Here is a 121,896-nt window from a genome sequence, read left to right as displayed (position 1 = left end):
ATTTCATCAAAAATTGAATAAATGGAGTTCTTTGATATACCAAATCTAACTGTGTATGTAGATTCTTCATTTTTGGTCCTGTTTTCAAATTGGTCTACACTAAAGTCCAAAGGGTCCAAAATTAAACTTAGTCTGATTTCAACAAAAATTGAAATCTTGGGGTTCTTTGATATGCTGAATCCAAAAATGTACTTAGATTTTTTATTATGGGCCCAGTTTTCAAGTTGGTTCAAATCAGGATCTAAAATTATTATATTAAGTGTTGTGCAATAGCAAGTCTTTTCAATTGCACAGTATTGCGCAATGGCAAGAAATATCTAATTGCACAATATTGTGAAATAGCAAATTTTTTTTTAATTAGAGTTATCTTTCTTTGTCCAGAATAGTAAGCAAGAAATATCTAATTGCAAAATATTGTGCAATAGCAAGATTTTTTTTTAATTGGAGTTATCTTTCTTTGTCCAGAATCAACTTAAATCTTTGTTATATACAATATACAATGTATATTCACTTTTTACTACCAACTGATAAATTATAATAAATAACATTCAGTGATAACAAGCAGTTTTTTTTACATCTTAATATTTTATGATGTATTTAAATGAGTAGTTATTGTTGCAAACTCCATTAGAAATTTTAATTGAGATTAGTTTTGGAATAAGGGAAAGGGGGATGTGATTAAAAAAATTGGGTTCAATTTTTCTCATTTGAAATTTCATAAATAAAAAAGAAAATTTCTTCAAACATGTTTATGCCCCACCTACGATAGTAGAGGGGCATTATGTTTTCTGGTCTGTGCGTCCGTCCGTCTGTCCGTTCGTTCGTCCGTCCGTTCGTCCGTCCGTCTGTCCCGCTTCAGGTTAAAGTTTTTGGTCAAGGTAGTTTTTGATGAAGTTTAAGTCCAATCGACTTCAAACTTAGTACACATGTCCCCTATGATATGATCTTTCTAATTTTAATGCCAAATTAGAGTTTTTACCCCAATTTCACGGTCCACTGAACATGGAAAATGATAGTGCGAGTGGGGCATTCGTGTACTGAGGACACATTCTTGTTTTGAGAGGATTAATATTCAACAGCATAGTGAATTGCTCTAAGAGAAAACAAAAATTTTAAGTTCATTAGAACACATTCATTCTGTGTCAGAAACCTATGCTGTGTCAACTATTTAATCACAATCCAAATTTAGAGCTGAATCCAGCTTGAATGTTGTGTCCATACTTGCCCCAACCGTTCAGGGTTCAACCTCTGCGGTCGTATAAAGCTACGCCCTGCGGAGCATCTGGTTGCGCCTATCCCAAGTCAGGAGCCTCTGGCCTTTGTTAGTCTTGTATTATTTTAATTTTAGTTTCTTGTGTACAATTTGGAAATTAGTATGGCGTTCATTATCACTGAACTAGTATATATTTGTTTAGGGGCCAGTTGAAGGACGCCTCCGGGTGCGGGAATTTCTCGCTACATTGAAGACCTGTTGGTGACCTACTGTTGTTTTTTTCTATGGTCGGGTTGTTGTCTCTTTGGCACATTCCCCATTTCCATTCTCAATTTTATGTTTGTCAGGTAGGATTCCTCTGACCTTGACCCAATTTTATTGGTCAATGAGTTTTCTTGGTTGAGTCTTTTTCTTAAATCTGTTTGACAGGATTCATCTGACCTTGACATGACTTACTTTGATTACTGGTCAACATGGTTAAATCGTTTCTTAGAAAATACCAGCAATAGTTGAAATTTTACATCCTTTAAGAAATGATAAAGTGTCAGTCTTTTCTGACCTTGACCTCCATTTGTATGGTTTATTATTAATGGTACTTGTAGAAGGTGTACAATATTTGTCCATGATCAGTAAAGCAGGTGAGACATTTCAACTGGTGCACTCTTAGTCAATCATTACTTGCTGAATTGCAATGCAAGTTTAATTGTAACTCCCTATATCTCTTGACTTTGTTTTTTACAGAAATCTTCTACTCTGAAACTATTGGGCCAAATTTAACAAACTTGGCCACCCACAATTGTCATTGTAATATCTTATTTAAAAATTTTGTTGGATCATCCTGCCTGCCAACCAAGATGGTCGAAATGGCTATATAAATAGATTATGGGGGTGGGGGGATGCTAGTTTTGACTATTATTTTGAAAACCGTTATAGAGCAAGTCTGACTGGGCAAAAATATTCAGAATTTTGAGCAATTAAAAACTGTTAGACGACTTCTAATAGGAGTTGTTTCCCTTAAATGACAAAGGAGTAGGTCTAGTAAGACCCTTTTTTTGGCCCTAAAATATAGCAGTTTTACAAAAACGTTTTACAAAAATACAAAGTTTTTTTATTGTCGAGCCTGCAACTTTTGTTGCAGAAAGCTCGACATAGGGATAGTGATCCGGCGGCGGCTACGGCGGCGGTGTTAGCTAACTTCTTAAAAGCTTTATATTTTAGAAGGTGGAAGACCTGGATGCTTCATACTTTGTATATAGATGCCTCATGTTACGTAGTTTCCGTCAGTCACATGTCAAATGTCCTTGACCTCATTTTCATGGTTCAGTGACCATTTGGAAAAAAAGTTCAGATTTTTTGTAATGTTGAATTCTCTCTTATTATAAGTAATAGGATAACTATATTTGATATGTGCGTACCTTGCAAGGTCCTCATGTCTGTCAGACAGTTTTCACTTGACCTCGACCTCATTTCATGGATCAGTGAACAAGGTTAAGTTTTGGTGGTCAAGTCCGTATCTCAGATACTATAAGCAATAGGGCTTGTATATTCGGTGTATGGAAGGACTGTAAGGTGTACATGTCCAACTGGCAGGTGTCATCTGACCTTGACCTCATTTTCATGGTTCAGTGGTTATAGTTAAATTTTTGTGTTTTGGTCTGTTTTTTTCATACTATATGCAATAGGTCTACTGTATTTGTTGTATGGAATGATTGTAAGGTGTACATGTCTAGCGGGCAGATGTCATGTGACCTTGACCTCATTTTCATGGTTCAGTGGTTATAGTTAAGTTTTTGAGTTTTGGTCTATTTATCTAATACTATATGCCATAGGTCAACTATATTTGGTGTATGGAAATATTTTATGATCTTTATGTCAGTAGGGCAGGTTTCTTTTGACCATGACCTCATTTTCACGGTTCATTGCACAGTGTTATTTTTTTGTGTTTTGGTCAATTTTTCTTATATTACTATAAGTAATAGGTCAACTATATATGTTGTATAGAAGCATTGTTAGCTTACATGTCTGCCTGGCATGGTTCATCTGACCTTGACCTCATTTTCATGGTTCATTGGTCTTTGTTTAGTTATTTTGGTTAATGTTGAGTTAATGAGACAGTTGTAATCAAGCTTTATACTTAGGACTATCAACATAATATCAATGATTAGTAAAGAAGGCGAGACATTTCAGTGTGTGCACTCTTGTTGGAAAGTAGAACGCTTCTACTACATGAATATGGGCTGTTTTTGACAATACAATACACATATATCGGGTACTAGCATCTTAAAGTCAAGCTAAATTACTGAAATCTTCACAATTTGAGCATTTTAGTTAAATTTTAGACGGTTTCCGTCTTAAATGAAATTGGCCGCATTTGTGTTCATTCTTATTATTGAAATGTAAGTTGTATTTAATGATGATACATAACATATAGAAAGGTTGAGGATGAACACGGATGATTTAGCTATCTTGGTTAATGTTAAGTTTATGTGACAGTTGTAATAAAGCTTTATACTTAGGACTATCAACATGATATCAATGATTAGTAAAGAAGGCGAGACATTTCAGTGTGTGCACTCTTGTTAGATTTTTTTGTTTTTTTAGCTCACCTGGCCCTTTTCTCATCACTTGGCGTCCGTCGTCGTTAACTTTTACAAAAATCTTCTCTGAAACTACTGGGCCAAAAAACCAAACTTGGCTTCAATCATCATTAGAGTATTTAGTTTTAAAAATGTGTCCGACGATCCGGCCAACCAATCAAGATGGCCGCCATGGCTAAAAATATAACATAGATTTTGGCTTTTATCTCTGAAACAAAAGCATTTAGAGCAAATCTGAATATTTTTTACATAAATAAGGCCGTTAGTTTTCTCGTTTGAATTGTTTTACATTGTCTTATCGGGCCTAGTATAGCTGACTATGCGGTATGGGCTTTGCTCATTGTTGAAGGCCGTACGGTGACCTATAGTTGTTAATGTCTGTGTCATTTTGGTCTTTTGTGGATAGTTGTCTCATTGGCAATCATACCACATCTTCTTTTTATATGGGGTAATATTGTTAATCAGGTCAAGATCAATCTGCCCTGAAATTTTCAGATGAATCGGACAACCAGTTGTTGGGCTGCTGCCCCGGTATTGTTAATTTTAAGGAAATTTTGCCGTTTTTTTGTTATTATCTTGAATATTATTATAGATAGAGATAAACTGTAAACAGCAATAATGTTCAGCAAAGTATGATCCACAAATGAGTCAACATGACCAAAATTTATAGTCAAATTTTGACGATTTACCGTAAATTTTTGTAATCTTTTACAAAAATCTTCTCTGAAACTACTAAGACAAATTTAATTAAACTTGTCCACAATCATCATTGGGGTATCTAGTTTAAAAAATGTATCCGATGACCTGGCCAGAGAACCAAGATGGACGACATGGCTAAAATAGTACATAGGGTAAAATGCAGCTTTTTGCTAAAATCTCTGAAACCAAAGCATTTAGAGCAAATCTGAAGCGGATATAATTGTTCATTAGGTCAAGATCTATCTGCCTTGAAATTTTCAGACCAATCAGGCAATCTGTTGTTGGGTCGCTGCCCCAGAATTGGTAATTTTAAGAACATTTTTGCAGCTTTTGGTTATTATCTTGAATATTATTATAGATAGAGATAAACTGTGAACAGCAATAATGTACAACAACAAAGTTAGACCTACAATTAAGTCAACATGATCAAAATGGTCAATTGACCGCTGAAGGAGTTATTGCCCTTCATAGTCAATTTTTAACCATTTTCATAAATTAAACTTTTTTAATATTTGACACTTTTACTTTGTGTCAGAAACCTAATTATGTCAAAATTTTTATCACAATTCAGATTTTAACAGTGTCAAGCTTGAATATTGTGTCCAAACTTGCCTCGACTGTTCATGGTTCGAACTCAGCGGTCAAATCAGGCTGCGCTCAGCGAAGCATTTAATTTATCTATTGTATGATATTAAACAGATACAGAAAAATCCAAGTGCACGTGCTTGCCATCTATTAACATTTATGGTTATTTTTATTCCAAGAGTCGTTAGTTTAGTTCTTAATATTTCAGAAGTAAGAAGACCTTGATCATTCATACTTCGCATAAAGGTGCCCTATGTTATGAAGTTTCCGTCTTGCATATGTCCTTGACCTCATTGTCATGGTTTAGTGACTACTTGGGAAAAGATTTTTAGTTTTCTTAATTTCTCTCTTATTATGAGTAATAGGGTGTGGGCTTTTCTCTTTTCTTCCCCATTTCTATTCTCAATTTTATAAACTAGCATTGGGTATGTGCGTACCTTGCAAGGTTCTCATGTCCGTTGGACAGTTTTCATTTGACCTCAACCTCATTTCATAGATCAGTGAACAAGGTTAAGTTTACGTGGTCAAGTCACAGTCACTTGTCTCAGAAAAAAAATTCATATATACCTATATATATAACTTCTTTTCTGAGACAAGTGCCTGTGGGTCAAGTCCATATATATCTCGGATACTATAAGCAATATGTCTTTAATTGGTGTATGGAATGATTGTAAGGTATGCATGTCCAAATTGCAGGTTTCAACTGACCTTGACCTCATTTTTCATGGTTCATTTGTCAATCTTAAGTTTTCCTTCTTTAGTTTGTTTCTTAAAAACTATATGCATTAACCTATTTTTAAAGCATGTAATGATTGTAAGTGTACATGTCTGTCTGGCAGCGTTCATCTGACCTTACTCTTCATTTTCATGGTTCATTGATCAATGTCAAGTTTTCCTGGTTAAGATTATTTCTTTGATGTGCAATAGCTCCAGATGAGACTACTATAACAGTCTCAGAATAGCTTAACTATATTTAAAGTATATTTGGTGTATGAAATGATTGTAAGGTGAACATGTATTTCCAGTTAGGTTTATCTGACTATCAACATAATATCACTCTTGTTGTTTGTTCTTATGTTCAACTGTTACACCTTTGTCCCAGGTCAGGGGCGGGGGTTTGCACCTTCAAACTAGTTTAAAACTGCCACCTTCCCAATGTGTGCTTGTTCAAGTCAGGATCCAGAAATTGAGTGATTATCGGTTTTTATTGTTTCTCATATTTGTTTTATCGTTTATTGTTTTGCATAGTTTGTTCAAGTTTATGTTGTGCCGTCATGTCACAGGTCAGAGAAGGATTTTGCGCCAACAAACTAGTCTTATCCCGCCGCATTCTGTATGTGCCTGTCAGGAGTCTGTAATTCAGTGGTTGTCGGTTTTTTGCTGTGATGCATGTTTGTTTTTCGTTAATCATTTTATACTTAAATTATCTAATTTTCGTCCTCCAATTGACAATGTTATATCATTAGTCCTGATGTATACTTTTTGCATTCTGTATGTAGTCAGTATAATTTTCAGTATGTATATGTTCGTAGTCAGTATAATTTTCAGTATGTATATGTTCGTAGTCAGTATAATTTTCAGTATGTATATGTTCGTAGTCAGTATAATTTTCAGTATGTATATGTTCTTTACAAACAAAGGCATATAGACATGATAGATAGCAGTTTTTTGTGTACATATACTCAATTTGAAGTTGGTCTGATATATTATAGCCATTGTAGACGAAATAATTAACATAAACAGTATGAAATCTTTTAATTGTATCACATATTACAAAAACAATATTTCTTAATGGAATGATCATTTACGCAATTTGATTGGTTGCCATATAAATTTATTCTACTAATATCACTCGCAATTTTTGAAGAGTCATGGAGCTCGTCATATTTGATAGTGGCCTCAAATCGACCGTTTCCTGGACTTGTTTGGACAATAAGCTGATAATGCACAAACGAGTTAACTTTGTCTCCGAATGTAACTTTTCTATTTATAACGTCATTCTTACTTTTCCTAAATCGAAGAACTTCATCATACGGTAAAATCTTCGAGGCACTAAGAACATTTTCTAAGGTCAAGTGTGAACAATCTACATACGTTGATAAAATCTCATTTATTGATGTTATAATTCGCTCTCCGAAGTCGCGAATTTTGATGTCTTCAGGGGGTAGTGGTACATTCTTTGCACATGTACACCAATGCGGAAGTATTCCAATTTCAGAGCAGGTGCGGTCATCAGACACCTCTTGAAACAAGCTTGCTCCTCTTGAAGACGACTGTTCCCGCTGATCGGTTCCAAAGAATAAAACATTCTGAAGTGTTTCATAGATATCAAATGGCGTTATTAAACGCCTTTCGTTGATTTGAAGATTTTGACTAATTACAGGATATTTCTTTCGAAACCATTCTGGTAAAACTATAAACAGAAATGGAAGTCTTTCTTCTAATTTCCCAATATAAGTTTCTCTTAGTTTTCCGAATCGCATCCCGTGATCACTGTAAAATATTAACATTGTATTGTTGAGCATGTTTTGCTCATAAAGGGATTTAAGATAATTGAAATATGGTTCATCAGCCATAGCTGCACTTTCTGTAGAATCGTGAGTTAATCCAGTAATAAATGTGAAAGCAAAGTATGGATTCTTTTGCATAATGGAAGCAAATTGGAATGTATAATTCAAAATGACATCAGTCTCTAGTCTGTTTACAAGACAGTTATGCTCATTGTACCAGAGTGGTTTATCTTTAGTCATAGCTATGCTAAAATGTCGATTGAAATAGTCTGCTGGTGCTTTATGAAACCCTGCTTTAAGATAATCGAAAATGGCAATTTTTGGAGCATCTTCGGCATATAACGTTCGATATCCACGATTAGAAAACATTTTCCATATAAAGTTATAATTATCAAACGGAATATCACTAAGGGATTCGTTCCATGGGACATCTTCTAAAAACTTTCCAAGAGTCATAGGAACAATATTGACAAATGTGTTGTCTGCAACTTTATTGTAACCCATCATGTCAAAAGCTTGTAGTCTATTTGTTAAAAAGGCATTTGTCTTTCGCATATATCTTTTAAAATTCAATCTAGAAATGGAATCAACACCTACCATCATAACATTTAAAGTTTCAGAAACTTTCACCTTATGTTTTTCGAACGCTGTCGATTTTAATTTTTCGATGTTTTTCTTTCGGTAAATAAACTGGTGGTAATTGGTATATATTTTACCACTGGCTCTGTTATAACATCGAACTCTTATAAATTCATATGAAACTTCTATATATGAATCAAACTTTTCACTGTAGTCGCCGTAGTCGTAATAATTATGATGCTCCGCTTCATATGGTCTTATTATTGGTTGATATCGGCAATATTTGAAGGTCTCTTTATGACGTGATTGGTCAATTGCTGTCCAGTTTACTCGCAATATAATCCCATCTTCGTAAGTGTAAGGAAGAAATTTTGTACAAGAAATTTTCTTTCCAGGCTTCAGAAATTGAACGATTGAAACATCAAATGGTGAAAATAATGGAATTTTACAAGTTGGAGTGTCAACAAGAAAGACAGGTCGTGAGGTCAACTGGGTTGACTGGTAATGTGTTTGTGGATACGGCGACACATTGGCATAATAGAGATTGTACAGGAATAGAACACAACAGCATAGACAGATGATTTTCAAATACTGTTTTCTTCTCATCGTCTGCTTAAGCAATCTAAAACAAAACAACGAATGATATCTTTAATTTGAATTGACTGCATTCCGTTAGTACAATTAGGTTACATATTTTGTTTGTTTATACAATTACAATACAGTCTGGTTCAATGTTACTGCGTGAGAGGCTTTTGATTTAATCGTCAATATAGTTATTTAATACGATTAAATCAAAAGCTTTTCACGCAGTAACATTGAAACTTATCATTTATCAAAACCAATGTAACTGTAATTGATATGTGTATTGTATCTCTTCATTTTGTTACTCTATCTATTCAAATTCTGATGAACTATGTATTTGATTAGTTTTTCACAGTTAATATTACAAAGTGCAAGGATCAGTGAAGTCCTGCAATAATCTTTTTTTTTAAACATCCTCTTCCATGCTTCAGAACTATTTTGTTTCATATAGTATAAACTTCATTTAAATTTGTTTATCATATTTAAGATTTGAAACAAGATGTTTTATATAAGTCAAGATAGGCAACAATAAGATTAAAGACATATATAAAGGCAATATAGAGAGAGTCTATATATACAATAATCTTGAACTACAGACAAGTGACTTTTACAACATGTCAACACCAATTCTATGAAAGGTGTTAATGCATTTTACAGAAGAAAAAAACTTCAACGAAAGACAAAGGAACAACATCGGAAAGTAATAAAATAAAAAAGACCAACGTTAGTCGTCAAAACACCACATAGAAAAATAAACACACAAGTTCGAATCTCACTAAACCTTTCGGTGTCCTCGTCTGCCCTTGAAAAAAAAACAGTACATTGAAACATGCTTCTTTGACATGTCAAAATCGATGTCGCATATCATACAATACAATATTTTTATTTTCCAAATTAAAGGGCCCATTAAGGGCATAACATTAATTACAACATGACATAAACATTACAGAGTGATTAAAGAAACATAAAATAATAATTGAAATTCAAATGCATGAAGAAAGGATCAGTGGTCAAGGGGAGATAATTTTGATATATTTTAGAGTATCTAACTAATTTTCTGATTTTCTTAGTTGCAGGCCTTTATCCAGGTATGCACATGAAATAGATAAAAATCTGCTATCTTCATTAATCATGATCCATGAAAAAAGATCATTTATATTTAAACTATCTAAACTGGGGTATTTTTTTATATAATCAGTGATATCTCTTCTGAGGTTATTGTAAATAGGGCATTCCAGAAGAAAGTGCATTTCATTTTCAATACAATTTGTATTACAATATAAACATATCCTCTCATGTCGAGGTAATATTTCATATTTACCACATACATTGGTAATTCGTTCATGTCTGCCAGTTTCTATTCTTAAACAGTGATTGCTAAGTCTGTATTTTGTTAACAAATGTTTATGTGGGTGCTTTAAATCTAAATAATTTTCATAGTCAAATGACTTTTTGAATGAAAAATAAGTGTCCAATTTGCCTTGATTCTGTAAATAAAAATCTCGCATTTTCTCCCAATCATTTTGAAAATTTAATTTGAGCTGTTTTTTCAATAAGTTTTTAAATTTATTTTTTCCTAGATTTTTACATATATTTAGATCAATACCCAATTTTTCACTGTAGAAAATGATATTAGAGAGCCATGAATTATTGGAACTGGTTTGTCCTTTACTTTCTATCATTTTTAACTCAGCATAAGCATTTTTCAATAAATCAGATGGAGAATTCTCTAGTCTATGCCAATACATAAACATATGTCTTAGCAAATTTATATAAAGAGGATATCTACCCAATTCAGACAGGACTGCTACATTTGTGCACATCTTTGTAACACCAATAATATACTTACAAAATTTTAAATTTAGCTTCTCAAACTCCCAATCTTTAAATATGTCATAAAGGGACAAATTTTTCCTTTTAGAAGTAATGTTAATAACACCCCAATTTTCACAACCATAAGTTACAATTGGCTGTATACAGTGATCAAATAAATGCAAAAGAGTTTTAATAGGAGGATTAGATGATTTCAAATCTTTATAATGTTTAAAACTGGCCTTTTGACCTTTTTGGAATAATTGTTTCCTGGCTTCATTAAAGTTTCCAGTATTTTGGATGACTATGCCAAGATATTTGTATTGTTTAACACATTCAATAGAATTATTTCCTACATTGAAATTTTCATTAAGGAGTCTACCACTCCTATTGAATATTATAATCTTGGTTTTCTTCACATTTATTTCCATACACCAATCTTTGCAGAATGTGCACAAAGTATCAAGTCTCTTCTGAAGCCCTTCTTTTGAGTCAGATATTAATACAAGATCATCAGCATAAAGTAGACATGGTATCTTTTCATCATTTAAATTGACATCATCATAATTGTTAGATAATATATCTGGCAAATCATTAATAAACAGTTTAAACAATGTGGGACTCAAAATGTCACCTTGTCGTACACCAACATTATATCTAAAAAAATCAGTTATTTTGTCTTGTACTTTAACACACACTTTGTCGTTACTATACATAGATTTCAAAATGTTATAAAAAATACCATTATTTGTATGCTGTAATAATTTGTATAATATACCAATATGAATAACCTTGTCAAAGGCCTTGCGAAAATCTACAAAACATACATACAATTTACCTTTGCCTCTTTTAACATATTTTTCTATGAGACATTTTAGTACAAAAATGTGATCCGAAGTGCGAGCTTTCTTAGAAAAACCAATTTGAGTTTTGTTTATGATATTATTATCAGATAAAAATTTATCAAGTCTGTTATACAGAATGGTATTGAAAAGTTTGCCAAGACTATTATTGATGGCAATACCTCTGTAATTTTCAGGGTTCTGCGGGTTAGCAGATTTGAATATAGGAGTAATGTAGCTCTCAGACCAATTACTGGGATAAATGCCAGATAGAAGAATGGCATTAAAAAGTTTTAGTAAGCAATCTTGCATATAACTCTGTGAAACTTTTAACATTTCATTTGTAATAGTGTCTAGACCTGGACTTTTCCCAGATTTTAATTGCCTCAGGGCTTTTTGGAGTTCACCAGGGGTAATTTTAAAGTCAATCTCACTGAATCCAAAGTTTTTCTTTTCTAATAGTTCAAGTTTACTCTTTATCTCTTTTATCTTGGATTTTATGTGTTCATTTTCAGGAATTGATGACAAGTCAGAGAAATATTTATACCAAATGTCACCATCTATGTTGTTTTTAGTTTCTGAATTATTTTCAAGACGGAGTTGATTGACAAGGTTCCAATAATCCTTTGGATTTTCTGATTCTAGATTGCTTAAACGGTCCAAAATATTTTCTCTAAATTCTCTTTTCTTTTTCCTCCTTAGTTTGGCAAATTGTTTATTAAGTTTAAAAAAAGAGCCACGCACTATCGGATCTTTCGGAAATTTTGACATTAATATAGCTTTATCATTAACATGTTTTTTCAAACTTTTTAAATCTTGGTCAAACCATTTTTTATGATTACATGTTTTTACCCTTTTCTTCTTCTTTTTTAGTGATACTTTGCACACTTTTTCGTATATTGAATGAATACTATATGTGGCATCATTCACATTCTTTTTGTCTAAGATAATTTTGTTATTTAAAAAATATTTTAGCTCATTTTGAATGACAGGATGTGTAAATGATTCCTGGAAATTTTGAATACTTTCTGTGTCCCATTTATACCTCAAAGGAAAGTCTTTCATATGACTTTTATTTTTCTCCAATTGGAAAGATGCTAAAATCTTAAAAGTGATTTTGCAATGGCAATCAGAAAAATTTGCCTTAAAATCTGATACATTAAAATATAAAATTTGCTGGAGTAGGCTTTGAGAAACTAAAGCATAATCAACTACACTGCATCCATTAGGTTTGAAACATGTAAATTTACCCGTGCTATCACCACACATACGCCCATTCAAGATACGTAACTGATTATGTATCATATGTAGCCTATCTAAACAAAGTACCAATTTACGCATTTTTTTTGCAATATTTAAAGATAAACTTAATCGAAATTAACTGTAATGAGAATCTCGGTGTTATCAGTAATTAAGTCGGGAACATCCTTTTCGTATAACCCAAAACAAAAGTACAATCCACTTAAGACTATTAGTAAACCATACCCAATTACCACTGATGATATGCACAACAGCGATATATCTGATTAATTATGATAAATAAAAACAAATAAACAACAGCGTTCCAATCAATGTGATCATGCCCCCGTCTGACATGGACGTAACAGTGTGATAGTTGTTACTTAACCATTTTGACGAATAGCCATCTCTTCTGAACTTGCTGAACAAGAAAAAGTAGAAAATTTCCTTATAAAAAACGTGCTTTTTTTTCGAGAAAAGAATATAAACTGTATCCATACATTTATGCATAATAATAAAATTAACACCATTTGAAAGATAAATCTTTCTTTTTTCTTTTGGTTCCTCATTTATAAATTTTAAAGCTAGATGAAAGAAATTATACCAGTTTAAAGTTGTCTAACTGGGAGTGAAAAAATCTTCTATAAAAAGGTAAAACATCGGGTAGTATAATTCAAGTAGTATCAATTATTGGTAAGTGTACTATATGTACGTGGTATGCAGGTAAAATTGTAATGTCTGATTTATCATTTTAGACAAGCATGATGATATGAACTTCCTATCTATTTTGATTTTAAAGTGAAGATAGTGCATGATTTATAAGTTTTACTAAAACTTTCACTTCAATATATTATGCACGCTCTGATTTCTATGACACATATGCAGTTTAGTTTAACACATGGCGGTTTGTAATCTGTATCTAAATTTTATAAATTATATTAAAATAAATGGTATAATATAAGAGAAAAAAAGAAAAATGTAACAATTTTAAAAATACAAGAAATACGTGTTCATCATTTTACCAAATCAAAAACAACGGCGATAAGCAAGAACTACCATGAACAATCTGTAGACGACTTTAATCAAGCATACCAGAAGTCATTGTAACACATTCAACATGTTTAACATTTTCTGAAGTATGCATTTCGTCACGTCACATCTTATGACTAATGTCTGTACACGTGGAATAGAAAAAAAGTATAAAGAAATAACAAAATAGAAATAAGATTTAAAATATTTAAAAAACGTTTCTTATGTGAAGATGAATGTTAAAAAAAATAATTGTGTGGTCACTCAATTTTACATTCTTGAAATAAACTGTTAAAGAGACGGGTACGTAATGGTATACAAATTTGTAGAGAACAATATAAGAAATTAGACTTGCTTAAGAGTCCCAAAGCAAACCACTATATGAAATGTGTGAAGCAAACAGTAAAATATGTTACTAAACATTAGAAATTAACACTTACCCCGTTGTAAACAAGAATCAACACAGTCGCCATTGATATGATAACACAGTTGCAGTAACTAGATACAAGCGTCTTATCTCAGCTGGTAAACTCGTATCACCCGGTATCATCTCGTTACTATGGAAACTATTTTCTTTAATGTCGGTTTTTCAGGGTTTTTTATTCAGATTTTCTATTGATCATAAAAACAATCTAATGTAAAGTAAATAAATAAACAAAAGTTAATGCATATTTTGATTACATGCTCCATTCAATCTAATTATTACTATGTGTTGCTTTCACTGTAAATATGCCTGTTGAAGACACAGTGCGTTTTAATTATTAAGTGTCCAATTAATTCATGAAGCCTGTAAATATTATTTATCTTATCCAATCACAGAATATATCAAACGGAGTAAGAATATGACCGATGTCCGCACTCTCACCGAAGAGGTTTTTGACCCCTTTGAGTTTAAAAATGTAGTTTTTATGCGTTATAATTTTTATTTTGAGACGTAATTATTAATTCATCAGAATTCGTGTATTTCATATTTTCACTAGTACGGAAAACTAACTTCTTGTCATTTCTTTTAGGATATAAATGATTTGTTTGTATATCATTGACGGAAATCCTTGAAACGGATGAAATTTTGTGAAAAAAAATATGAGGGGAAAATTTATGTTCAGCAAGTGCCATTTCTTCATTTGCTTCTGTAATGATAAAATTAAGAATGGAAATGGAGAATGTGCCAAAGAGACAACAACCCGACCAAAGTGCAGAAAACAGCCGAAGGTCACCAATGGGTCTTCAAAACAGTACGAAGCTCAAATATTTTAATTTTATCGATATTTAAAGTAGCCGAAACGAATCAAGTATGTCACGAATCTACTGTAAAAGTAGCTAAATCAAGATAAAAGAAACTAAATTTTGGGTATCTTCTTTAATATCAAGGTTTGAATAATATCTTATAGTTTAGATTATTTACTTAAATAAAATATCTGTTAATCTTCTTTTTTTAAATCGAGGACACATTAAGTTAAGTATTTACTCATTATTCTTGAAATGATGCAAAATTTCAATTTACTCATTATTTTTGAAATGATGCAAAATTTCAATTTACTCATTATTCTTGAAATGATGCAAAATTTCAATACACTTTTTGAGAATTATTTTACTATTAAAGTTTTAAAGTTAACTGAAACGTCCACCCAAGACGCGCTGTACTTGTAGATGTTAGTATGTTGTACGTATACGGACACAACTTGCGGAAATTGAAGTGTTACACGTATGGATTTTTGTTTGTGTGCATTATAGATGGGAAAGCAAGGGGGTTATATTTCATACAAGGATTTCTGGATAAGGATTAAGGAAACCGTTTATGCACCATCTGATAAAAAATAGAACATACATATATATAGATTGAGATTTTAGCATTTCAAAGAATACTCCAAAGTTTGCTGACTTTGTTGATTTCATCAATAATTCTCAATAAAGTTGAAATAAAGGATTACCCAAATGCAGCTAGGTTTGCTTCATATCTAAACTTACAAATAAAGAGATAGACAGGGAGAGTCGGTTAAATACAAACTCTTTATGACAACCTAGAACAGACATTAATACCAAAATGTGAACTCTCCAGTTTAACAACATTCCAGAAGCCCTATATATTTGTAAAATAAATATCTCTCAGTTCGTGTTCTGAATTGTATAACCCGAATAATTTAGTCGTTATATATTTCGCTGTTCTACGATGGATTCAATAACTTTTAGACTTATGGAGGTTTGTATTGATCTTTTTTTTTTGCGTAATGTTTTGCGTTTATTTTTTCGTCTTTTTTCTGTAGACCATGATGTCGCCTGATTTTCTGTGACATGATTTCTTGGACTCTTTTGGTGATTTTTAAATTAACTAAAACTTCTAAGGCTTACTTTATGTTTGTATAGATGAAAATTTCATCCCTAAAATAAATATCTTTACACGTGCTTTACATGCAGGTTTTATATGTTTAAGGATGATATTAAGAGAGATAAGAAGAGTACAAGACGATAGCTGTTTCATTACACCAAGATATCTTTCAGACGTAGATTGGAAGACAGAGAATTTTACCAAAATATTTTTTCCAATCAATTCTCCCAAAGTTGTCTACACTTCAACAGAAATCATATTTTTCATAATCTTTTAAGTGATCGAAATAATATTTAGTTTTATAGGTAATTTGTGTTACTAATTTGAATTAATTCGCATTGACTAACAATTTAAAAAAAAAACGTTGTACGCGATGAGCGTCAACAACAGTACATCTAGTTTCTTCAAACTAAACAACCACAGCCTCAATCTCATAAAATCCGATGTTCTGATACGCTACCCTCCTTAGTGTATCAGAACATCGGATTTTAATGAGATTGCCACAGCCTCCAGCAGGTACAACACAATCCATACCTCGGTGTTGTATACAAAAAAGTTGCTAACACCGCGAAGAAAGCTTACTCCCCTCTAGCCTTCTTGCGATGAAGCCTCCGTCACTGTCCAAAGGATTACAGGAAACAACCATATATAGGGCTTATCCGGTTACTGTTAGAAGACCTCTATTTCTAGGATATTATTGCATTAGAAAGCCAGGCCGTGCGTTTCATATTGGGGAATTATACGAGCAAATAGGAAGGTAATATAGAGTGAACGAACTAAAACTTCAAACTCTTGAAAACATGTACAGACGTTGTCACAGTAGACTCACTTTCTTTACTTTATAAAACAACAAACATTGTAGACAAATTTGTGCAAAACAACAGCCGGTGTTTCGAAATTCCACCCAGTAAATCTGACCAATATAAACTTTTTAAGAACAATTTCCGATTTGAATAGACAACCAGGCAATCTCGTAATAGTGAGCTTTAAAATTTCTGACGCTCTCACATGCCTCGTTGACCAAGTTTCCAGCGCCTCTCACCCGTAGCCATTGATGTCAAATACTGGCCCTGTAACATACCTATATTGAGATTCAGATTTAGAAAAGTGGGCTAATAACATTATTCCAATGAATCCAATTGAAAAACAACAACAATTAGTTTTTAATACTTATAAAATCAACAATAAAACAAATATAGATGTATATTTTTGCGACAGCAAACTGTCAAAGACAACTAAAACGAAAACAAAACAGAGAACACTTGTTTTAACGCCATGTCGGGACAACGCTAGTTTTCATTCTAGCTCGTTGTTTATCTGCTTCTAGTTTGTGAAGTTTAGCCTTCAAGTCTACAATCTCTTTTTCAAAACTGCTTACTTTGTTCTCTAGTTTTTTGTTTTCCTGTTCAAATTCTTCAGCTTTAGACTTTGCATCCATTATATCACGTGACAATTCATCGTTTTTCTGTTTCTTATCTTTTAACATTTTCTCGGTTTCTGACATTTTTTTCTCGAGAATTTTAAATTCAGATTTTGACGATTCTTTCTCGGACTTTACCTGCAGCATATCATTTTCCAACGATACTACTTTTGAAGTTTGTTGCCTAATTTTTTCTTGAAGGTCATTATTCTGCTTTCGTAGTTTTGTCGATTCGGTTTTCAGTTTTATTTTCTCTTCTCTCTCTAGATCTAAATCTTTCGTCAGACTTTGCATTTGTGTTTTTATCCCTGTAATCTTACTGAGCAAATTTTCAGTTTCTTGCTGTTTAAGTTCCCTCTTCACGTTAGCATCCTTCAGTTTTATTTCAAGCTGGTTAATTTGATGATTTAGATCAACTTTTAGATCTACGATTTCAGATCGTAAATGTTTTATAACCATTTCCTGCTTTAGATTCGTATCTTGCAGCTCCAGATATTTTTCATGCTCTTCTATATTTTGAATCCTTTGAACAAAAGATTCCTTTTCTGCCACAAAAGTCTTGCTTTGTGATACCAGTGATCCTGCTATGTTTTGGGTTACTGTATGAAGGTGTCCAACATGAGAGGAAATGGTGGTCAGTTGGTTCCTAAGTTCGGAGTTCTCTCGCTTTATTTCACTTGGTGTACGGTCTTGTTTAGACTAAAATAAAACAGAAATGTTGATATAAAATATTATGTCAAGGAACTAGGATAAATGGGGTAACACATAAATATTGAGCGCTAAGATTGACGCATAGTTCATGACCTGGTTGGTTTATTGGTTTCAGCTATGCTCTTACGTTATGCTTTACCAAAGATACAATCTTATCTTGGCATGAGACGCAGAATGCTATGTTAACCATATAAAACATTTTAATAACCCCTTTAAGTAAGAACATGGTCATATTGCACTTTTATATTAGTAATAAATGAAAAAGTACAGAATACTAGTACATTAAATCTGTATATGTCTATAAATACAACAATTCATGACCAAGCCAACACTTGGATTGTGGTACAATAAACAACAAACAAATAAAGATTCTGTTGTATTGATTTTACCAGCAGCGTAAGTTCTATGTCCTTGAATCTTTACTAAAATCTATTGTTACACAGCTTCATGTATTATATTATAAATTATTAGATGTGGCTTAAACTGCATTTTAGCTGTTTGATATATATTTATACTAGAGGAGCATTCCTAATTAAAATCGAAATTCGAAAGTGTTTTATTCTCTGAAAAAAATGTTACATATGCTTTATACACAATCAGCACCTTGCATATGGTAATATCTTATCAAAATTGTTGAATAACATTTAGATATCATTGAGATTAACGGAAACGTTTAAAAGGTACCGAAAGTTACATCAATTTATAAGTTGTCTAAATGCCGAGTTCAAAACTGAATAACAGTCGAAACCAAAGGTAATATAAACTAGAAACTATAAAAAGAAAAGTTAACTCCAAACTTCTCTACAGAAACTAGTCACGAATTGGTAAACCATATATCTATATGATTGATTCAATTTGAGATGCCGTCTAATAATAACAGACTGACTGACCTTCTAATGAGCAGTAACGCTGCATTTTTTTTTTCAAGGGCCGGTGTATAGACTTGAAGTACAATATCTTCACTGCTATTGGAGACATTTTAAATTTGTTAAGGTTATTATATTGGAAAATGGTGAACATTAAATGTTTCGTTGAGTTTTGTGATTAGCAGGACTGTTAGTCCAAATAAATGAATGTGGTGCGATGAAGAGTGTACGCCGATGAGACAGCACAGTGGTATTCCATTTTTTTTTAAAATTATGTAATATATAAGAATCACATTATCTCTAAATAAATGATAATTCAAAGACACAAATACGTAAAACAAAACATGAATTCAGAAATGTCAGAAATAGATTTACTTTACAAAAGAAACACAGTAAAATTATTCAAATACTACGGAAGCGTATTAGGGACATAGAAAAATAAAATTGGCAGTGAACTTTTTTTTCAAAGTCGAAATTTTGACATTTCAAATCTTAAAATTTCGACTTTAACTCGAAATTTTAACTTTTCTAATCTTGAAATTTGACTTTCTGTGACAATATGATGGGCTTAAAAAATATATATAGATATATATTATATATATTTATATTTATGATTATATATTCTCAAAATGTTTATTAAATTGAATAAAATAAATACAGGGGAATATCTATTAAGAAAAACATGACCTTGTAAAAGGTTGTTCAATTTACCGCTGGGTTGCATATATATAACATGTTTACATGCAGACCAGGTGATGACATGTAGCAATTAGTTAAAACACGGGAAATATGTGTATTCTTTGACCATTAATCTCCATGTTGGTCAAAACATGTCAATTAAAGTCAACTTAATAGATATTCATCCCTGTATCTTTTGATTTAAGACCGTCCGTTATGGACACTGGTCCAGACCGGCTTTAATAAACAACTATTCCAAATAACCATGTGTTGTGTTACATTTCAAAATCTTGAAATTTCGACTTTTTGAAAAGTCGAACTTTTGACTTTTTTAGAATTTGAAATTTTGACTTTATGAAAAGTCGAAATTTCGACTTTAAACTGAAAAAAAATGACACATTCACAGTCATTTATATCAGCAAGCGGAGAGCCATATACATCATAAACTTAATAAGCATATTTTAATAAACTAAACCATTTTAAAGAGGTTATTATAGATAGAAAATCTTGTTTTTGCCGAAGAATAATTAAAATATTTCAAGTCTGGACTTCAGATATGTGTATCAAGACAACCCCGTTATTCCGACACACCTATATTACGACATTCTTTTATTCAACAGTCTAATATATAAAGACAAGGGTTAATAGTTGTGTCATAAGAATGTCAACTTGTAGAGTTTAATCAATGTTTCAGAAAAAAGAACCATTATTTCAAAATTCCAAAACTAGAAAACCGAGCAGCTCATTTGTCGTCCTGAATATGCACATGCATTTTTGGCTACTTGATTTACCAGATGTTTAAACAAGGCAAAGTCAGTGACTTGCTATTGGGAAACCAAACAGGCCTTTGAAACTGCGATGATAAATGTTCTCAGATCTGACGATCCTATGACAGTGTCGTGGGAACTAAAACATGGAATATGGGAAAACATTTTTTTTTCTGTCAACATGCATGTTCTTTCCGAATTCAATACTAAATGCTAATCCATATCTTAATTTAAGAACAAAACCAATTTCTGAATATAAATTGCCAAAATGTGTGGACGACGCTTTAATAATTTGCGTCCATGTCTACTCCTAAAATTGTAATAACTGTGTTTGAATACTAACATCAAAGTTTTAAAAGTACTTAGAAAAAGTCAAAATTTCGAGATTTCAACAGTCGAAATTTTGAGATCAAAGTCGAATTTTTAGTTTACAAAAAGTCGAAATTTTTAGTTATAAATAAGTTGAAATTTCGAGTTTAAAATAAGTCGAAATTTCGAGTTTTAAAAAAGTCGAAATTTTGAATTTAAAGTAGAAATTTTAAGATATAAGAAAGTCAAAATTTCAAGTTTAAGTCAAAATTTCGAGAGTTGAAAAGTCACAAAATTTCAAGTTAAAGTCAAAATTTCGGGGATTTGAAATGTTAAAATTTCGACTTTGAAAAAAAAGTTCAATGCCAATTTTATTTTTACTATGTCCCGCTTCCGTAAAATACAGTGCTAAAAGATCAATTTGAAGTGTTTGAACTGATTGTGTCGAGGAAGTTTGAAAATGATAGGATATCTAAAAATGCTTATGGTGACAAAAATCTAATTATAAATCACACCTCATATTAAAATCTATAATCCCTCCATACCTTGGTTGAATCACAATCAAACATATTTAAATCTCGTTTGACGTAAATGGAAGACAAATGTATGAATAGATAGAAACTGGTTAACCACGACAGTAACATTAGACTTACTATAGGTTCTGGAGGACTTTTACTTTTACTGTTCTTTGGTATATTTTCCTTTTTAATTCTCTCATTTTTAGGACCCAAGGCTGTTGGTGTCTTGATGACTTTTAAATCTACAAATAGATGCAAATACGTTTTAAGTACAAAAAGACCGAAACATATTCCTAAAATAATTAACATATAAAGAAATTCATACTTATATACTTTGTATAAAAAGAAGAGTTTTCATAAGGTTCAAAGCAATGGAAATACAAAATAACAAAATCAATATGTTTCATCACATGCCACAGGAACTTGTTTCAGATTTTGTTTCTATATACCTTAATATCATATTAAGGTATGTAGTATTTTTTTTTTCTGAGACAAGTGCCTGTGTCACATACACATAAAAAAGTATTCTTATTAATTGTGTTAGCTCAAAATGTATTAAAGCAATAACGAAAGCAAAAACAAGTAGAGGAGTACCCCCTCCCCCCTAGAAAATAACAATAAAAAAAGATACATATGGAGATGTTACACTGAAAATATTCAAGTGTCTATCACAGTGGTGCACAGTGTCACTTTAAATTAATTTATATCATTCTGTTGATTTTAGATAATTTGAAGAAATGACAAATTTTATTATTAATGCGCATGCTGTCTGTGTATAAATAGGTTATATGTTAACTTTAAAAATCTTAGCTCTACATGCCATTAGTTTCAAAATTTCATAAAATGTTATAAAATAAATGTTTTACAAAGTGATGTCTAATTAACGCAAGACTGTATCTACAATTTGGCTGTGCAAAACAACGTATGATCACTTATTATTCAAAAGTTGCTAGAACTGGATGCTCTCTTGAACATGTATACATAAGCTTCCGTCCAAGTTTCGTAAAATTCCTTGAAAATTTGAAATCTTTATTGATGTCTATAAAAAAAACTTAACCACAGCCAGTACATTAATGTTGACGACGCCGGCGATAGGATAGATAACGTATCGCATTCGTAAAAGAAAAGGTAATCAAAGATTTTTAAGATTCAGCTTCAGGTCAGTTCGAAGCGAATTATGTTTCTGTGGGTTTCTTTTGTATATATTTAGTTTACAATATTCCTTTGGCTTTCCGTTTGCTTTTATTCGGGACCCACATTGTGTATACATGTCGACGAAACGTGTGTCTGCAGTATTAACTTATAATCCTCATATCTTCTATATTGTTTTTCGTACTTCATGTATACCCATTCATTTAATATTGCTGTGCGTTATGCTAAATAACGATTGTCTTGCATTGACTCGGCCGGTGGCATTACAAAAACTTAACTAGTGTTATTATGACTTATTCAATACAAGATCACACAGGAAAGTTTACCTGTTGAGCACGTACCTGCTTATTCGACATAAAAAATAAAGACTTGATATAAATTTTAGGAAAAGTTGGAAGATGCGAATATGTTAAAATTAAGATATAATAAACATTATTAATTCAGTAAATTTATTCGTAATACCTTGTTGTTTTATTTCCAACATATCAGCCAAATGACTGTGGCCTCCCTTTCTCAATGCTTCAACAAACATTCTATATCTCTCCTTTGTGAACTTGGAAACTTCGAAGAAAAAATTCGCATTCCTATCCTGTTCTGAAATTTGTTTCTCTTTTAGATTCATCCAGAAATCCAGAGATATAACTTTGTCTTCTATCAAAACATGTACGATTTCTTTCAGCATCACTGTCTTCATCATCCATTGCCAATTTTCTGTAAGTTTGTCCTCTATTTTTCGATTCCACTCCATTTGAATTACAATTTCAAAATCACTTTGGCACATTCGGAAGTCATTCAAAGAACATATACATACTTGTGCAACTAATAAAATTGAATCACATGTAATAACCTAAAAATTTCCAAATGATAATAAATAATCGATATCTTTAAATTGACAAAACCTCAATAATTTTCTACTTCGGGCTTATAATGAATTTCAAACTACCGACTTTGTATACCCGGTCATATGCCAATTGAATGAAAATTAAACGAAGCGATAATTTTCCACAAAGAAAAAACAAATATATGGGGTGCATGTATTGACTTACACTTCGCTACACAATGTCACTTAACCCTGATATCGAACAATCATATCTTACTTATCTATTAAAAAGAATTGAATACGACTCTATCCATTTAACTGTACTTAAAATCTTAAAAGTGTGAATCATCCGTTCAACTATACATACAATTGCATAAGTATAGTCATTTTAAGGAACTAACTAGTTAACTTCTTTACACGATCCATGTGCATGAAGTGGAATGTCTGGCATTTTATACAAAGAACTTTCTGCTGGATGCATTATCTATTTATTATTTCATGCACAGATATATAGCTGTCAAATAATTCGAAAAAATTGCACAACAATACAATCATTTCATTTTTATTAACGTTTACTTACCCTTCACAGCTGCTCTATAGTAAACGGGTAAGAAGTCTTACACCTTTACTTGTTTACTAGGTAGAAAACATTAAATTTGAAAATGAGATGATGAGGTATGGTTACCATCGAGTCAAGTATTCACATAGAGACCGAACTATAGGAAATCATACGGCCTCAGTCAACAATGGTCAATCGATTCCGTTTATAGTCAGCTATCAAAAACCAATGATAACAAAATAAACCACATTGAGCAGCAGAAAAAAAATGTCTCGTTAATGTGTACAACGAAAAATAGTTATAACAGATGACAACGACCACCAACAGGACTTCAAGGTCATCTTTGATCAGACATATACAGAAATAACGGTGGTTAACGATGTTCATGAGGAATACAAAAAAACAAAAACATATTGTTGAAATAAGTTTGAAAGGCCTAAATTCGCAAAACGGATATTAAGCACCCGAAAAAAACTAACCAAAAAGACAGAAGACAAGATTGTACCGATCTTCGAGTACTTGCATTTTTACTGAAATCTAGTTCGAAGCCAATTTATAACAAATAAATCACGTGTTCCTAAGCTTCAACACCCAATAAGTATAACTAAGTTGAATTTTTCTTAACTTAAAGACGCAACAAGCAGTCTGAGAAAAATATGACAATGTGATTTTTTATTAAATTTTTTTTACAGCGGATGACCTGGAGGGCATTCTGGTGTATTGCTATCGCCTAGATTTCCATTACGTAATATTGGTTTTGTGTTTTAAACCGATTTATAAACACGATAACTACGCGGATATTAACGAATGCAAAATAGCATTCCTTATCGTTTGTTATTAATAACGTAGTGTCTATTTAAAAATCTCTATTCGTCCGGCCATCCGTCTACGGATGCGCAAATTGACGGCGTCGCCGCTGACGCCGCCACCGACGCCAGAAACAGCATTCATATGTCTTGCTTTTTGACTCAGTCAAGGCGAGACAAAAAGTTATCGAAAACACAATCCTACTTTTGGGGACAGGTATAAACACACTCTTAAATTTCCTATGAATTGAAAATCGCCGCCGAACAATTTAAATGAAGAATCGTGCATAACCATTTGAGGACCTTACTTTGACCAAACTTCACACAAACAATAAATTCAGGATCTTTCGAATTTTATTACTTTTATTCATGTTAATAAATTATATCTAAAGCATTTACACTGCACTGAAATGCAGTCACGCTTAGCGTTTGATAATTCACGTCTTGTAACGTCTCATTTCATTGGCCGAAAGATTCAAATACAACAATAATCGTAGTGTGCACGTGAATTGACACAGGTGACTGACAATGATTACGATACTATGTTGCTGCGAACGTAAAAACAAGAAGTTGTATAGTTTACAAATCTTTGGTCAAAATAATTAAATAAATGTTTTGAGAATTTCAAAAAGTGGTATCGAAACATTATACTGCAGCAACACAATTATCGTGTATCGCATTATGCACAATATAAGGATAAAATAAAAGTACATGTGCCGCTTTTATACGGATGAATAATGAACTTCTTTTAATTTATTTCATACTGACGCTATGTTATTATCCTGAAAAAGTCGTAGTTAATTATAATAAGAATCTCATAACACTGATCCATATTAATAATTACAATGATTTATGATGGGTTGCACATTTTTCTTTTGTTGTTTTCTTGCAATACAACGGACACACAGAACGTCACAGTAGCTAAGCATTTGGTCATTCAGAAATAACATATCATAAACGGAGCAAATTGTCCCCGAAAGATAGAAACAAAACAACAATAATCGTATCTTTTGTGCACGTGAATGAAAACGTAGTATGCAATGTACTATCATGTTCACCAAGAAATTCAAATGAATTCAGTGAAGGAATGTTCGTGTAAAAAGGATTGAAATGTTACACTGGCGAAAATTTTTCTTTTGCATGTGTGGAAATAAAAAATAAATAAATACTTGTGAGAAATATCGTAGTGTATAAAGAACAATATAAATGTACTGGTTTCGATTTGGATGAAAGTTTATATTTTAATTTCATACCGGAAGAATAGAGCTTTGCATAAATTTGTTGAACTAACCGCCGAAGTGACGTGTAGCATGAATGCGCATTTGAAATGAAATACAAAATCATACATGTATGATAAACTGATAAACGAAATATTAAGAAATAAAGGATGACTAAATGCATGTACAAGAAGGGACTCATCTTTTTATCAATATATTTATTTATGAATAAACACGCTTTTCAAAACTGATTGTTTTCTATGTAACTATTTACAAAATATAATTTACGTTCGTTTTTCAACCGAGAATAGCAAAATAGTTTATTATAAAATTCATAAAGTATATCGCTGGAGTTTGTAAAGTATATTTCCTTCCACTGTGCCATGGTTTGCCATCTCTATGGATGAACAATTTGGCAAAACTAGAGGCTCTAAAGAACCTGTGTCGCTCACCTTGGTCTGTGTGCATATAAAACAAAGGACACAGATGGATTCATGACAAACTTGTGTTTTGGTGATGGTGCTGTGTTTGTAGATCTTACTTTACAAAACATTCTTGCTACTTTCAATTTTCTCTATCTATAATTAACTTGACCCTTTCGTTACAGAGGAAAATGATTTGTAAAAACTTACAAAAATTTACCAAATTAGTGAAAATTTACTATAAAGGGCAATAACTCCTTAAGGGTCAACTGACCATATTGGTCATGTTGACTTATTTGTAGATCTTACTTTGCTAAACATTATTGCTGTTAACAGTTTATCTCTATCTATAATAATATTCAGGATAATCACCAAAAATGGCAAAATCTCTTTAAAAATTACCAATAGGGGGGGGGGGGGGGGGTTGCTGCCCCTGAATTGGTAATTTTAAGAAAATTTTTCAGGTTTTGGTTATTATCTTGAATATTATTAAAGATAGAGATAAACTGTAAACAACAATAATGTACAGCAAATTAAGACCTACAACTAAGTCGGCATGACCAAAATGGTCAATTGACTCCTTAAGGAGTTATTGCCCTTTATAATCAATTTTAAATTAACAATTTTCATAAATTTTGTAATTTTTTACAAAATAATTTCCACTGAAACTACTCGACCAATTTCATTATAGATAGAGATTATTGTAAGCATCAAGAATGTTCAGTAAAGTAAGATCTACAAACACATCACCATCACCAAAACACAATTTTGTCATGAATCCATCTGTGTCCTTTGTTTAATATGCACATAGACCAAGGTGAGCGATACAGGCTCTTTAGCGCCTCTAGTTAGTTGTAATCTCTGTCCTGTCTTTTTATTTTTCAGTCTATTTGTTCCTGCTTTTTTTATTAGTTTGTCCGGATTTTTTAAACATAAATCGTTATCCTGCCTTTTTCTCATTATTTGGCGTCCGGCGTCCGTCGTCCGTCGTCTGTCGTCCATCGTCGTTAACTTTTACAAAAATCTTCTCTACTACTACTGAGCCAAATTTAACCAAACTTTACCACAATCATCATTGGAGTATCTAGTTTAAAAAGGTATCCGGTGACCCGGCTAACCAACCAAGATGGCCGCTATGGCTAAAAATACAACATAGGGGTAAAATGTAGATTTTGGCTCATAACTCTGAAACCAAAGCATTTAGAGCAAATCTGACGGGGTAAAATTGTTTATTAAGTCAAGATTTATCTGCCCTGAAATTTTCAGATGAATCGGACAACCGGTTGTTGAGTTGCTGCCCCTGAATTGGTCATTTTAAGGAAATTTTGTCGTTTTTAGTTAGTATCTTGAATATTATAGATAGAGATAAACTGTAATCAGCAATAATGTTCAGCATAGTAAGATCTCCAAATAAGTCAACATGACCAAATTGGTCAGTTGACCCCTTAAGAAGTTATTGCCCTTTATAGTCATTTTTTACCAATTTTTCGTAAATTTTTGTATTCTTCAACAAAAAAACTTCTCCTTTGAACATACTGGGCCATTTTTAATCTAAGTTAGCTACAATCATTTCTAGGGTATGTAGTTTAAATAAATATGTGCAGTGACCCAGTCAACCAACCAAGATGGCCGCCATGACTAAAAATAGAACATAGGGATTAAATGTAGATTTTGGCTTATAACTCTGGAACCAAAGCATTTAGAGCAAATCTGACAAGTAGTTAAATTATTAATCAAGTTAATATTTAGTCATGTCGGCCATCTTGGATTTCGGGCGGGGTCATCAGACACAATTTTTAATTTACATACCCTAATGATGATTGTTTACAACTTTGATTAAATTCATCTTAGCAGTTTCAGAGAACTTTTTGTAAAAGATGACAAAAATTAACGAAAAATTGGTAAAAATTGACTATAAAAGGGTAATAACTCCTTAAGCGGTCAACTGACCATTTTGGTCATGCTAACTTAATTGTAGAAATTATTTTGCTGAACATTATTGCTGTTTACAGTTTATCTCTATCTATAATAATATTCAAGATAATAACCAAATACGGCAAAATTTCCTTAAAATTACTAATTCAGGGGCACCGACCTAACAACGGGTTGTCCGATTCACCTAAAAATTTCAGGGCAGATAGATCTTGACCTGATAAACATTTTTTCCCTGTCAGATTTGCTCTTAATGCTTTGGTTTTAGAGATATAAGCCTAAATCTACATTTTACCCCCATGTTCTATTTTTAGGCATGGCGGTCATCTTGGTTGGTTGACCGGGTCACCGGGCACATTTTTAAACTATATACCCTAATGATGATTGTGGCCAAGTTTGGTTGAATTTGGCCCAGTAGTTTCAGAGAAGAAGATTTTAGTAAAAGTTTACGAACGCCGGACGCCAAGTGATGAGAAAAGCTCACTTGGCCCTTTGGGCCAGGTGAGATAAAAAAAAAAGGAAGAACAAAATGTTTCATCCAAGTCCCCTCCCACATCCACAACCAATTAAATTAAATATTTCGACGTGAAAACTGTTGAGATTTTAAAGTTGAAATTTTACTATAATTGCACAAAGTTATAAAATCAATGAATTTTACATGCACATGTATAAAAACTAGAATTGCCATGGGAAAATCAAGAACACAATCACGGAAAAAAAATGCCCCCATACTGATGACCAGATATTATGTTTTTTTTCAATAGATAATAAGTATGCTTCAAATTGAGGTACACAAAAAATTCTCTTCTGTTAAAATAATGAAAGCTGCATTGTCACTATCTATATTAGTTGCTATCTTCCGCGTCAGTTATAAAAATTGTGAATTGATGCCATAAAAATTGGTGACGTTATCTAATCAAAACGAACGTCACAAACAATATTGCATTGTTTATTTATTTCAGACTTATTGTAAGTTGGATATACGTTTCAGTATGTAATAAATCAAATATGAGAATTTGACTTGAGTCAAATCAGTGAACATGAATTTGACAGCTAATGCCCCTTCAAACTGTACGTCCAATGGAAAAAAATAACGAAAATATAGAGTCTTTTGGTGCATTGTGCTTTATTGCACTAGTGATACACATCACATGACTATCATGATTATTTTCAAATATGTGATTGATTAAGATTTCATGAATATGAATTAGAATGCAAAATTCAAACATAGTGCTACATTATACATGTCACTGATGCTATCAATTTGCATAGTTGAAAGATCAATATTTATTTACACCAGCCGACACCAGTTTGTCTTTTATCTATTCCAATGAATCCTTTATAAACTTTAATATCGGTCCGTTCCTAAACACGATAGGACTTTTCTTTCATGGTAAACGTGTTGTGTCTTATTGTTGTTTAAATATTGTTTATGAATGTTATGGATTTGTCGGATGAAGCTTATTATACAGCAAAATTTACAGATTATCTGATTGTGCAGCGTAAACACCAAATCATTAAATAGATTACCATTTTTTTTCAAATTTGCAAGTACGAAGACAGAAGTTTATTATAAAAAAAGGATTTGAAATCTATTCACAACCGTTTAAAACAACGGAACGATTTTTTCTCTCACAATTTCTATCAAAGTTGTCTAGAATCAATCTGGTAAATTGCCTCCTCATTATTATCTTTTTTCTTTGGTTTACCTTTTACTGTCATTAGCCATAAGTATATTAGTGGACATAGAGCCACCTGCATATAGGTCATCCACGATAATATAGTCCCAACAGCATATGGAATTTCGGTTCCATTTAACGTAGAAATAAAAGCTTTCACTAAATATGGTATCCACAACGAGTCGAACATGATTGTTACAAATAAGAACTTTTTCGTCAGATGTTCATTCTTAACTGGCCCTGGTAACCGAATACGACCTGCAATATGGGCTAGATTTTGTGGTATTGTTGGAATCTGATTCATGCCGTTTGTAAAACCATTGATCCAATTCATCATAAGATGTCCATTGGCACCGGGACCAACAAATGCCCAATTATTACTACGTGCTGGAATATGTCTCTGCAATGGGCACATTCTCCTGTGGTTTCTAAGAAATATAAATATTTTCACATATAATAATATAGTACCAGTCATAACCCCAGTCATAACTAGAAGGAACCCTAATGTGTCATTACCGCGATATGTGTGATGTCGAAAGGTACATTGCGATTCTTCTGGTATATATTTGTAGGTACCCATTCCAAAAACTGGCGGGAACGAAACAGCAAACGACACTAACCAACCAACAACTACAATGGCAAGGTTCATGAACCCACGTGATCGTCTTTTGTGGAACTGTGTATGGACAATAGCAAGATGTCTATCAACTGCAATAGCAAACAAAGCTACAACAGAACTGAATACAAAAAATGTATTTGCAAATGCCAACAGTGTACAGGATGAATCCCCATGTCTCCATATAGATCCTTCCACAATGGACGAAAGAACAAAAGGGAAACAAAAGATTGTCCTGGATAAATCGGAAACTGACAGACTAATCAAATAATAAAATGGTGGTCCATGGAATCGAGGCTTATTTCCTATAGAATATATGATTATAACATTACAAGTGATTCCGACGGCCATAATAACTGTCAGTATAATTAGTTTAGTTACCACAATAAATCCAGAGTCATGTTTGATAAAAGTCGGTGATTTGTTCAACTCTATTTCAGTAAAATCTACAATTTCCGAGTTGATGTCAGACAGATTATATATGGTCGTTAGATTTGTGCTGGATGCATAATTTAATGATCCGTTCATTATTAGATTCAAGATTTGATCACAATAGATCCTAGAACATCCGATTAAGATTAAGATGCCGTCTTGTGTATCGCTGTTGATATCTAAAAAATAAACAAGGAACATTAGTTAAAACATATGAATAACATCAATGCAAAAATTAAAACAAATGCGATGTCAAAAGTGATAGAATAGGTTGCTAAAAAGATTAAAAGATTAAAAAAATAATTGTACACATTGATTACGGAAATGAGAAGCAAAGTTGAAAATGAATATAATTCTTATAGCGAGCCCATCTTGTCGCTAGGAGCAAGTCGTTATATGAAGTTTGTATGACTGCATCTTTTGTATCCTTTACTTCAAGTTCAATCAGATATACATTTCTTTGCTCTGCATTTAACCTTTTCGTCAATTAACGAAACAACACTCAGATCACCTGTTGGAATTTTAATATCATAAATGCTTTCGGAACTATTTATTATTTTATATTTTGTGTATAGCCATGTTTGGCCATAGATTTTGGACTTTTACTGACTGGTATGGCACTGTTTGCTGCTTAGGACGTTATAGTAATCGAGTTATGAAATAATAAAAAAAAGACCGACTTATATTGTCTTTGATTTCATTGGGAAAAAATACTTGAGACTGTGTCAGATCTGAACGAATATTCTTAAAAACATCAAACCTTAACAATTAGATTGATAATATACTTGGTAATGTCTTTTAGTATGATATAACTATCCATCGTTGCCTATTTATCGTTTCTCAGTATAATCAAAGCGTTGTGATAATTCATCAGACTTATACCGTGGACAACACCAACGTTTACTGAAGTTAACAGGATATAACAGGAAACAATACTGATACGATGGTCGAGAAATACAACTTGACCAATACAGTTCTAGGAAAATGAAGATAAATTTGCAGTCCTATTACTTAGCCTATTGATCTCAGACTAGCTGATAGATCAATGTAGTTAGTAAACTGGTCAGAAAAAGGTGACAGCTAATAATAATAGTAACAACTTACACAAAAAAAAAAAAAATTAACGATGATTTAGATTAGTATTGAGTTAACCGGAGAATTATTTTCCCACTCTTAGCAGACAAATAATAATATGCAAAACTGTTTAATTCAATAAAAGCAACAAATTGAATTTAGTTCATCTTCTTTCCTTATAATTAAAAACAAACAAAAGACAGTGTCAGATAAATGATTCATTGCAAACAGGATGTACAATCTATCAGTTTACAATTATTCTGCAGGAAAACGATATTTGGTTTCAAGAACTGGTAATCAGATAATTTTAAGATGAAATGGATGGCGTAAATATCTTGAAAATATTTCAAACCAAATGATTGTTTTGTGTCAACATCATGTTTTGGCATAAGCATCATTATCTTTTTTTTAAAGACACGAAACTCATGTGAACTATTGCTTATTGGCTGTCAATATCAATGTAAGGTTTGAATTTCGTAAAATCTGTTGAAAGATGTTTGATAAAGAACTCTGCAGAGTAGCTGCTAAAGAAGAGATATGGCTAGTAGCATTCACAGAGTCGAGATCAGAGAGTCGATGAAGTCTATTAAACATACCACCTCATATTCTTCAAAACATGTTGCATAAATTTTGAAAATAGAATGAAATTCAAAACAGTGTAGCTGTGGCCATTGATTGACACATTAAAATCATCCATTGACTGGGACACTTTACGTGAACGTTTGTCTGTAACGACCACTGTTCACGACGTACCTACGATAGACATTTAAACTGTGGGGTCACCAAAGGTTTCTTAACGCCTTTAATTATAAAATAATTCGAAAAATTAATCAGGAATAACCTTTGTGTTTTGATTTATATAATTGATATAAATCAAAATATCGTGTTATTTCTGATTAATTTTTCGAATTACTTTATTTAGGTGTTGAGAACCTTTGGTGACCCCATAGTTTAAGTGTCTTTAAAAAGTACATAGTGAGCATTGGTCGTTACATACAAACGTTCACCTAAATTGTCCCAGTCAATGGATGATTTTAATGTGTCAATCAATGGCCACAGCTACACTGTTTTGAATTTCATTCTATCAATTAAACAAAATGTATTTTGCTGCTATAAAGTAAATTTTGACACCATTCATCAAACTCTTCAGATATTATATACTATTATAAACTTTTACTTCGGAGGACAACCATAACCAACACGAATAACGTGTTTTACTACTTTTCCTCCCAACACGTGTCAAAGTCTTTGTAACTTAAACAAAAATTGCATTGAAAATAAATTGATACCGTCTTTCAGACACACATTATTAGATTTCATATTCGAAGCAACATTTTACAATTTTACAAATACATGTAAAGCTTATTAAATTTAACTCGCCCGTGCGCTGAATTGATGCAATTGAATAATGGAGATTATTTTCCTTTTTCGAAACTGCGAAGTAACGATATTACCCTTGACAATACACCAAAACTAACTATAAAATTTATAAGAAATACAGACTAGCCGATGAAATAACAGTGCGTCGATACATTTATAGGAGAATATTAGCCTTTTTCATTGATTGACTTATTCCTGTCTACAAAACCATATAAAACTCAAATTAACTGAACGCTCAACTATGTCTCTAGAGGCTGAATAGATAACAGTAGCAATCAGACGAGTTCTAAACAACAAACATATTTATTAAAAATGTACCTTTTCAAGAGCCGAATTACCTTCTTTAGGAGTGTATACAAAACACTAAATGTTCGGGGAGTCAAATGAACTACCTTTGTCATTTACGCCCAATGCTAAATGTTAGGGGAAACAAATGAACTGCCTTTATCCGGGGTATACTTACAACTTCAGGTGTGCCTTCATTTAAACATGACCAACACTAAATATTGGAAAAAAAAACAATTAAGATACCTACCAAACAATGATTAAACGAATACGCGCGTAATCTTTTTTTACTGTCATACAAGTGAGAGGTTTAGGTAGCTATAAAATAAGAATTTTCTAGAAATCATAAAAGTTACCTCCATCGGTTATGCTCAGCACTAAATGTTTAAAAAAAAACCAAGTAAGCAACCTACATTTGTAATGCTAAACACTAAATGTTCGGGAAGGCAAATTGGGTATGCCCAACACGAACTGTTGGGAAGACAAATAATAAGAACCTTGGAGGACACTTAAACTTAGAAGAACTTGCATGGAAAGTTTCACTGAAGAATTTTAAAACTTATAAAGCAAATGAAACATGTTACATTTATTTGCTTTACAAAGTATTTTCAATTCATTTAGTCAAACTGACAGAATTTAAAAAAAATACTACTTTCAATTTATCAAATACATCGAACAAAAACATTGAAAACTATTTTCTTCCTTACTAGCCAAAGTGTAGAAATAATGACAATAATACACAAATGAAACTTGATGTTTTATTTGCATTGTTGGGTTTCATGTTTGTGTTTGCTTTACCCTTGATGCCTGCAGTTGACAGACATTGTGATCGGTTATATATTGAATGAATTAGATAGTTCATGAATTGATGCAGAATTTTGGTAAAATTGTAAACAGAAGTTGTAATGAATGTGCACTTTGGCACCATGCCTCGTGTCAAATTTCATTGGAAGAACTTGACTTGTATCTCAAATCGAAAACTTGACAAGAAAATCACTTTAACGTGAGACTTATAACACCACAGCCATTGTCAGAAGTTCATGGTTTTAAAAATCACATTGATCAACGTCATCAAGCGAAAAGCTTTTAGATACAGTAATAAAATCTGGATGAATTACAAAAAGTTAAAACATCTCCATACTTTCCTTAATGGTTTCGTGGTAACTGTCTAAATTTAAGACTTATGATGCACTTTAAAGTCACCAAAACGACGGCGGAATTTGTTTAATAAGAATGACAATAGAAGGAGTGTATTTGGCTTTATATTGATTATACAGTATTACTTTCGAAGCATTACAAGTATCCTTCATATATAGATGATATCTTGTCCTTCATATGTATGATATATTTTTGATTGGACGTTACGCCAGCAGCAATTAATCAATCATTCAATTATAATTTGCATTAATAGGGGTTTATTTTTTAGAATTAAGTGTAACTCTGCTTCATATATATAAGGAATATTTGTTTTACTAAAGATTAAGATCACAGTAATCAACGTCTGAATAAACCGGCAACTGCGGTTGCAATTATCATCTACTTAGAATTCATGTTGCCAAATTTACAGTTTTCTGTGACAGTTGTCAGATCTTTTATTCGTTTTTGCATTGTTTTTTTTGTTTGTTTGCTCCTGGTAAAGGTTATGTGCTCTAACCAGGATTTTCTTACTTTAATGTGATTTGTCAAGTATAAACACAATGGCTGTTAGTATGCAAATCATACATTGGAACTGATGCATATATTATTTCATAAAATTGCTATTGCATGTGGATATTGATTTTCAAATGGAATTTACTTCACTTGTTTTCCATACTCGCTCAGAACCTGATTTTAAGTAGAAATGAAGGGATTTCCATACAAAGAAGATAAATGCATCTTTTGAGAATCGCATGAATATTTTATTCAATTTAAAAGAAGTTTTCGTTGCAATGGAATGAAATCCCCAAAACATGAACATAAAATATATCAAGGCTGAGAATAATTGTAAGGAGAAATTATCGAAAAGTTTCAGTTTTAATTGAAGTAGAAACTAACTGGCAACGCATTTAAGTTCAAAATAGTCATAACGAAACTTATAAACCAATTAGCCAAATAGGTTCACAAATTTTAAAAGCGCAGGAGTAAATGCCAATAGTATTTTAGGAAAAATTTTCCATTAACTTTTCTCGTGTCATATTTTGAAATGACAAAAAAAAAATATCATTTATCAATTATCAAGCATGTATTACTATTAGTTATAATTGAGGATAATATGAAATTATGTCCACAGCATTACCCCGAATCTATATAACCATGCATTTATAGAAGTGTCATGACTGCATCTAGCGTGTAATTAAGGACTCCTGAGATAAATGCAAGTCGACTATAACCTATAATAGTCATTAGTAGTAAGTGACGATGAACCAGAGCCAAATATAGAGGAGCAAACTGATCTCCTGCGTTGGAAACACTTAGGTAGACTTAGGTAGGTATAATACGATACATATATTTGTGAATTGGTAAGGGGGAATTTCAAAGGTTAAAGTGTTTCGAAAAAATCTGTCATATCACATTTCATTTTTTTTCTTAGTTTCTTTTAATAGTAGTAATATTCTCATGTACCTGAAGATGATAGTAAATTTTGATCTGTATATATAGAGAGTACACCAAATATCGAATGAACGACTTTCCCGACAGAATCGCCGTAGCGGCAATAACATGTCAACAGAGATTTGGGTATCAAATAGACTAACCATAAAACTATTCAAACGACATATAAAAGGAAAGGCAACATGCATGCAGTCTTCAACAGTAGACTGTCTATACAAATTAATGAGCTTTAAATCGTACTCGAGTGTTTTTAACTGATTGTAAATAAATTGAAGGGCAGATTTCAAATAGATCTATCTACCGTCAACACCAAGGCATAAAATAACAAAACATTGAAGTCACACAAACTGTCAATTTTGATGAGGGAAAAAAAGATGACAAATGACAAACACTGACGACGAGCTCCCTAATTTAGGGACAAAAATGAATATTTACCAGAGTTAAACTAGTTTGATAGATCAAATTTATCTGAATTATAGTTACTGCTCTGTATGTACGGTCTTGTATATGGTATAGTCATGATTTTAGATTTCACTTGGTTATTCTTGTTTTGATTGCAAACAGTACCGAAGAGGGATCGAGTAGGTTGTGAATGCCTCCAGTCGCCGAGGAAGGGTCGAGTAGGTTGTGAATGCCACCAGTACCAAAGAGGGATCGAGTAGGTTGTGATTGCCTTCAGTCGCCGAGGAGGGGTCGAGTAGGTTGTGAATGCCACCAGTACGGAAGAGGGGTCGAGTAGGTTGTGAATGCCTTCAGTCGCCGAGGAGGGTTCGAGTTATCACCCTCAATCACCAAGGAGGGATCGACTGTAGTTGTGAATGCCCTGAACCGCCGAGGAGGGGTCGATTGTAGTCGTGAATGTTCTTTGTCAGCGAGGATGGGTTTTTGTGTAGTTCTGAACGCCCTCAATGTCAAGCAGGGATTGAGGTAGTTGTACAAGTGACTTTCTGTTGTAACCTCTACTATATATATAGGGAGATAACGCTTCAATATATGTCTTAGTATGTCTTATATGAAACGACATATCGAAGTAATGTTAAATCTTATCAAAGTTATATAGCTGTGATCATATAGTAAGCCTAAATCCGTTTCATTTGATGGTTGTTTCATTGGCAATTATATCTCTTAATGTAATATAGTCTGTTTGAACACTGTAAAAACACAATGCGGAGTATGCAACAAAATTTGAGTGCGCAATGTTCTTGTTTTAGAAATGAGTTTTCCTCATCCTTTGCTTCCTGTCATTTCTTACGAAAATTCATGTCAGTGCATGTTTCCATGTCTAAATATTACATCTTCAACAACAAAATAGACATGTCAATATAAAGTGAAAGATCGGATTTTAATCAGACTGATATAAAATTAATCAAGATGCAAGCAACAGCAGTTATGCGGATATTATAAAGGATTAAGTCAGTAGCATCTCTGATATTGTTTTAAAAGATGCAAATATTGATTATTTTTTTGTAACAATAACCTTTTCATTGCTTAAAGAAATTCCTTGAAGAATTACGAAAAGAGAATAAAACACATTGGCTTAGTAGAATTAATTTTATTTTTAAAATAATAATTTGATTTGCTTTTTTAAGAACACCGAAGCTCGACCCATACAAGAACAACCGACTTTTGTATTTACGTATTTGGATTCATAAGGGAGCTACCATTTGATTTTTATGGGGGGGGGGGGGGGGGGGGGGGGGCTAGGATGAAAAATTTTGTCCTGCATTTTTTTTTAAGCTGTAATCTCTGTCCTGCCTTTTTATTTTTTTTTTTAGTTTATCCTGACTTTTTTTTACCTTAATTGTCGTCCTGACTTTTTTTTTTGCAAGTGTCTCATCCTGCCTTTTTTTTACTCAAAATTCCTGTCCTGCCTATTTTTTTCAAATTTCATCCTAGCCCCCCCCCATAAAAATCAAATGGTAGCTCCCTAAGTCCCTGAAGGATATATTGTTTCCCCCAAGTACACATAAAAAATGCCATAATATTTTACTGAATATCGTAAGAAAACCCTAGAAAACATTATGAAGGTTTTCCTGATCTCAATTTAACACAAGCATGTTATTTTTTTTACACGAACTTCACTAAACTAAACCAATTCCAAGTCAAGATATTGGAAATCACTTTGTTAATTTGTTGTTGGTCATTGTTTGTATGTTTATTTTTACATGATATGTTGCTATGCTATTGGTTGTTGGTGTGGTCCATTATATCGTAACTCCTAATTTACATGTATTGTCTACTGATTATTTGAACTATGTCTGTCTTTTAAATGTGTATATTTTAAGTCATTCGTTTTGCAGGATATCCAATGGTTGACTTGAGTAGAATCAACACCTACCAAAAGGGATAAAATACCGGAGATAATGGAAATGTTCAGATTCCTGACTGTAATCTAATTTGCGCTAGATCGAGTAGCAGGTCATTGTTGAACTGTCGTTTAAAACTTTTTTTTATGGAGATGATTGAACGGACAGACGAAAAAAAGGAAATGTTTGATTGCCAAATTAGAACAATGTCACAAGGAAATGTTTGATTACCAAATTAGAACAATGTCACTTAATTCCGTTCACGTATAAGTATATTTTTTACTAAGAAGAATGACCTCTACAGTTTATCAGTCACAAATATCACTTCTATGTATCATCCGATTTTATCTAAATCTAGATATATAGTTGTTATAAATATCAAATAAAATTGAGAATGGAAATGGGGAATGTGCCAAAGAGACAACCCGACCATAGAGCAGACAACAGCAGAAGGTCACCAACAGGTCTTCAATGCAACGAGAAATTCTCGCACCCGGAGGCATCCTTCATCCGGCCCCTAAACAAATATATACTGGTTCAGTGATAATGAACACCATACTAAAATCAAAGTACATATGTGTTGTAAATCAACTTCTTCCAAAAGGTATATTTTTTCATTCGTATTTAAGAAATTAGTATCCTTTATTGATATGTCCACTTCAATAACGAAATAAGATCACATATATTTGCGTCTACTCGGTATACTAAAACCTAAACATAAGGGCTGGATATATAAATACGCAGCCAAGTACACTCGTTATGGGGCTTCTATGCTCTGCGTATGGATTAAACCACGCTTTTCGACATTTGCAACCTCTCCTTGAAGGCATTTAGATTTTTATTTTGGTTTTGTTATGAAGCTTATAGATAACTAGCTACATGTCTAGCATCTAACTTGTGTCATATTATATTAACGAAACCAAGAGATATATATTTTAGTTAAGAATGACTGAAAATGAGGGCATATTCAAATTTTATATTTTACAACAAAAAAAAAACGGTTAAGTTATGGCTTTTCGTTCAAAAGTATTGTTACTTTCTTTAAAAGGGATTTTCTTCCAATTATGCAAATTTCGAACAAAATTATCTCAAAAAGTAAGTCATGAAGGTACTTTTTTCTTTGCATATTTCAAAAGTACACATTGAAATTGACCTTCTACCAAAATTAAAAAAAAAAAAAAAAAAAAACAACGAGGGATCTCTATACCTGCTCTGGTTGCGTTTTTATACATTCCGCACTGTCACTTGAGCAATGGTGATTCTGTCTGACAGAAGAAGTCTTAAAGATTACCATATTGTATATCACAGTCAACTGTTGGATTTCAAAGATACTACTATTGATACCAATAAAGGTTTGGTATACGTCATCGAAACAGCGGTAACATATTAAAGTAAAAAAAAAACTATAGTCAACATCAGCACAGCACCTAGGTCATATAACGAATTTGAGGAGAACACATAGTCACTTAAATTGGTGTTTTTTTTTAATTCGAAACTATTTGGAACTATTGTTGTGTATACAAAATATATAATTGAGAAGTTATTTGTTTTATTGCAGATTAAAATGAAATGAATGAATAGGGTAGATCAAAACCAGTTAATCGAAGAAAAATTATAACAAATATAAAAAAGAAGCCATGATGTGGTATGATTGAGACAACTATCCACAAAAGACCAAAATGACACAGACATTAACAACTATAGGTCACCGTACGGCCTTCAACATTGAGCAAAGCCCATACCGCATAGTCAGCTATAAAAGGCCCCGATAAGACAATGTAAAACAATTCAAACGAGAAAACCAACGGCCTCATTTATGTAAAGAAATGAACGAAAAACAATTATGTAACACATAAACAAACGACAACCATTGAATTACAGGCTCCTGACTTGGGACAGGCACATACATAAATAATGTGGCGGGGTTAATATAAAAAAGAAGATGTGGTATGATTGCCAATGAAACAACTATCCACAAAAGACCAAAATGACACGGACGTTAACAACTATAGGTCACCGTACGCCCTTCAACAATGAGCAAAGCCCATACCGCATAGTCAGCTATAAAAGGCCCCGATAAGACAATGTAAAAAAATTCAAATGAGAAAACAAACGGCCTTATTTATGTAAAAAAATGAGCAAAAAACAAATATGTAACACTTAAACAAACGACAACCACTGAATTGCAGGCTCCTGACTTGATACAGGCACATACATAAATAATGTGGCGGGGTTAAACATGTTAGCGGGATCCCAACCCTCCCCCTAACCTGCGACAGTGGTATAACAGTACAACATAAGAACGAACTATAAAAATCAGTTGAAAAAGGCTTATCTCATCAGATGGACAAAAATACAAGTGGACGTGGCCCGGTACTTATACATCCCGACACAAAAAGACACAATGAACAGATCTGAGAGTACTCGCAGTTATCTGACAGCTAGTTTAAAGCCACTAACAACTAATAAAAAAATCATGCAACTAAGACTAAACTATCAATCCGTACACATCCAACATCCAATGGATTCAGTGTAAAGACGTCATAAACAGCCAGAGAAAAACATGACCTTGTGCAATCAGTCGATACCTGTAACTTGGCATTGCGGCAATGCCAAGTTACAGGTATCGACAGATTGTAGATCCATGAATATGTATATACATATAACATACTAGGAATATTTAGTTAGCTTTTAATTTACTGATAAGAAAATCTATATTTACACCAATAAAAACATTATTCAATGATCTTATTACAGTGTTGAATAGGTAACCTTTTAGAATAAGTTTATTTAAAGGAGCGACAAGTTTACATGGATCATTTCTATATTTCCGGGCACGGTTAACAACATTTCCGTAAAAATGAGGATGTGCTATCCCGTTTGAAATAAGTTTTTGACAGGTACAACCAAACTTCAAAACCAAATATTTATATCTATGGAAAAAATTAGTAAAGGTTTTAAGTAATTTATGGTAACGATATCCCTGGTTTAATAATTTACCAGTAATACATAGGTTGCGTTCTTTAAAATCAAAAACGTCATAACAGACACGGGCATAGCGAACAAGTTGTGAAATACAAACACCATAAGATGGTGCCAAAGGAACATCACCATCTAAAAATGGAAAATTAACAATAGGGAACGAAAAATCGTCTCTTTTGTCGTAAATTTTAGTGTGGAGTTTCCCGTTTAAAACCGAAATATCTAAATCCAGGAAAGGACAGTTATTACCGAATAAATTTGATTTATTTAAAGTAAGTTCCATAAATAATGTGGCGGGGTTAAACATCTTAGCGGGATCCCAACCCTCCCCCTAACTTGGGACAGTGGTATAACAGTACAACATAAGAACAACTATAAAAATCAGTTGAAAAAGGCTTAACTCATCAGATGGACAAAAATACAAGTGGACGAAGCCGGGTACTTATACATCCCGACACAAAAAGACAGTTAATTCACAATTATTTCTGTGATAGACGAAATTAATCAAAATATAGATCAAATTCAGCATTATAATCTTAATAATTAGAAGTCTGGATCTAGATCATACGCTTTTATATCAATTTTTCTTATATTTACGTAAGTTTACGTGGATTATGATATTCTTTTTAGGTTACAATATAGCTCACAAAATTTTACATCTTTGGCTTTCATACTTTGGTATTTGAGCATGAAAATTGCTTTGAGCACTTGAATTCACAAGAAGTTACTTCAATTTTCACTTGAACACTGACTGCTCAGATACGCTTATGATTTTAAATACGCTGTTTTACCCATTGGAAATCGTCCTTTAATGTCATAATAATAATAATAATAATAATAATAATAATAATAATAATAATAATAATAATAATAATAATAATAATGATAATAAAAATAATAATAATAATAATAATAATAATAATAATAATAATAATAATAATAATAATAATAAAAATAATAATTAATAATAATAATAATAATAATAATAATAATAATAATAATAATAATAAAAATAATAATAATAATAATAATAATAATAATAATAATAATAATAATAATAATAATAATAATTACAAATGATAATAATAATAATATTCAAATCGATGTTTTTTTTTCAAATACGTAATAATATAAATATACGATTCATAATAAAACAAATTCTTACCATAAATCTCAATATCCACAGAAACTGAATAGAATATTACAGTTTTCCGATTGTTTTATAAGCTTTGTTTTTTTCTGTATAAACAAAGTGTCGTCTATGTAATCTCTGATTAGGTCCAATGCTGAGATAAAGCATATTTCATATTGTGTTACCAACAGTAGCTCTCCCACTAATGGAAGTCGTCAGAAAACTTGATGGATGCTTCAGTGGTGTAAAATCAATACAACAAAACATATTCAAGTTTCGTTAAATCTGCGACTACTGCTGACATCACTATCAACAAAATAACTAGGCTAATTTGTTATGAAATGACAAAAATGTGATTATATTTCTTGTTAAATATAAAATTGATTGTATCACAAACTTGCAGATTCTAAATTACTACATTTTCAGTTTCAGTATAAAGAAATATTGAACCATGCAGTTTTGGGAGGAATATAACTGTCCTAATTGAAACTCTGTTGCAATAAAATTTTATTAATTGTGTAGTTTGATCACATAAAATTGTATAGACCTTAAACACTACTAAAGCAAAAGCGTCTTATTTCGCTTCTGTTATGAACTATGATTCGAATTACTGTTTACGTTACCGTTCAAGTCGGGGTCCTCTTTGCGGTCCGCGTCTTAAATCATGTCCATTCACGTAAAAAAAAAATAATCAGCGATTGGGATGGAAAAAAAGACTATACTATACTTTAAGCTAGATGTTTTAAAAATTGCACGACAAAAAAAGTATTCTTCAAACATATTTGAAAGTAATTTGAATTTCTTCATTTTTTAAGAAAGAACTTACTCAGTTGATAAGCAGAGAATTTACTCAATTCTTTAGGTAAAAAATAGTCAGAAAAAGGTTTTTTTTTCATTTGCGTTAGACAAAAAATATTCATTTGTTCAGGAAAAAATTAAACCTTTTGTCAAAGAAAGAAATTCATCGTATGCCAAGGAAAGGATTTGCTCATTAGATCAGGATAGAATTTTTATCTACATTGAAGTCAATTTCTTTTATAGATGTAACTAAGAAGGTAAAGAATTAAATATCGCAGATTGAAAATTAATATTTCCAGATAAAGCTTGATCAAGAATGTTCTATCTTATGCAATCTCTTCATCAAGTTCATAAATGCATAAGAAAAATCGAATGGAGTCAACATTAGATAACTTCATCATTTTACCAATCATAATTGTAAGTTTCAGTCAGAAAACCGAATACAAAAGTATCCCAATTTCCATAGAAATTATAGTTTAGAACTACTCGAAACAAACACTATCAATTTGATTAAACGTGAGCAATGATTTCCAACAATTAAGTTCAGATCTCCGAAGATAAATCGATAGGAATGCATATTAAACTGTCTCTTGACGTGAAATTGACATCTAAATGTTTTCCAACCTTTCACTCAGACGATGTTCTTTTCTATAAACATTTAATACAAGGAAATGTACAATGAAAAATCAAATTGCTATTGGCAGTCTTTTCAGTTCAGTCACGGAACATCGCTGTCATAACCTTTACGATAGAAAGGATATTTAACAGATATAGAAACCATTAAACCTTTTTAAGATGTGCTTAAAAGCCTTCTTTTTAGCTGTCCATTCTCATAAACGTGTGGCTTTTTTCTTGGTAGAAAATCATTTTAATTGGTGAATATTAGATTAAGAGTAAAGATGTTTGTAGCGTTTATCATTAAACATTCACGATGGTATTAAAGCACAAATAATGCGTAACACGCACAGAAAGTTTCGCCATGGAACAAATTCTTTCAAAAACAAATATAAATGCCTACGTGCCTTTAAATTCATTTTCCATGTTTAGTTAGTTTTGCAATTATTAGTCGGGGCCATCCTGGTGCCTAAAATTTAGTAATTTAGAAAATAAAAAAATCCACTTGTTATCAGCTTGGATTTATTTTTTGAGATTTACTAATTGGTAAACACTATAGTGGCAATAGACAAAATAACAACACGACTTGGGAAGGGCTAAATCTTTAGACTAAATAACAACACGACTTGGGGAGGGCAAAATCTTTAGACTAAATCACAACACGACTTAGGGAGGGAAAAATCTTTAGACTAAATCATAACACGACTTAGGGAGGGCAAAATCTTTAGACTAAATCACAACACGACTTGGGGAGGGCAAAATCTTTAGATTAAATCCTAACACGACTTGGGGAGGGCAAAATCTTTAGACTAAATAACAACACGACTTGGGGAAGGCAAAATCTTTAGACTAAATCACAACACGACTTGAGTAGAGCAAAATTTTTAGACTAAATCACAACACGACTTGAGAAGGGCTAAATCTTTAGACTTAATAATAACACGACTTGGGGAGGGCTAAATCTTTAGACTAAATCACAACACGACTTGAGTAGGGCAAAATCTTTAGACTTAATCACAACACGACTTGTGGAGGGCTAAATCTTTAGACTAAATCACAACACGACTTGAGAAGGGCAAAATATTTAGACTAAATCACAGCACGGCTTTTGGGGGAGAAGGGGGCAGGGTTTAAATATGTAGACTTAATCACACCACGACTTTGTGAGGGTAAAAGATTGACTTGTCTTATTAAATTGTCGTTGCTATATTTGTAGGGCCCGACCGTCTTTTAATAATGCTTTCAACGCTATATATCTGCATTATAGAATACCAGTATAATTGCATAGTGTTTATCCGAAAAATGTACGAATTTCTATCTTAATGTGAAATTTTAGAACTTTATCAAGTAAGGATCTATAAAACAAACAAAAAAATACAAATAGCACAATATTAATACCCCTCCTCAATATTTCATATTTATTAATGATGTATGTCATTGCTGGCATTAGTTTTTAAACTTTTTCCGGGCTGCAAAGTACAGAGGATGATAACTGCTGAATCACATCAGACCAAATACACCCCTGGACATCATCGATAACATCAACACGGATTTCTGAATCAATAACTATATATTTCAGCATACCTATAGTGATTAGTATCATACAGCCTTCGCCCCCAGTTAAAAAAAAGATTTTATGTCTCGGCTCGAAAAAAATTTACAAAACTAAAATGATCATGCATTTGTACGTTAAACAACACTTATTGATATGGATATTTCAATGATATCGATTGCTTTTTTGATATGTTTATTTTTTGGACAAGGTAAATATTTCAGCTTCTATATTTTAGACATTGTTAGACTGTGTCATTTTCATTTGTTTTACACAATTTTTAATCGCACAAAGATATAAACTAATTGACATTATTTTTATAATCCACAACAATCATATTAGTTTAATCTTTTAAATTTCTTCGTATAAGATTTTTGATTATTTTTAAATGTGTTAAAACTTATAAGTAATGAGTTTTTATTTTCAGTTAAAAATTGTGATAGATACCAAGTTTTTTTTTCATATCTTTTGCATTTTCAATGGACGAATGAATAAATAATCAATGCGTAACGCATTATACATTTCGAGTGAAGACAATATTCATGTTCCCATTAAAGGAAAAAAGTTGTGCTGTCATTTTCAAAGAACAATATGATTTCTCAATCTTTGCTGCTGTTTTTTCTTTTCTTAAATCTATTTATAGTTCGTATGGTATCTAATGAATTTATTCGTTTACATGCATGCTTCTAATATTACTATTGATACATAAGTACATGTATATTGTATTATAAGAATTTAAACAACCAATCGAAACTCAAAATGACCAGAAAAAACTTTATTAAATTTTAACACACAAAACATGTTTTTAACGTATAGATACATGGAACAATACTAAAAAGATTATAAACCAAGACACACTATTTATAGTTATTGGGGTATCATAATGTCTTTGGGAGAAGTGATAAGTAAAAATGCACTTTTAAAAAGTTAAATTAAGAAGCAGCCACTTTATCAAGTTTTATATACCTACTAGGTGTACCATTACCAACACTGTGCGTGGATGACAAAGTGGATGGAAACTGTGATTTTATGAAATGTGTTCATGGGATGTATATAAAAATGCCTGGATGTCCTGTTGGTCAAAGGCACCAAAAGTATCCTGATTACGCATGTGTATTGATAGAGGACCCCGATGCCTGTTTGCCAGATGGTAGTCCAAGTAAGCAACTTCATTTCGAAAAAAATCTTTATCGCATTTTTTCTTTGGTGGTATATTAAAGTTGTTTTATTGGCAATCATACCACATCATCTAATTTTTGTTTTTATAATTTTCTATTTGTCAAAGTCACATGTCGCCCTATATCCCGGTCCTATATCCCACAATCGTGGCTTCAATGATCTTCAATGCAACATATCACCGTATATTCCGTTGCCATCAGCAACACAATGGACGCCCCTTGTTGGAACATTAACTAAACGAGTCAAGCCCAGATTTTAGTAAGGAACACAATACATTTTTAGAATACATTCTTTATTAAATATATTTGTTATTTGCAGTATACCTCATAGTCAAATGTGCGAGTGCTTGAATTGGGTTCTTTTTGTATTTCTTATATTGAGATTTGTCCGCACAAACTACTAATGACTCATGTGTTTTTCTTTTTCATAGTGAAAACACACTTACCGGTGCACTTGAGTCAATGTCAACATAGTATTCATTGAATAATAATACATTGCTACTATTTTGTTGAGTCTATTTCCATTTTTTATTACACGTTACATATCTATTGTCTGTGTATTGCATATGTTATTTAAGAATTGAATGCTTCTTTTTGTAACTTTATTGGGGTGTAAAAGCGTTGACCGAAGTACATCTTGTATGAAGCGCGGAAGCGGAAGCGCTTCATTCTAAAAATGTGCGCACGGTCACTGACGCTTTTACAACCCTATGAAGTCACAAAAAGAAGCATTCAATACTTATAATTACATTTTTTATTTAGATAATGAAAACACGATTTAAATTAAGTTTTTATTTAATTTACCTGTGCTGTTTTTTATCGGACCTCGTGTCATCATGAATGATAAGTTTTATTGTGTAATGCAATTGCTAAAGGAATAACACGTGATGTGCAGTTAGCCAATCAGAACAACGTTTTATAATGAAGCATACATCTAATGTAATTATTGTTTATAATAATATTGTTTGTATGCTATGTGCCCTCCTGGGCCCCTATTTGGTAAATAATAATATTCTATTCTATTCATACTGTAGATCATGCAGTGCAAATATTTTATGTTAGAACCCTAAAAAAACTAGAAAATCAACAGAAATGTCCTGTTTGAGTAGGAGGCAAATGAACAACATGTTTTGTATAACAGAAATGTCCTGTTTGAGTAGGAGGCAAATGAACAACATGTTTTTTTTTCTTTCTTTTTTTTTAACTTTTAGTCCCTACAACACAACCACAGTGTACCGAAGACAAGGTTAATGAAACCAGTTGTACTTTTATGAAATGTGTGCATAGAAAGTTCATAGCAATGCCTGGATGCCCGAGTACACTCAGACACAGAAAAGATAGCGACTTTGCATGCGTGCCGCTGGATCACCCAGATGTTTGTGTTCCTAGTCTTACAACTGACAAAAGTAAGCATATATATATTATTAAAAATTAAATACACAAAAAGAGTTTTAAAAGCAGCATTGTCTAGCGCTTTCATCCATCTTGGGACTTTTCAAGTCTTGAAAATAATTATATATATAATTCTGTACACTGCTTGAAAAGAAACTTTTTTTGTATATATATATATATATATATATATATATGAAATAGTATTACACATTCACATCACCCTTCGATCCTAAATTGATAACTATCTACTTGGAATAGTTTTAGAGATTTTTCTAGAAGAGTGATGACAAAAATAAACCGAATAACTTATTTTCTCTTATATACAAATGCAGCATTCCCCATTATAGATACGGTTATAAATTCAAATATATACTTATAGAATATGAATGTTGTTTGAATTTAAATATTGTCATGTTTGTCTTGGTAACAATTCAATATTTTGATTGTACACCAATCAAATGATTTGATTTGATTTGATATGATTTATGTCAGATGAGATAAGTCGTACGCGAATAGAGTAAATTACGAGAACTCTCTACTTGCAAAAAGCGTTTTATGTGGTTTCTATCTTTGTTGTTTTTTTTTGTATAAAAGAAGTCCTACGAAATGAGTAGTGTAGAATGTGACTATTATAGCTTATTTTAAATACTATCAATTTTTCAATTCAATTCTTAGTTTAAATCAGTTTATCTTGATTTCATCATTGACATGACTGACCTGACTGAACATAAAACGGATGACTCCATTATATATGTCTTTAGGGTAAATCTAACAATTTGTTGATCTCGAATAAACAATAAAGATTATTGGATTATCAAAAAGATGACCAGTATAACAAATACGTATCTTGAAGCCTTATTAATGGTTTCTTTGAACTTATAAGGACTTCTTGACCTGCTACCAGTGTCTTCGCCTAAGTTCATTAATATTTAGATTTTTGCTAAAGCCTTATCCCAAAACATATCATTTTACAAAATGTCTTAATAGATATAGGAAGATGTGATGTGAGTGCCAATGAGACAACTCTCCATCAAAATAACAAATAATAAAAGTAAACCATTATAGGTCAATGTACGGCCTTCAACACGGAGCCTTGTTTCACACCGAACAACAAGCTATAAAGGGCCCCAAAATTACTAGTGTAAAACCATTCAAACGGGAAAACCAACGGTCTAATCTATATTAAAAACGAGAAACGATAAACACGTATAAATTACATAAACCAACGACAACTACTGTACATCAGATTCCTGACTTAGGACAGGTGCAAACATTTGCAGCGGGATTAAACGTTTTAATGATACCAAACCTTCTCCCTTTTTCTGAAACAATAGTATAACAGATTCAGATTCAGATTCAATATTTAATTAAAGTCTCACCACTTGTATAACATTATACATTCCAATAAACATATAAAACATTGCGTATAAAATGAAATATTGGATAACATTTATAAAACATATTGTATATTAAAACTAACAGTAAAATATCATTATCTTAAATACCAAAACATATACAAGTGCCATTCTATTAAGAATTATGAGAGACTAATATTAAAGGATTAATTATATACAAAATTTATACAATTTTAAAACTACACATATCTAAGATTTAAAATATATCATCAGCTATATACAAATAAAAAATTTGTTCTTCTACATAAAATATTATAGCAGGTTTTAGCAACTACCTGACATAGTTCTTCGTTTCTGAATAAAAATATAAACTTTTCGTCAATAGACAAGTTATAAAATTGATCATTATGTTTTACTGCTTTACTATACAATATATTTCGAAGGTCTGCATATAAAGGACATAAAGTAAATACATGTTTGTCGTCTTCAATTTCATTTTTACACATAAAACAACATCTTTCATTTGTTGGTTTATTCTCATAACGTCCTGTTTATATTTTAAGTGGCGCAACACCACATCTAAATTTTGCATAAGCACTTCTTAATTTAATAGACATATTTTGTTTTAAATATAACTCTGTACAATATTGAGATTTATATAGCTTATAAGTACGAAGCTTGTTACCATTACTCTGTGACAATATTCTTATGCAGCACACAATCAATACTAGTATACAAATCAAAATTACAATCTTTAAGTTTTTTCATGGCTCTATTACACCAGTTTTTCTTATTGTTTACAGCATTTTTATGTGACCATTTGAACACTTTATAATTTATTCTGTCATTGGTCATGACACTACATCTTGCCCAGTGCCTGAAGACACATGTCCATTGCTTTACACTAGGTGGTCTCCAGCCCATGTCCCCGTTTATTGCATCATTTGGCGTATGCTTGCCCATACCCAGCGTTGATACAAGAACAAGAACGAGTACCCCAAATGGATGCACCGTAGCTTATGACTGACCAGACCAGAGTATCAAATAATGTTGTAAAGATACTGTGCTGGAAACCACCATGTGCTTTACATTTTTACAATTAATAAACTTAGAGCTCGACTTGCAGACCTTGCTACAGTTTTAGCCATTTCATTATAATCGAGATATTCTGTCAGCAATAGACCAAGATATTGGTAACAAGATACTATTTGTATTCAGAGCTCCAGATAAGAATTCATAAATTGGGGTTTTTACCCACCATTTTCTTATATAATTGGGTGACAAAGTTTTTTTAATTGCATTATCAATTCCAATTCACCCCTCAGATTAATATCAAATTGGGTTTTTCACCACCAAGCTCCTTAATGTATTGGGTTTTTTCATCGACACAATATTGAATATTTAGGCAATATATCAACCCCAATGTTTTTCCATCTTAAATTAATATGATTCTGTCTTTGTTTAGCTCTTTTATTTGGTTTAGGGTTATGGTTAGGGTTATTTGCTAGCTGTTTTATTTGGTTTATTCACTGAGTCTGAGGAGCAATTGTAGGTTTAATTTGTGTCCCGTTTCAAACCTTTAATTAATGTCAGTTTTGTATTTTCTTACAAAAAGGATATGTGTACTCACAGGCACTCGTCTTATCCCTTTATATAATAAATTCTGAGACCAGTGCCTGATCAGTGGCTGTGTGCATGGTGTGTATTAGTCCAAATAATTATGACGTCTAATAGCCTTTCAAGACGTCATAAGTATTTGGACTAGGTGTGTGTATTCATTAATATTAACCGTTAAATGAATAAAAAAATAGTATATAAACTCGTATTATACTTGAATGATTTTCTTTCATTCAATTGACATAAATCTGGGTTTAGTTGTCTTTTATTAGAACTTTTGGTTTCTGATGCTTTATCATTTCATAATCGATTTGGCCTTTCAATTTTTCCAACTGAATTCGTTTTTGATGAGACCCCGTGTTTATTAGCAATGTTCTCGTTATGGTACGCACACACGCCCTTGCATTCGATGGACGCTTCCCAAAAACACTGGATGAGTCTTATTATCATTATAACTTTCCTTCAGTTTCCCAAAAGAAGCCGAAAACATGCTTCTATTCAATATTTTAACCGGACATTCACTTTCGTTTTAATTCAATGTATGTTATGAAAAATCCAGAGCAATGCGAAAACCATATGACTATAAGACACACGCTAATAGGATAAACACCGAGAAGACTGAAATGTTTACAAAAATACGTGTACCTAATGAGCAACGGAAAACTCAAACAGGGACCCATTCCAGCTACTTGATGCAGGGATCTATTTTTAGAACGACAGGAAATTTCCAATTATAAATATTATAAAAATAGTTGACGCGACGACTGTAAACGGATAAGGGTAAATAACACAAACGGTAGCCAATAAAAGGGTTGAAAACTCATGATTTTGGCATATAATTGGGTTTTCCGTTGAATGAATTGGGTTGTTGAACCCTTCAATGGACAATTGCATTGGGTTTTCTATTATTTGTATTGCGTGATCACGCAATTACGCAGCTTATCTGGAGCTCTGTCAGTATTGTATTATTATTTAACAAAAAAGATTTAGATGTTTGTTGAACCGAAGGATTCCTAAAATGGACAACTTTAGATTTATCTAATTTCACATTCATACAATTGGTATTACACCAATTACTTACTACATCTAATAGAGGTTGTAAATTATTTTCATTTTCAGCAATAAATACGATGTCATCAGCATATAATAGTATACCAATTTTTTCATCATCAATGTCTACACCAATGTCTAGTGCTTTTACTACATCAATTAAACTATTAATAAAAATATTGAACATAACAGGCGATAATACACATCCTTGTTTTAAACCTGAATTAACGCTAAACCAATCTGTCATATTGCCATTAAGTTTAATACAACATTCTACATGTGAATATATAGCTTTCAATGTACATAAAAAATGTGTACTAATTCCTAAATCATCCAATTTAGTAAATAATAATTTTCTACTAACAGTATCATACGCTTTTTTAAAATCTATGAAAGCTGTAAATGTTGATAACTTTTTAAGTTTTCTAGTTTCAATAATTGAAGTTAATGTACTTAGATGGTCAATGGTACTTCTACCTTTACGGAAGCCATTTTGCTCGTCATGAATAATATCTCTTTCTTCTAACCAATACACTTATCTATCATTCAATATACTGCAATATAATTTATATGCACATGGCGCTAAAGTTATGCCCCTGTATGATAAAGGATCTCGTGGATCTGAAGTTGAAGACTTAGGAATTGGGGTTATAATACTTTTACCCCATACAGAAGGAATTTTTCCATACTTGAAACATATATTAAATAACTTATGCAAAATTAACATTAATGCATTATTTGTAAATAATTCTACTGACAACTGATCAATAGGTGGTGACTTGCCATTTTTACTTTTAATAACAGCATTTACATTAACATCACAACATAAAAAACACACGATAAAATATCAATTGGAAGGCTTAACTCAATCAACTTGAAAAACGTAAATTAACACACTATGAACGAATAAATTTGATCTGCGATACCTGAATGCAAATACATAGTTAATTAAATCATGGATTAGGAACAAACATTCAAGGCCAAAAAGCAAACAAACAAGTCCAAACATAAATAATTAAATATATATATGCAAAAATGTTAAAATGTGTTAAATATTTGTTTGTTGAGGCTATGACGTGGTTAAAAAAAAACAGAGACAGCAAAACTTACATTTCTACACTGAAATTACCATATTTCACCCCTATTTTTCTTTTATAAATTAGATTTATTTCATTTTGAACGGGAAGATTAATTTTAATGTTTTTTCGCAGTTTGAGAAGCCAAATATTGGCTCTACTCATATCTCATCATTTGACTTTGAGAATTATCTTCAAGATTTTCAACTGTTCCAGCAAGACTGTGTTTCATACCGTAATAGGGTTTTAACCTTTTCAATGTTATTTACGGTACACAATTATATTTTGATCTGTACATTTATATTTTGCTTTATAGTTATAACTGATCCCGACCCTTGTAAACCTAGCCCATGCTTAAACGGAGGACACTGTATAGGATCCTCACCACCACAACAAACCTATATGTGTGTTTGTAACAGCGCCTACAGTGGACAGAATTGTGAGATAGGTACGAGAACATAATCATCTCTACAGAAAATGTTGATATAATTATAATTGTGTAGAAACTGTACACATATATATAAATACAGATAGTAGGTAATAAAATGATTAAATCTACAATACGTGTGATTTTGCAACCCTGTATACATAGCACCATTCCCCATGTGAAATTGAAAACTCGTCCAAAAGAAATAATCCACAATGCTTTTCAACATAAAAATTGGAGCATACGCTTTAAATATATTTCTTTGGGATACCATACGGCATATTTTTGTTAATAGTGAACAAAAAGGTAAAATATGCTACACACAGAGGAACAAGTGATTAGTATGCTGGAGTTTCTTATTGACAACATATTTGTTGAAATTTGAGGTAGACTTATTCAACAAATTGTCGGCATTCCAATGGGAACAAACTTTGCGCCTTTCCTTGCCGACCTGTTCCTATTTTCATATGAATCGAAGTTTCTTCGAACACTAATCAAAAACAAGAAGATCAGAGAAGCAAAGTTATTCAATTTCACTTTCAGATATATTGATGATGTTCTTTTAATTATCAATCCGAACTTTTCTGATTGGGTTCCATTAATATATCCCTCAGACCTAAAAAGTAAAAAAAACCAAACAGACACGGTTTCCTCCGCCTCATTTTTAGACGTATATCCCGAATCTACATACACAGTCATCTCAGTTCCTGAATCTATGACAAACGACACGATATTAATTTTGAAATTATCAATCCCCCCACCTTAATAGCAGTAAAACAACTTCAACTGCTTATGGGATGTACATTTCCCAACTTATTCGAATGGATTAATAATCAATGCTTAACGCATTATACATTTCGAGTTGAAGACAATATTCATGTTCCCATTAAAGAAAAAAATATGTGCTGTCATTTTCAAAGAACAATATGATTTCTCAATCTTTGCTCCTATTTTTTTTTTCTTAAATTTATTTATAGTTCGTATGGTATCTATGAATTTGTTCGTTTACATGCATAATTATAATATTACTATTGATACATAGAATGAAATTCAAAACAGTGTGGCTGTGACCATTGATTGACACATTAAATTCATCCATTGACTGGGACAATTTAGGTGAACGTTTGTATGTAACGACCACTGCTCACTATGTACTTTTTAAAGACACTTAAACTATGGGGTCACCAAAGGTTCTCAACACCTTAATAAAGTAATTCGAAAAATGAATCAGAAATAACACGATGTTTTGATTTATATCAATTATATAAATCAAAACATAAAGGTTATTCCTGATTAATTTTTCGAATTATTTTATAATTAAAGGCGTTAAGAAACCTTTGGTGACCCCACAGTTTAAATGTCTATCGTAGGTACGTCGTGAACAGTGGTCGTTACAGACAAACGTTCACGTAAATTGTCCCAGTCAATGGATGAATTTAATGTGTCAATCAATGGCCACAGCCACACTGTTTTGAATTTCATTCTAAGTACATGTATATTGTATTATAAGAATTTAAACAACCAATCGAAACTCAAAATGACCAGAAAAAACTTTATTAAATTTTAACACACAAAACATGTTTTTAACGTATAAATACATGGAACAATACTAATTGTAACATAAATTGGATTTTTTCCTTTGATGTTTTTATGAAATAATTTGCTTAAAAAGTGTGGTAAGGGAAAACCATGGTATATTATATGCAAATTTATGTTATACCATACTTTGCTAATTAAATATGCAACTCGACTAGAATCCAAAGGAAAAAAGGCGGAGCTTCAGCCATGGTATAACATATTCATTTTCATGTTATTCCATGGCTGAAGCTCCACCTTCTTTTTTAAATGTATCCGCCTCTAAAATATTTAGAAAACTGTAAAACGTACTAAAAGGTCAAGATCTTCATTTGTTTTCATTTTATAAGAAAAATCAATAAATTATGTGTACCACATTTCAAGAAACCCTTTTCAAACAATATAGGATTGATACGAATTCCCTTAATTTTGGAAACAATTACTAAATGTTTCTTCTTTCAGTTTTGAAAAAAATAAAATGTAAAACTATTTCCTTTGCGAAAATTCAATTAAATTTCGATTTAAAAAGGGGGTACCTATACAAAAAGGAATAAATATCTGCTACAAATATCTGTGAAAAAACATGATTAGGGGACGTACACTGTCTACGCCCCTGGATCCGCCACTGTTAAAATATTGTTTTATCATTAAAATTGTGTTTTAATAAATAATCTAATAAAATAATGGAAGAAAAGCATTTTTCAATTAGATGAAAATTCTGTAAAATATGATTAATTTGCATGATACATTGAAAAAAAACAAAAAAAAAACAATTCTTACCGTCTTTAGAATAATTATTTAATCCTTGTTGCTGGAATCCGACATTTTTGTTTACCTCAGTCTGATGACATTATGAAATTACCTGCGCCTACAATCATACAGGGGACAAAATCGGGAAAATTCGACATTTTCTTTACTTTCTGCAAATTCATGGGTTCTATAACATGAAATACACAGACGATCATACACGAAGCGCAAAAGCGACTTGCGCGAGCTTCCATTTCATTGGATAAAACTGTAACGCAATTTCCAATATTAGTTGTGAAGGTCTTCAAGCTGCCAATCATTTTATTTATATTACAAATTTTATATACCATGTGTCTTACTCATTAACATATTTAAACAAACTCATCCTTCGGATTCGTTTGTTTAAATATGTTAACTCGTAAAACCATGGTATATATAGTACAAAGATTGTAAACCAAGACACACTATTTATAGTTATTGAGGTATCATAATGTCTTTGGGAGAAGTGATCAGTAAAAATGCACTTTTAAAAAGTTAAATTAAGAAGCAGCCACTTTATCAAGTTTTATATACCTACTAGGTGTACCATTACCAACACTGTGCGTGGATGACAAAGTAGATGGGAACTGTGATTTTATGAAATGTGTTCATGGGATGTATTATTAGTTACATAGTCTAAGTGTGCTAGTGACCTAATACGGTATATATACCGTATAAGGTCACTAGCATACTATGTAACGAATTTATCTTACCGACTATCTTAACGTGTGAAATTTAGACCTATCAAACTGAGCAAGTCCTCAATACTGTTAGCATTAAGAAACTACTTCCATTGATCCTACAAAAACATATACCAACAATAACAACTTGTGAGGGTTAAATGTGTTATATGAATTTATTTCAATCTTAATCATCAATTTCTTCGTCTGTTGAAACCTTTATGATTTTTTTCTCAGTACCGTTTTGTTTTTATAAAGGGACGTAACACCACTACTAACCGTGTATGAAATAAGCCCCGCCTCCCTACTACCTTATATGGAATATAAAGGGACGTAACTCCACTACTAACCGTGTATGAGATAAGCCCCGCCTCCCTACTAACCCAATATCAAATATACACGGTCTCCACGAGGGCGCTTTTAACCAATCACATTCCTAGAAATGTATAGGAGGTAAGATAAATAAAAATGCCTGGATGTCCTGTTGGTCAAAGGCACCAAAAGTATCCTGATTACGCATGTGTATTGATAGAGGACCCCGATGCCTGTTTTTGAAATTATTTATCCCCCACCTTAGTAGCAGTAAAACAACTTCAACTGCTTATGGGATGTACATTTCCCAACTTATTCGGTATTCAAGAGCTTGCAGCTCCTACTCATACTTTGTAAAACTTCACTAGTGACTGAGCAGACAGTTATGAACAATAATGAGATAAGTTGTGCCTGCAAATGAGACAACTATCTGCCTTTAAATAGGCATCTATAGTATAGAAATCTACAAAATAAAACAACAAGCAAATTTAATACGTCCCGGGTCGTCTATAACAGGTGATACTGCATAGACAGGGGAAATATATAAGTCTTACGATTTGTACCGATGATGATGGTTTATGTTATAGTTTTTATTGGTTTTTGTGTCGTTCGGTTGTTGATTTATTGCCCTGTGCTTTATATCTTTTGATTCAAAATTATTTGATCATGAAAAACAAAAAACAAGTGTATGTGTTGGTTTGTAACCTCGATAACCACAAATAAAAATCATTTGTCAACTATTGAAAATTTTCACCCATACATTTTTTTATTTTATGAATAAGGCAATGCATGTGTAAACAAACCATGTTTGAATGGTGGATCTTGCACGGGCACAATTGATGGAGTTATATGTCATTGTCTTCAAAACGTTGATGGGTTTTCTTACCACGGTCCGAATTGTGAATTGAAATCACAGTCATGTAAGTATGACTCACAGTAATAATAATCACAAACAGAAAAATTGCCGCACAGGGTCGCGTATTGTTACTTTATTAAACCTTGTCGTATTGCATGTAATGAAATAGATTTTTGTCTCATCGCCATCTTTGCTAGCCAAGGGTTACGACTCACTCGCCTCCTTCTCCACATAAGGAGGGTAGTGGATCATACCCCGTGGCTAGCGAAGAAGTCTCATCGCCGACAAAGTCGACAAAACGAGACTTTGGAGTGCTGTTTCTGGTATCTGTTTCGACTATGTGAACATTTAAGTTTGTGAATATGTCATTTTAAGAGGAATTTAAAATGGTAAGTCAATGATATTTGATATGAAGTTGTATTATCATTGGTATATAGTAATTTTTCATAGACATTATTTTGTCTTATTATATCTGACTATGCGGTATTGCTTATTGTTGAAGGCGGTACGGTGACCTATAGTTGTCATTTGGTCTCTTGTTGAGAGTTGTCTCATTGGCAATCATACCACATCTGCATTTTTTATATCATCCCATGAAATACGGTTCATTGACACGTTGTAAATTTTGTGTATGGTTTACGTTTACATGTTAAAGCTCGTCGTCATTAGGCCAGTTTGCAGGGATCACCCAGTTAATTATATTTGGCGCGCAAGTATATTTACATTGGCATATCAGGTGTTGCATCGAGACTATTTGGTCCAGCAACTCAACCAGGATCCATGTTGACTTTATACTTTATATCTTATGTCAGTTTAAGGCGGACCACTTATGATTATTTTGTATATCCATGTAGTTGTATAAGCATTGTGAGATCTTTTTGGGAAAATGGATGTCAATCGTTTCACTTTGAAATGTTTAAGATAGTCAAATATAAGTAGTTTTTATTTAAATATTTTATCCAGAAAATGGTATTTTAAATTGCCCTGGATTTTTCTCGGCTGCTTAACGACATGGTACTATTATTTATATGAAAATTTTACATCTCACCTTGTATTTATAGTGTTTGAATATAGTATTTTAATAAGTTCATACCATTATATGACAAATTTGATATAAAATTTACGAAGAAAATACAAAGAAATAAAGAGAATAAAATTTAGTAATAATAATTTTACTAGTGTTCTCTTTCAGTATCAAAAGTGTGCACTGATCTGCCCTGTAGAAACGGAGGAACATGTCATGCAAGTACAACTGGATTTTCATGTACATGTTATTCTGGCTTCACTGGACAATTCTGTGAATTAGGTAAGTATGTCGAGAACGCAGCAGCGAAATACTATTTATTCTGTTTAATTTTTGCATTTCAAACATCCAATTAATTTTGGCATGAGATTCGTATTTTTTATATGTATGCCGTAAGCGGGGGTAGTTATAACGAAATTTCTGACTTCCATTGGAGAATGAAACGAAATCTGAACAAGACTAACATTTTAACTAAATGCGTTATTTCCATAACCTTTCATCACAGAAATACGCACGGAATATTTCCCAGTTTTCTTGTTTAAAATAAAGATATCACCAAAAATGCTATCTTTATTGGTATTTATTGCATATTTCATGTATACTTCTTTCTTTTTTTGCAAGCTTTTGAAAACTTGCTGACCGGTTGTGACGTCAAACCTTGTTTAAATGGAGGCACATGTTTTGCAACCCCTTCTGGACATCAATGTGTTTGTACAGTATCTCAGGATGGCAAGATACAGTATACTGGTACACATTGTGAAACATCAGCGACTATAGATACTGACCATTGCAGTAGTAGTCCATGTTTACACGGAGGAACCTGTTCTAAAATGGGAAATTCTCCTGGCTATGTGTGTCAGTGTGTGACGATTCCTACAGGAAAAACGTATGGGGGACTGCGTTGTGAGGAGGAACTGAGTACGTGTTTTAATTAACACGCATAATTATATAATATCAATGAAGATTTTTGATAACTCTTGATATTCATGCCTGCTGACGTATTGAGATTTTTTATATTCCATTTCAAAACATGATTACGTTGGTATATATCAAAAGATGCTGTGAACTAAAAATATTCTAATCTCCCCAACTGAAATAATGGACAAAATAGATAAAACATGTATATACGTCTCTATTTCAACTTTAGATTTCTTTTACAGCATCCTCTGCTATAACTGACCAATGCCAGACGTCGTCATCATCCAAATTTGCCGATTCAGAGGAATGTCAAAGGTTTTACGATTGTAGTATAGTATATGCGAATGTTCCGCTACATTTTAAGCAACATTTAGACGAATGCATTTATCCCCAGATGTTTAACGATATCACTAACCAGTGTGACAATTTTACTAATGTGAATTGTGGAAGCAGAAAAGTGTTGGTCGATGGATGTAAGTTTGTTTTCACTGTTAACCCTTATTCTATATGATTGCTTTAAGTCTTGATTGTATGTAAGTATATTATGCTGATTTGTCCTTCTGATCAATTGAAAGCAGTCCGTTAAACACAATATTTGAATGAAGGAAATGAGATATATGTATCGGATAATCTTTATCTAATATAAAATTAAGCCAAAAAAAGTTAAATTAGCAAATGCAGTAACAAATATTAGTCCTTGTCTAAACAGAATTTAAACCAATGCTTCCGGGACACCGTGACAACTCTACTGCACTATTTCCCGCACCAAGACCACTCAACAAACTGAGATTAAGATAATAATGTGACACTGAATATGACGTATGGTGACATGTTGATGGTATAGCTTGCAGATCAGCTATTTTATGTCAGTCGTAAAGTTTGCATGTTACCAAGTAACGATCACCAACTCCTTCTCTTAAAATTGGAAAACTGTACTAATCGCAAACACAAAATTTCCTTATCACAAGTGCACTTAACTACAGTTGAACGGTTTAATATAACACATAAGAGAAAGAGGAAGACAAAAACTGGTGTAGATTTTTGACTTAAACCGTCTTAGCAATATCTATCTTACTATGTGTTCTTTTAAGTGTTTTTTTGCCCTCGAATATATATTAAAATTTATTATTTGGGAAACAAATACAATGCAATACTGAGTTTTTTGTATATATTTTTACTTTCATTTCAGGTGATTATTCAAGAAACAAACCACTTCCTGGTCACTCAGAACCATGCACGAATGCCTATCCTAGCTGCCGAAACAAAAATGATGGTTTATACGAGCATCCAGATAAACAAATGACACCTCACTACATCAAATGCTTTGTGGAAAGAATGATGGGTACATTTCAGTGTGAAGAGGACCAATATGGGGTTGAAAAGTACTTTTACAAAGGGACATGCAGCAGTCAATATCAAATTCCCAAAGCTGAGGGTGGTAGATTGATAGATTGTGTAAGCTTAGGTGATGGTTATTATCCAGACGAAGACATACAAAGTAGATACATTACGTGTATTAACAATGTTGCGACAGTACATGACTGTAATTACCCATTGCAGTTCAGTTCATTATATAAGGCTTGCATGTTCTTGTGATTTCAGGAATGGATAAACGACTCCTTTTGCGTTTGCTTAGGCTCAAAGTCGAACTAACATTATTTTTTTGTGGTTTAACCTTTTTCATGAAAATTTAAACACAATTGTTTTGAAGGTCAAAGTTTGCGTTAATAAAAATATACAAATTACAGAACTTTTCAATGTATTGAAATATAAATTCAAATGATGCCATACGTGCTATTTACTTAAAAAAATATTATATTTGTCATTAAGCCCTTATAGTGTGAATACTTCCCAACTCGTCCGCTGTGTCTGCAACGATGTTAAGATTTCAATGAAAGCAATCTATGTACAGCTGGTAAATTATTACACCAAAAATAATGTTACCACAAGTTACATCAAACCTTTACCAAAGTATTTGATACTTGATAAAAAGATTGTAGAAACCTTATTACAAAATAGAAATCACGTCTTATTTTTACAACTATATTGTTAATAGAGATAGAAAATTTCAATAACATCTAGTGCATCCGTGAATCGGTGTGTTGTATTGTGTTCTGTTATTTAAAAAAAAATTTAAACTTTTTTTGATTTGTTTTGTCATTAGTATCGATTTATATCTGATATTAAAATTAGATACTACCAACTGATTTAGCGTGTTCTCGTGGTGTGCTGTTACATTATTGTCCGATGTTTGGTTAAGGTTGTGCGACTACATCATGTTTAACCCTGTCAGATTCTTTATGTGCCTGTTCCCAATCAGGAGCTTGTTACCAAGTGCGTGATTTTCAATATGTTGAAATAACTTAGGATTTTCCGACACACATTTTTCTTGTACTGCGTACCAACATAATATAGTATAAGTAATCAGTAATGATCTGTAAGTGTTTTCTGATGTGCTTCCTATTTCCTGTTTGCTGATTTGTTTGAATTAAGAGTATGCGTATGCTTAACAAGCCACCACGTGCATTCTATTAGTGTTAGCATACATCAGCTATTGGGTTTCTCATTTGAATCGTTTCAAATTTTGGCATGCATTGGGTTTAAACCGGTAAAGTTTTGCTCAATGTTGAATGTCGTGCGTTCTTTGTTTACTTCCTCGTTCCTTTATCTCGGACAGAATACATTGTTTCATTGGCAACAATACTAAATATCCTTATTTTCATGTTGTTTTGAAAACTATAGATTTTCTTATTCCAGGCATAGATTCACCAGACTCAAGCTGGCAGCCACTTTTATCGGCCAATCAAGATAGCAGCCACTTTTTTCCAGCAGCCAATTTTGACGATATGTCTAAAAACCAAAAAACTGCGTGAGGCTCAAACGTTCCAAAAATCGCTAAATCTTGGTTAAATGCAATCTAACAGCGGAAATCGACAATTTCACGGTTTCTGCTAATTTCTAAAGCATTTCATTCCGTTTTAAATATGTATGTAAGCGGTCTGTCCTTTATTTGACATTCGATAATTGATATTCAGTATCCAACCGACTGCTAGCCGTCGGTTCAATATTTAAATTTAGTTGAAAATCACTATAAAGCCTGAGGGAAAAGATACCATTTTATGACCCCTTCAAGCTGTCATAAATTTTCGTTGTCCTCGAATATAAACCCTGATACAAGTTGTATATTTGTCTTTATGTTATATAGATTTTTATCAATAAAACATAACAGAGGATTCACCAAAGATGTAATTTAATATATAAAATATGAAACAAAATCCAATTACTCCAGAAACATATAGAAATATACATAGAAATACTTATGGAAAGCCAAAAAAGAAAAGAAATTAATAGTGAACAGCTACCAGAGACTGCTTAAATGAAGGTGACCACCCTAAGACGACTTTGGACCTCTGTGGTGGCCAGACGGGCCCGGATCCCAGAAAAATATTTAAGTGGGGAATAGCTTTGGTCAATACCTTTAAAATGAGCTAGGTCCGGTTCGGAACTTTGCCGTTGGTATATGCCGAAAAGTACCGAATGTATGCATATGGTTAAAACGGAAAATTACGTTAAGAGGCACCTTTGAACCTCTGTGGTGGCCAGACGGGCCCGGATCCCAGAAAAATATTTAAGTGGGGAATAGCTTTGGTCAATACCTTTAAAATGAGCTAGGTCCGGTTCGGAACTTTGCCGTTGGTATAGGTGTCATACCACCAATTAAAAGTCCCTATCTGTTCAACCAAATTTTGCAATTTTCACAGCTTTCTAAATATTTTACCTTAAGTTTAACTTCATAGAAACTAGGTATATCCTGAATTGTACAGGTGTCACCTTTCTGCATGCCAATTTTCAACATACATTCAAAATCATACAAGAAAGCAGAGAGCTTCCGAAAGGAGGTACCACTAAAAATAACCCCTGGTTTTCTGGAAATCTTAAATTAGTATACTATGGAGCGCATTAATCCTCAATTTTTAATGCAAACTCATAGACAGGTAAATTTTGGCTCAAAATGGTCTTAATATATTTCTCTTTCAACAAAACTTTCATTTCTGCAAATTTGTTCGTTAGTTTAGGTGAACAATGACATCAAATGCACTTTTTTTTGTCCGAGTAGGCCTACTTTCACATACGTTCTAAATTTGAGGGAGTAATTGGTGGTATGACACCTAAAGAGACAAAAAAGTTGATTAGAAATCTTTTATTTTGCTTTATTCTTAATCCTTAGTCAATTTGTAGTTAAAAACAGCCTATCTGAGCATTATGCGACTTATAATAAAAATTTCACAGCTCAATTTAAACTGACTGTAATGTATGACTTTGATAGAAAATACTTGAAAATTTCATTTTGGGCTACAGGAACATAAACTTTCAATATCAAGATCATTGTTTGCTGATTTTGTCTTGTTTGTTCTACTTCTTTAAAGACTTCCAACAATTTTTGCAATGAATTTAGTAAAAAATCCAAGGTATTGAAGTGTCAAGGAATATTGACCCCCCTTTTTTTCATCTGGTGTCAGTAAAGTACTACAAATTGATCAAAAGTGCAGTCATGGTCATTTAACTGTGTTTATTTACATCAGTTAATAAAAATTAAGATATAAAAATTTCATTTGGAATAATAAATGGTGCTTTTGTGAGTTTCTGCAGTGCTTACATTAGGCTATGCTATCTGCCAAGTACATAGTATGACGCAATGCTATAAGGGGTAAAAATCAAATAATTTCATTAAATCTGCATGACAAAATTTTTTTGGGGGTAGTAAACAACTTATGTTTCAATGTCTAACACCACAGAATAACTTTCTGTGCATTTATAACATTATTTAGGACATTTTTTATATAAAAGCCTATTGTCAGGATGGGAAAAGCTAAAAATAGGACAAACTCAAGTTTTAGGCTCTAAATTTGCAATATGTGACATTTTGCCCCCAAAAAGATTGAAATGTGGCTACTATTATCTCAAATGATCAGTTAAGACAAAAAAAAACAATTGTTTTCTGATTTTGATGTTTCACCGCATTTTGCTTAAAGGTGTCATACCACCAATTAAAAGTCCCTATCTGTTCAACCAAATTTTGCAATTTTCACAGCTTTCTAAATATTTTACCTTAAGTTTAACTTCATAGAAACTAGGTATATCCTGAATTGTACAGGTGTCACCTTTCTGCATGCCAATTTTCAACATACATTCAAAATCATACAAGAAAGCAGAGAGCTTCCGAAAGGAGGTACCACTAAAAATAACCCCTGGTTTTCTGGAAATCTTAAATTAGTATACTATGGAGCGCATTAATCCTCAATTTTTAATGCAAACTCATAGACAGGTAAATTTTGGCTCAAAATGGTCTTAATATATTTCTCTTTCAACAAAACTTTCATTTCTGCAAATTTGTTCGTTAGTTTAGGTGAACAATGACATCAAATGCACTTTTTTTTGTCCGAGTAGGCCTACTTTCACATACGTTCTAAATTTGAGGGAGTAATTGGTGGTATGACACCTATATGCCGAAAAGTACCGAATGTATGCATATGGTTAAAACGGAAAATTACGTTAAGGGGCACCTTTGAACCTCTGTGGTGGCCAGACGGGCCCGGATCCCAGAAAAATATTTAAGTGGGGAATAGCTTGGGTCAATACCTTTAAAATGAGCTAGGTCCGGTTCGGAACTTTGCCGTTGGTATATGCCGAAAAGTACCGAATGTATGCATATGGTTAAAACGGAAAATTACGTTAAGAGGCACCTTTGAACCTCTGTGGTGGCCAGACGGGCCCGGATCCCAGAAAAATATTTAAGTGGGGAATAGCTTTGGTCAATACCTTTAAAATGAGCTAGGTCCGGTTCGGAACTTTGCCGTTGGTATATGCCGAAAAGTACCGAATGTATGCATATGGTTAAAACGGAAAATTACGTTAAGAGGCACCTTTGAACCTCTGTGGTGGCCAGACGGGCCCGGATCCCAGAAAAATATTTAAGTGGGGAATAGCTTTGGTCAATACCTTTAAAATGAGCTAGGTCCGGTTCGGAACTTTGCCGTTGGTATATGCCGAAAAGTACCGAATGTATGCATATGGTTAAAACGGAAAATTACGTTAAGGGGCACCTTTGAACCTCTGTGGTGGCCAGACGGGCCCGGATCCCAGAAAAATATTTAAGTGGGGAATAGCTTGGGTCAATACCTTTAAAATGAGCTAGGTCCGGTTCGGAACTTTGCCGTTGGTATATGCCGAAAAGTACCGAATGTATGCATATGGTTAAAACGGAAAATTACGTTAAGAGGCACCTTTGAACCTCTGTGGTGGCCAGACGGGCCCGGATCCCAGAAAAATATTTAAGTGGGGAATAGCTTTGGTCAATACCTTTAAAATGAGCTAGGTCCGGTTCGGAACTTTGCCGTTGGTATATGCCGAAAAGTACCGAATGTATGCATATGGTTAAAACGGAAAATTACGTTAAGAGGCACCTTTGAACCTCTGTGGTGGCCAGACGGGCCCGGATCCCAGAAAAATATTTAAGTGGGGAATAGCTTTGGTCAATACCTTTAAAATGAGCTAGGTCCGGTTCGGAACTTTGCCGTTGGTATATGCCGAAAAGTACCGAATGTATGCATATGGTTAAAACGGAAAATTACGTTAAGGGGCACCTTTGAACCTCTGTGGTGGCCAGACGGGCCCGGATCCCAGAAAAATATTTAAGTGGGGAATAGCTTGGGTCAATACCTTTAAAATGAGCTAGGTCCGGTTCGGAACTTTGCCGTTGGTATATGCCGAAAAGTACCGAATGTATGCATATGGTTAAAACGGAAAATTACGTTAAGAGGCACCTTTGAACCTCTGTGGTGGCCAGACGGGCCCGGATCCCAGAAAAATATTTAAGTGGGGAATAGCTTTGGTCAATACCTTTAAAATGAGCTAGGTCCGGTTCGGAACTTTGCCGTTGGTATATGCCGAAAAGTACCGAATGTATGCATATGGTTAAAACGGAAAATTACGTTAAGGGGCACCTTTGAACCTCTGTGGTGGCCAGACGGGCCCGGATCCCAGAAAAATATTTAAGTGGGGAATAGCTTGGGTCAATACCTTTAAAATGAGCTAGGTCCGGTTCGGAACTTTGCCGTTGGTATATGCCGAAAAGTACCGAATGTATGCATATGGTTAAAACGGAAAATTACGTTAAGAGGCACCTTTGAACCTCTGTGGTGGCCAGACGGGCCCGGATCCCAGAAAAATATTTAAGTGGGGAATAGCTTTGGTCAATACCTTTAAAATGAGCTAGGTCCGGTTCGGAACTTTGCCGTTGGTATATGCCGAAAAGTACCGAATGTATGCATATGGTTAAAACGGAAAATTACGTTAAGAGGCACCTTTGAACCTCTGTGGTGGCCAGACGGGCCCGGATCCCAGAAAAATATTTAAGTGGGGAATAGCTTTGGTCAATACCTTTAAAATGAGCTAGGTCCGGTTCGGAACTTTGCCGTTGGTATATGCCGAAAAGTACCGAATGTATGCATATGGTTAAAACGGAAAATTACGTTAAGGGGCACCTTTGAACCTCTGTGGTGGCCAGACGGGCCCGGATCCCAGAAAAATATTTAAGTGGGGAATAGCTTGGGTCAATACCTTTAAAATGAGCTAGGTCCGGTTCGGAACTTTGCCGTTGGTATATGCCGAAAAGTACCGAATGTATGCATATGGTTAAAACGGAAAATTACGTTAAGAGGCACCTTTGAACCTCTGTGGTGGCCAGACGGGCCCGGATCCCAGAAAAATATTTAAGTGGGGAATAGCTTTGGTCAATACCTTTAAAATGAGCTAGGTCCGGTTCGGAACTTTGCCGTTGGTATATGCCGAAAAGTACCGAATGTATGCATATGGTTAAAACGGAAAATTACGTTAAGAGGCACCTTTGAACCTCTGTGGTGGCCAGACGGGCCCGGATCCCAGAAAAATATTTAAGTGGGGAATAGCTTTGGTCAATACCTTTAAAATGAGCTAGGTCCGGTTCGGAACTTTGCCGTTGGTATATGCCGAAAAGTACCGAATGTATGCATATGGTTAAAACGGAAAATTACGTTAAGGGGCACCTTTGAACCTCTGTGGTGGCCAGACGGGCCCGGATCCCAGAAAAATATTTAAGTGGGGAATAGCTTGGGTCAATACCTTTAAAATGAGCTAGGTCCGGTTCGGAACTTTGCCGTTGGTATATGCCGAAAAGTACCGAATGTATGCATATGGTTAAAACGGAAAATTACGTTAAGAGGCACCTTTGAACCTCTGTGGTGGCCAGACGGGCCCGGATCCCAGAAAAATATTTAAGTGGGGAATAGCTTTGGTCAATACCTTTAAAATGAGCTAGGTCCGGTTCGGAACTTTGCCGTTGGTATATGCCGAAAAGTACCGAATGTATGCATATGGTTAAAACGGAAAATTACGTTAAGGGGCACCTTTGAACCTCTGTGGTGGCCAGACGGGCCCGGATCCCAGAAAAATATTTAAGTGGGGAATAGCTTGGGTCAATACCTTTAAAATGAGCTAGGTCCGGTTCGGAACTTTGCCGTTGGTATATGCCGAAAAGTACCGAATGTATGCATATGGTTAAAACGGAAAATTACGTTAAGAGGCACCTTTGAACCTCTGTGGTGGCCAGACGGGCCCGGATCCCAGAAAAATATTTAAGTGGGGAATAGCTTTGGTCAATACCTTTAAAATGAGCTAGGTCCGGTTCGGAACTTTGCCGTTGGTATATGCCGAAAAGTACCGAATGTATGCATATGGTTAAAACGGAAAATTACGTTAAGAGGCACCTTTGAACCTCTGTGGTGGCCAGACGGGCCCGGATCCCAGAAAAATATTTAAGTGGGGAATAGCTTTGGTCAATACCTTTAAAATGAGCTAGGTCCGGTTCGGAACTTTGCCGTTGGTATATGCCGAAAAGTACCGAATGTATGCATATGGTTAAAACGGAAAATTACGTTAAGGGGCACCTTTGAACCTCTGTGGTGGCCAGACGGGCCCGGATCCCAGAAAAATATTTAAGTGGGGAATAGCTTGGGTCAATACCTTTAAAATGAGCTAGGTCCGGTTCGGAACTTTGCCGTTGGTATATGCCGAAAAGTACCGAATGTATGCATATGGTTAAAACGGAAAATTACGTTAAGAGGCACCTTTGAACCTCTGTGGTGGCCAGACGGGCCCGGATCCCAGAAAAATATTTAAGTGGGGAATAGCTTTGGTCAATACCTTTAAAATGAGCTAGGTCCGGTTCGGAACTTTGCCGTTGGTATATGCCGAAAAGTACCGAATGTATGCATATGGTTAAAACGGAAAATTACGTTAAGAGGCACCTTTGAACCTCTGTGGTGGCCAGACGGGCCCGGATCCCAGAAAAATATTTAAGTGGGGAATAGCTTTGGTCAATACCTTTAAAATGAGCTAGGTCCGGTTCGGAACTTTGCCGTTGGTATATGCCGAAAAGTACCGAATGTATGCATATGGTTAAAACGGAAAATTACGTTAAGGGGCACCTTTGAACCTCTGTGGTGGCCAGACGGGCCCGGATCCCAGAAAAATATTTAAGTGGGGAATAGCTTGGGTCAATACCTTTAAAATGAGCTAGGTCCGGTTCGGAACTTTGCCGTTGGTATATGCCGAAAAGTACCGAATGTATGCATATGGTTAAAACGGAAAATTACGTTAAGAGGCACCTTTGAACCTCTGTGGTGGCCAGACGGGCCCGGATCCCAGAAAAATATTTAAGTGGGGAATAGCTTTGGTCAATACCTTTAAAATGAGCTAGGTCCGGTTCGGAACTTTGCCGTTGGTATATGCCGAAAAGTACCGAATGTATGCATATGGTTAAAACGGAAAATTACGTTAAGAGGCACCTTTGAACCTCTGTGGTGGCCAGACGGGCCCGGATCCCAGAAAAATATTTAAGTGGGGAATAGCTTTGGTCAATACCTTTAAAATGAGCTAGGTCCGGTTCGGAACTTTGCCGTTGGTATATGCCGAAAAGTACCGAATGTATGCATATGGTTAAAACGGAAAATTACGTTAAGGGGCACCTTTGAACCTCTGTGGTGGCCAGACGGGCCCGGATCCCAGAAAAATATTTAAGTGGGGAATAGCTTGGGTCAATACCTTTAAAATGAGCTAGGTCCGGTTCGGAACTTTGCCGTTGGTATATGCCGAAAAGTACCGAATGTATGCATATGGTTAAAACGGAAAATTACGTTAAGAGGCACCTTTGAACCTCTGTGGTGGCCAGACGGGCCCGGATCCCAGAAAAATATTTAAGTGGGGAATAGCTTTGGTCAATACCTTTAAAATGAGCTAGGTCCGGTTCGGAACTTTGCCGTTGGTATATGCCGAAAAGTACCGAATGTATGCATATGGTTAAAACGGAAAATTACGTTAAGAGGCACCTTTGAACCTCTGTGGTGGCCAGACGGGCCCGGATCCCAGAAAAATATTTAAGTGGGGAATAGCTTTGGTCAATACCTTTAAAATGAGCTAGGTCCGGTTCGGAACTTTGCCGTTGGTATATGCCGAAAAGTACCGAATGTATGCATATGGTTAAAACGGAAAATTACGTTAAGGGGCACCTTTGAACCTCTGTGGTGGCCAGACGGGCCCGGATCCCAGAAAAATATTTAAGTGGGGAATAGCTTGGGTCAATACCTTTAAAATGAGCTAGGTCCGGTTCGGAACTTTGCCGTTGGTATATGCCGAAAAGTACCGAATGTATGCATATGGTTAAAACGGAAAATTACGTTAAGAGGCACCTTTGAACCTCTGTGGTGGCCAGACGGGCCCGGATCCCAGAAAAATATTTAAGTGGGGAATAGCTTTGGTCAATACCTTTAAAATGAGCTAGGTCCGGTTCGGAACTTTGCCGTTGGTATATGCCGAAAAGTACCGAATGTATGCATATGGTTAAAACGGAAAATTACGTTAAGAGGCACCTTTGAACCTCTGTGGTGGCCAGACGGGCCCGGATCCCAGAAAAATATTTAAGTGGGGAATAGCTTTGGTCAATACCTTTAAAATGAGCTAGGTCCGGTTCGGAACTTTGCCGTTGGTATATGCCGAAAAGTACCGAATGTATGCATATGGTTAAAACGGAAAATTACGTTAAGGGGCACCTTTGAACCTCTGTGGTGGCCAGACGGGCCCGGATCCCAGAAAAATATTTAAGTGGGGAATAGCTTGGGTCAATACCTTTAAAATGAGCTAGGTCCGGTTCGGAACTTTGCCGTTGGTATATGCCGAAAAGTACCGAATGTATGCATATGGTTAAAACGGAAAATTACGTTAAGAGGCACCTTTGAACCTCTGTGGTGGCCAGACGGGCCCGGATCCCAGAAAAATATTTAAGTGGGGAATAGCTTTGGTCAATACCTTTAAAATGAGCTAGGTCCGGTTCGGAACTTTGCCGTTGGTATATGCCGAAAAGTACCGAATGTATGCATATGGTTAAAACGGAAAATTACGTTAAGAGGCACCTTTGAACCTCTGTGGTGGCCAGACGGGCCCGGATCCCAGAAAAATATTTAAGTGGGGAATAGCTTTGGTCAATACCTTTAAAATGAGCTAGGTCCGGTTCGGAACTTTGCCGTTGGTATATGCCGAAAAGTACCGAATGTATGCATATGGTTAAAACGGAAAATTACGTTAAGGGGCACCTTTGAACCTCTGTGGTGGCCAGACGGGCCCGGATCCCAGAAAAATATTTAAGTGGGGAATAGCTTGGGTCAATACCTTTAAAATGAGCTAGGTCCGGTTCGGAACTTTGCCGTTGGTATATGCCGAAAAGTACCGAATGTATGCATATGGTTAAAACGGAAAATTACGTTAAGAGGCACCTTTGAACCTCTGTGGTGGCCAGACGGGCCCGGATCCCAGAAAAATATTTAAGTGGGGAATAGCTTTGGTCAATACCTTTAAAATGAGCTAGGTCCGGTTCGGAACTTTGCCGTTGGTATATGCCGAAAAGTACCGAATGTATGCATATGGTTAAAACGGAAAATTACGTTAAGAGGCACCTTTGAACCTCTGTGGTGGCCAGACGGGCCCGGATCCCAGAAAAATATTTAAGTGGGGAATAGCTTTGGTCAATACCTTTAAAATGAGCTAGGTCCGGTTCGGAACTTTGCCGTTGGTATATGCCGAAAAGTACCGAATGTATGCATATGGTTAAAACGGAAAATTACGTTAAGGGGCACCTTTGAACCTCTGTGGTGGCCAGACGGGCCCGGATCCCAGAAAAATATTTAAGTGGGGAATAGCTTGGGTCAATACCTTTAAAATGAGCTAGGTCCGGTTCGGAACTTTGCCGTTGGTATATGCCGAAAAGTACCGAATGTATGCATATGGTTAAAACGGAAAATTACGTTAAGAGGCACCTTTGAACCTCTGTGGTGGCCAGACGGGCCCGGATCCCAGAAAAATATTTAAGTGGGGAATAGCTTTGGTCAATACCTTTAAAATGAGCTAGGTCCGGTTCGGAACTTTGCCGTTGGTATATGCCGAAAAGTACCGAATGTATGCATATGGTTAAAACGGAAAATTACGTTAAGAGGCACCTTTGAACCTCTGTGGTGGCCAGACGGGCCCGGATCCCAGAAAAATATTTAAGTGGGGAATAGCTTTGGTCAATACCTTTAAAATGAGCTAGGTCCGGTTCGGAACTTTGCCGTTGGTATATGCCGAAAAGTACCGAATGTATGCATATGGTTAAAACGGAAAATTACGTTAAGGGGCACCTTTGAACCTCTGTGGTGGCCAGACGGGCCCGGATCCCAGAAAAATATTTAAGTGGGGAATAGCTTGGGTCAATACCTTTAAAATGAGCTAGGTCCGGTTCGGAACTTTGCCGTTGGTATATGCCGAAAAGTACCGAATGTATGCATATGGTTAAAACGGAAAATTACGTTAAGAGGCACCTTTGAACCTCTGTGGTGGCCAGACGGGCCCGGATCCCAGAAAAATATTTAAGTGGGGAATAGCTTTGGTCAATACCTTTAAAATGAGCTAGGTCCGGTTCGGAACTTTGCCGTTGGTATATGCCGAAAAGTACCGAATGTATGCATATGGTTAAAACGGAAAATTACGTTAAGAGGCACCTTTGAACCTCTGTGGTGGCCAGACGGGCCCGGATCCCAGAAAAATATTTAAGTGGGGAATAGCTTTGGTCAATACCTTTAAAATGAGCTAGGTCCGGTTCGGAACTTTGCCGTTGGTATATGCCGAAAAGTACCGAATGTATGCATATGGTTAAAACGGAAAATTACGTTAAGGGGCACCTTTGAACCTCTGTGGTGGCCAGACGGGCCCGGATCCCAGAAAAATATTTAAGTGGGGAATAGCTTGGGTCAATACCTTTAAAATGAGCTAGGTCCGGTTCGGAACTTTGCCGTTGGTATATGCCGAAAAGTACCGAATGTATGCATATGGTTAAAACGGAAAATTACGTTAAGAGGCACCTTTGAACCTCTGTGGTGGCCAGACGGGCCCGGATCCCAGAAAAATATTTAAGTGGGGAATAGCTTTGGTCAATACCTTTAAAATGAGCTAGGTCCGGTTCGGAACTTTGCCGTTGGTATATGCCGAAAAGTACCGAATGTATGCATATGGTTAAAACGGAAAATTACGTTAAGAGGCACCTTTGAACCTCTGTGGTGGCCAGACGGGCCCGGATCCCAGAAAAATATTTAAGTGGGGAATAGCTTTGGTCAATACCTTTAAAATGAGCTAGGTCCGGTTCGGAACTTTGCCGTTGGTATATGCCGAAAAGTACCGAATGTATGCATATGGTTAAAACGGAAAATTACGTTAAGGGGCACCTTTGAACCTCTGTGGTGGCCAGACGGGCCCGGATCCCAGAAAAATATTTAAGTGGGGAATAGCTTGGGTCAATACCTTTAAAATGAGCTAGGTCCGGTTCGGAACTTTGCCGTTGGTATATGCCGAAAAGTACCGAATGTATGCATATGGTTAAAACGGAAAATTACGTTAAGAGGCACCTTTGAACCTCTGTGGTGGCCAGACGGGCCCGGATCCCAGAAAAATATTTAAGTGGGGAATAGCTTTGGTCAATACCTTTAAAATGAGCTAGGTCCGGTTCGGAACTTTGCCGTTGGTATATGCCGAAAAGTACCGAATGTATGCATATGGTTAAAACGGAAAATTACGTTAAGGGGCACCTTTGAACCTCTGTGGTGGCCAGACGGGCCCGGATCCCAGAAAAATATTTAAGTGGGGAATAGCTTGGGTCAATACCTTTAAAATGAGCTAGGTCCGGTTCGGAACTTTGCCGTTGGTATATGCCGAAAAGTACCGAATGTATGCATATGGTTAAAACGGAAAATTACGTTAAGAGGCACCTTTGAACCTCTGTGGTGGCCAGACGGGCCCGGATCCCAGAAAAATATTTAAGTGGGGAATAGCTTGGGTCAATACCTTTAAAATGAGCTAGGTCCGGTTCGGAACTTTGCCGTTGGTATATGCCGAAAAGTACCGAATGTATGCATATGGTTAAAACGGAAAATTACGTTAAGAGGCACCTTTGAACCTCTGTGGTGGCCAGACGGGCCCGGATCCCAGAAAAATATTTAAGTGGGGAATAGCTTTGGTCAATACCTTTAAAATGAGCTAGGTCCGGTTCGGAACTTTGCCGTTGGTATATGCCGAAAAGTACCGAATGTATGCATATGGTTAAAACGGAAAATTACGGTAAGGGGCACCTTTGAACCTCTGTGGTGGCCAGACGGGCCCGGATCCCAGAAAAATATTTAAGTGGGGAATAGCTTGGGTCAATACCTTTGAAATGAGCTAGGTCCGGTTCGGAACTTTGCCGTAGGGATATGTCGAGGAGTACCGAATGTGTGGTTGATATGGAAAATACGTAAATGGGCAACTCTGAACCTCTGTGGTGGCCAGACGGGCCCGGATCCCAAAAAATATTTAAGTGGCAAATAGCTTGGATCAATACCTTTGAAATGAGCTAGGTCCGGTTCGGAACTTTGCCGTAGGGATATGTCGAGGAGTACCGAATGTGTGGTTGGTATGGAAAAAATACGTAAATTGGCAACTTTGAACCTCTGTGGTGGCCAGACGGGCCCGGATCCCAGAAAAATATTTAAGTGGGGAATAGCTTGGGTCAATACCTTTAAAATGAGCTAGGTCTGGTTCGGAACTTTGCCGTAGGGATATGTCGAGGAGTACCGAATGTGTGGTTGGTATGGAAAATACGTAAATTGGCAACTTTGAACCTCTGTGGTGGCCAGACGGGCCCGGATCCCAGAAAAATATTTAAGTGGGGAATAGCTTGGGTCAATACCTTTAAAATGAGCTAGGTCCGGTTCGGAACTTTGCCGTAGGGATATGTCGAGGAGTACCGAATGTGTGGTTGGTATGGAAAATACGTAAATTGGCAACTTTGAACCTCTGTGGTGGCCAGACGGGCCCGGATCCCAGAAAAATATTTAAGTGGGGAATAGCTTGGGTCAATACCTTTAAAATAAGCTAAGTCCGATTCGGAACTTTGCCGTTGGTATATGCTGAAAAGTATCGAATGTTTGCATATTGTTAATACGGAAAATTACGTTAAGGGGCACCTTTGACCCTCTGTGGTGGCCAGACCGGCCCGGATCCCAGAAAAATATTTCATTGGGGAATAACTTGGGTCAATACCTTTAAAATGAGCTAGGTTCGGTTTGGAACTTTGGCGTAAGTACATGCCGCAAAGTACCGAATGTGTGGTTAATACGGAAATTAACGTTAAGGGGCACCCTAGAACCTCTGTGGTGGCCAGACAGGCCCAGATCCCAGAAAATATTTAAGTTGGTAATAGCCTTGGTCAGTACCTTTAAAATCAGCCAGACCCGGTTCGGAACTTTGCCGTAGGGATACGTCGAGGAATACCGAATGTATTGTTGATATAGAAAATACATGTACGTAAATGGACAATTTTGAACCTCTGTGGTGGCCAGACAGTGCCGGTTCCCAGAAAATTTTTGAAGTGGCGAATAGCTCGGGTCAATACCTTTAAAATGAGATAGGTCTGGTTCAGAACATTGCCGTAGATAGAGATAAGCCTAGGATTTCCGAAAGCATGTGTGGTTAATATGAAAAGTACGTTAAGGCACACCTTTGAATCCCTATAATGGCCAATATCTTTCATTAGTACAACACCTCCAAATATAGATAAATTAAGATGGCTTCTGATAATGCTAGTAAAAAAGAACACGAATTTAAAGTGTATGGAACTTGTTTGGTAACCTTCTTTCATTGAAACAGGTTAAATTTAAAGTAGGGGACGGACACAGTTTTAAACTTTAAAGAAAAGAATGTTTAAAAAGGTGGACCGAGAAAAGTCTTAACCGGTGTCCCAAGTGTTAAAAACTTAAGCCCAAAGGTATCGCATCAAGGATTTTACTGACGAAAAAGTACAAAGTTCTTTTTATGAACCTTAACTTAAAAGACGGTTCAGGATTTGAACCGCATCGGAAAGGTCCGGCGAAAACAAAACAGGTGTGGGTGAAAGAGGTCTTTGTTCCATGAAAAGGGTAACCTAAGTCCATAAACTCTTGATTTAAACAATAAGATTTGCAGTACCAACCTTTTAGCAAGTATAGGCTTTGACATTTTGACCAAGATTATAAAGGATACTTTCGTTATGCGAGTATTAATGTGGTGAAGGCTTAAACATCTGTACTACGTCTTTACCAAATAATAAACCACTAACGGATTTTAATCTCCCACCAGCATGTTTCGATAGAATACACATCCTCAGACTCTCTAGATTTTCCTTGTTTTGGTCTTAAGCTTCTATTGACAACTAAAGTTTCAAGAGTTCATCAATGTTTTATGTGTCGAGTCTTTAATCTGATTTACCTCGAGTTCTTGGTGCAGAGTGGTCTTAAACTCATCTACCTTTTTCTCGAGTTCTTTAATGACTGTATCATATCCTTTCTCTAGTCGTTTTATATCTCTCTTTATCTGGTTACACGCGGATTGTAATTTTAATTCTAACGGTTTCGTATAGTGTTTCAATTGACGCATGACTCGTCGTTTTGTTGCAGCATCCGTATTATTATTCTAAGATTTAATGTTAGTGATAGGATTGTTGTTCATGTTCAATTCTTCAAGCAATTGACTCCTATGTATTTCTCAATTTCCATAAAGTCCAAATTTGTCTGTCTTGGAAACGCAACTTCATCAAGGTTTTCCTTCAGACAACAATTGTGACTATTACAAACAAAAGTGTCCACAGACCACTGGTGCTCTTATCTGAAGCTCATCGGTGATGTAGTAGATCTTAAGTTTCTAGTAATTTACCATTACGTAAGGGGGAATTAAAGTCCGTAAGAATGAAAATACGCTTTGCTTGTTGTCGTCTTAAACTAACACGTCCAATGGGTTCCAGGTCTCACAATGGAAGGGTTAAAAGGTCATCAAACACGTCTTGCAATCGTTAAATGTAATGTTCTGTCAATTGACTTGTTTCTTCGTTCCTTTAGCTTTCCTGGTGTGTTGACCATCACCCATTCGATATTAACACATCTTGTAAACATCCATACAAAGTTAGCCATCATTTGACCACCACATGCATACCAATCATTTTTTTGTTGTTGACGTTGGTCGGAATTCGAAAACGGGTTGTCCATACAATAGTTTGATGTGTCAATCTTGTTTTGAATGTGAGATATGTCTTTGTAAAAGTCGTCGGTTTAAATTTAATAGGCTTAACTATCAGTGTCGGTAAACAATTGTCGAACTTTGTTCCCGTTGGTTTAAGCACAAAGTCCAAATGAATGTCGTACATTTAAAATCTTTGAAATGTCTAAGATAATTGCTCCTTAGTACACAGGCTTGTTAAACTTTAGTTTGGTTTTCTTTATGTTTACTACTACCATGGACTCGTTATACACCACGAATTGATCACAGTTGGGTGCAGCTATTAGTTTCAACGGTTGCTTATCAGTAGTCATTAATATTATATTCACCCGTTAACGTGTGTTTTCCATGGTATTTTCAAACATTGAGTTGTTCATCAGTTTAAAGGAATACTTTTCAGATACGATGCTGGGTATGATTCTAAGGTTAGTGTTCAGGTCAATGAAAATTTTAAGCCAAATTGATTGTTAAAGTTTTGACGATGCACTTTGGTTAATACCAACCATTGGAAACAACACTGTTTCAAATTTCAAAAAAAAAATAGTAAACACATGTAGTACATGAACATAGTCAGCCACACTAATGTGTTTATTATTAAGTCGGTCAGCAGATAGTAGTTGTGTTTTCGTCATGTCGTAATGACCCTTCATAAAATCGTAAGATAAACATTTTATTTTTAACTATTTATCATAAATTCATTATTCTACCTAAATCACGACTTTCATACCTTAAATTGGTTCAACTTTAAATTCTAAGCTAAATATATAAGGTGTCGGACGAACTTAACATAAACTTACACGAATCATTGAAAAGCATTTCTTACCGGTAATTGACAGTCTAAGTTACATTTTTTTTATGTGCTGCACCACGATACTTACCTGTCGAACGCTCGTGATCACGCACTTTGTCGTCACCTAATTCATCATAGCACATGTGACAATCTTAACTTGCTGTAAAACATTGGGATCTTCTTCAGTCATCACCAGGTCTTTTATCAATGTAGATGTCTGCAATCGCCTTCATTATCTCTTCCATACAAGCCACAAATCTCTGAACAATGTCTTCCAGTGAGTACACTTTTGTTTATTTATATTCCCTATGAGCATACTGTACACGGTAGTAAAACCAGAAGGTGTATTTTGTTAGTTAACATCCGTGTAAGCTTTTAGTTTGTCAGGTTGGCAAGTGTCTATCTGTTCTTAGCTACATTGAATGTCAGCATAAATAACATAAGGAAATCGCATTTTACGTTGGTACTATGTTGTAAGATATTGTAATGGTATCTTCTTCTGGAATTTCGATTTTCACTCCATTCATCATATCACAATACATTAAATGTTCGTCTAAAAAGTCTTCCTTTAACAATGATTGAAACATCTTCGACAAAAACACTTTACCATTGTGGGATGACACTTGGGGACTTATCAAATGTGATAATAGTTATCAAAGTACCAGGATTATAATTTTGTACGCCAGACGCGCGTTTCGTCTACATAAGACTCATCAGTGACGCTCATATCAAAATATTTATAAAGCCAAACAAGTACAAAGTTGAAGAGCATTTAGGATCCAAAATTCCAAAATGTTGTGCCAAATACGGCTAATGTAATCTATTCCTGGGATAAGAAAATCCTTAGTTTTTCGAAAAATTGAGTTTTGTAATCGGGAAATTTATAAAAATGACCACAATATTGATATTCATGTAAACACCGAAGTGTTGACTACTGGGCTGGTAATACCCTCGGGGACGAAACGTCCACCAGCAGTGGCATCGACCCAGTGGTGTAAATAGTTATCAAAGTACCAGGATTATAATTTTGTACGCCAGACGCGCGTTTCGTCTACATAAGACTCATCAGTGACGCTCATATCAAAATATTTATAAAGCCAAACAAGTACAAACTTTTTATCCAACAGTAATGATGTTTAGTAGCATTGGTTAAATACAACGTGTTTGTGTGAGTTCTATTCTTTCGGAAGTTTTTTGAATTTTTAACGGGTACTTTTTTGAATTTTTTGTATTGACTCACTCGTAAAATGTACTTTTCTGATCCAACTATTCATGATGTGATTGTGAGAATACAGCTCACGTTAATAATGGCCTTCTTCTGTGCTAGTTTTACTGAAAGGCGTAGGTAAGACTCAAACTTCAGGGATACAATTTATTCATATGAAGGTGTACTTCTACAATAAGACTAACGTTCACTCACTTCCATCACGCATGCAAGTTGCTATGCTTTCTTTTGCCTTTTCTATCATTACTGTTAGTTCAGTGTCTTAGTTGGTTGATTCAGTAATACTAACTTGCCATGCTTGAGTTGACCTTAAAAGTGGAATCACTGTCACCTGTTGCAAGGTTTTTTTTACCAACTGTACTAGAAGTACCTTCGATGCCTACTTTAAGTTGTCCTCTGAAATTTTACGAATGAAATGTATGTAAAGCACTTCGACTTGCCTTAAAAATGAATTAACAAATGGTTCAATAAACACTGTAGTTCTTTTCTACCATCTTTCATCTTAATAACAGGTTTCTTAGCTATGTCTTGTTGCAGTCCTTTTTCCTTTATCTTGATCTATATATAAGGTATACCACGTTTCTTTGCTTTTAGTATTAATTCATTTTTAGTGAAAACTTCTGTATGGGGTAACACTTGATGCGTTTTGTCTTCAATAAGCTTTACCAACACGTCTTTTGGGTTTATACTATATCCTTTTAACCCCAAATCCTTTGTTTACCGTTATTTGTAAATGACCCGTTGGTATTGTCTTTATAAAACTAGCGCAACCTCTTTATCATGTAGAGCATGTATATTAACTGACAATCTAGGCGTACCCGATATGTTTTTGTTTGTTAATGCCATTATTTATTTAATACTTACACACATATGTCTTTTATGATTTTTTTTTTTTTTTTTTCAATTTTACACCCCTAACCACCACTTGTAATTTTTTTAATCTAATGTTTACTAGATGTGAAAAGAAAAATAAGGACACGTACTACTACGCGGTTTTCTGTCTAATAAGGGTATAGGCAGTCGTACTTATGATGAACGGTCCTTCCAACGTTCTTGTTTCGTAATACAACCCACTACAAGCCCACACATTACTTGTTACCCGTTTTATTGACTTCAAGATTAGTAGGTAAGTATCACAAATTATTTCATCCCCACTTGTAGTGTCAATAATTTGGTTCACCTCACTTGTTGGCAGGTCCTTCCATTTTTGTTTTTCTTTTGTGTCAAAGGTATTCAGATCAATGAAATAATATTGATTATAAGATGCCTTCATAATCCTAAATATTCCTATATTCTGTTTTTTTCTAAATTTAAATAACACCACCCGTACTCCTATTCAAATTCTAACCCTAACACCCCTTACCCTAACACACCTTACTGTAGAACCTTAAACACCTTAATGAGCAGTTTTAAATCAGACTACTTTAACTTTTACACCATGATGCTTATTTACCTGTATAATGTTACGTCATAACTTTTACTTACTAATATGACGTCACTTTTTTCACTGTCACCTTCCTACTTTCACGTTCACTGTTAATTACTAAAATTGAAAGTGTTGCAGCATTCTCTATTCTACACCACTGGTATGAACCCAGGCTATTCACTACTTTTTTTTATATATAATCCAGAGCCATCTGCATTACAGTGGTTCCGAAATTCATATAACGTATTTAACTTACAAACCACATATTCGGAACATCTTAGCATATCCTTACGGCAAAGTTCCGATTTAATATTTTTCTGGGATCATGGCAATCCTGACCACAATTGGGGTTAAAAGTTGTGCCTTAACATATTTTCATAATAATCATGTCAGAAAATACACAAATACAAACATTATGCTATGGTAACGTTGTTACCATAACGCTATAGTGAGTGACGTTATTGTATTATTCATTAGCTATCATGACGATTAAACGTATATAGAACACACAACGCATTTATTGAGATTTTTTAACATTTATGGTGCCGTGACGGACGTTAAAGGCAATACGTGTCGGCAACAGAGCAGCATTGACGAAGCTATGGATCAAATTCGAGGAGCTGAAAGAGAATCCTGAAAACGTCAAAATGGAGGAATTCAAAGCCATAGAGTATGCCGTAACCCAGAAAAGGAAGATTATTCATGATTTAAACGAGAAGATGAAAGAAATCCAACACGAGGATCACATTGAACAAAAAATTACAGACTTGGATGAGTATATGCTTGATTTAGACAGTAAACTAAAGCAAATACGAAAACTTAAGCAAACAATCAAATCCCCCAACAATAATTCTAATTTAAAAGAAAGTAAACAATGAACGCTAACACTGAATGCTATATACCTACATCAAACGCTATTTATACAAACACATCAGCCGTTTACATGCTAAACACTAGAAAACGAATTCCATCGGAGGAAAATCCTACCGGAAATCAATCAAGCAACTTTATTGGTCCGATTTTACTATCATACAATACTCAGGAAGATTGTTTGTATATACAACCACCAGCCCAACTACCAAATGTATTTAGTAATGTAAATCATAGATTATTTTAATTAGATTAGCCACATTTTGACGGGTATGTTTTGCAGTTGAGCACATTTTGGGACTTTTGCGAATGTACCATACACTAAAATAGTAGCCTTACACCAATACAGAAATTTAGTTATCTGAAAGCCCAGCTTATAAGAACCGCCGCCCAAACCATAGCAGGATTTGCGCTTACGCACACCAATTATGAGACAGCCGTTTGTTTGCTAAGAGAGAGATTTGGAAACTCACACAATTTTTAATGCTTATATGAAATCATTCATGAGCTTACCCGCACCGACAAATGATGCATTTAGCTTGAGATCTTACGGAGACAAACTTGAATCATATGTGCGAGGATTAGAGTCACTTTGTCAAACACCTGAGATGTATGGTTCGCTTTAGTTTTGGACAAGTTACCGATTGACATGAGAAAATCTATTGCAAGAAAACGCGGGAGATATAACTTGATATTGAAAAATCTACGAATAGCAATAACTAAAGAGATTGAAATACTTAAAGCTGGCGAAGGAGTCATGAATTCAGACATATTGTACGCCACTGCACTTTTTTATGGGTACGCAATCACATTCATACAAGAGCGAATTCAAAGACACACGTAAGATGGTAAATACACATACATGTATATTTTTTTTAACTGAGCACTATCCGGCGGAGTGCCCTGAAGTAACAGACGTAAACATAAGAAATCAAATTGTAAAACAGAAACAGTTATGCTTTAACTGTAAAGGGTCACACTAAGTAGCCGCATGCCACTCTACTGAACGATGCAAAAAGTTTAACGGAATACATCATACTAGCATATGTAAACGAAAACAGGTAATTCCAGGTATGACACCGCAGCCTACAATACAATAGTCAGCAATCAACGTAGCTGAAACACCAAACGAGACTACAGTAATGTATCCATCACATCAGAGTCACGACATTCTCCCGAAAACAACAACTGCACCAGTTGTAAATAACGACCAAGAACTAGAAAGTAACATCTTATTTGACGAGGGAGCACAGCCTTCTTCAATTTTATAACTCAGAAATTAACTGATAAATTAGAAACAAATCCTACAGAAAAAGTAAGCATTCATCCGTCTGTGATTTGAAATTTATCCCAGAAGGTTCGCAACTTATAGTGGGAGATATTATGGACATAATTGTGCAAATCGTGATACAAGCATGAAATTTGGTATAAAGGTTGACTAAATGATACTTATAAAAAATCCGCTGCTGGCCAGAAAAAAAAGTCAATTTTTCAAGATGGCCACCACACATTTGGGAAATGGCGTCATTACAAATTGGCAATAATTCGTTAATCCTTTAAAAGGTGTGTTATATGTAAAATCCAATGTTAGATTTGATTAAAAGCAAATGACAGTTCCTAAATTACGACTAGACAATACATGAATGAAACTTTAGGTGACTTCCGGTTTAAAAATGCCGGCAAAAAAGTCGAAAATTTCAATTTTTATACTTTCAAGCAATTTCACAAGGGATGTAAATCCTTGAAAGATGTGTTACAGGTATAATACCAAATAAGTTATGATAAAACGTTAAAAAACCAGTTCCTAAGTACGACAAAACTACACATAAATGAAGTAAAATAGTGATTTACGGTTCCAAAATGGAGGCAAATTACTATGTAGAATTTTTTTTTTTTTAATTTTCCATCAACTTATATAACAAGTGATAACACTCTTTGTTAAGTTTAAATGCCTAGTTTGGTGAGAAAGACAGGTTGCTTATCTTATAATTATCTGACAGTTGCCTATACAACAACCCGTACAAGGAAGGCCAGAACGGTAGCATTTACAGTCACCAACACAGCTGGATTTTTGCCACCGCATTTCAAAAGTCCTGAAACGAGGATGCAACGGCAGTCAAAGAAGTCCATTTCGGTTTCCAACTGTCATTGATTCTTTCTTTCATCCAACCCCAGTGTTCATGACTTGGTACATGTACCTGTCGAATACATGAATCAGGCTGAGCCCAAACAACTCCACCTCGATTTCCTTCTCTTGCGATGTGCTCTGGAAAAGAACCTCTTGTAGGCGGAATTGCATCACAATGCCGCTGCGTCCTGGCAAACAATTCACATCGTGCCTCGCTTAATACTTAAGTCCAAAACAACGTCCTTTACATCTGGAAAACCATCCATTGTTAGTCAAGCTGACCTCTTCCCTTCCCCACGACCATTCTAAAAAGTGTCATATCCACTGAATGCATACACGAAAGGTAGAGCAGCTACACAAGGACCAAACGCATTTTTTATGTCACGTACAGGAAGCCATCAAAAGTCCTTATTCCTTCCATAACCTATCCACAATGTGTTCTACCTAGTTTTGCGATTGCTGCAATTCTTGATACTATTACATCTGTGTCAGTACTAGCTAAAATTACATTTTACAGCACTTCTCATAATCATGCCGAACATGGACAAACATTCGTGTATCTGCTTCTTCATGATAACAAGGAGTAGATAGAAAGTATCCTTATTGAAATCGCAAAGAATATTTTCACCATGAGTAACATACACATTTTTATTAATCTTTTAAGAAGAAATTTTGTCCGCAAGAAACTTGAACAATTTCGTTTCGTTGTCATCTTTACAGAGAAAACTGCTCCAAAATCCTTGGTGCTCTACCAGAACCAACACCTTTCCATCTGGCACAAAAACCTTGCCTTTGTCTTGTCACAGCCTTTAGATGATTCATTTAGTAAACATCAAATACAATGTCTACTCTTGAATACTTATCGATGAAAGATTATATGTAAGGCAGTATGACATTATTTGCATAACCATCAAATATTTTTGCCCAACTGTGACCTGGAATTAACCATTGTTGCCCCACCAACGATAAATGCGTCCGAATTTGGATCAGCAAATCGCACAATGTTTCAAGTAAACCCATTTGCAGCGATTTAATACCACTATTTCAAGAAATATCCTGAGATGAAGACGGAGGAGCAGTTTGGTTTTTATGGATCAAGAAATATTCCAAGTAAAACTGTCTACTGTGACAAGAAGTCTATGAAGTTTCCAAATCACTTTTAAGGTTCTCTAGCTTTGTTTTTGACAAAGAAGTTTCCAGTTTAATTTTGAGTCCAAAATAGGAAGTTGTTATTTTTTATTTGGTTATAAAATTCAGGTTCTCCTTCATTTTGCATTTGCTTTAAAAGATCTTCGTATTGTTTGGACCAATATCTTGGAGTTTATTTACATATTTACCTGTTCAACAATTTCCTAAATGGAGTATCTTTTTTTTCACAAATCTGACGACTCTTCTAGAAATAAATTTCTTAACTCGTTTATCACTTTACAAAGCCTTTAAAGCTGTTTAAAGACATCTTTTTTGTGTTTTCGTAGAGTCTTCATTAGGTCCTTCGTCTGTTACAGAATGGCCCAACCACAAGATCTTTCAAATTCATCTTCTAGTATACTGACTCCTGGTCCAGCTACCATCCATTTGTCTAAATTGGATCTTCGGTTAATCCTAGAGCACCAACATCGCCCTTCACAATTGCATTATTCTGTTTTTGTGTCTGATCAATTGTGTTATAAGAAAGAAATGTGCTGGTCTTACGTACAGTGAAATTATCATTTTCAAACTCCATTGCCACCTGTGGGTGATGTTCAGGAAGGGAAGTCATATCTTGGAGATGGGTCGGTAACGATCGAGCATAACTTACACGATCAAGACCTAAAACAATACTCTATCATGCTTTATATGGACTGTTTGTAAAGTACGAAATCTCACTCATGAAATTAGTATAATATCAAAATCAGAAGAAGTTCTTATTTTATAATTGAACGCTAGGAATGAAACTGTGGTCGAGATGACTCTTTTTCCATACACCAGTCATTTAAATCATTGAACGTCACAGAGTCATGACATAATTATATATTCTTAGTTTAGCTTTCATAATCCGAATTTAACAGTTTAAGCAAAATACATGCAGTTGTCTGATGTGCCTGTCTAGTCCTAGGTACATTTGAACATACATAAAACGATTCTGCCGTTCTTGGTGTTGCAATATTGGTTTCAGTAAGACAATATGTCCATCCCCTATCACGCAATATATCACCCAGAGTTTTATAGCAAGTCATTTCAATTTGCAATCCACCAAACATGACGATAAACTTATACTTTGTACAAATCAGGCCATTCCCGGTGAATTTGCTTAGGCATTTCCAAAAGTGGCTGATCTGCAGTTACAATTGATGTTTCTCCGGGATTCACCACATTTTCGCCTTATCCATCGAATACCTGAGAATTGCCTGGTAGTGCATACAAATCGCTCTTGATGCCTATAAATAGTTTGCACATGTGCAAAAGTGTTAAACACATGTGTATCATAACCTTGAAAAATATTATTAAACCAATTCATAATATCATTAGAAATCAAAAATCACTTACTATATAGTGAATAGTTCAAATGTTTTTGAAAGAATTTTTTAACATTTTCGCGCATGCGCAAATACTGGATATGTAAAATATTCATTTTTAATAAATATGTGATGTAAGGAAGGTAACCGCCAAACCTGGTAATTGGTTTTTACTAAAAGAAGTTCAAAGAAAAGTTTTCCAGAAATATCAGTATTTTTAAATGAAAAAAACAGCCATTTCAGAAAATGGCCGTGGCCATCTTGAAAAAAAAAAATTTTTAATGGCCAGCAGTTATTTCTTAAAAAGTATATAATAATGATGCTTTGTGGTAATTTTCATGCTTGTATCATCATTTGCACAATTCCCTCGATTTTGCTTGCTTATATCTTATTAGACACTGCAACAATACAGTTACAGACCGACACAGTAGAAAAAGTCCACATCGACACACTCATTGTTCCAGAGATTGCCGTTCCGATTTAAAACAAGATTTCACAGACTACAAGGAACTTTCCACTTTTAAACTTAAGTACAGAACGTTTCGAAATTGACTTACTCATAGGCACCGACTACTACTGGTAAATTACCGAGGACAGAGTTATAAGAGGAAAATGACCAATCGTTGTACAGTCAAAGTTCGGACGTGTGTTATCAGGACTAATCAATAGAAACATCCACCATCCGACAACATCTATAGCTCTGGTAAACGTCATTGAAAACAAGAACACAGCGAAAAAGGAAAGTCCACGGCAAAGTTGCTATGGAAACATGACCGTTCAGATGATATACCTTCAGGCACGACCGTTGACAAAAGAAGACCAGAAGACACATCACAATGGCTCGTACAAAGTAGATCGCACATGAACCCACTTAAGGAAAATTTCAAAGAAAGTAACTTGCTACCTAGACGAACGAACACACCCTCAACTGGTAGAGTCAAGAACCCAAATAGATACAAGAAAGGAACTTACAACGCATAAAGAAAATTACCGCTGAGTGATGCTACAGTAGGCGGCAGAAGAAAAATCCATGAATGGACTATGAGATAAACTTTAGTTGTGATCAGTTAAGGTTAAGGAACTAGATTATTTTATTTGAGATGGACATAAATTTAAATTTCTTTTATCTATATTGTGAACTTACATTTTCTTACAATTTTTCGTTACATACTTCAGAAAATACGCAAGGTACAAACATTATGCTATGGTAACGTTGTAACTATAACGCTATAGTAAGTGATGTTATTGTATTATTCATTACCTATCACTACATTTAAACGTATATAGAAAACACAACGCATTTATTGAGATTCTTCAACAATCTTACATTCGGAATTCCTAAGAATATCTTTACGGTAATTTTCGAACCTTTCCAAGCTCATTTCAAAGGTATTGACCTAGGCTATTCCTTACTTAAATATTTTTCTGGGATCCGGGCCCGTCTGGCCACCACAGAGGTTCAAAGGTGACCCTTGACGTAATTTTCCGTATTAACCATATGCATACATTCGATACTTTTCGGCATATACCAACGGCAAAGTTCCGAACCGGACCTAGCTCATTTTAAAGGTATTGACCCAAGCTATTCCCCACTTAAATATTTTTCTGGGATCCGGGCCCGTCTGGCCACCACAGAGGTTCAAAGTTGCCAATTTACGTATTTTCCATACCAACCACACATTCGGTACTCCTCGACATATCCCTACGGCAAAGTTCCGAACCGGACCTAGCTCATTTCAAAGGTATTGACCCAAGCTATTCCCCACTTAAATATTTTTCTGGGATCCGGGCCCGTCTGGCCACCACAGAGGTTCAAAGTTGCCAATTTACGTATTTTTTCCATACCAACCACACATTCGGTACTCCTCGACATATCCCTACGGCAAAGTTCCGAACCGGACCTAGCTCATTTCAAAGGTATTGATCCAAGCTATTTGCCACTTAAATATTTTTTGGGATCCGGGCCCGTCTGGCCACCACAGAGGTTCAGAGTTGCCCATTTACGTATTTTCCATATCAACCACACATTCGGTACTCCTCGACATATCCCTACGGCAAAGTTCCGAACCGGACCTAGCTCATTTCAAAGGTATTGATTTGAGCTATTTGCCACTTAAATATTGTTCTGGGATCCGGGCCCGTCTGGCCACCACAGAGGTTCAAAGTTGCCAATTTACGTATTTTCCATACCAACCACACATTCGGTACTCCTCGACATATCCCTACGGCAAAGTTCCGAACCGGACCTAGCTCATTTCAAAGGTATTGATTTGAGCTATTTGCCACTTAAATATTTTTCTGGGATCCGGGCCCGTCTGGCCACCACAGAGGTTCAAAGGTGACCCTTGACGTAATTTTCCGTATTAACCATATGCATACATTCGATACTTTTCGGCATATACCAACGGCAAAGTTCCGAACCGGACCTAGCTCATTTTAAAGGTATTGACCCAAGCTATTCCCCACTTAAATATTTTTCTGGGATCCGGGCCCGTCTGGCCACCACAGAGGTTCAAAGTTGCCAATTTACGTATTTTCCATACCAACCACACATTCGGTACTCCTCGACATATCCCTACGGCAAAGTTCCGAACCGGACCTAGCTCATTTTAAAGGCATTGACCCAAGCTATTCCCCACTTAAATATTTTTCTGGGATCCGGGCCCGTCTGGCCACCACAGAGGTTCAAAGTTGCCAATTTACGTATTTTTTCCATACCAACCACACATTCGGTACTCCTCGACATATCCCTACGGCAAAGTTCCGAACCGGACCTAGCTCATTTCAAAGGTATTGATCCAAGCTATTTGCTACTTAAATATTTTTCTGGGATCCGGGCCCGTCTGGCCACCACAGAGGTTCAGAGTTGCCCATTTACGTATTTTCCATATCAACCACACATTCGGTACTCCTCGACATATCCCTACGGCAAAGTTCCGAACCGGACCTAGCTCATTTCAAAGGTATTGATTTGAGCTATTTGCCACTTAAATATTTTTCTGGGATCCGGGCCCGTCTGGCCACCACAGAGGTTCAAAGGTGACCCTTGACGTAATTTTCCGTATTAACCATATGCATACATTCGATACTTTTCGGCATATACCAACGGCAAAGTTCCGAACCGGACCTAGCTCATTTTAAAGGTATTGACCCAAGCTATTCCCCACTTAAATATTTTTCTGGGATCCGGGCCCGTCTGGCCACCACAGAGGTTCAAAGTTGCCAATTTACGTATTTTCCATACCAACCACACATTCGGTACTCCTCGACATATCCCTACGGCAAAGTTCCGAACCGGACCTAGCTCATTTTAAAGGCATTGACCCAAGCTATTCCCCACTTAAATATTTTTCTGGGATCCGGGCCCGTCTGGCCACCACAGAGGTTCAAAGTTGCCAATTTACGTATTTTCCATACCAACCACACATTCGGTACTCCTCGACATATCCCTACGGCAAAGTTCCGAACCGGACCTAGCTCATTTTAAAGGCATTGACCCAAGCTATTCCCCACTTAAATATTTTTCTGGGATCCGGGCCCGTCTGGCCACCACAGAGGTTCAAAGTTGCCAATTTACGTATTTTTTCCATACCAACCACACATTCGGTACTCCTCGACATATCCCTACGGCAAAGTTCCGAACCGGACCTAGCTCATTTCAAAGGTATTGATCCAAGCTATTTGCCACTTAAATATTTTTCTGGGATCCGGGCCCGTCTGGCCACCACAGAGGTTCAGAGTTGCCCATTTACGTATTTTCCATATCAACCACACATTCGGTACTCCTCGACATATCCCTACGGCAAAGTTCCGAACCGGACCTAGCTCATTTCAAAGGTATTGATTTGAGCTATTTGCCACTTAAATATTTTTCTGGGATCCGGGCCCGTCTGGCCACCACAGAGGTTCAAAGGTGACCCTTGACGTAATTTTCCGTATTAACCATATGCATACATTCGATACTTTTCGGCATATACCAACGGCAAAGTTCCGAACCGGACCTAGCTCATTTTAAAGGTATTGACCCAAGCTATTCCCCACTTAAATATTTTTCTGGGATCCGGGCCCGTCTGGCCACCACAGAGGTTCAAAGTTGCCAATTTACGTATTTTCCATACCAACCACACATTCGGTACTCCTCGACATATCCCTACGGCAAAGTTCCGAACCGGACCTAGCTCATTTTAAAGGCATTGACCCAAGCTATTCCCCACTTAAATATTTTTCTGGGATCCGGGCCCGTCTGGCCACCACAGAGGTTCAAAGTTGCCAATTTACGTATTTTTTCCATACCAACCACACATTCGGTACTCCTCGACATATCCCTACGGCAAAGTTCCGAACCGGACCTAGCTCATTTCAAAGGTATTGATCCAAGCTATTTGCTACTTAAATATTTTTCTGGGATCCGGGCCCGTCTGGCCACCACAGAGGTTCAGAGTTGCCCATTTACGTATTTTCCATATCAACCACACATTCGGTACTCCTCGACATATCCCTACGGCAAAGTTCCGAACCGGACCTAGCTCATTTCAAAGGTATTGATTTGAGCTATTTGCCACTTAAATATTTTTCTGGGATCCGGGCCCGTCTGGCCACCACAGAGGTTCAAAGGTGACCCTTGACGTAATTTTCCGTATTAACCATATGCATACATTCGATACTTTTCGGCATATACCAACGGCAAAGTTCCGAACCGGACCTAGCTCATTTTAAAGGTATTGACCCAAGCTATTCCCCACTTAAATATTTTTCTGGGATCCGGGCCCGTCTGGCCACCACAGAGGTTCAAAGTTGCCAATTTACGTATTTTCCATACCAACCACACATTCGGTACTCCTCGACATATCCCTACGGCAAAGTTCCGAACCGGACCTAGCTCATTTTAAAGGCATTGACCCAAGCTATTCCCCACTTAAATATTTTTCTGGGATCCGGGCCCGTCTGGCCACCACAGAGGTTCAAAGTTGCCAATTTACGTATTTTCCATACCAACCACACATTCGGTACTCCTCGACATATCCCTACGGCAAAGTTCCGAACCGGACCTAGCTCATTTTAAAGGCATTGACCCAAGCTATTCCCCACTTAAATATTTTTCTGGGATCCGGGCCCGTCTGGCCACCACAGAGGTTCAAAGTTGCCAATTTACGTATTTTTTCCATACCAACCACACATTCGGTACTCCTCGACATATCCCTACGGCAAAGTTCCGAACCGGACCTAGCTCATTTCAAAGGTATTGATCCAAGCTATTTGCCACTTAAATATTTTTCTGGGATCCGGGCCCGTCTGGCCACCACAGAGGTTCAGAGTTGCCCATTTACGTATTTTCCATATCAACCACACATTCGGTACTCCTCGACATATCCCTACGGCAAAGTTCCGAACCGGACCTAGCTCATTTCAAAGGTATTGATTTGAGCTATTTGCCACTTAAATATTTTTCTGGGATCCGGGCCCGTCTGGCCACCACAGAGGTTCAAAGGTGACCCTTGACGTAATTTTCCGTATTAACCATATGCATACATTCGATACTTTTCGGCATATACCAACGGCAAAGTTCCGAACCGGACCTAGCTCATTTTAAAGGTATTGACCCAAGCTATTCCCCACTTAAATATTTTTCTGGGATCCGGGCCCGTCTGGCCACCACAGAGGTTCAAAGTTGCCAATTTACGTATTTTCCATACCAACCACACATTCGGTACTCCTCGACATATCCCTACGGCAAAGTTCCGAACCGGACCTAGCTCATTTTAAAGGCATTGACCCAAGCTATTCCCCACTTAAATATTTTTCTGGGATCCGGGCCCGTCTGGCCACCACAGAGGTTCAAAGTTGCCAATTTACGTATTTTCCATACCAACCACACATTCGGTACTCCTCGACATATCCCTACGGCAAAGTTCCGAACCGGACCTAGCTCATTTTAAAGGCATTGACCCAAGCTATTCCCCACTTAAATATTTTTCTGGGATCCGGGCCCGTCTGGCCACCACAGAGGTTCAAAGTTGCCAATTTACGTATTTTTTCCATACCAACGACACATTCGGTACTCCTCGACATATCCCTACGGCAAAGTTCCGAACCGGACCTAGCTCATTTCAAAGGTATTGATCCAAGCTATTTGCCACTTAAATATTTTTCTGGGATCCGGGCCCGTCTGGCCACCACAGAGGTTCAGAGTTGCCCATTTACGTATTTTCCATATCAACCACACATTCGGTACTCCTCGACATATCCCTACGGCAAAGTTCCGAACCGGACCTAGCTCATTTCAAAGGTATTGATTTGAGCTATTTGCCACTTAAATATTTTTCTGGGATCCGGGCCCGTCTGGCCACCACAGAGGTTCAAAGGTGACCCTTGACGTAATTTTCCGTATTAACCATATGCATACATTCGATACTTTTCGGCATATACCAACGGCAAAGTTCCGAACCGGACCTAGCTCATTTTAAAGGTATTGACCCAAGCTATTCCCCACTTAAATATTTTTCTGGGATCCGGGCCCGTCTGGCCACCACAGAGGTTCAAAGTTGCCAATTTACGTATTTTCCATACCAACCACACATTCGGTACTCCTCGACATATCCCTACGGCAAAGTTCCGAACCGGACCTAGCTCATTTTAAAGCCATTGACCCAAGCTATTCCCCACTTAAATATTTTTCTGGGATCCGGGCCCGTCTGGCCACCACAGAGGTTCAAAGTTGCCAATTTACGTATTTTCCATACCAACCACACATTCGGTACTCCTCGACATATCCCTACGGCAAAGTTCCGAACCGGACCTAGCTCATTTTGAAGGCATTGACCCAAGCTATTCCCCACTTAAATATTTTTCTGGGATCCGGGCCCGTCTGGCCACCACAGAGGTTCAAAGTTGCCAATTTACGTATTTTTTCCATACCAACCACACATTCGGTACTCCTCGACATATCCCTACGGCAAAGTTCCGAACCGGACCTAGCTCATTTCAAAGGTATTGATCCAAGCTATTTGCCACTTAAATATTTTTCTGGGATCCGGGCCCGTCTGGCCACCACAGAGGTTCAGAGTTGCCCATTTACGTATTTTCCATATCAACCACACATTCGGTACTCCTCGACATATCCCTACGGCAAAGTTCCGAACCGGACCTAGCTCATTCCAAAGGTATTGATTTGAGCTATTTGCCACTTAAATATTTTTCTGGGATCCGGGCCCGTCTGGCCACCACAGAGGTTCAAAGGTGACCCTTGACGTAATTTTCCGTATTAACCATATGCATACATTCGATACTTTTCGGCATATACCAACGGCAAAGTTCCGAACCGGACCTAGCTCATTTTAAAGGTATTGACCCAAGCTATTCCCCACTTAAATATTTTTCTGGGATCCGGGCCCGTCTGGCCACCACAGAGGTTCAAAGTTGCCAATTTACGTATTTTCCATACCAACCACACATTCGGTACTCCTCGACATATCCCTACGGCAAAGTTCCGAACCGGACCTAGCTCATTTTAAAGGCATTGACCCAAGCTATTCCCCACTTAAATATTTTTCTGGGATCCGGGCCCGTCTGGCCACCACAGAGGTTCAAAGTTGCCAATTTACGTATTTTCCATACCAACCACACATTCGGTACTCCTCGACATATCCCTACGGCAAAGTTCCGAACCGGACCTAGCTCATTTTAAAGGCATTGACCCAAGCTATTCCCCACTTAAATATTTTTCTGGGATCCGGGCCCGTCTGGCCACCACAGAGGTTCAAAGTTGCCAATTTACGTATTTTTTCCATACCAACCACACATTCGGTACTCCTCGACATATCCCTACGGCAAAGTTCCGAACCGGACCTAGCTCATTTCAAAGGTATTGATCCAAGCTATTTGCCACTTAAATATTTTTCTGGGATCCGGGCCCGTCTGGCCACCACAGAGGTTCAGAGTTGCCCATTTAAGTATTTTCCATATCAACCACACATTCGGTACTCCTCGACATATCCCTACGGCAAAGTTCCGAACCGGACCTAGCTCATTTCAAAGGTATTGATTTGAGCTATTTGCCACTTAAATATTTTTCTGGGATCCGGGCCCGTCTGGCCACCACAGAGGTTCAAAGGTGACCCTTGACGTAATTTTCCGTATTAACCATATGCATACATTCGATACTTTTCGGCATATACCAACGGCAAAGTTCCGAACCGGACCTAGCTCATTTTAAAGGCATTGACCCAAGCTATTCCCCACTTAAATATTTTTCTGGGATCCGGGCCCGTCTGGCCACCACAGAGGTTCAAAGTTGCCAATTTATGTATTTTCCATACCAACCACACATTCGGTACTCCTCGACATATCCCTACGGCAAAGTTCCGAACCGGACCTAGCTCATTTTAAAGGCATTGACCCAAGCTATTCCCCACTTAAATATTTTTCTGGGATCCGGGCCCGTCTGGCCACCACAGAGGTTCAAAGTTGCCAATTTACGTATTTTTTCCATACCAACCACACATTCGGTACTCCTCGACATATCCCTACGCCAAAGTTCCGAACTGGACCTAGCTCATTTCAAAGGTATTGATCCAAGCTATTTGCCACTTAAATATTTTTCTGGGATCCGGGCCCGTCTGGCCACCACAGAGGTTCAGAGTTGCCCATTTACGTATTTTCCATATCAACCACACATTCGGTACTCCTCGACATATCCCTACGGCAAAGTTCCGAACCGGACCTAGCTCATTTCAAAGGTATTGATTTGAGCTATTTGCCACTTCAATATTTTTCTGGGATCCGGGCCCGTCTGGCCACCACAGAGGTTCAAAGGTGACCCTTGACGTAATTTTCCGTATTAACCATATGCATACATTCGATACTTTTCGGCATATACCAACGGCAAAGTTCCGAACCGGACCTAGCTCATTTTAAAGGTATTGACCCAAGCTATTCCCCACTTAAATATTTTTCTGGGATCCGGGCCCGTCTGGCCACCACAGAGGTTCAAAGTTGCCAATTTACGTATTTTCCATACCAACCACACATTCGGTACTCCTCGACATATCCCTACGGCAAAGTTCCGAACCGGACCTAGCTCATTTTAAAGGCATTGACCCAAGCTATTCCCCACTTAAATATTTTTCTGGGATCCGGGCCCGTCTGGCCACCACAGAGGTTCAAAGTTGCCAATTTACGTATTTTCCATACCAACCACACATTCGGTACTCCTCGACATATCCCTACGGCAAAGTTCCGAACCGGACCTAGCTCATTTTAAAGGCATTGACCCAAGCTATTCCCCACTTAAATATTTTTCTGGGATCCGGGCCCGTCTGGCCACCACAGAGGTTCAAAGTTGCCAATTTACGTATTTTTTCCATACCAACCACACATTCGGTACTCCTCGACATATCCCTACGGCAAAGTTCCGAACCGGATCTAGCTCATTTCAAAGGTATTGATCCAAGCTATTTGCCACTTAAATATTTTTCTGGGATCCGGGCCCGTCTGGCCACCACAGAGGTTCAGAGTTGCCCATTTACGTATTTTCCATATCAACCACACATTCGGTACTCCTCGACATATCCCTACGGCAAAGTTCCGAACCGGACCTAGCTCATTTCAAAGGTATTGATTTGAGCTATTTGCTACTTAAATATTTTTCTGGGATCCGGGCCCGTCTGGCCACCACAGAGGTTCAAAGTTGCCAATTTACGTATTTTCCATACCAACCACACATTCGGTACTCCTCGACATATCCCTACGGCAAAGTTCCGAACCGGACCTAGCTCATTTTAAAGGCATTGACCCAAGCTATTCCCCACTTAAATATTTTTCTGGGATCCGGGCCCGTCTGGCCACCACAGAGGTTCAAAGTTGCCAATTTACGTATTTTTTCCATACCAACGACACATTCGGTACTCCTCGACATATCCCTACGGCAAAGTTCCGAACCGGACCTAGCTCATTTCAAAGGTATTGATCCAAGCTATTTGCCACTTAAATATTTTTCTGGGATCCGGGCCCGTCTGGCCACCACAGAGGTTCAGAGTTGCCCATTTACGTATTTTCCATATCAACCACACATTCGGTACTCCTCGACATATCCCTACGGCAAAGTTCCGAACCGGACCTAGCTCATTTCAAAGGTATTGATTTGAGCTATTTGCCACTTAAATATTTTTCTGGGATCCGGGCCCGTCTGGCCACCACAGAGGTTCAAAGGTGACCCTTGACGTAATTTTCCGTATTAACCATATGCATACATTCGATACTTTTCGGCATATACCAACGGCAAAGTTCCGAACCGGACCTAGCTCATTTTAAAGGTATTGACCCAAGCTATTCCCCACTTAAATATTTTTCTGGGATCCGGGCCCGTCTGGCCACCACAGAGGTTCAAAGTTGCCAATTTACGTATTTTCCATACCAACCACACATTCGGTACTCCTCGACATATCCCTACGGCAAAGTTCCGAACCGGACCTAGCTCATTTTAAAGCCATTGACCCAAGCTATTCCCCACTTAAATATTTTTCTGGGATCCGGGCCCGTCTGGCCACCACAGAGGTTCAAAGTTGCCAATTTACGTATTTTCCATACCAACCACACATTCGGTACTCCTCGACATATCCCTACGGCAAAGTTCCGAACCGGACCTAGCTCATTTTGAAGGCATTGACCCAAGCTATTCCCCACTTAAATATTTTTCTGGGATCCGGGCCCGTCTGGCCACCACAGAGGTTCAAAGTTGCCAATTTACGTATTTTTTCCATACCAACCACACATTCGGTACTCCTCGACATATCCCTACGGCAAAGTTCCGAACCGGACCTAGCTCATTTCAAAGGTATTGATCCAAGCTATTTGCCACTTAAATATTTTTCTGGGATCCGGGCCCGTCTGGCCACCACAGAGGTTCAGAGTTGCCCATTTACGTATTTTCCATATCAACCACACATTCGGTACTCCTCGACATATCCCTACGGCAAAGTTCCGAACCGGACCTAGCTCATTCCAAAGGTATTGATTTGAGCTATTTGCCACTTAAATATTTTTCTGGGATCCGGGCCCGTCTGGCCACCACAGAGGTTCAAAGGTGACCCTTGACGTAATTTTCCGTATTAACCATATGCATACATTCGATACTTTTCGGCATATACCAACGGCAAAGTTCCGAACCGGACCTAGCTCATTTTAAAGGTATTGACCCAAGCTATTCCCCACTTAAATATTTTTCTGGGATCCGGGCCCGTCTGGCCACCACAGAGGTTCAAAGTTGCCAATTTACGTATTTTCCATACCAACCACACATTCGGTACTCCTCGACATATCCCTACGGCAAAGTTCCGAACCGGACCTAGCTCATTTTAAAGGCATTGACCCAAGCTATTCCCCACTTAAATATTTTTCTGGGATCCGGGCCCGTCTGGCCACCACAGAGGTTCAAAGTTGCCAATTTACGTATTTTCCATACCAACCACACATTCGGTACTCCTCGACATATCCCTACGGCAAAGTTCCGAACCGGACCTAGCTCATTTTAAAGGCATTGACCCAAGCTATTCCCCACTTAAATATTTTTCTGGGATCCGGGCCCGTCTGGCCACCACAGAGGTTCAAAGTTGCCAATTTACGTATTTTTTCCATACCAACCACACATTCGGTACTCCTCGACATATCCCTACGGCAAAGTTCCGAACCGGACCTAGCTCATTTCAAAGGTATTGATCCAAGCTATTTGCCACTTAAATATTTTTCTGGGATCCGGGCCCGTCTGGCCACCACAGAGGTTCAGAGTTGCCCATTTAAGTATTTTCCATATCAACCACACATTCGGTACTCCTCGACATATCCCTACGGCAAAGTTCCGAACCGGACCTAGCTCATTTCAAAGGTATTGATTTGAGCTATTTGCCACTTAAATATTTTTCTGGGATCCGGGCCCGTCTGGCCACCACAGAGGTTCAAAGGTGACCCTTGACGTAATTTTCCGTATTAACCATATGCATACATTCGATACTTTTCGGCATATACCAACGGCAAAGTTCCGAACCGGACCTAGCTCATTTTAAAGGCATTGACCCAAGCTATTCCCCACTTAAATATTTTTCTGGGATCCGGGCCCGTCTGGCCACCACAGAGGTTCAAAGTTGCCAATTTATGTATTTTCCATACCAACCACACATTCGGTACTCCTCGACATATCCCTACGGCAAAGTTCCGAACCGGACCTAGCTCATTTTAAAGGCATTGACCCAAGCTATTCCCCACTTAAATATTTTTCTGGGATCCGGGCCCGTCTGGCCACCACAGAGGTTCAAAGTTGCCAATTTACGTATTTTTTCCATACCAACCACACATTCGGTACTCCTCGACATATCCCTACGCCAAAGTTCCGAACTGGACCTAGCTCATTTCAAAGGTATTGATCCAAGCTATTTGCCACTTAAATATTTTTCTGGGATCCGGGCCCGTCTGGCCACCACAGAGGTTCAGAGTTGCCCATTTACGTATTTTCCATATCAACCACACATTCGGTACTCCTCGACATATCCCTACGGCAAAGTTCCGAACCGGACCTAGCTCATTTCAAAGGTATTGATTTGAGCTATTTGCCACTTCAATATTTTTCTGGGATCCGGGCCCGTCTGGCCACCACAGAGGTTCAAAGGTGACCCTTGACGTAATTTTCCGTATTAACCATATGCATACATTCGATACTTTTCGGCATATACCAACGGCAAAGTTCCGAACCGGACCTAGCTCATTTTAAAGGTATTGACCCAAGCTATTCCCCACTTAAATATTTTTCTGGGATCCGGGCCCGTCTGGCCACCACAGAGGTTCAAAGTTGCCAATTTACGTATTTTCCATACCAACCACACATTCGGTACTCCTCGACATATCCCTACGGCAAAGTTCCGAACCGGACCTAGCTCATTTTAAAGGCATTGACCCAAGCTATTCCCCACTTAAATATTTTTCTGGGATCCGGGCCCGTCTGGCCACCACAGAGGTTCAAAGTTGCCAATTTACGTATTTTCCATACCAACCACACATTCGGTACTCCTCGACATATCCCTACGGCAAAGTTCCGAACCGGACCTAGCTCATTTTAAAGGCATTGACCCAAGCTATTCCCCACTTAAATATTTTTCTGGGATCCGGGCCCGTCTGGCCACCACAGAGGTTCAAAGTTGCCAATTTACGTATTTTTTCCATACCAACCACACATTCGGTACTCCTCGACATATCCCTACGGCAAAGTTCCGAACCGGATCTAGCTCATTTCAAAGGTATTGATCCAAGCTATTTGCCACTTAAATATTTTTCTGGGATCCGGGCCCGTCTGGCCACCACAGAGGTTCAGAGTTGCCCATTTACGTATTTTCCATATCAACCACACATTCGGTACTCCTCGACATATCCCTACGGCAAAGTTCCGAACCGGACCTAGCTCATTTCAAAGGTATTGATTTGAGCTATTTGCTACTTAAATATTTTTCTGGGATCCGGGCCCGTCTGGCCACCACAGAGGTTCAAAGTTGCCAATTTACGTATTTTCCATACCAACCACACATTCGGTACTCCTCGACATATCCCTACGGCAAAGTTCCGAACCGGACCTAGCTCATTTTAAAGGCATTGACCCAAGCTATTCCCCACTTAAATATTTTTCTGGGATCCGGGCCCGTCTGGCCACCACAGAGGTTCAAAGTTGCCAATTTACGTATTTTTTCCATACCAACGACACATTCGGTACTCCTCGACATATCCCTACGGCAAAGTTCCGAACCGGACCTAGCTCATTTCAAAGGTATTGATCCAAGCTATTTGCCACTTAAATATTTTTCTGGGATCCGGGCCCGTCTGGCCACCACAGAGGTTCAGAGTTGCCCATTTACGTATTTTCCATATCAACCACACATTCGGTACTCCTCGACATATCCCTACGGCAAAGTTCCGAACCGGACCTAGCTCATTTCAAAGGTATTGATTTGAGCTATTTGCCACTTAAATATTTTTCTGGGATCCGGGCCCGTCTGGCCACCACAGAGGTTCAAAGGTGACCCTTGACGTAATTTTCCGTATTAACCATATGCATACATTCGATACTTTTCGGCATATACCAACGGCAAAGTTCCGAACCGGACCTAGCTCATTTTAAAGGTATTGACCCAAGCTATTCCCCACTTAAATATTTTTCTGGGATCCGGGCCCGTCTGGCCACCACAGAGGTTCAAAGTTGCCAATTTACGTATTTTCCATACCAACCACACATTCGGTACTCCTCGACATATCCCTACGGCAAAGTTCCGAACCGGACCTAGCTCATTTTAAAGCCATTGACCCAAGCTATTCCCCACTTAAATATTTTTCTGGGATCCGGGCCCGTCTGGCCACCACAGAGGTTCAAAGTTGCCAATTTACGTATTTTCCATACCAACCACACATTCGGTACTCCTCGACATATCCCTACGGCAAAGTTCCGAACCGGACCTAGCTCATTTTGAAGGCATTGACCCAAGCTATTCCCCACTTAAATATTTTTCTGGGATCCGGGCCCGTCTGGCCACCACAGAGGTTCAAAGTTGCCAATTTACGTATTTTTTCCATACCAACCACACATTCGGTACTCCTCGACATATCCCTACGGCAAAGTTCCGAACCGGACCTAGCTCATTTCAAAGGTATTGATCCAAGCTATTTGCCACTTAAATATTTTTCTGGGATCCGGGCCCGTCTGGCCACCACAGAGGTTCAGAGTTGCCCATTTACGTATTTTCCATATCAACCACACATTCGGTACTCCTCGACATATCCCTACGGCAAAGTTCCGAACCGGACCTAGCTCATTCCAAAGGTATTGATTTGAGCTATTTGCCACTTAAATATTTTTCTGGGATCCGGGCCCGTCTGGCCACCACAGAGGTTCAAAGGTGACCCTTGACGTAATTTTCCGTATTAACCATATGCATACATTCGATACTTTTCGGCATATACCAACGGCAAAGTTCCGAACCGGACCTAGCTCATTTTAAAGGTATTGACCCAAGCTATTCCCCACTTAAATATTTTTCTGGGATCCGGGCCCGTCTGGCCACCACAGAGGTTCAAAGTTGCCAATTTACGTATTTTCCATACCAACCACACATTCGGTACTCCTCGACATATCCCTACGGCAAAGTTCCGAACCGGACCTAGCTCATTTTAAAGGCATTGACCCAAGCTATTCCCCACTTAAATATTTTTCTGGGATCCGGGCCCGTCTGGCCACCACAGAGGTTCAAAGTTGCCAATTTACGTATTTTCCATACCAACCACACATTCGGTACTCCTCGACATATCCCTACGGCAAAGTTCCGAACCGGACCTAGCTCATTTTAAAGGCATTGACCCAAGCTATTCCCCACTTAAATATTTTTCTGGGATCCGGGCCCGTCTGGCCACCACAGAGGTTCAAAGTTGCCAATTTACGTATTTTTTCCATACCAACCACACATTCGGTACTCCTCGACATATCCCTACGGCAAAGTTCCGAACCGGACCTAGCTCATTTCAAAGGTATTGATCCAAGCTATTTGCCACTTAAATATTTTTCTGGGATCCGGGCCCGTCTGGCCACCACAGAGGTTCAGAGTTGCCCATTTAAGTATTTTCCATATCAACCACACATTCGGTACTCCTCGACATATCCCTACGGCAAAGTTCCGAACCGGACCTAGCTCATTTCAAAGGTATTGATTTGAGCTATTTGCCACTTAAATATTTTTCTGGGATCCGGGCCCGTCTGGCCACCACAGAGGTTCAAAGGTGACCCTTGACGTAATTTTCCGTATTAACCATATGCATACATTCGATACTTTTCGGCATATACCAACGGCAAAGTTCCGAACCGGACCTAGCTCATTTTAAAGGCATTGACCCAAGCTATTCCCCACTTAAATATTTTTCTGGGATCCGGGCCCGTCTGGCCACCACAGAGGTTCAAAGTTGCCAATTTATGTATTTTCCATACCAACCACACATTCGGTACTCCTCGACATATCCCTACGGCAAAGTTCCGAACCGGACCTAGCTCATTTTAAAGGCATTGACCCAAGCTATTCCCCACTTAAATATTTTTCTGGGATCCGGGCCCGTCTGGCCACCACAGAGGTTCAAAGTTGCCAATTTACGTATTTTTTCCATACCAACCACACATTCGGTACTCCTCGACATATCCCTACGCCAAAGTTCCGAACTGGACCTAGCTCATTTCAAAGGTATTGATCCAAGCTATTTGCCACTTAAATATTTTTCTGGGATCCGGGCCCGTCTGGCCACCACAGAGGTTCAGAGTTGCCCATTTACGTATTTTCCATATCAACCACACATTCGGTACTCCTCGACATATCCCTACGGCAAAGTTCCGAACCGGACCTAGCTCATTTCAAAGGTATTGATTTGAGCTATTTGCCACTTCAATATTTTTCTGGGATCCGGGCCCGTCTGGCCACCACAGAGGTTCAAAGGTGACCCTTGACGTAATTTTCCGTATTAACCATATGCATACATTCGATACTTTTCGGCATATACCAACGGCAAAGTTCCGAACCGGACCTAGCTCATTTTAAAGGTATTGACCCAAGCTATTCCCCACTTAAATATTTTTCTGGGATCCGGGCCCGTCTGGCCACCACAGAGGTTCAAAGTTGCCAATTTACGTATTTTCCATACCAACCACACATTCGGTACTCCTCGACATATCCCTACGGCAAAGTTCCGAACCGGACCTAGCTCATTTTAAAGGCATTGACCCAAGCTATTCCCCACTTAAATATTTTTCTGGGATCCGGGCCCGTCTGGCCACCACAGAGGTTCAAAGTTGCCAATTTACGTATTTTCCATACCAACCACACATTCGGTACTCCTCGACATATCCCTACGGCAAAGTTCCGAACCGGACCTAGCTCATTTTAAAGGCATTGACCCAAGCTATTCCCCACTTAAATATTTTTCTGGGATCCGGGCCCGTCTGGCCACCACAGAGGTTCAAAGTTGCCAATTTACGTATTTTTTCCATACCAACCACACATTCGGTACTCCTCGACATATCCCTACGGCAAAGTTCCGAACCGGATCTAGCTCATTTCAAAGGTATTGATCCAAGCTATTTGCCACTTAAATATTTTTCTGGGATCCGGGCCCGTCTGGCCACCACAGAGGTTCAGAGTTGCCCATTTACGTATTTTCCATATCAACCACACATTCGGTACTCCTCGACATATCCCTACGGCAAAGTTCCGAACCGGACCTAGCTCATTTCAAAGGTATTGATTTGAGCTATTTGCTACTTAAATATTTTTCTGGGATCCGGGCCCGTCTGGCCACCACAGAGGTTCAAAGGTGACCCTTGACGTAATTTTCCGTATTAACCATATGCATACATTCGATACTTTTCGGCATATACCAACGGCAAAGTTCCGAACCGGACCTAGCTCATTTTAAAGGTATTGACCCAAGCTATTCCCCACTTAAATATTTTCCTGGGATCCGGGCCCGTCTGGCCACCACAGAGGTTCAAAGTTGCCAATTTACGTATTTTCCATACCAACCACACATTCGGTACTCCTCGACATATCCCTACGGCAAAGTTCCGAACCGGACCTAGCTCATCTTAAAGGCATTGACCCAAGCTATTCCCCACTTAAATATTTTTCTGGGATCCGGGCCCGTCTGGCCACCACAGAGGTTCAAAGTTGCCAATTTACGTATTTTCCATACCAACCACACATTCGGTACTCCTCGACATATCCCTACGGCAAAGTTCCGAACCGGACCTAGCTCATTTTAAAGGCATTGACCCAAGCTATTCCCCACTTAAATATTTTTCTGGGATCCGGGCCCGTCTGGCCACCACAGAGGTTCAAAGTTGCCAATTTACGTATTTTTTCCATACCAACCACACATTCGGTACTTCTCGACATATCCCTACGGCAAAGTTCCGAACCGGACCTAGCTCATTTCAAAGGTATTGATTTGAGCTATTTGCCACTTAAATATTTTTCTGGGATCCGGGCCCGTCTGGCCACCACAGAGGTTCAAAGTTGCCAATTTACGTATTTTTTCCATACCAACCACACATTCGGTACTCCTCGACATATCCCTACGGCAAAGTTCCGAACCGGATCTAGCTCATTTCAAAGGTATTGATCCAAGCTATTTGCCACTTAAATATTTTTCTGGGATCCGGGCCCGTCTGGCCACCACAGAGGTTCAGAGTTGCCCATTTACGTATTTTCCATATCAACCACACATTCGGTACTCCTCGACATATCCCTACGGCAAAGTTCCGAACCGGACCTAGCTCATTTCAAAGGTATTGATTTGAGCTATTTGCTACTTAAATATTTTTCTGGGATCCGGGCCCGTCTGGCCACCACAGAGGTTCAAAGGTGACCCTTGACGTAATTTTCCGTATTAACCATATGCATACATTCGATACTTTTCGGCATATACCAACGGCAAAGTTCCGAACCGGACCTAGCTCATTTTAAAGGTATTGACCCAAGCTATTCCCCACTTAAATATTTTCCTGGGATCCGGGCCCGTCTGGCCACCACAGAGGTTCAAAGTTGCCAATTTACGTATTTTCCATACCAACCACACATTCGGTACTCCTCGACATATCCCTACGGCAAAGTTCCGAACCGGACCTAGCTCATCTTAAAGGCATTGACCCAAGCTATTCCCCACTTAAATATTTTTCTGGGATCCGGGCCCGTCTGGCCACCACAGAGGTTCAAAGTTGCCAATTTACGTATTTTCCATACCAACCACACATTCGGTACTCCTCGACATATCCCTACGGCAAAGTTCCGAACCGGACCTAGCTCATTTTAAAGGCATTGACCCAAGCTATTCCCCACTTAAATATTTTTCTGGGATCCGGGCCCGTCTGGCCACCACAGAGGTTCAAAGTTGCCAATTTACGTATTTTTTCCATACCAACCACACATTCGGTACTTCTCGACATATCCCTACGGCAAAGTTCCGAACCGGACCTAGCTCATTTCAAAGGTATTGATTTGAGCTATTTGCCACTTAAATATTTTTCTGGGATCCGGGCCCGTCTGGCCACCACAGAGGTTCAAAGTTGCCAATTTACGTATTTTTTCCATACCAACCACACATTCGGTACTCCTCGACATATCCCTACGGCAAAGTTCCGAACCGGATCTAGCTCATTTCAAAGGTATTGATCCAAGCTATTTGCCACTTAAATATTTTTCTGGGATCCGGGCCCGTCTGGCCACCACAGAGGTTCAGAGTTGCCCATTTACGTATTTTCCATATCAACCACACATTCGGTACTCCTCGACATATCCCTACGGCAAAGTTCCGAACCGGACCTAGCTCATTTCAAAGGTATTGATTTGAGCTATTTGCTACTTAAATATTTTTCTGGGATCCGGGCCCGTCTGGCCACCACAGAGGTTCAAAGGTGACCCTTGACGTAATTTTCCGTATTAACCATATGCATACATTCGATACTTTTCGGCATATACCAACGGCAAAGTTCCGAACCGGACCTAGCTCATTTTAAAGGTATTGACCCAAGCTATTCCCCACTTAAATATTTTCCTGGGATCCGGGCCCGTCTGGCCACCACAGAGGTTCAAAGTTGCCAATTTACGTATTTTCCATACCAACCACACATTCGGTACTCCTCGACATATCCCTACGGCAAAGTTCCGAACCGGACCTAGCTCATCTTAAAGGCATTGACCCAAGCTATTCCCCACTTAAATATTTTTCTGGGATCCGGGCCCGTCTGGCCACCACAGAGGTTCAAAGTTGCCAATTTACGTATTTTCCATACCAACCACACATTCGGTACTCCTCGACATATCCCTACGGCAAAGTTCCGAACCGGACCTAGCTCATTTTAAAGGCATTGACCCAAGCTATTCCCCACTTAAATATTTTTCTGGGATCCGGGCCCGTCTGGCCACCACAGAGGTTCAAAGTTGCCAATTTACGTATTTTTTCCATACCAACCACACATTCGGTACTTCTCGACATATCCCTACGGCAAAGTTCCGAACCGGACCTAGCTCATTTCAAAGGTATTGATTTGAGCTATTTGCCACTTAAATATTTTTCTGGGATCCGGGCCCGTCTGGCCACCACAGAGGTTCAAAGTTGCCAATTTACGTATTTTTTCCATACCAACCACACATTCGGTACTCCTCGACATATCCCTACGGCAAAGTTCCGAACCGGATCTAGCTCATTTCAAAGGTATTGATCCAAGCTATTTGCCACTTAAATATTTTTCTGGGATCCGGGCCCGTCTGGCCACCACAGAGGTTCAGAGTTGCCCATTTACGTATTTTCCATATCAACCACACATTCGGTACTCCTCGACATATCCCTACGGCAAAGTTCCGAACCGGACCTAGCTCATTTCAAAGGTATTGATTTGAGCTATTTGCTACTTAAATATTTTTCTGGGATCCGGGCCCGTCTGGCCACCACAGAGGTTCAAAGGTGACCCTTGACGTAATTTTCCGTATTAACCATATGCATACATTCGATACTTTTCGGCATATACCAACGGCAAAGTTCCGAACCGGACCTAGCTCATTTTAAAGGTATTGACCCAAGCTATTCCCCACTTAAATATTTTCCTGGGATCCGGGCCCGTCTGGCCACCACAGAGGTTCAAAGTTGCCAATTTACGTATTTTCCATACCAACCACACATTCGGTACTCCTCGACATATCCCTACGGCAAAGTTCCGAACCGGACCTAGCTCATCTTAAAGGCATTGACCCAAGCTATTCCCCACTTAAATATTTTTCTGGGATCCGGGCCCGTCTGGCCACCACAGAGGTTCAAAGTTGCCAATTTACGTATTTTCCATACCAACCACACATTCGGTACTCCTCGACATATCCCTACGGCAAAGTTCCGAACCGGACCTAGCTCATTTTAAAGGCATTGACCCAAGCTATTCCCCACTTAAATATTTTTCTGGGATCCGGGCCCGTCTGGCCACCACAGAGGTTCAAAGTTGCCAATTTACGTATTTTTTCCATACCAACCACACATTCGGTACTTCTCGACATATCCCTACGGCAAAGTTCCGAACCGGACCTAGCTCATTTCAAAGGTATTGATTTGAGCTATTTGCCACTTAAATATTTTTCTGGGATCCGGGCCCGTCTGGCCACCACAGAGGTTCAAAGTTGCCAATTTACGTATTTTTTCCATACCAACCACACATTCGGTACTCCTCGACATATCCCTACGGCAAAGTTCCGAACCGGATCTAGCTCATTTCAAAGGTATTGATCCAAGCTATTTGCCACTTAAATATTTTTCTGGGATCCGGGCCCGTCTGGCCACCACAGAGGTTCAGAGTTGCCCATTTACGTATTTTCCATATCAACCACACATTCGGTACTCCTCGACATATCCCTACGGCAAAGTTCCGAACCGGACCTAGCTCATTTCAAAGGTATTGATTTGAGCTATTTGCTACTTAAATATTTTTCTGGGATCCGGGCCCGTCTGGCCACCACAGAGGTTCAAAGGTGACCCTTGACGTAATTTTCCGTATTAACCATATGCATACATTCGATACTTTTCGGCATATACCAACGGCAAAGTTCCGAACCGGACCTAGCTCATTTTAAAGGTATTGACCCAAGCTATTCCCCACTTAAATATTTTCCTGGGATCCGGGCCCGTCTGGCCACCACAGAGGTTCAAAGTTGCCAATTTACGTATTTTCCATACCAACCACACATTCGGTACTCCTCGACATATCCCTACGGCAAAGTTCCGAACCGGACCTAGCTCATCTTAAAGGCATTGACCCAAGCTATTCCCCACTTAAATATTTTTCTGGGATCCGGGCCCGTCTGGCCACCACAGAGGTTCAAAGTTGCCAATTTACGTATTTTCCATACCAACCACACATTCGGTACTCCTCGACATATCCCTACGGCAAAGTTCCGAACCGGACCTAGCTCATTTTAAAGGCATTGACCCAAGCTATTCCCCACTTAAATATTTTTCTGGGATCCGGGCCCGTCTGGCCACCACAGAGGTTCAAAGTTGCCAATTTACGTATTTTTTCCATACCAACCACACATTCGGTACTTCTCGACATATCCCTACGGCAAAGTTCCGAACCGGACCTAGCTCATTTCAAAGGTATTGATTTGAGCTATTTGCCACTTAAATATTTTTCTGGGATCCGGGCCCGTCTGGCCACCACAGAGGTCCAAAGTCGTCTTAGGGTGGTCACCGTCATTTAAGCAGTCTCTGGTAGGTGTTCACTATTAATTTCTTTTCTTTTTTGGCTTTCCATAAGTATTTCTATGTATATTTCTATATGTTTCTGGAGTAATTGGATTTGGTTTCATATTTTATATATTAAATTACATCTTTGGTGAATCCTCTGTAATGTTTTATTGATAAAAATCTATATAACATAAAGACAAATATACAACTTGTATCAGGGTTTATATTCGAGGACAACGAAAATTTATGACAGCTTGAAGGGGTCATAATATGGTATCTTTTCCCTCAGGCTTTATAGTGATTTTCAACTAAATTTAAATATTGAACCGACGGCTAGCAGTCAGTTGGATATTGAATATCAATTATCGAATGTCAAATAAAGGACAGACCGCTTACATACATATTTAAAACGGAATGAAATGCTTTAGAAATTAGCAAAAACCGTGAAATTGTCGATTTCCGCTATTAGATTGCATTTAACTAAGATTTAGCGATTTTTGGAACGTTTGAGCCTCACGCAGTTTTTTGGTTTTTAGACATATCGTCAAAATTGGCTGCTGGAAAAAAGTGGCTGCTATCTTGATTGGCCGATGAAAGTGGCTGCCAGCTTGAGTCTGGTCATAGATTACCTTAGCCGTATTTGGCACAACTTTTTGGAATTTTAGATCCTCATTGCTCTTCAACTTTGTACTTGTTTGGCTACATAAATATTTTGATATGAGCGTCACTGATGAGTCTTATGTAGACGAAACGCGCGTCTGGCGTACTAAATTATAATCCTGGTACCTTTGATAACTATTTTTACCACTGGGTCGATACCACTGCTGGTGGACGTTTCGTCCCCGAGGGTATCACCAGCCCAGTAGTCAACATTTCGGTGTTGACATAAATATCAATAATGTGTTTCTTTTATAAATTTCCTGTTTACAAAACTTTGAATTTTTCGAAAAACTATGGATTTTCTTATCCCAGGCATAGATAACCGTAGCCGTATTTGGCACTATTTTTTTTAGAATTTTGGATCCTCATTGCTCTTCAACTTTGTACTTGTTTGGCTTTATAAATATATTGCTATGAGCGTCACTGATGAGTCTTATGTAGACGAAACGCGCGTCTGACGTACTAAATTTGATAACTATTTGATACTTAATATCTTATTATAGCAGAATTATTCCCTCATTGTGTTATGTTTTACCCATCTAGAAAAGCTGTTTTTACAGAAGCACTTGAGCAAATGAGATTGGGAGGTATGGGCTGTATGATGGCATGTATAAGATTACATCTTTGAAAAAATACTTTGTGAAAATATGATATTGTCATATTATTTATACATCCGAGAAAATCCATTGGTGAATCTATTTTCAAGAACATGATATTTACATCATTCATTATACGGATATACATGATGTTGGTTGCTAATTGAATCGAATGTTGAATTGGATTAAAGATGAATCAAAATTTTACTTTTAACTGACTCGGGATCGCATGATGGGATTAGACAATAATAGACGGACGACTGACGCCAAGTGATTTAAAACGGGTCCTTTTGTCTCGAATCTATAAAAATATTAAGGAGGTATTAAAATAGAATATCGTGTTATTTCTGATAGACCGTTAAAAAGAAAGCTTGTACAAAAACAATTCGAAAAAAAGGATTTGTGTGGTATTTCATATTTTGTAAATTGGAAATCTAATACACATGAGAGTAAAATAAAAATTCTCTAAGCAGACAGTTTGGTTCAGTTTTATCAAAAATCGCAAAAAACTTGCAAGTGAATAATTCGGCCTCATTAAATCCGTATTCATGTGAACTTTAATTGAACCTCTAAGCTAAATATTGTTACACATGAACTAGGCGAGTTCATGTAGTAAAAGGAAAAGAATATCAGCATTGAAAGTTAAACAAGAGTAAACCATTTGATTGACTGATTCGATCTTCAAAAACTCATTGTTATACAGTTAGAAACGTCTATTAAAATATTGTTTAACCTATAATATGAAAATTAACAGACCTAGAAAAAAAAAACAATTGCACGAGTTCTCTATCTATTTATCTATGTTTATGTTTATATCGGGTTATGCAACCGTCTTTAGTCTTCAGAAGGTCACATCGATGGTTAATTAGATGTAATCTAGTCTAAAATGCACACGAAATGCTGATACATAATTTCGAGTTGATGTATAATTTTAGACTTTTTTGTTTAGATATATGCGTTTAAGTATGGTATATGTCGAATGTTAGAATTTGAGTCAAATCGATGAACATTAATTTGACTGATAGAGCCCTTTAAAATCTGTGAATTAATTTAACCTTGAACTTCATTATAGATATAAGCATTTTAGGGTATTCAGTTGATAAATATGTGTTTTAGATTTACAGAGAAAAAAGTATCCGCCTTTATTGGGCAAAATGATAAAACCAGTGTATGTTCATAATTTGTCTTGTTGAAACAGAGCTATTTTCAATTTATCCCATCCAAAATCACAATCTTCTTCTTGCCATTCAATGAGCATCACATCTTTCCAAAACCGAGTAAATTCGGTGGGAATTGTATCCACTGAAACCTGTTTTGCTATGATAATTATATGGTGAAGATTTCCCGTATACTTCTCGTATTTTGCTCTTTCGATTTCATAACTTGTCCACGTTCTATCTTTAAAATCATCAGAAACAACAAAAATGACGTTTCGACTTTTTTCTATAGAAATTGCAATTGCTTCGGCGAAACTTCCACCAGCAAGAATATCACGATCTTCTACACAGACGGTCATTCTCCAACAATTTTCTATTTTTGGAACCAGGGAATCCTTCACCCAGTTACCACTATCTCGTGCGTAGGATATGTAAACTTCATAGCAAAAATCTTGTTTTAATCTTTTTTGGACGACTGTCTTGAATTCTCGATAAATCCAGTAAACTATTCTCCATTTGCAATTGATAATTATGGCAGCTGGAATTGTCAACACAGTGAATACAGAAAGTAAAACAATACCTACTAGAAGCCAATACTGACTTCCGCAGTTACTAAAAATATGATGAAATTCGTTGTGAACACGATCCGTAGTTGATACCGTTCCATTTTTCAATCTACATTTGTACTTTTTATTTTCCTTATCGAACTTTACTTTAGTTTCAAACATCCATCGGATAAAATCGGAGGTGTCACACTCACACTTAAAAACGTTTCCCTTAAGTCCAAGAACAAATGTCCCGTTGTTTAGTGTTCTTTGTTTTTCTAACCAGTTCCTCATTGTCTGGTTTATAGTTTGAAGCATATTATATTCCATATGAAGATCATTTAGTTTAGTTAATGACATCAGAGATATTGGAATTTCAGCAAATAAATTAAATGTCATAATAAGCTTAGATAATTGTTTATTTGCAGAAAAGGCTTTAATTGGCATATACCAAATATTATTTGCCGAGATGTCTAATGTTGTAACGTTTGGTATTGCCTGAAATGTAGATTCCCCGAATTTGTATATTGTTCTTCCTAGGTGTGTTTGTTTGAGTATAACTGTCCTGGCACTTTCTAGTAATGGTTGTTTTTTTGTATTTACAAACAATCTTGAATCTAGTCCAGTAAGGTTAATAAATTCGACGTTACTGTGATGCAGGAACATTAAGTCAGGAATGGAATGAGATAAAAAGTAAGAAAGGTCTAAATATTTCAGTTTTGACGGATTTTGTATGCCAATTGTTAAATTACTGTCTGCTATTTTCTGCAGAAAATTTGATATTCTAAGTTTTTCTAACTTAGGAGGTAAAGATATGTAGAATGTTGTGTTACGGATATCCGAGACTTTATTGAGTTTTTCTGCATGTTCATGATTCGTAGTGAAGAAGCTGTCGTCCAGATTTGACGTAAACGGTTCCGTATCGTCATAGGATAACGGGTTATACGACAAATCAAAATATTGCAGGTTTATTAACTTACGAGTTAGCCCTAGTAGTTCCTCTATTTTAAATCCGTTTGTGATTGGAAAGCGATTCTTCGACATAATAATGCTTTCAAAACATTCTGGAAATTCATACCGTAGAAGAGATTGCGGTTCAAAGTCTACAATTCCATCCTCAATCAAAACTAAATTTTTAATACAAACGTTTTGTAAATGTTTAAACATTTCTTTAGTAACTATGACAGCGCTTGGGAAATGAAGAGGACCATCACAAATTCCCGGATTTACTTCTGTGAAATCAATCATTGAAATTGATTTGTTTTCATATGGGTACAACAGTTTCAAAGCTAAATCGAACCTTGAACAGACCTTGTTTAAACGAAGGACATTTAGGTTAACGAAAGGTCTTAATGTATTTGATTCTATGTCAGTAATGTGCTTGGAATTGTAAAAATGTACTTTCTCTAAAGTGGACGGCAGACTTAAAAATGTTTTGTTGGTCAAACGATCTATATAACACCTGTTAAAGTAAATTGACTTCAAATTAAGTTGTCTAACACCACAACGTTCAAATACACGCTCAGATAAAAGATCCATTGACAAATTTCTTAGTTGTTTCATGTAGCCAAAGAATGGATACGAATTTGAAGCTACATCCGGGATATTATCATTTTCACTTATGTCAAGCTCTAACAACGATGTTAGTGGTTTAAAAATGTCAGCCGAACTTGAATTTGAAAAATCAATTTTGTTTTTTGAAAGTGTTAACACACTCAGTTGTTTCAATCCATAGAAAGCATCCTTTTGGATAAACGTCAGCCCTGTTTTATCAAGATGTAATTGTTTCAAATGTTTGTAACGACTGAAAGCTCTGTTTGGCAATTCTGTGATTCTGTTCCGTTTTAAGTTTAAAGATCTAATCCATACTGGCAGATTATCCGGTACTTTTGTCAGGTTTCTGTCTCTACAATTAGCTGCAGTTCTGCTCACTTGACATGGATTACAATTGATAACATGGAAAAATACAATAAGAATACATATTAACATGCATATATCCATTGTTCTGTCACTCTGTTACTATTATCACTCTGTTACTATTGTCACTCTGTTACTATTATCACTCTGTTACTATTGTCACTCTGTTACTATTATCACTCTGTTACTATTGTCACTCTGTTACTATTGCTAGTGCATCTAATGCATTAAAGGAATTAAGGAAACAGGACATGGATATTTATGACTTTGAGATTGATTTTATTCATATCTACCTAAGGATGAGTTTTAACGTTTACACTGGTTATTTTTCTGATAACAATATCTTACTTAAAGTACACTTTAAAACTACGTCTATAATCAAAAAATGAAACAGGAAGTTTGGAAGCTTCTTCTCTGATAGGTTAAATTAAAGTATTACATACGCGGTTCGAGGGCTAGTTCTCTCTTATTTATCATATTTAAGTATTATGAACAACATTAATGGTGACACTATAGTGTGACAGGATCTGCTTACCCTTTTGGTGGAAATTTCGTGATGCACAGTTTTAAACTTACTTTGTAGCGTTTTTAGGATTTGCTTTCTTTTCGTCGTCTTTCTTTTTTGCCATGTTTTTGTCGGTTTCTCTTCGACTTGTGAGTTTTTAATGTCTCTTTGGTAAATACTGCCTTTTTAAAAAACTTTTATACCAGAAGTTATTTTACTGACATATGTATACCAGACGCGCTTTTCTTCTTCAGATGACTCGTCAGTGAGGCTCGAATAAAAAAAATGAAAAATGTGTAGTCTGCAAATTTCATATAGAATTTCTAAAGATAACATAATGATTCAAACATACTAGATATCGTTCGATTTGCAAATAAGACTGATATAATGAAATTTTATTTTTACTTAAATACATCTGTACTGCCTACTGATGACTCAGTCCTGAGTGTAAATGGTCCTTCAATTATGTTAAAAAAAATTTGTTAGGCCTATCTAGGCTTATCGATTTCTAAAACTATATTTCATTGTACATGTTTGAAATTTTCATACAACCCCAGAAATTTTTGCAATCGTAAATAGGTATCCTGTTGTCGTCGTCCGAAGACAGATGGTTTCCGGATAATAACTTTAGTATAAGCAAAAAGAAATCAATAAAATTATAACGCAATGTTTATAACCACAAAAGGAAGCTTGGGATTGATTTTGGGGGTTATAGTCCCTAATGTTTAGGAATAAGGGTTCCAAAGGTGCCCAAAACAAGCATTAATCTAGTGTCAGTACAAAAAGATGTGTATAAGTATTTCAATTGTTCGGAAATTGTACCATAATGTTTAATACCATAAGTAGAAGGTTGGGGAATATTTTGTGGGTTATGGGGCAAACAGTCTAGGAATTAAGAGCCAAAAACAAGCATTTTTGTAGATTCAAGACCATGAATTGGAGTTATCTTTCTTTGTCCAGAATGATTGTTGAATTACCTAAAACCAATGCTTTTATGAAATCTTCTTTGAAAATAGGAGTTATCTTTCTCTGTCCAGAATAGTAGTTGAATCAACTTAAATTAATGCTATATACAATATACAATGCAAAATTCACTTTACTACAAACTGATAAATTAAAGCAGTCTTTAATAACATTCAGTGATTACAAGCACTTTGATTATCATTCTAAGGTTATGCCCTTTTACAAATGGAAAAATTAAAGAATTATTTAGTTTCTTAAGTTTGTCTAAACTAAATTGAGTGAAATGTGTATATAATGCTTATACCTCTGAACTCTTTAAGTTCAATTTTTGGCAGCTTCACTTTTACAGTTCTTGATTTATGTCCCTTTATAACGTTGTATGCTAGCCCCGGGGGCATCATCACCTGACCATGACCGTATGACATTTTATATTTTAATATTTTATGATGTATTTAAATGAGTAGTTATATAATTATTGTTGCAAACTCCATTAGAAATTTGAAATGAGATCATTTTTATACGACCGCAAAAATTGAAAATTTTTTGGTCGTATATTGGTATCACGTTGGCGTCATCGTCGTCCTCCGAAGACATTTGGTTTTCGCACTCTAACTTAAGTAAATAGAAATCTATGAAATTTAAACACAAGGTTTATGACCATAAAGGAAGTTTGGGATTCGCACAATAACTTACGTTTTAGTAAATAGAAATCTATGATATTTTAACATAGGTTTATGAGCACAAAAGGAAGGTTGGGATTGATTTTGGTAGTTTTAGTCCCAACAGTTTAGGATTTAGGGGCCAAAAACAGGTCCCAAATAAGCATTTTTCGTGGTTTTTGCACAATAACTTTAGTATAAGTTAATAGAAATCTATAAAATTTTAAGACAAGGTTTATGACCACAAAAGGAAGGTTTGGATTGATTTTGGGAGTTTTGGTCCCAAGGAATTAGGGGCCAAAAGGGTCCAAAATTAAACTTTGAATGATTTCATTAGAAAATGAATAATTAGGGTTCTTTGATATGCCACCGTGTATTCAGATTCTTAATTTTTGGTCCTGTTTTCAAATTGGTCTACATTTAGGTTCAAAGGGTCCAAAATTAAACTTACCTTAGTTTTAACAAAAATTGAATTCTTGGGGTTCTTTGATATGCTGAATCTAAACATGTACTTAGATTTTTGATAATGGGCCCAGTTTTCAAGTTGGTCCAAATCGGTGTTCAAAATAATTATATTAAGTATTGTGCAATAGCAAGAAATTTTCAATTGCACAGTATTGCACATTAGCAAGAAATCTTCAATTGCACAGTATTGTGCAATCAGAAGCGGATTTAGGGGGAGGGGGCCTTTGCCCCCCCTTTTTCGGAACAAATTTGGTTGCTTATTATAGGAAATCACTGAAGCGTAACTGGAGTGGGCCCCCACTTATGAAAATTTCTAGATCCGCCAGTGGCAATAGCAAGAAATCTTCAATTGCACAGTTTTGCGCAATAGCAAGAAATATCTAATTGCACAATATTGGGCAATAGCAAGAAATTTTCAATTGCACAGTATTGCCAATAGCAAGAAATATTTAATTGCACAGTATTTTCCCGTTTTCAATTTGGTCTACATTAAGGTCAAAAATTAAACTTTGTTTCATTTCAACAAAAATTGAATATATGGGTTTCTTCAATATGCTGAATCTAACCATGTATTTAGATTTTTAATATTTGGGACCGGTTATCAAATTGGTCGACATTGAGGTCTATAGGGTCTAAAATTGAACATTATTTGATTTCATCAAAAATTGAATTCTTGGGGTTCTATGATATGCTGAATCTAACCATGTATTTAGATTTTGGATATTGGACCATAACAGGTAAATGTCCAATTTAAAATTTTAAGTTGAAGTTCTTAGACCACATTCATTCTGTGTCAGAAACCTATGCTGTGTCAACTATTTAATCACAATCCAAATTCAGAGCTGTATTAAGCTTAAATGTTGTGTCCATACTTGCCCCAACTGTTCAGGATTCAACCTCTGTGGTCGTATAAAGCTGCGCCCTGTGGAGCATCTGGTTGGAATAAGGGAAAGGGGGAGGTGAACAAAATTGAGGGAGAGGGGGGGGGGGGTTCTCATTTCAGATTTCATAAATTATAAAGAAAATTACTTCAAATATTTTTTTTTGAAAGGATTAATATTCAACAGCTTGGTGAATTGCTCAAAAGAAAAAGAAAAATATTTTAAGTTCATAAGACCAGATTCATTCTGTGTAACCTAAGCTGTGTCAACTATTTAATCATAATCCAAATTCAGAGCTGTATCTAGCTTGAATGTTGTGTCCATACTAGCCCAAACCGTTCAGGGTTCGACCTCTGCGGTAGTATAAAGCTGCGCCCTGCGGAGCATCTGTTACATTCATTTGTTTATTTCTTAATTTGTGTGAATTAACATTGCTACAGTAAATGTTAATAAATACACTTTCATACCACAACAAATATTGTGATGGTACATGTGTCACTTATATTTGTATCCATATAACAAAACAAAAAATGAAAAGGAATAATTTTGCAATACCTTTTGAATACTATAAAAAGCATTCATTAATAATAACATACTATTTTGTAAGGATCATGAAAAGAAGATTTTTTCTTTTATTCACCTGTGCACTTTATTGTGAAAGCCAGTGTCATCAGAAAGTTACATGTCATTTTGAAATAAAGTTACTTTTAGAATGATGCGAGATTATTGTTAACCAATCCAAATAATGTGTTATAATGAAACATACATGTAATGTTATTATATAGATATAAGTAGATGTGGTATGAATGCCAATGAGACAACTCTCCATCCAAGTCTTCAACATTGAGCCTTGGCTCATACTGGACAGCAAGCTATAAAGGACCCAAAAATGACTAACTAGTGTAAAACCAATGTCATATATATTTGAGATCTACAAAAACATTGTTTTTGGTTTTTTTTTGCATCAGCTAAATTTGATTACAATTGTTTGAATTTTAGAAAATTAAAAGTATTCTACTGATACAGTTAATGTCATCCCAACTTTTCAAAACAGAAGTTATTGTAAAAAATGTGGAAGGAGCGTGAAAGAACAGAGGTGGGTAACTGATCAATATAGATCACTGTGACATACATTTTACACTTCATCACATTTTTGCTTTATTCAATGTTCAAGTTCATATATCAGCATCTAGACTATATGTGGTAGGATCAAGCAACCTTGCATAAAGATGCATCAGGGATAGAAGGTCAGCTTCCAATCTAAATTGGGTTGCTGTTACTGACATTTGATGCTTCTGAACTAACTTATGACAATATTTTGAACAAGGTGGTAACTAATACTAATTTGCCTAACAGGTAACTTTGAACCTCTAGATTATATTGTTTTTATTTCAGGCAGAGATTCTCACATAATACAGTTGTCTGCTGTCAACAGCCAAAACACAAAATTCAACAGATACATAAAACCAGCTAGACCAATATTACCCCAAGCCTCTGAAGTGACTGGTCTGAAGTTTCAAAGTGGAAAAATGTACCATGATGAGAAAGAAGTTCAGAGTATTGGAATTTCTAATGCCTTAAAAGCTTTTATTCTCTTTCTAAAAGATATTAATAACACTGTACTTGTTGGGCATAACTCCAAAATTTTTGATGTTCCAATATTAATTACTGCACTTGAAAAAAATGGTCTACTTAATAACTTTATGTCATCAGTGAAAGGATTCATTGACACACTTCCTCTTTTCTTCAAAGAGTGTATTCCAAATCAACCATCATATTCACAGCCAAGAATTTACAACACTTTATTTGGTGAACTGTATAGTGCTCATGATTCAATGGAAGATGTTGTTGCTCTACGTCGCTTATTTGAAAAAATATCTCCTAGTCTTGTATTGAAATCCAAATTCTCTGGTACTAATGAATCTGTTATGCAGTTGTATCAACACAGAAACTGTACAAAAGGTTTGCTTACAACACTGAGACCTCTAACAAATAGCAAAACTATAACGAACTGTATGGCTACGAAAATTGCAAGCAGTGGATTAGGTCTAAGCCATCTTAAACTGGCACATAAAAGAGACAGACAACAAGGAATAGAGAATCTATTTACTGAAATATGTGGACATACATCCAAAGCTCGTGTTACAAAGTCAAAAAAAATAATTCAGTCAATATCAACCTATCTGAATGACTTGGAGGAATGAATTATAATACACATAATAGATATAGTTTTATTGACAAAATAGACTAGCTTGATTTTATTTGTAAATGATTTTTTTTACTATATATCAACATTTAGATGAAAAAAAGAAATTGTACTGTACACTGCTTATGCTGTACATAAAAAGTCTCTAACCAATTACAACATTTTTGCTCATCCAACATGCCTATGGTAGGGGACATACCAGTCTCTAACCAATAACATCATTTTTGCTCATCCAACATGCCTGTGGTAGGGGACATACTAGTCTCTAACCAATAACAACAGTTTTGCTCATCCAACATGCAAGTGGTAGGGGACATACCAGTCTCTAACCAATAACAACATTTTTGCTCATCCATTATGCCTGTGGTAGGGGACATACCAGTCTCTAACCAATAACAACATTTTGCTCATCAGACATGCCAATGGTAGGGGACATACCAGTCTCTAACCAATAACACAATTTCTGCTCATCCAACATGCCAATGGTAGGGGGCATACCAGTCTCTAACCAATAACACCATTTTTGCTCATCGAACATGCCTGTGGTAGGGGACATACCAGTCTCTAACCAATAACACAAATTTTTGCTCATCCAACATGCCTGTGGTAGGGGACATACAAGTCTCTAACAAATAACAACATTTCTGCTCATCCAACATGCCAATGGTAGGGGACATACCAGTCTCTAACCAATAACACAATTTTTGCTCATCCATTATGCCTGTGGTAGGGGACATACCAGTCTCTAACAAATAACAACATTTCTGCTCATCCAACATGCCAATGGTAGGGGACATACCAGTCTCTAACCAATAACACAATTTCTGCTCATCCAACAAGCCAATGGTAGGGGACATACTAGTCTCCAACCAATAACACCATTTTTGCTCATCCAACATGCCTGAGGTAGGGGACATACCAGTCTCAAACCAATAATACCAATTTTGCTCATCCAACATGCCTGTGGTAGGGGACATACCAGTCTCTAACCAATAACACCATTTTTGCTTATCCAACATGCCTGTGGTAGAGGATACTAGTCTCTAACCAATAACACCATTTTTGCTCATCCAACATGCCTGAGGTAGGGGACATACCAGTCTCAAACCAATAACACCAATTTTGCTCATCCAACATGCCAATGGTAGGGGACATACCAGTCTCTAACCAATAACAACATTTTTGCTCATCCAACATGCCTGTGGTAGGGGACATACCAGTCTCTAACCAATTACAACGTTTTTGCTCATCCAACATGCCAATGGTAGGGGACATACCAGTCTCTAACCAATAACACAATTTTTGCTTATCCAACATGCCATTGGTAGGGGACATACCAGTCTCTAACCAATAACACCAATTTTGCTCATCCAACATGCCTGTGGTAGGGGACATACCAGTCTCTAACCAATAACACCATTTTTGCTCATCCAACATGCCTGTGGTAGGGGACATACCAGTCTCTAACCAATAACACCAATTTTGCTCATCCAACAATTTGTGGTAGGGGACATACCAGTCTCTAACAAATAACAACATTTCTGCTCATCCAACATGCCAATGGTAGGGGACATACCAGTCTCTAACCAATAACACCATTTTTGCTCATCCAACATGCCTGTGGTAGGGGACATACCAGTCTCTAACCAATAACAAAATTTTTGCTCATCCAACATGCCTGTGGTAGGGGACATACCAGTCTCTAACCAATAACAACATATTTGCTCATCCAACATGCCTGTGGTAGAGGACATACCAGTATATAACCAATTACAACATTTTTGCACATCAAACATGCCAATGGTAGGAAGGTCCTGGATCTTTCTTACCTAACATATACTTTTTTTTCTGTCTTTAGAGAATATCAAAAAAAAATCATACATCAAGTAAAGCAGAATATTTTTTTTAATACAAACATAAGAAAACGTGGAATATTCAGATTTAAAATTATTTCTTTTGGACAAAGATAGAAGTAGATTATTTTATTCTGAAATTTAAAAGTGAAAAGTGCGGGAAAATTTTCCCTCCAAATTTCCCCTATATCACCAGTCAAAAAATTCCCGACATCTTTTGGCTTGAGTTGAAATGTTAGGTCTACAAAATTTGTCTTTAGGGCAAAGTAACAACATCTTAAAGGTAAAATCATTTTATACTTTTATGATGTACTGTCTACTGCACCATTATTAGGTGGACAAGCTCACCATAATTTGAGATGGTATTTATATATAGTTATATTTTCCCTATTAATGTAACTTTTTTCCAAATCATGTACCCATACTTTTTTTTCTGTAATAATTTAGCTTACTGTTAAGGCTTTAAGATGATAACAAAAAAAAAAAAGAAGATTAATTATTGCAAATTATATTTTATGTCATTTATATAGGCCATGGTTGTTATGAAATCAGTGAAAATTTAGTAAATTTGGAAATTCTGGAATATCTTATTTAAACAAGTTTGTGTAATCTCATATTTTTTTGTTATTTACCGAATGCTGATGCCATTGACATGTGAATACTACCAATAAATCAATTTCCAACAAATGCATTTACTCTTTTTTGTTGATTTTTAT

The 121,896-nt window shown here is 36.2% G+C and overlaps 5 protein-coding genes across 8 annotated transcripts; 1 reads left to right on the top strand and 4 right to left on the bottom strand.

The window, feature by feature from the left end:
- Positions 1-6,832: 6,832 nt before the first annotated feature.
- LOC143051254 (uncharacterized) lies at positions 6,833-14,443 on the bottom strand. Of its 2 annotated transcripts, none has more exons than XM_076224216.1 (2): positions 14,128-14,443; positions 6,833-8,805 (listed from the first exon to the last, which is right to left on the bottom strand). In XM_076224216.1, exon 2 carries the CDS (start codon positions 8,787-8,789, stop codon positions 6,858-6,860), a length of 1,932 nt encoding a protein of 643 aa, XP_076080331.1. In that variant the 5' UTR covers positions 8,790-8,805; positions 14,128-14,443; the 3' UTR covers positions 6,833-6,857. The 2 variants fall into 2 exon arrangements, with proteins under 2 accessions (XP_076080331.1, XP_076080337.1); XM_076224222.1 differs by lacking the exon at positions 14,128-14,443 and having other exon boundaries at positions 6,833-7,587; positions 8,202-8,322.
- Positions 14,444-17,147: 2,704 nt separating this feature from the next.
- On the bottom strand, positions 17,148-23,364 carry LOC143051241 (uncharacterized). The gene is made up of 3 exons (XM_076224211.1): positions 22,897-23,364; positions 21,418-21,524; positions 17,148-18,132 (listed from the first exon to the last, which is right to left on the bottom strand). The coding sequence occupies exons 1-3, from the start codon at positions 23,213-23,215 to the stop codon at positions 17,281-17,283; spliced, it is 1,278 nt and encodes a 425-aa protein (XP_076080326.1). The 5' UTR covers positions 23,216-23,364; the 3' UTR covers positions 17,148-17,280.
- A 5,941-nt stretch (positions 23,365-29,305) lies between these two features.
- On the bottom strand, positions 29,306-42,834 carry LOC143054510 (putative G-protein coupled receptor 173). The gene is made up of 2 exons (XM_076227568.1): positions 42,699-42,834; positions 29,306-31,096 (listed from the first exon to the last, which is right to left on the bottom strand). The coding sequence occupies exon 2, from the start codon at positions 31,011-31,013 to the stop codon at positions 29,835-29,837; it is 1,179 nt and encodes a 392-aa protein (XP_076083683.1). The 5' UTR covers positions 31,014-31,096; positions 42,699-42,834; the 3' UTR covers positions 29,306-29,834.
- Positions 42,835-45,738: 2,904 nt separating this feature from the next.
- On the top strand, positions 45,739-61,626 carry LOC143051216 (uncharacterized). Of its 3 annotated transcripts, XM_076224195.1 has the most exons (9): positions 45,739-45,841; positions 46,604-46,789; positions 48,020-48,214; positions 53,615-53,746; positions 57,861-57,998; positions 59,127-59,240; positions 59,580-59,876; positions 60,119-60,349; positions 61,066-61,626. In XM_076224195.1, exons 1-9 carry the CDS (start codon positions 45,787-45,789, stop codon positions 61,470-61,472), a joined length of 1,755 nt encoding a protein of 584 aa, XP_076080310.1. In that variant the 5' UTR covers positions 45,739-45,786; the 3' UTR covers positions 61,473-61,626. The 3 variants fall into 3 exon arrangements, with proteins under 3 accessions (XP_076080310.1, XP_076080319.1, XP_076080317.1); XM_076224204.1 differs by lacking the exon at positions 59,580-59,876; XM_076224202.1 differs by lacking the exon at positions 57,861-57,998 and having other exon boundaries at positions 45,740-45,841.
- A 49,532-nt stretch (positions 61,627-111,158) lies between these two features.
- LOC143051203 (toll-like receptor 4) lies at positions 111,159-113,783 on the bottom strand. Its single transcript, XM_076224188.1, has one exon. The coding sequence runs from the start codon at positions 113,730-113,732 to the stop codon at positions 111,204-111,206; it is 2,529 nt and encodes an 842-aa protein (XP_076080303.1). The 5' UTR covers positions 113,733-113,783; the 3' UTR covers positions 111,159-111,203.
- Between the last annotated feature and the right edge of the window lie 8,113 nt (positions 113,784-121,896).

The sequence above is a fragment of the Mytilus galloprovincialis genome, chromosome 1, assembly GCF_965363235.1.
Source record: "Mytilus galloprovincialis chromosome 1, xbMytGall1.hap1.1, whole genome shotgun sequence".
Lineage (NCBI taxonomy): Eukaryota > Metazoa > Mollusca > Bivalvia > Mytilida > Mytilidae > Mytilus > Mytilus galloprovincialis.
Note: the sequence above shows the minus strand (reverse complement) of the source record. Positions and strands in the feature narration are given on the sequence as shown.

Coding starts and splice junctions, on each gene's coding strand:
- LOC143051203 (XM_076224188.1), bottom strand. CDS start 113,732: ATGGATATATGCATGTTAATATGTATTCTTATTGTATTTTTCCATGTT.
- LOC143054510 (XM_076227568.1), bottom strand. CDS start 31,013: ATGAACGGATCATTAAATTATGCATCCAGCACAAATCTAACGACCATA.
- LOC143051254 (XM_076224216.1), bottom strand. CDS start 8,789: ATGAGAAGAAAACAGTATTTGAAAATCATCTGTCTATGCTGTTGTGTT.
- LOC143051216 (XM_076224195.1), top strand. CDS start 45,787: ATGGATATTTCAATGATATCGATTGCTTTTTTGATATGTTTATTTTTT. Junction 57,999..59,126: donor TGAATTGAAATCACAGTCAT/GTAAGTATGACT, acceptor GTTCTCTTTCAG/TATCAAAAGTGTGCACTGAT. Junction 59,877..60,118: donor GCGTTGTGAGGAGGAACTGA/GTACGTGTTTTA, acceptor TTTCTTTTACAG/CATCCTCTGCTATAACTGAC.
- LOC143051241 (XM_076224211.1), bottom strand. CDS start 23,215: ATGTGCCAAAGTGATTTTGAAATTGTAATTCAAATGGAGTGGAATCGA. Junction 21,525..22,896: donor GTTGGAAATAAAACAACAAG/GTATTACGAATA, acceptor ATCTATTTGTAG/ATTTAAAAGTCATCAAGACA. Junction 18,133..21,417: donor AAAGTCCTCCAGAACCTATA/GTAAGTCTAATG, acceptor GTTTTATTTTAG/TCTAAACAAGACCGTACACC.